Genomic DNA, 144,179 nt, shown 5'->3' with positions numbered 1-144,179 from the left:
TTCTTGCCATAAACTCTCTTCTTGCAAAGTTTTTCAAGAGTTTGTGTTAGGATAAATTTTATTGTATTCAACAAGTGAGTACGAGTTGAGTGATTTATGACTTCTCTCATATGTTCATTTGTTTGTTGTGGTTTTGTCACGGATTGCCAAAGGGAGAGATTGTTAGGACATATGTCAATCAATATTAGGAACATATGTCAATATTTTACGTAATTGGCTAATCTTTTGACAAAACGCACTTTACTTGTAATTGGGTAGATCTAGGATGTGTTTAATACTTTAAGGAACAAGATTTCAAGAATAAGTGTTAAAGCCATGCAAGTCTGTCCAAGAAACAAGTGAAGAAGTGCTGGATTTTAAATCTTGATAGCTAGCTCAATAGCTAGTATCTATCGAGGTTTAAAAAGCTGTTTCAGCTTGATACTCGATGGCTCTCGACAGATAACTTATCTATCAAGAATTATGACAATTTGATTTTCATTTCTGATTTTCATCCAATCCGTGGGTATATGTTTAGGCTTTCTTTTCTCACAACCCTAAACATATATAAGGATTGTTTTAAGAGCCATCAAAGGTTGCACAAGTATAGAGCAAAGTTTTGCTCATGCAAATTGTGACCGGAGACAGAATTTACCCTAGTTCATCTTTCTCTTGAAGAAGCAGCTGTGTTTGTACACCATAGGATTTTGTAACCAAGGAGTTTCATGATCTTCATCGTGTGATGAATTGAATAACTTTGCAGCCAACATCCTTCTCAAGTTGGTGATTAAGTCACATACTGGGATCCGCGCATCTATTGGTTAGTCATGTACTAGGAGCCGTGCATTGAAAGGAAAGATTGTCACTACAAAACAAGTCCAATTGGGTATTGAGGTAAGAGTTCAACTGTACGTTGGTATAAGATACTGGGATTCCTTTACTTGTAACTGCTTGTTGTGATAATAATGGATTCTCGGGAGTGGTGACCTTAAAATCACCCAATATAGTTTTTGCCGTGTATATTGTCTCCATTCATAAACAAATCACCGTGTCAATTTAATTTCTACTGCATTTAGTTAATTGGTGATTTGTTTGTGTTGCCATGCATATTGTATGTTAATCTGATTAATTAATCAACTTGTCCAATTAATTGGTTAATTTATCACGAGAGGTCAATACATTCTTAGCCTACCAATGTTCTAGCCTTTAAGACATTTAGTTATCAGATTAATAAAATTTAGAGTTTATTCTTAGTTTCTCTAGTGGATTTTAGATATTATCACATTGTGAATTCAAGGTTATTTTTCTTGAAGTAGACATGTCTGATTCTCATAGGTTTTTCGCTACATTAGTTCTCTAATTTACATTCCAAAATTTTCATTTTAACCCTTCATATTTGATTTGTTTTTATATTGGTTCTTTATGTTTCAAAATCTTTATTTTGACCCTTCATGTTTGATTTAGTTTTTTGTTTGGTCTCTTACATTTCACAATTTTAATATTCATGAAGGGCTAAAATGAAGGACCATAATAAAAATTTTGAAATGGAAAAGGCCAAACAAAAAATTGAATCAAACGTGAAATGAAAATTTTAAAATGTAGAGGGCTAAAATGATAATAACCTTGAACTTGAAAGGTCTAAAATATATTTCAGTCTTTCTATTTTATTGACAATTTATGAAAGTTAAGATAAATCATTTTAAAGTTTTGCATTAATTCTTCTAAAAAATAAAAAAAGTTTTGCACTAATTTTCTCCTCACTCCAAATAGGCCAAGACTACAAAATAACATGGACCAAATTAACTGTTACCAAAATGTATGGACTAAATTGACTGACTCCAAAATCTAAGGACCAAAATAGTGTTTTTGCCAAAATATTATGCTAAGGTTGCAGTCCCAAGGGTGGGTTCCAGTTAGCTCAACTAGTAAAGTCTCTGATGGTTGTATAAGAGATCTGGGGTTCAATTCCCGCATATACCAAGAACTGATTGGTGTCTTGGTCTGATGATAAAGAGCTATCATCAGAAGCGGACACCATAGGTTGAAACTCTTTCAAAAAAAAAAAAGGTTGCAGTCCCAAGGATGTAACTAAGCATGTGTCATAGCACCCAGTGATAATAGCTTAATTTTGCATATTTATATCATTATTAGAAAGTATTATCATACTTATTTTGAGTTAATTGATGCATTTTATAGTTGGTTTTGGAATAATGCTAAATAATCAATTTTGTGCTTAATTGAATTTTAATGCGTGAATTTGTCTTTTGTAGGATAATGAAATTAAATAAGTGGATTTGTGCAAAGAAGAAAGCTAATGGATTTACTTTTACAAGGGCCATGATGAAGTCAAAGAAAGCCAACCTAATTAAATTCAAGTCCAATTGGAGCAAGGAATTCAAGGAAATTTGCACCAAATCCAAATCCAATTTGGATTAGGATTCTAGCCTGCACACCAGTTAGTATTTGGAGCATAACTTTTGGTTCACATGTCCAATCGAGATGATTCAAGTTGGGTTGGAAATATAACTTAAAGGATTACAACTTTATAGTTCACCAAATGTCCGAATTTTGAAGTTAAGTGGGCCAAAAACGTCGGTTAAGTGAAGCTTAAAAACCTGGGATTTTCTCCAAACGGGAATTCAACTTGTAATAGGATTCCTTGACCTATTTAAAGGCTCTTTAGGGCAAAATTCAGAGGGGAGCTTCCATAGAACATAATTTAGGTTTTATTAAAGTTTCTTTATAGTTTTTAGAGTTTTATTTGTGTTATGACTTGCTAGAAGCCTTGCTAAGGCAAGGGGTGAAACCCAACCGTTTATTGATATGTTCTTAACAATTATTTATTGATTTTAATGCTTATGTTATTATGTTTTTGATTGTTTTACTCATCTAGAAAAGTGTTTAGATTTGTATAATTCTTTGATTTATTGTAGACTCTGGGAACGTTAAATGCTTAGTATTTCCTGCGAACTAATTTACTAGTTTTGTTTTGCCTAAAATCGATCAATTTCATGAAACTACCTTAGACAATTATTTCTTGAGTTTTTATTGTTAAATCATTCGAATAAGATTATCCTTCATATGAATTTTAGTTGAGTTATAAAATAAATATTGTTATGACTACCAATAGATGTGTTGTGTGTGCCTTAATATATTATTATTTTCTCTCAATTTAAATTACTTTCACTAAACCATCAAAAATTTCTTCAATCAAACTTTATTATTTTAGTTTTATTGTCTTGTGGTTTGCTAATCAATTCCCTTTTCCCCGTGGATTCGACCTCAGACTTATTGAGTTATTACTTCACGACAATCCTGCACTTGGGAGCATTATTTAAGTCGTAGCACCCACTTAATTACAAGGTTTTCAAAACTTGACCATTCAATGAACCGTTAAAGGGAGAGGTTCAAGATTTTGAAGGTCGGACCGAGGTCAAACCATGATGACGTCATAATTAATTTAATAATTATTTAAAATATAAATAATTATATTAAATTAATACAAATAGAAAAATAAAATAAAATAACAAAATAAAATGTATTTTTCATAAAAATTTCATAATTTATTTGACATGCCATTTTATTAACAAAAACAAAACAATAAATGCACTTAAATATTTTCAACAAAAATTGAAGTATAATAATAATAATAATAAGGGAAATGCTAATGAGTGCCCTTAGGACACTGGTTAAGAATCTAGTTAAAGAAAGTTTTTATGAGAAAATAAAAAAAAATAATTAATGTTTTAACAGCTTTTTTTATTTTCCATAAAAAAGCTCTTTGTTCCATTCCATGTTGACTAAGTCTTGGTTATAGTACAATATGCATATCTTTCAATAAATTTTTCAAAAGATAATAATAAGTAATTAATTCATTATCAAAGTAACCACAAATTAACAAATAATGAGGTAATTATTATTTTTTAAATATTATTTATATACTATTAATTGGGTGCCTTTTTTAGAACAATCTGTTTTTTTTTTTTCCTTCTTCTAAACAAGTACTAGTAGTGTAGTACTCTTTTTAATTGTCAGTACATGTCAATATGTGGCACTAATTGGTAAAAAAGAAAAAAAAAAAATGTGGCATCATTTGCTTGCTTACCCATTTAAGAGATTCCACCTACCCCACCTAACCCTAGCTCCTTTACCCAAGTCCTAGTGGTCAAACTCTTTACTTTGAGTTTGAGTTTTTCACTTTTAACTCGCAGCACTCTCTTTGTCGCAAGACTTTTTCTGCCACTCTCTTTGTGCTGTAAAATTGCAAATATGTGAAGGTTGAAGTTTCATGAGTAATCTACCTCAAGCTCAAAGAATGATTAAAGCTCACCTTCGGGTTCTTACCTCTCTCTCTCTCTCTCTCTCTCATCACTTCATTGTTGTGGATTTTTGGGTTGGACTTGATGCTGTGATGTAGAATAGAATATGTGGAACTCAAAACATTTTGGCATGTAATGGTGAAAAATATCCTTAGGTTGAAGAAGGGAACAGAATTCATAACATTGCTTTTTACAGTTTCCTTTGTTTTTCTTACCTGTAGAATTACTTTTTTCTGTCGAAATCTAAAATGTTTCCTAGCAGTTGTGTTTCTTTTTCTTTTGTTTTTTTTTTTTTTTTTTTTTTTTTTTTTTTTTTTAAGGTTCAAATTCAAAGGGAAGTAGGGAACCGTGAGAACCAGTCTGATCATGGTTCTCAAAACCGTGCGGTTGGATTGCGGTTCGAATGGTTCCTTGCTTTTTTGACATAGACCGGTTCTTAAGATTAAAAGAACCGTGTTTAGAGCGTTCACGGTTAATCCGGTCGGACCGTATGTTCCGGTCCGGGTTTAAAAACCTTGGTTAATTAAGGTTTAGTGACTTAAACACCAATGATTGGTTATTGACTTGTATTTTGCAAAGGTGCAAACATTTTGCGATAGGTGGTCACAAAAAGGGAAGGGGACTTCTCTTTTATAAGGGAATTTCTTTTTTTATTTTTATTTTTATGTTGCGTTTACTTTCATTATGTTGGAGCTATGTGTTTTGTTGGCTTAGGGAAACATGAAAGTGATTTTTGATACAATTTGAAGCATCTATTTGTATTAACGTTTCATGAATTTTAATTATGGTTCTCCTTTCATGTTAAATTGTGTTATGAATTTTGATTGATCTTGTTCTCATGGGTCAAACTTGTTTTGATGTGTGCGTGAGTTTGGACCTTTGCACCATCGCGCACCATTAGCATGATGGTTACTCCACAAATATAAGTGCTTGTTAGGTGAGGGGATAAGGGTTGGGGTTCAAGTCTCAAATAGGGAGCTTCACACAAATATATACACTTAGATTAGGCTAGAGTATAATTTCTATCTTGCATACCAAAAAAATAATAATAATAATAAATTAAAAATATAAAAAATTTTTTTTTTTTTGAGAAAGAACTAAATTATAAATAGTGAAGGAAACTTAGATGACTATATTTATGGTATCAAAAAAGAGACCTGAAATCTCATCATGTAAGAAAATAAAAAAGAATTTTAACTCAATTAATTTCATTAAATAAATCAGAAACAAATCTTTATTTCTGAAAGGGTTAATTTATTTATTTATTTTTGCTCTAAAATAGAGTTCTACTTTAGCTTAATTTAAGTATCTATGTCTGTGAAGCCCCCTCTTGGAAACTTGAATTCATGGCTCTTACCTCCACCCCCATAAGAACTTATACTTGCGGAGTAACTATCATACTAAAGGTGCCAGGCGGTATTTTTGAAAGAATTAATTTAGCCTTCAAGGGTTATATTTCGAAGCTAATACGTCATTTTTTTTTTTTTTTTGGGCAATATAAATTGAGAAAAATTAATTATTACTCTTAGTAAAAAGCTTAAAACTGTGAATAATAAAATTTATTTTTGAATGACCCACATCTTCCACGTTACATATCACAAAGAACTCAAAATTATTTTTCTAAACGAAGGGATTTTCACTTTTTCTACAACTTTGTTCTAGATTGACTAGGTTTCCATCATTTACACTTTGATCTGCAATGAAAGAATTAAAAAAAAGAAAAAGAAAAAAAGAAATAGAAAACCACTTAAGAACAAGAACTAATTTCTTCTTTACGAACAGTAAAAAATTTACTATTACAAATTGATTACCAAAAATAGATTGAGCTCAAGACCAAGGAGGGGAAGTACCATAAAACTACTAGCCACTAGGGTATTAGAAAGAAAAGCACAAAATAATGGTCATAATTTCTTCTTTTTATTTTCAAGTCTACATCTTAAATCCATTTAAAAAATAAAATGTTCAAAGCACTCATGCAATTGTAATTTTTAGTTGAACCCTGCCAAAATGCCCCAAACAAAGATAGTGCCAAAGCATCCCCAAGTCCACAACACAATCCACTTATGGGAGTTTGTAACACTGCAAAGCCCAAGCCCAAGACCAAGCCCAAGACCATTACAAACAAAAGAACAAAAGTCTATTTCCACCGAGCCCAATAATTTCTCAATTCCTATTTCTGATTCCTCTGTTACTAGCCCATCCAGCTTTTAGCTTCGGCTTTTGGGTTTCCGCAACTAAGCCCTGTTTTCTTTTTTTTTTTTAAGGGGCCAGAGGAGTGAGGGAAATAAGAATGGAAATACTGATGATTTGGTGAGAAATTTTGATGGACGATTGACACTTCAAAATGTGATTGGTATAAAATGATGGGCCAAAATCTGGGTAATTTGGAATGCAAGAAACAAGTTCTATTTTGAGAAAACTCAAGCACAGGCAAAGGGGATCTGGAAGGGGCTTTGGCAGTTTTGGAGACATATCAGCGTGTTTCAGCCACTCAAGAGGGCTCTTAGGCCTTGCTTTTTTTTTTTTTTTTTTTTTTTTTTTTTGCTTGGAATTATTATCTTTTATTGTCTTCCTGCTTTTACTGAGACATGCACAGTTTGATGCAAGTCTTTGTTTGTATACGTGTTTTCTTTACATCAATAAAGTTTCTATCTTCAATCTCAAAAAAAAAAAAAAAAAAAAAAAAAAAAACCTACTCAATAACCCGTGTTAGCTCAAAGAGGCATATAACGCAGGCCGATAGAATAATTCCTAAATCAACTTTGGTAATATGAGCATCAGAATCTCTTTCGTTAATTAAACCTTGGCTGAACTTTCCAAATAATAGAACTTGATTTTATTGCATCAAGACCATATATATTACAAAAGCTTCAAATACAAAAGCAAATTGCGAAGGCAAATTGCAAAAGTGAGACTATAAAATATGCAAAGCAGTGGTACGAATCACATCTTAGCCTTTGTAGCCTTAATGTCTTCCCCTGAGGACCTCTCTTCAGCAATGTTAATCACCTTATGCTGCCTCTTCTTCTCCTCAGAAAACTTTGGCACTGTGCTCTCCAAAACACCACCTTGAAGGTGTGCCTTTACAATATTGTCTTACAATTTTAGTTCATTTTCTGCATGTGCATACGAATGTGTGGATTAGTGTGTATAATAAACACTACTCTTAAATAATATCCTGTGATTCTCAAAAAAAATAAAATAAAATAAAATAATAATAATAATAATAATAATAATAATATCCTGTGGTTTAGCTTTTGTGAGATTGTTGCTTGCTTTATTTTATGGGTTGGGTTGGCTACTTGGCTTATGTCTGTTGACGAATGCAGAGGGGTTAGGTTGGCCTTTTATAGGTTTGTGTGTTTGATTTTTTGGATTGTTCTTGATATTGACATGAAAAGAGTGTGAAACAGTAGAGAGAGAAATTTGGTCGCATGACCTGGAGAAAGAGTGGTACGTCTTCAAAATGTGGTGGAAAACATATCTGAATTGGGGAAAGACACATGACACTTTCAAATAAAGGAATGACACTGCCTCTGTTTAAAGAAGATACTTTTTTCTCCTTTTATTTTCTAAATTTAGGAGTTTGCACAAAATCATAATTAGATTTTAACATGAATGTCAGGTTCTATTGGTGATTCGAACAATTAACCTCCTGCACATTATGACAAATTAAACCTTTTATACAAGTCTTTTCTGTTAAATACTAACGATTGAATCATATGATTTATAAATTATTTTTTCTCATCATCAATAATTTTGGAATGCTATAATTACTTTATAGTTTATACATATTACGTGATTAATCCTTTAGGCTTTAATAGAAAATATTAATAGAAGGTGATTTGTCAAAATCAAATGTCGTATAAGGTTAATTCTTTAAATCCATAGTCTAAGGACTAAATTAACACGTCAAAAGTGCAAGGATGATATTTGTAAAATACTCTTAAATTTAATCCAAATGGGAGTTATATTTAATTTTCATAACAATTAATTATAAGAGAAGTCTGATACAAAAAACTGAGACAATTAAAGTGAACTTGTTTCAGCAGGAGAAGGATTCCACCCATGGACAACGAACTTCTAATTTACAAAGCTTGTGAGATGTTAATTGCAAATATGGGGAAACATGATTTGTGCGTTGTACCACTTGAGTATATATGCAGAGTAAGCTATGCTGAATTCTCGCAAGTTTAAGAAAAGCTGGAAACAAAAAATGTTCCTTTATTGGTGATCCAATTTTCACCAATAGTCTTGTGGATTCGTAACCTCAACATGTATATGTGCATCAATTTGTGATGGGCATCATAGTCGCACTTGAAAAACATATGATATAATCAGTGGACACAGGAAAAGCATTAATTGGAAATATCACTTTTCAGTCGAATTTGGGATGTGTAAGATGTAGACAAGATATGATTACTGCAGTCTCAATGTCTCATCTCCAGCCCTCTAAGAAAACATGTACAGATGTACTGCATGGAGTCCTATTGATAGAAGCGTTGCAGAATTGCAGTTTAGCTGTTTGAAATGCTACTTCATCATCAATGGAACACTTCATTTTTAAATTTCAATTTTAGCTATGAATATGGCAGCTGGACGATATATAGGCACTGACACGCTTCATTATCTGCAACACACAGATACTACAGGGCCATATACAGAGAAAGCTTATAATATTTATGATAATTGATTTCTCATAAGTACAGCAGGGAAATTGAGAAGAGTGGTGTGGGGGCCGGTCGGTCACTAAAACTATTAAAGTCAAGTTAATTGGGCCTGTGGCCCATCCGAGGAGACAAACCTATCCGAGGAGGCCCATATCAGATTAAAGGGGTAACCAAATGAAGGGAAGAGGGAATATCGTGAAAGGGGAGTTCAGTATTCGTCCGAGGACAAAACCCTTCTCAGCAATACGAGTCTGAGGACAATCAAGATGCCATCAGGTGACAAACACATCTCGGAGCTGCATCGCCATTCAAGGTGGGATAAGGGACCAAAGGTGGGAGAGAGAGAGGGCAAACAAATATCTGCGGTAACAGCTGCCCCCGCATTAATTGCCTCTTAACCAACTCTCTGGCCGCATTAATGTGGAAGTGATGCCTGAACAGTGATGAAGCAGCCTTACAGCTACTAGAAGAAGGTTCCATAAGGTGTTAGATGGGACAGAAAGAGATCTCCTGAACCCAACCTACACGTGTGCGGTGAAGATGGAATAAAGAGGGCGATATATAACATGAAAAGGGGGCATGCAGGAAGGGGATCGAAAGATAGAGAAGAAAAAAGAGAAGACTTAAGAAGAAAAGGTGAAAAACAAAAGAACGGTATCGATTTCAAAGAAAAACCAATTGTTACACCAGCTCTGACCCATCAATAAACGTGAGGTTGAATCTTTTTATTTTACGGAGGTTAATATAGTTCTTAACACCCACGCTCTACAAATTATATTGTTTGGGCCTTTTTTTGTGCGATCCCAATATCTTTTTGGGTCGTTACAAATCGAGTCCTTACAAGTGGTATTATAAACCACCTCAGCCAATAAAATAAGAACAAGATTGATTGGTATAATTTTCATGTAGACAAGGAAAAATTTAGATGCTGAGAAAAGAAGTCAAATAGAAAGTGTATATAGCACTAGCCATGTGGCAGTATCCGTCCTTAAGGGTGAAAGTCAAGTATATCATTCTCCCACCTTGCAAAACAATTTTGGTGAATACTGAAGTTACATGAGGTGCATTCATAAGCCAATGCATCACAAGGTTTACTACATTCATCACATAGAAGTTGGTCCTTAGTCTCACGAACAAGAGTGAGGGGATGCTGATGGAACGAATATGTGCAGTGACCCCAAACTTGATATTTCGAAAGTCTTCTTCATCATTTTTGGCATATCCAAAAATACAATGGGGATGAGCAGGATAATCGCAATCTGCACAATAGTACAACCAATTCTTTGCATCTCGTTCTTCTTCACAAATATCACAATAATATTCACTTGAGTCATCTTCAACAGTATAACAAAGAGTAAAGAGGTGCTCGTGTTGTTCATACTACACGGTTAGGGGTAATGTAGCACATTTAAAATTTAGGGTAAATTCACATCTACTACAACGAAAGATTTTACCCTTAGAATTACAAGAACTGCACTTTCCTATAGATGTTGAGCTAGAGAGGATAATTAAGGGGATGCTCGTGATCATCATGTTTAAGCGTCTCATATATCAAACTACATGAGACATCAAGTGAAAAATTGCATGCATTGAACACATAGGTAAAGCTATTACTTAAACATAAACAAGCATCACACATACTGAGCTTTGGTCTCCTTAGCCATAAGATGAGTGGTTGCTAGTGAAGTGGGTGTTGCGTTTTAGTAGATAATTCTACACAAGATTTGTGAAGAAAGAAATTACATTGAGCACAGTTGTAAAATGGAGGGAAACTAGGCCATATACACCTGTCACATATTTCGTGGTTCTCAAGCTCTTTAATAAGTTTTTAGTCATGCTCATAACTGAAATGTTTGATTTTTATGGCCATTTCAATTTTGTCCTCTCCCTCAGTTCTTTTAACAATATAAGACAATTCTTTGGTAAATTCATCAAGACTTGAATCTTCGTATTCTAGCATAATTATAATTGACTCAATAGGATCCTTACCTTTCAATTTCCGCATAAATGTTTCATCCATGTCTTTCTTGTTCGTAGCACAATCAAGGTGGGCAACATAATCGCATCTCGAACAATAATAATAAACCCCGTTGTTTGTGTCCACCATTTGAACACAAAGATGACAAAATCTTTGCTTGGAATCATCAGTTTGAACACAAAGACGACAAAATCTTTGCTTGGAATCATCAGCCTTAATAGAGTTGATGAAGTTGAGAGGGTGCTTGTGCCGTATATGTTTGACTATGCGTGGCAAGGAAACACAATTGTGGTGGACCCAAAATCCACAGTTTCTGCCACATAGGTAGGGCGGGCTGTTGCCATCTTTACCACAACAATCGCAAATGAAGGAGATCGACTTCCCAAAGAGGGTTAATGGGTGGTCATGAATTTCACTTCCAATGGTGGGGGGTAGAGAAGCACACTTGATATCAAGGTCAAATTTGCAGAGGGAATAATGGTAAACAAACCATTTGCAAGTCATATTGCAGCAACTACATGTGCAAGTCTCCCCATCATATGGAGGTTTTTGGTGAAGTTTGAGACGGTGTTCGCTGTGTATAGCGGGTTGCAACTCGAGGGGTAATTCGAAACATGACTCATGAAGGTGGAAGTTACATTGATTGCAACTGTAGCGTGGTGAACGCCTTAAGCGTTCACCGCATCCCTTACACATACGAGCGAAAGTAGTGTCATTATAGAAGGTAAGAGGATGATGGACGCATGCTGAATAATTTAAACATAACTATAATATTCAAATATTAGGAGTCAAATCCATATTTTTATATGCATAAACATTAAATAATTGAAAATATATATATGATATTTAAAAAAAAAAAAATTTAAAATTTCGGGGGGCCATGCTTCATCGTGGCTCCACTGCAGACATACATAAACTAATTTGTCTACGTTTTAAAATAAAAGCTAAGATTTTGCCAAATTATTAATCTACAAATAAAAACATAAAATAATGCTTAAAAAAAAATCTCTCTAACAGTAACCAAACCCATCACCATTAAGGCATTAACCCAGATTTTTTTTTTTTTTTTCAATAAACCTTGACCTGATTAAACCCAGCTACCACCGAAAATGGATATTTTACAGATTATGGATGTTTCCATGTTGATTAGTGATTAGATCAAATACTTACGGTTCCAAGAGTTGGTTGAGTTTTCGAAAATATTGCTCCCTAGATTTGATACTAGATTGGACATTTTATATTTTATTTTGCAATTACTTTGGTCATTCCCTTGGTGGCGTTATCATTTGGACACAAATTCTTGTAGCCAGTGCATGCTAGATTGTGGATTGGTACTACATTTACTAATTACCCTGTTCAAGTGGAAATAGGAGATGGGTTTAGTACGGCAAATGTTTTCCATGACTTTGTTCTCTGGGTCTGATAGGTTTGGTAGCAATTTTGATTGAAGTTGGCCACCGGTGATGGGTTTTTTCCGATGTCTTGGGTTCGGCGGATTCTTGATTGTTGAGTGTGGTGGGATGACACTGGAGGCGGAGATGGATGGTGAGAAAAGGGGATGGTTTTTGATTTACAAGAATTGGAGGCGGTAAAATCTTAGCCTTTTATTTTAAAAAGAATGTGAGGATTTAAAGGACTCACCAGAGTAAAATATTTTAGTCTAGATACTTTAAAAGGATCTTCATCTAGTTTTGGCTTTAATTGAAGGAAACATATTTTTTCAAACTTCACATTCACCATTTCATACATATCTATAATTAATATATGAAAATGTTTACATTAGTTTTGTAAACTAATGTGTCATCAATAATAAAGAAACAATTTAAATATTCATTTATGAGATAACTATTAAAACTTACCATACTTTTAGCATTTTTCCTTTAAAAAGATGAGCGGTAGCGAGGCACATTTGATACCAAAGTCAAGTTTACGGAGGGGCAATGATTGTCGAAGGTCTGAAACGTTTTCTGCTGCAATTCAACTCTTGGAAGGCTGTGCATACTAGAAGAAACACTAACGAAGCAGCGCACTTGCTAGCTAGGAATGCAATGAATGTGAAAGATAGTGTAATATGGGTAGAGGATACTCCTCCCTTAATAGAACATCAGATTCTGTTTGATGTAAGTTCCTTGGACAGTTGTCCGTAGTAATGAAATTATGTTATATGTTTCCAATCAAAAAAAAAAAAGGAGGGGGCAATGATAAACAAATTGTTTGCAAGGTAAATTGTAGAAATTGCAGGTTCAAGTCCCATCATCATATGGTTGAAAGTGGTGGATGCTTTGCTTTTTTCTATTGTACTTGATAGTTGTGTGTGCTTTGCTTTTAATTGATTAGGTGGTGTTCTAAGTGCATGTGAATAAATATGTATTAATGGATTATCTTGGATACCCACTTGGAAAATGAACTCTTCCAACAAGTACAGCTTTTTGTACACTTCAACAAAATGCTATTTGCACTTAAAAAAGACAATCATCTTCAAATGAAAATGAGCTTCAATCTCTCAATTTAGTGAAAAAAAATTGGAGGATAAGCAAAGAAAAATGCCCACTAACTCATCATAAATTTTAATTTCGAAATAGCAATTAAACCTTATTGTATTTCACTTCTATAATATAGAACAAGCTATTATTTTATTTAAAATAATAACAACAAGCAATACTCACGGAGGAATTGAACAAGAACTTGGATTTGGCTTCGAAGCTTCGTTGGTCAAGCTACTACTTGTTGCCTCCCTTAAAATATATAACCATTGATTCGTTTGATTGCATGAATAATATATGTTGGGTAGATCTATATTTATAACACTATTGATTCCTTTCTTTTGATTTCAAAAAAGAATTTTGGATAGTATAAGGAAGTGAGAAGGAATAAAAAGCTTAACGCGTAAATTTGGTGATCTCTTTCTTTCTTTGGATGTTAGATGTAAAGGAGAGAGAGACAGAGAGAGAGAGAGGAATTTAATGTCATCTTTGTTCTTTATTTTTTATCTGTGCTTTAGTTGAAGAAAAATGCTATGTCCATAACATTTTCACAACAAATCCTATGTGACAGGTTGTTACGGGTTGTTATTGGTGGGGTAGAAAAGTAATTTCAGTGGTAGGTTCAAAGTAGAACCAATAATAACTAATCACATATGATTTAGGGATAATTACACATAACCCACCTGTGGTTTGGGCGAAAATCACTTTGCCTACCCGTGGTTTGAAAAGTATCACTTAACCCACCTGAGGTCTGTTTCCGTCACTCTCCGTAACCCACCTCGGTCTCTGCCGTTACAAAAACACCTTGTAACCCCAAAACAGAACATAACGCGAATCAAAACCCCCAAAACTCAAACACTTTTCGAGAGAGACACCCAAGGTGCAATCAGGCTTGTTCTTCGCGGTTTGGAGCGTGTGGAGAGGGAGAAAGCACTTGTTTTGCATCATCGAACCTGGGCAAGGTATGTGTGATGTTTTTTCATCTGCATTTGGGTTCTTGATGTCATTTTTTTATGGTGACCCACCCACGTAGTTAGGTTTTGCTGTTCATCTGCACAGTAAAATTTTTTTTGTATGTTAAATTAGCATTTTGCTATTTATGTGTAGAATCGCTTAGGATATGCATTTTGCTATTGTTGTTTCTATAATGCATTTTGTCAATGATTGCACTTGTTTGTGAAGTGTGGGTAGTGTGGTCCCTATGAATTTGTTGGGAGTCTGGTTTTGCATGTGCTTTATGTGGTCCTTTGTCCGTGTGTTGTTGTCAATTTGTTGCCTTGTTGTCTCTTTTGGCTTCTTCTCACTTTCTGCATGTCAGTGTGTGTAAACATTGAGACTTATTTTAATTGCAGATGGATGATGTCACATTTGACCTTGAAATTCATGTTGGGGGATGTTTTGTGGAGGAGCCAACCATACAATATGTGGGTGGGTCTGTACGTTTACTGACAGAGATTGACCCTGACAAGTTGAGTTACTTTGAAATTAGGGATTTATGCCATCTAGTTGGTGCTCCTAAGGAACACAGTAGATATAAGTATTTAATTCCTGATAGTGATCTACAGCATGATTTAAGAGACATAGAAACAGATACAGATGTCGTAAACATGACTAACCTTCATAAGGCATGGTATGCTGAAAAAATCATAATCTATACTGACATAGATGTGGAGCCATTGGCAGTTGAGTATCCTGATGCAGGGGGAGTGGCAGATGGTGGCGGAGGTGGTGATGCAGGGGGAGTGGCAGGGGGAGTGGCAGGTGGTGTAGGTGGTGATGCAGGGGGAGTGGCAGATGGTGTAGGTGGTCATGCAGGTGGTGATGTAAGTGGTGATACAGCAAGGGTTGAAATAGAATTGGATAGTGATGATGATGAAGATGATGAGAATGATGATGAGAGTGATGATGAAGAAGATGTTGAGGATGTTGACATTGATGCAAGAGATGAAGAACAGAATGTTGAAGGAGATGATGATGATGATGATGATGATTGGCTAAATGAAGGCCTAGAGGGGGATGGCTTTGGTGATGATGTATTTGCTGCTCAAAACTCAGCTCCACAAGGTTCTGCTCCCAATACAAACCCAGAATCAAGCAATGCACCCCACACAGCCCCAGAATCAAGCAATGCACCCCACACAGCCCCAGAATCAAGCAATGCACCCCACACAGACCCTGAGTGGGCTGAGCCAGCCCTTGAGGATGACCTGGTAAGCATGGATGGGTCTGATGATGAGCAGGAACCTGAGCAAGTGGAGTTTAATGCTAAGAGTGACATGAGAAATGTTGTACTGAAGAAGGAGATGAAGTTCCCTAATGCAAAGGTGTTCAGAGCTGCTTTGAGGGAGTATGCAATCAAAAAACCTATTGACATCAAATTCAAGCTTAATGAGAAGACCAAGATATCAGTTCACTGCAAGAATGGGTGTGGGTGGAGATGTTATGCATCTCAAATAAGTGGAGAGCTAACATTTCAAATTAAGACCTTGACTGATGACTGTACTTGTCCCAAGTCTTTCAAAAACAGCCAAGCAACATCAGCTTATGTTGCTAAGAGGTTCATTGAGGATTTTAGCAAAAATCCAAATTGGGAGGTGAGTGGTGTACACAACCATGTGATGCAAAATTTATCTGTTGACCTAAGTGTAAACCAAGTGTATAGGTCAAAGAGAAATGCAAAGGATTTGATAAATGGAGATGAGCAACTGCAATATGGTGTCCTTAGGGACTATGCACAAATGATAACCACTGTAGACAAGGGGAGTAGGGTTATATTGCAGACAGAAATGGCTGAGGAGACTTCCCAGCCAAAATTTAAGATGATGTATGTTAGGTTCAATGCTCAGAAGGTAGGATTTTTAGGTGGATGCAGGCCATTTATAGGTTTAGATGGTTGTCACATAAAGCACAGATTTGGTGGGCAAATCTTATCTGCCACTGCCAAGGATGCAAATGACAACATTTTTCCAGTAGCCATGGCTGTTGTGGAACAAGAAACCAGGGAGTCTTGGATATGGTTTTTGGAAATTTTTGCTGATGATATAGGGAGGCCAGAGGAGCTTCAGTTGGTCTTCATTTTTGATAGGCAAAAGGTATGCAAGTTTTGTTTTGTTCAGTTACACTTGAATAGTTGACTTTGTTTGCTGAACTAACTTGTTTTGTTTGTTTGTTTGCTTGCTTATTTACAGGGGCTTATACCTGCAATAGAGACACTATTCCCTACCGTGGAGCATAGATACTGTGTGAAACACATCTACAACAATTTCAAAGTTGATCACAAGGGATTGGAGCTGAAGGATGCATTGTGGAGGTGTGCTGCTGCCACAACAGTAAGGGAGTTTGAGAGATGCATGCAGTACATAAGGGATTTGGATGAAAAGGCATATGAGTATCTTGCAAACATTGCACCTGCACAGTGGACAAGGTCACACTTCACTCATAGGGCCTTAACAGATTGTTTGGTAAATAATTTGAGTGAGTCTTTTAATACAATGATATTGAAGTCTAGGGACAAGCCTATCTTGGCAATGTTGGAGTGGATTAGGGTTAGACTTATGATTAGGCTTTACACAAAAAGGGAAGGGATACAGAAGTATGCTGGAAAGTTGTGTCCAAGCATACAAGATAGGTTGGAGAAATTGAAGGTTGAAAGTAAGGCATTTAGTGCTACCCCAGCTGGTAGTTTCCTTTATGAGGTAGGCAGTCAGTATGAGAGGCATGTAGTTGATTTGGTGAAGAAGACATGTAGCTGTAGGTCTTGGGATTTAAATGGCATTCCCTGCAAACATGCCATAACTGCCATTTATACAAACATTGAGACACCAGAAGACTATACCCACCCATGCTACTTCAAAGAAACTTACATGGAGATATACAAGGAGGTACTTCCTCCCATGCCTGGCCAGTCAGAATGGGCTGAGACTGGACAGCCTGCTCCCCTGGCACCTCACATATACAAACCACCAGGCAGACCACCCAAGCAAAGAAGGAGGGCTTCTGATGAGCCTAGGAACCCTTACAAAGCAAGTAGACAGAATAGACCTGTAAGATGTGGGAAATGCAAAAAGGAAGGGCATAACTCAAGAGGGTGCAAGGCTGGCATCACTGGGGAGACACCATGGCAGAGGAGACAGAGACTTCAAAGAGAAAAAGCTGTAAGTAATTAGGATTTAAATGGCAAAAAAAAAAAAAACAAAAAAAAAAAAAACTTGTTTTTAAACTTACAATAGACACTGTATTGAAACTGGGTTTTGTTGCAGGCAAGGGAAGGGGTGCCTGCACCTAGATCTGCACCTCAGCCTGCACCTCAGCCTGCACCTCAGCCACCATCCCAGCAGCCTACACAGACCTACAACATGATGTCTGCCACTCAGCCTTCATCCTCACAGCAAGGAAATCAACCTAGGCCATCTCACAAGAGAGCAGGATGGTTCTCTTCCTCACAACCAGAGTTTCACACACCTAGGGAGACCTGGGATACCTTACCAAGTTCTTCACAGGTAACTTAGTCCTGGATGGTTGTGTAGCTTGGGATATTTTTTAACAAGTGGATCTATTTTTTATTTTGTAGCCTTCACATGCAAGTGGGAGCACTGGTAGTGTGAGGACTAGAGGACAGCTTGCTGCACAAAGGCCACCAAAAATGAATCCAGTGGGTGGAAAGAGGAAAGAGTAAAGGCAAGAAATGAATGAAGCTAGTGGGTACGCATGCCAGCATTGGAAGTAAACCTAGTGGGAACATGTGGGCCTTTTTGGTTTTTTTTTTTTTTGTGAAGACCACTGTTGGCCTTTTGTAATTATCAATTAGTGTAAAAAACAGTCACTGCTGGCCTTGGAATGTGCTTTTTTGTAATTACCAATTAGTGTAAAAAACAATCACTGCTGGCCTTGGAATGTGCTTTTTTGTAATTAAGGTACAATATGGAAGTTGTGATATTACAGTTTGTATGGAACAATATTTGTCCAAACTAGATTATATGGAAGTTTATTTATTGCTACTACAAATTATGTCCAAGTATATTATTTTTATTGTGGAATGGTATGCACAACCAAATTATATGAAAGTTTATTTATTGCTACTACAAATTGTGTCCAAGTATATTTTTCTAATAGAGTGTATGGGAAGTTTTTATTGTGGAATGGTTGTTATGGTATGCACAGCCAAATTATATGGAAGTTTATTTATTGCTACTACAAATTATGTCCAAGTATACTTTTCTAATACAGTGTATGAAAGTTTTTATTGTGGAATGGTTGTTATGGTATGCACAGCCAAATTGATAATTGACCATTACTTCTTCCATTGAATGGTTGTTAGGATATGCACAAAATACTCAAGAATTGACCAATTCTTCATTCATTGACACATCAAAACATTACATCAGTAGGCTAGTGCTATTACAATACAAATTCATTAACACCATTGCCATAACTATCTCTACTAACCAATTAACTACTTCAGGGGCAACAATCTAGGTCTCTTCACTCCAGAGAACTCAATTGAGCCAAAACACAACAACATAACAATAACAAAAAAGATCCATGACAAAATGCATGCAGACTTCCACATTCTTTGCTTCTCTTCAGCAAGAATGGCTTTTTCCTTAGCTTTTGCACAGACAGCTCGAGCCTTTCTCTCCCTCTCCTTGGCTTTGGCTTCCTCTTCAAGAGCCTTTTCTGCCATTTGCCTAGCTTCTTCTGCCGTTTCCAGAGCTGTCCTTTCCCTCTCATTTGCAAGTTGGAGAGCAGTCTAAAGCCTAGACATCTTCTCTAGAGCCAAAGGTGCAGCTTCATTCCCACGAGGACAGGTTGGGTTATCAATCCAAACAAAGAAAGGACACTTAGGACCAACCTTATAACGGCTACAACCCAAGAACCTCCTCCCAAAATTGTGCAAACTCAAACTTGTTCTCAAAACACAAGTCTGCTCATTGCACATATGTCCACATGAACCCGAGAAATTACCACTTGATGAAGACATCTCAACATACCACGATTCCTGGATTTAGACTTTCACACAGTAAGTTCACACTTGAACAAAATCTGAAACCCTAAATCAGGAACAGACCCAAATGCAGATGAAAAAACATCACACATACCTTGCCCAGGTTCGATGATGCAAAACAAGTGCTTTCTCCCTCTCCACACGCTCTAAACCGCGAAGAACAAGCCTGATTGCACCTTGGGTGTCTCTCTCGAAACGTGTTTGAGTTTTGGGGGTTTTGATTCGCGTTATGTTCTGTTTTGGGGTTAAAAGGTGTTTTTGTAACGGCAGAGACCGAGGTGGGTTATGGAGAGTGACGGAAACAGACCTCAGGTGGGTTAAGTGATACTTTTCAAACCACGGGTAGGCAAAGTGATTTTTGCCCAAACCACAGGTGGGTTATGTGTAATTATCCCTATGATTTATTGTGAAAAATATTATGGACATAGCACATCTCTTAGTTGAATGAGGGTAAACATCTAATTTTGACTTAATTAATAAGTATGTATTATTTTGCTTACACACAATACAAAATGAGTGATTAAAGGCGCAATGCAAATTTTACTACATAAAAGTCAAACACATATCCAAGAAAAAAAATTATTTTAATTTGAACACAGTTACATGATAAATTAATGTTTATAATATATATATATATATATATATATATATCTTAATTATGTTGTTAACGTTATTGTGGGGGGGGGGGGGGTAAAAGGCTAATAGGTCCATGTCGATGTCTACATTGGGCCAGGGGCCCAGCCCAAGGAAAACCCCTCCTCGGCCATGGGAGAATCCTCCTCGGCTGAGATATAGCCTAGGGTAAAAGAGGCAACATACCACCAGTAACGACACTCCATATTGTTCCAGAGGGCAGGAAAAGCACTAAAACAGAAAAAGACAACAGAGAAAACGGAAGCGTCTAAAAGAAAGGCTGCCACTATTGCATTTAGTGCCTTATGCCTGACAGAGCCATACTTCTTTGTCCTTACAACCACTCCCAACAACTGAAGGGAGAGGTTGATGGGACAAGTACCTACCCTAGGAACCTCATTCAGGAGGAAGAAAACGACTATAAAAAGGGAATAAAGAGAAACAGAAAAGGGGATCCTTCCCCCCCAACATACCAGGGATACCAGGAAAAGCTCCTCGGATCATGCCAAGGACTAGTTTTCTTTGGTAAACTTGGCCCACATGAGGAACACCGTGATGATCGTTGTCCATACACTAAAACCCAGCTCTTTGGCCCACTCTCTACAAAATCATTGTATCAGGCTCACTGGTCTAAGGTCCCATGCATCTTGGGCTTGGCCTGAAAAATGTGACCCTACAGTTATCTAGCTAGGATATCCATTGTTAAGCTAATATGTAAAACTTTTATAATGAAATTTGTTGTGCCTTTAGCATTTTCCATAAAAAATTATGGGTGGAAGTGGAGCAAATTTAACCATTCCATTCCTTTTGCTATTATAAGCTTATAATTTCAAAATAAAGAAACAACAAGTCATTTCTTTCTACATTCCTTTCATCCAAACACCATGCAAAGAGTTGATAGCTATGACTTTATAAGGATGAATAACGTCCTTTACAAATTCATTTAATTATGATTATACTATTATGTCAAAAAATTTAAAAAAACATGACTCAATAAATAGTAAAGTAAACATATTAAACTTTTCCTATATGATAATGAACACCAATATAAGTTGAGATAAATTTATGCTCGAGAGGGGTGAAAGCAAGGAATCCTTCTTTTGTTTGAAAAAAAAAATGGAATTGAACACCTCTTTCACTTGATCAGTTGAGACAAAGTTATTCTTTATATCTTATTTTTTATTCATGCTCATCAATATAAGATGAGATAAATTTTTGCTTGAGAGGAGTGAAAGCAAGGAATCCTTCTTTTGTTTGAAACAAAAACAACAAAGGAACAAATGGAATTGAACACCTCCTTCGCTTGATTAACGGAGACAAAATTATTCTTTTTTTCTTATCTTTTTATTCATTATTATTTTATTAAACTCTAAATATGGAGATTATCTTAAGCCTTTTAATTCCAATTTATTCCATTTTAATTTAATATTTTCTTTCCTCTCTAAACTTCCAAACAAATTTAAAAGAAGGAGAGAGAAAAAGAAAATTATGGTGGGGTCTTAGGTTTGTGAGCAAGTACTCTAGTTTATATTCTTTTCTTTCCTTCAATTTTTGGCATTTTACTTTTTCTATTTCTTTACCGTATACTATTATCTATCTAATTCTCAACCCTAGGAGGGGGGGGGGGGGGGGGGGGGGGGAGGCGTGGAGGTGTTTCTTTTCTATTTCTTTAGATACCCTGATTTTATGGTTTCGGGTATCAAAAAAGTACATACTTCTAGGAATTCTAAAGTAAGACCATTTGACCACAAAACACACACACAACGACAATGACTTAATAAAAAGTACTAGTAAAAATCATTGACAAAAAAGACAAAATCTCATAAAAATTGGGGACGTGTAGGGAAATGACACTGGGATAAAAAAAAAATCATTGCCTTAGGCCACAACTGAAGCCACTTTTTGGGCATAGTCCCTAAAATTTCCGTTTTTTCCATTTTTTGTAATATTTATTTCCTTTATAACTTTTAATATAAAATTCAAAATAAAGTCTCGTTTATTTTGGGACATCTCTTAGAGACAATAGTTTTTAATTCTGCAATAATCTCAATTTTGTTGTTCTTGGTAAAATTTACTATTCTGCCACCTCATCTTGTGATTAGCGCAAATTAGGATTTGGTGGGCGTTTTCCTAGTCGCCCTAGGTTTTTATTTTGCTATTTAAACATGTTCTAGCCTCTAAGACATTTAATTATCAGATTAATAAAAAAGTTTAGAGTTTATTCTCAGTTTCTCTTGTGGATTTTAGACATTATCACATTGTGAATTCAAGGTTATTTTTCTTGAAGAAGACATGTTCTAATTCTCATAGGTTTTCCGCTACATTAGTGTGGGGACTATGGCCCAAAGTAACAGGTTGGACCTTGGACTCGTCCAAGGACACCAGCCCATCCGAGGAGTTAATGTGGCTTAAGCAATCCATGTTAAACATCATTAGAAAAACATCACTGGAAACAAAGAAAATAGGTCCGAGGAGGAATTTCTCCTTGGACACTGAAAATCCGGAGCGAAAGGACATCCCAGCCACTGAAGCCCATCCCCTAAATACGTGAAAAGAAAGGAAACACAAAATATCTAAGCAAAAGCTGTCATCACCACATTGAATGCACTACAGCTACTTTCTTGGCCGCATTAATGTGGAGAAAACCCTTGAACAGTGCTACCTTGGCTACCGCAACTCACAGAGAACTGAAAGAGGTATCTGATGGGACAGGTGTTCAAGTGGAGGCTTGGATGATCAACAAGTGTAAAGCCTAGATGATAAGAAAAGGCCTATATAATGTGTAGAAGCCCCCATGAGAGGGGGACGGAAAAAATGAAGAGAGAGTACTGTAGCATGCAAATGAACCCCACTGCATTGATCCGTAGATACAAATTAAGTGTTTAGCCCTATCAGATCGTGTGATCTTTCAGTATAATGGTTTTTGCTCTTGTTCATGTGTTACCTTATTCCATGCAATACCCCGTTTAACTTGTTAAAACCTAGTTCTTTGATCCATACTCTACAAAAAATTCATTATGTTGGGCTCTTTGGGCCAAGACCTATAAAATAGGGGTTTGGGCTCCAAATTGTATCCTTACAATTAGTTCTTTAATTTACATTCCAAAATTTTCATTTTAGCCCTTCACATTTGATTTGTTTTTATATTGGTTATTTATGTTTCAAAATTTTTATTTTGACCCTTCATGTTTGATTTAGTTTTTTGTTTGGTCACTTACATTTCACAATTTTAATATTCATGAAGGACCATAATAAAAATTTTGAAATGGAAAAAGCCAAACAAAAAATTGAATCACGTGAAGTGAAAATTTTAAAATGTAGAGGGAAAAAATGATAATAACCTCGAACTTTAAGGGTCTTAAATGTATTTCAGTCTTTTTATTTTATTGACAATTTATGAAGGTTAAGATAAATCATTTTAAAGTTTTGCATTAATTCTCCTAAAAATTTTTTTAAAAAAAAATTGCATTAATTTTCTCCTCACTCCAAATAGGCCAAGACCACAAAATAACAGGGACCAAATTAACTGTTATTAAAATGTAGGGACTAAATTGACTATGACTCTAAAATCTAAGAACCAAAATAGTGTTTTTGCTAAAATATTATGTTGAGGTTGCAATCCCAAGGATGTAAATAAGCAAGTGTCACAACACCCAATTAATTAAGTTTTAGTGACTTAAACACTAATAATTGGTTATTGACCTATATTTTGCAAAGCTGCAAACATTTTGCAATAGGTGGTCACAAAAAGGGAAGGGGTCTTCTCTTTTATATGGAATTTTTTTTTTTTTAATTTTTATGTTGCCTTTACTTTCATTTGTGTTGGAGTTATTTGTTTTGTTGACTTAGGGAAATATGAAAGTGATTTTTGATACAATTTTTAGCATCCATTTGTATTAATGTTTCAAGAATTTTAATTATGATTCTCCTTTCATGTTAAATTGTGTTCCGAATTTTGATTGATCTTGTTCTCATGGGTCAAACTTGTTTTAATGTGAGCGTGAGTTTGGACCTTTGGACCATTGCGCACTCTTAGTGTGATGGTTACTCCATAAGTATAAGTACTTGTAGGGTGTGGGGGTAAAGGTCGGAATTCAAGTTTCTAGAAGGAAGTTTCACACATGTATATACATTTAGATGACTATATTTATAGTATCAAAAAAGAGACCTGAAATCTTATCATGTAAGAAAATAAAAAAGAATTTTAACTCAATCAATTTCATTAAATAAACCTGAAACAAATCTTTATTTCCGAAAGAGATTATTTATTTAGCCCCCCTCTTAGAGACTTGAATCCATGGCTCTGGTCTCCCCACTCCCCCCCCCCCCCTTTCCTCGATAAGAACTTATACTTGTAGAGTAACTATTATACTAAAGGTACTTAGTGGTATTTATGAAAGAGTTAATTTAGATTTGGAGGGTCATATTTTGAAGCCAATACATCATTTTAATGCTTTTTTTTTTTTTTTTTGCAATATAAATTGAGAAAATTTATTTATAACCCTTGGTAAAAAGCTCAAAATTGTGAATAATAAAATTTATTTTTAAATGGCCCACATCTTCCATGTTACTGATCACAAAGAACTCAAAATTATTTTTCTAAATGAAGGGATTTTCACTTTTTCTACAAGTTTTTTCTAGATTGACTAGGTTTCCATCATTTACACTTTGATCAGTAATTAAAGAATAAAAAAAAAAAAAATAGAAAACCCCTTGAGAACAAGAACTAATTTCTTTCTTTACGAACAATAAAAAAAAAAAAATACTACTATAATTTGATTGAAAAAAATAGATTGAGCTCAAAACCAAGGAGGGGAAGTACCATAAAACTACTAGCCACTAGGGCATTAGAATGAAAAGTAGAAAATAATGGACATAATTTTTATGTTCAGAGCTCTCATGCAATTGTAATTTTTAGTTGAAGCCTGCCAAAATGGCCCAAACAAAGATTGTGCCAAAGCATCCCCAAGTCAACAACACAACCCACTTATGGGAGTTTGTAACACTGAAAAGCCCAAGCCCAAGCCCATTACAAACAAAAAAACAAAAGTTTATTTCCACCGAGCCCAATAATTTCTCAAATCCTATTTCTGATTCCTCTGTTACTATCCCATCCAGCTGTTAGCTTCGGCTTTTGGGTTTCCGCAACTAAAAGCCCTTTTTTTTTTTGTGGGGGGGGGGTGGGGGGGCGGCAGAGGAGTGAGGGAAAAAAGAATGGAAAAACTTTTCCGTGTAATGATTTGGTGAGAAATTTTGATGGACAATTGGTTGACACTTCAAAATATGATTGTTATAAAATGATGAAATGGGCTAAAATCTATAATGCTCGAGTCTGGCTTGAAATACTGATTAGCTGAAAAAGTCTCTTTGAGATCGACTTGTTTGATATACAAATAAGCATGAAACTAACTGGAAATGAGTGGATAAGAATGCTTCTTTTTCCATCAAAATACCTGAGCTCTAATAAAAATGAGGAAAATAGCATCACGTTATTTTGCATCTATACCAGCTATGGCAAGCAAGACGTGTATACAAAATGGAATAGCCCACAATCCTACAGTCCTTGCAAAGCAGATAAACATGATTTATAATTGTAGGCTATAGCTTCCACTTAACTGCTTGGTCTTCTCTCCAGCAATTTCCTATTGTTAGGTTGTAGAATTAGGTTGGTAAACCGTGAGCAAATTAAGTCTTGTACTTAATTTAGAATTATATTTTGTATGAACAAGATTGCATCCTAGGTTCTGCATGTCACTGTGCAAATTACAGCTTTTCGACCGCTTTCGATATTTGTGAGATAGATAAAAAATGCAAATTTTTGATAGATCGAGCTTTATTTGAATTGATGGAGCTACGTTTAGCAAAGTTGGTAAGTTTTACTAGGAATAGAGTTATTTAGCATTGTAAAACTTGTATTTAGTTAGTAGATTTTGTTTTAAACTTGTAACTAGGGGTGTGCATGGGTCGGATTGGGTCGGGTTGAGAGGATTTTTTGACCCAACCCACCATGGTAGGTCAAAAATAATTCAACCCAACCCAACCTGTCACATAAGTCCAACCCAACCCACATGGGTCGGGTTGAACCCATGGGTTTGACAATTTTTTATTATTATTATTATTAAATTGAGTAGAAAAGAAAATATATATTAATATATTAAAAAAACCTAAAGATTAGTATCAATGTAACTCCTTAAAGGCAAACAACACTAATGACTAAACAATAGTAATTTATTAGGCTTTGTATGAATTAATTGGCTTTTATATAGGATAGGAAGAACTGGCTATTTAAAAAAATTTATTAATTATATAATATTATATATATATATATATATATAAATATATATATATATATATTAAATTAGTATTAGTAAGAGGAATTGAGGAAATGCTGCTCTACAGCTGTTTTTTTTTTAATTATTAAATATAATATATATATATATAAGTGCCCTACAATTGATTTAAAAAAATTATTAAATATAAAATATATTTTAAATATATATTAAATATGGGTGGGTCGGATTGGGTTTGGCGGGTTTGTAATTTTATGACCCAAACCCAACCCGACCCGCCATAAAAAATTTTTTGTAACCTAACCCAACCCACCAAGCCTTAAAAACCGACCCAACCCGGCAAGTCGGGTTGGGTTGGGTCAGGTTTGGCGGGTCGGTGGGTTTTCTGCACACCCCTACTTGTAACCCCCTAGTGGTTTTTATTTTGAAATTCCTATTTCATTTGTTTTCTTGAATTATCATATTGTTGTGTTCTGTATTTCCACTGCCTTTTACTTTTGTACAACATTTGAAATTTTTTCGTGATGTGTTTATTTTAGTTGATCACAATTTTTATTGTATAAAATTGATAGGTTAATAATATAACATAATAAATGTGACATATTCATCTCTACTAATTTAACCGATATAACAGAATAGAAAAGAAAATTATTTTTACATACTGTGAGGGTCCCTTTTTGGATAGTGTCCAGGCCCAAGCTAAAGCAAGGACCCTGGGCCTTATTGTTGTAGTTTGAAGGGATTGGGCTTGGTTCACCGCAGCTAAATGGGTTGTTTACAAACCAAGTGGTGCACAGAGTAAGGATCCTACAATACGTACATACTAGCAAGCAAGAACATATGTATTGAACGGCAAGAAATAGTAAAGAAAAACAATGTAATAAAGAAACACACGAAATAACTGTTAAGGATCCTCAAATCATTATGAAATATTTCATTATTTTTCTTAATTGTGAATTACAATGTGCTTACTAAGACGTGTTGCAAGGTCCAAATAAGCTCAAAAATTACAGATTTAGATGGCTATCTAAGCCTCTAAGACTTGCAAAGTTTGAATCCCTTTGAATCCAAGTATGTTCTGTGGTGGTTGTTTTTGGGATACCGGGTGATATTTCCCTACTTTCTTTGAGTTATTAACAGAGTTTTCTCAATAATTTTGTTGTGATTTACTATTGCTGAATGCCCTTCAATGTTGGTTGTCTTCCCCTTTTATAGTGTCATTCTAGGGTTCCGGGGTACCACTGATTCCTCTCTTTTGCTCCCCTGGGTACCAAAGCCCGTGTTATGCCAGTCACTCAAAGGGCTAGGTCCTTTCCTTGTTCCTTATAATTTTCTCTTTTTGGTACTGTCTCCCTGAAAGTCCCTTGCTGACTTTCCATTCTGAGGTGTCCTTAGGGAGTTAACTTCAGCCTTTTGGCTTTTTTACCTTTTTAGACTCAGCTTTTGGTTGTTCTTCTTCTTGTCATTTTTCCCAAGTGAGCGGAATCCATTCCTGTTGGGTTGAAGGTTTTCCCAACCATTTACCCTTATAGTTCTTTGTTTTGAATTCCTTGAGGTACTGCCCCCTTTGTTCATGAATGGTTACTCCAAGTCTTCTGGTTCCCTACTGCGTCACTGGGTGCTTGAGAAGGACACATCTGTCCTTTGTTCCTTGTGTTTTTTTGGTACTCCCTTTGAGTTGTCTCAATCCCACCTCAACTGTGTTGCACGTCCCGAGGATCTCGAGCCCTTGGCAGCCTCTAGGGATCCCGACCCAGTTCTTTCCATTGGACTCTCTTTGATCCTCTAATCTTGGCAGGCTAGGCCTTTTCTTTCTTCCCTTTGTTTCATGGGCCCTAAAGCTTGCCGTTTCATGGATTTTGGGCTTCAAATCTTTTGGGCTTACCATCCTTTTCCCTTGTGATACTCTTAACCCTTTTATCATTACTTCCCATGGAGTTGGCCCATTATGCTATTTCTTTAGATCTTGGTGTTATGATTTTTTAGACCTCAACACATACTAATAATAATAAAAATTCCTTCATATTTAATTAGGCAAGAACAATAAATTTGTGCAAATTACATTTTCAATCTTTTTATTTCACTTAATCTCCCTAATCCCTACTATACACATAAAAGAAATTGAAACATTTTCTATATTTCCATATTTCCATCATTCTTACATTTTCCATATTTTCATTTGTTTCACCATCTAAACCAAGATAATAACTAGAGTAGTTTTGGGTGGCTAATCGTACATATTAAACCATGATACGCAACTTACCTAAGCAAAAGCAAACCAAATTCTCTTCTATCAAGTAACAAGTAGTCGAGCTACCACAAGACTTTTCTCATGCGTAAAAATAAAGACAAAAGAAAACTACATTGGAAAAATGTTTTTATTTCTCTAACCCTATTGTCAACCCTTACCTTATCTTTTTCCTTTTCTTGGGGCTAGGGTTACGTGATCTGAACTATAGACAATTCTATACAAATACTACTATTGGTCATATGATTGTCAACCATTCTCCTTGACTAATAGATATCATCACAATTGTTATGGGTATGTCATTTACAATATCTTATATTTGTGGCCCATCACCGCTCCTTTCAATGAATAAACATTGATCCAAAACAATGACCCAAGTGAATTAGGCGCTGTTTGGTATAGGAGTTTAAACACATGTTTTCAGTTTTTAAACAACATTACACGCATTTTCACACATTTTTTCATTCACATGTATTTTCAAAAAATACAAACAATGTTACTAGAACAACATTACCAAATGGCCTATAAGTTTAAGATTTCATCTTCCTATGAGACATGCGGTGCAACAAAAAGTAGGATCAAAACTTTCATTAAAAAAAGAAAGAAAGAAAGTAGGATCAAATTTGATTTGTAATCAACCAAATGCAAGGTATTTAAGTATTGCTAATTGTCATTTGGTTTTTAAATTAGATTTTATGAAGAAACAATATCACAAAGGAAACTTTTTAAGTGTCAACCATGAGTTTGATCACTAATCCCTATATATAAAAAATCATTGAGTTTGAATTTAACCTCCTTTCCCTGAGCTTAGCCGTCTTGAGGGGTGGGATTTGAAATTCTTAATCAAACTGGTTTTTAGATGCAATTTACACGGTAATTTGGGGGTGTTTGGTACATGCAATTAAATAACAATTTTTAATGTTTAAATATTAAAATACGTATTTTTATAACACTTTTTAACTCACACGTATTTTCACAACACTTCTTAATCCACATGTATCTCCACAACATTTAAACAATGATCTAAAAATCTCTAATCAAACGGGCTCTTGATTTCTTAGTTTTGAATTTATAGTTTGAAAAGATGATGAAAGTTAGGCAAATTGGATCAAATTTTGAGAAACCTTCAAAATTAGGCTGGCCAAACTTTGATCATAAGTTGGCAAATCATGTCAAAGCTAGCAAAACTATTTGATTTTTGGAATGTGCAAAATTTTTAAGAGATCAAATTACCTTCAAGTAATGTTGAAGCAAATTTTATTTTATTTTATTTTTTGGTATATATTAAAGTTAATTAGAGCTATCTATCCTATATCATGGTATCATTTGTAATCTTCAGTATAAGCTATATTTTTTTACAATCAACACCATGGTGACCATACATGGCATCATTCAAATGAGTGTTAGTATGTTACAATAAGTAACAGTGAGGTTTTATGGGATGGGCATTGCAAATTATTGGTAACTAATTTATTAGTTATCCCATCACCCAATTGTCCACTAATTTATTAATTTTGAAAATAAGTCGGTGTTTTAATTTTGAAAATAAGGTGTTGAGCAAGCCCATACTCTAGGGTGATTAATTGCCTCATCAAAAAAAAAAGGGTGATTAATTGCAATGACTCCATATTTTAAGTACGACAACCTTTATGATTGGATACGAACCAAACAACAGAAAAATGCATGGTAAAACATTTGGTTATTGGATTTTCAGAATAAGAGGAAAATGGAGGATAGGATATGAGATATGGGTAGTCATGGGAATTGAGTTTTGAGAACTAAGTTGTGAGTGATGCTAAAACCAAACACAGTCTTACTGTTCCATTAATTTCCCAAGCATTTGCAATGATGGTTAGCAATTTGATCTTCCAATGAAGCAAATAGTGAGATTTCATTTTTTTTTTTTTTTATTAACTAGCTTGTAACATCATACATATGCATCAAATGTCATTTTTTGATTCTTGCTACTCTGCTTGGAAATTGTTTCTTTGTCATTGCAGGTAATATGAGCTTATAAGTTATGATTAAGAGGGGTATTAGAGTGGTAGGAGGTTTCTTGATCAAGTCAAGTTGAATATATTCTGATGGTGGAATATATATATATATATATATATCTTGGAATAAAACCATTGATCAGAGAAGGTTTGAACAACTCGATCCTTATGGCACTTAGAGACACCCGTCTTATCAGATTTGATGACAATCTCCTAGGCACCATAGAATCCAGTTTGAGTAATGGTCCAGTTCATTTCAACTGTTACCCAAATCTCACAGTTGCACTTGACGACCCTCACATTTTGAAGGTCCTCACCCTTTGTAATTAGTAGCTTACCCCCATTTCGTATCAGAGCCATTTGTGGCCGATCGTAAGTGTTTGTAAGTTACTGTATATTTTGATTTTCAATCAAGTTGGCTGGTGATACCGCCATAGTTATCCATTATTTTGTGGTTATACATTACTTTGAAGTATGTTATCTCTAACAAACATTATTTTGTTTTACATCTATTTTCTGATAGCACTTCCACTCCCATATGTTGCATTTTTCATCTACTACTTCATATCAGTCTGTAGTATCTGTTCTTTCTTTTGGTGGTAGGCTGAGCCTCCCGTACATTCAAACTGTTTATTATCTTGTGATTATCTGTTTAAGCTAATCCTTTGCCTCCCAGTTATCTTCTTCTTCTCGTCTTTGTTTCTTTCCCACAATTTGTTACAGATGTGTACTAAACCAGTTTCTATGAAGAAATGTTGCCCGATAAGTCTAGGTAGAAGTCCAGTTCTGTGTGATCTTGCTATTCGATAAGCCTGCAGTTGCCGTGAACAGAAACCGAGAAACAAGCCCCGTTAGCCGTGAGCCAGGAGTGCGTTAGGCGTTTGAGGGAACGTGTAAGGGAAAGTTCACATAAAAGGTAGCGATAAGTAGTAGCAAGAGTCACAGACGGCATCCGGAAACAGCCATAAGCGGTAGCATATCATAGGAAGGTAGCCATACACAACCTGTTTCAGATCTAAGGTTAGATCCAGAAATTGGAAGATAAAGGTTGTCTAGGTTGTAATTGAACTATCTTAGGCTTTTAATCCAGAATGATAAATAGGATGTTTAGAAGGAGTGACTCTTCCACTTCCATTAGATCTAGCAGTACAAACCCTCCTGATATTCCACAAGAAGATGGAACAATCAACTCAGAGTCGTACCAGCTTTCAGATCTAGATCAGAAGTTAGGAGATTGGAACATACCCAAAGTTCCCACAACCCAGGTCTATAAGTCATCATCATGGTCCTTGAAAAAGTCTTTCAGAACGGACTACCATGTTAGAACTATAGAACAAGTTTACAGCATTAACAAGGAATATGAAACCTGTTATTTGTTGTCCCCTGCAGCCGTGAAAGCTCACAGGGAAAAAGATCATAAATTCCTCCATATAGGACTTGTCCAAGTTGGAATAAAACCATTGATCAGAGAAGGTTTGAACAACTCGATCCTTATGGCACTTAGAGACACCCGTCTTATCAGATTTGATGACAGTCTCCTAGGCACCATAGAATCCAGTTTGAGTAATGGTCCAGTTCATTTCAACTGTTACCCAAATCTCACAGTTGCACTTGACGACCCTCACATTTTGAAGGTCCTCACCCTCAACATCAAAACCCATGGAAACCTAGTGTTACATGGTACCAGACAAATTGCTCTTATATACAGGGTGTATTATAAGTGCATGAGAACCAATATGTCTATTCAAGCGTTCGATAAGAGAAAGCCAGGAGAAACTACTCTTATCCAAACCTCGGATGTTAGATCCACTGTTCAGGTACCTAAAACCCTGAAATGGTCTGAAATAACATTCCCAGCATAATGGACTTTAGATAATGAAAATTATCCCCTACAGGTTCAGAACCCTGTTAGGAACCCAGATCTAGATATCATCCAGCAGCTAGCCGATGGAACGGTTAGACTAAACTTTGATCAGTCTAGGTTTAGGTCACCCTTAGACTATGAGGAACCCAGATCTCCCATAGATCTACATCATAGGTCTAGATCCATAGATCTACGCCAACCCTTTAGGCAGCCAACTATCCTCTTAAGAGATAGACCTGCATCCCAGTATAGTTCGTCCAGAACACGAACTCCTACGTCTAGAAGAGACTTAGGTCCACAATTCCAAGGTATCAAAGACCACTCCCAGGTCAGTACCCCTTGTTACACAGCCAAACAAGACTCAGTTGCTGATCAAGATGAAGACAGCACTAGTCAAGATAGTCTCAAACCCCCCTCACCATCAGGATCTGATTTCAAAAATCCTATTCAGCAGGAAACTGAATACGATCATCAGCTCTTAGTATTGACCAAAGAATTCATTCCTGATATGGACATGCTTGAAAAGGAATTTAATTCTGAAAATAACAGAGTTAAAAGAGAAGCCTATCGAGCCAACCATACCAGAGAACAAAAAGTTGAAGTTTTGGAGAAATGGAAGTTATTCATGAGAACGGTAAAAGCAGATTATCCTTTCTTTGAATACTTTGAGAAACATTTCCAATGGCATAAAAAGAACTGTGCTATTACCAAAACCAACTGGAAAATACCACCCAAGAAGGATGCACCAAGTTCTAGCAAACCAGAATTTGTTAGGTCCAGCCATCCTCCTCAGGAAACCATACTCTTTAAAACTGGCAAGTCAGAAGTTGTTGCTTCTCCTTTCAAATGTGCCGTAGCCCCAGAAGAAACGGTAGTCAGGAAGGTAATAGAGCAAAACAACTACACTAACCAGTGTCTAGGAGTTATAGGGAAACAGCTTGACAGGATAGAAGATTGTATTGATAACAAGATTTTCCCCCAGCCAGGAAACCTTAGTAAACCAATCCAGATTCTTGAAAAGCCTTTTGTCAAGCTCCCCACAACTAGACAAGCTAGCCTCAAACCTAAGGACCAAACAGCCTTACAAGTAGTGGCTCAAAAGCTTGAAGACCTTGTGAAGAAGGAACCTTCACCAGACCCCACATCAACCAGTAGGGATCCTAGACTTGAATCTCGATTAGTTACCCTACACACCCATACTGCTTCTAGTAGTTCTAGCAGAACCTCCTCAGACACCGAGAAGGAGATAGAACATGTAGAAGACCAATTCCGAGGATTACAGGTAAACAGGCTTTACCATCCCAAAGTAACGCCAACCAACCTCACCAAAAATTGGTATCCCAGACCCACACCCCCTGACCTCCAGTATGAGGAAAGAACCACCCAGTTCACAGTATCCAGTGCCAAGCTCTATGAGTGGAACATAGATGGCCTCTCAGAACAAGAAATCCAAAACAAGATCCAACACATAACCATGGTAGCAAATAACTATCTGAATGATGGTATTTCAAATACCGAGGTAGTAGATCTCATTGTTTTAGGATTCACTGGAAAACTGTTACTCTGGTGGAACAATTGCATGTCAGCTACTTCCAAGGAAGATATTAAGCATGCTGTTCAAAAAGATGCGGATGAAAACCCCATCTTTGACGAACGCATTGGAAGAGGGATTCCCGATGGAGTCAATACCCTGATCTATACGATCATGAAACACTTCCTAGGCAAACCCAGCAATATCACATCTAGGATTTACGACCAGTTAAGTAACCTTAGATGCAAAAACCTTGGAGAATATAGGTGGTATGAAGATGTGTTCACCACCCGTGTCATGCACAGAAGCGATTGTAACTCTCCATTTTGGAAGGAGAAATTTATCAATGGCCTACCTACACTGTTTGGACAGAAGGTCAAAGAAATCCTCGCAGGCTCCCTAGGCATCATAGATTATGATAACCTAACCTATGGAGACATTTCTAGCACAATCCGAAATGAAGGGATGAAAATGTGTAGAGATCTCAAAATCCAGAGTCAAGCCAGCAAGAGCAAAGCCAAGCATGAAATAGGAAATTTCTGCATTCAATATGGCTTACCTTCTATCATTTCCAAAAGAAAGTCCAAACACAGAGGCGATGAACCCTCTAAAAAACCCCATAAGAAGAAACCTGCCTCTAAACATTATAGGAAACATAGGTTTAGTACCAATGATTACTATAAGAAAGGCAGATCCCAAACTAGGTCCCAGTCCACAGGCAAATTCACACCTAAGGCATCGGAAACATGCCACCAGTGTGGAAAGAAAGGTCATTGGAAAAGAGATTGCCAAGCTAAGGCCAAAACCCTTATCAATACACTCATTAGTGACCAGACCAACAAGGATGAAATTTTCAAACTCTTAGAACTCGATCACCTAAGCAGTGAGTCTAGTAACCAAGAGAAACATCAGTTGTTTAGGACATCTTCTGGAACCTCTAGAGTATCTTCTAGTTCCTCCAGCGACACAGATGAAATCCTAGCCTGTCAGGATAGTTGTTGTAGAAACAAAACTGTCTATGTTCTTTCCAAGCAAGAAGAACTCCTCCTAGATCTCATAGAACAGATCAAGGACCCAGAAGAGAAAGCTCTAAGACTTAGTGAGTTCCACAAAACCCTAGTCAAGGAAGCAAGTATATCCAAACCTAGGTTTCAGGAACCCTTAGTGGACTTAGAGAAAATCTACAATAGGTTTACCAAATCCAAGAAAGATGTAACCATCCAAGATCTCCAGAAAGAGATTAAGGATCACAAAGTAGAAATGAGAAACCTAAAGCAGGAATTAACTATCCTAAGGGTTGATCATGGTCTCATGGATTTGAGAGTCAAAAACCTAGAGTTTACTTCTCAGCAAGGCAATGAGGATAGAATCTCACTACAGAGCCCTTCTGACAATGAAGTAGATGAAACAGTTAATCCTACTGCAGAAATGGAGCCCGAACCATCCAAAGGATCATTCTTGCAAACCATCAGTAGTATTAACTTTCAGAAATGGCATTCCAAAGTCAGAATTGTCATAGGAAAAGATTTTGAATTAGAGGTGGTCGCCCTAATGGATTCGGGCGCAGATCTCAATTGCATTCAAGAAGGAATCATCCCTCCAAAATACTTCCAGAAAACCCAAGAACGGTTAACCTCTGCAAGTGGTGGGAAAATGCAGATTGAATTCAAAATCCCTGAAGCACAGGTTTGCCAAGACAATGCGTGTTTCAAAACCACCTTTGTTCTTGTCAAAAATATAACAGATAAGGTCATCTTAGGTAACCCATTCATATGCCTGTTATATCCTTTCACCACGGATAGTGAAGGAATCACTACCCACCCTTTTGGCCAACCAATCAAGTTTAAGTTTCTTAGAAATCCTGAACCTAGAGAGATTGAGAGTCTCCAAAAAGTATCTGTTTCTAAAAATCTTAACTTCATCAATACCAAAACCTCTTCATATGATCCAAAACAAGCTCAAAACCTTGGTCAATCTATATCATCTCATAAAAGTATTTGTTCCATAACATTGCATGATTTTAACAAACATGTTTTCAGAAATAACCATTTTGTTAATACATGGCAGGAAGAAAAGCAAATTACTTTCCACTCTAGTAAAGGAAAAATGGCATCTTCAAGCTGGAACAAGGGCAAAGCCCCCTTGCATGAAGGCGCTTCTCCTGGCCCAGAACCCAGAGAAGTAACATCCCTTCTAGATCATGTTCCGCTTCAAGTAACCTTTTCAAATGGTAATAGAACTATCACTTTGCATGAAGTTTTATCCAGGAATTTTCAATTTTCAAATAGGATATATACAGGACTTCCACCTCCCATAAAGATTATCCTCGATAACCTTCAAAGAGCCTATACTTAAAGCAACAATCATCTTTTTCAAAGAACCCTCAAAGCATTAGAACTGCACCTAGTGAACCTTGAGACAGAAAATGAGATTGGAAGAAATACCATTAGTCAACTCTTTGGCAAAGAGGATATCCATTCAAAGGATAAAATGACTACCATGGGCACCGATTATGCTCGGTTAAGTCTTAAGACTCAAACCCAGCTAAGAAGTGCTGTTGCCAACTTGCCTTCTGATATACAGGAACGTATATTCCGAAGCAAGGCTATGTCTGAATCATGTGACCTATGGTTCAAACATTTACAAATATTGGTCATCACTCATTTCCCAGTATACGATGAATCAGAAGATGCTGCCTTCATCCTATCAACCTGGGAAAAGTACTTTGGAAGCAGCCAAAGGGTCTATGAAAAGCAACATCCCTTCCCCGGCCTAATAATCAATTACGAAGATTGGTCCGTTGAAGAAGATCCAAGCTGGCTTTCAAGGATGTTCGAATATGGGTTCGTCCGACTCATCAGGCTCACAAGCCATGATCAGATCAACCAGTTTCCACTAATCATCCGACAGGTTGTTTTAAAAATCAAAAGTCCATTCGTCTCTATCAGATGCTGGAGTACTCTCCCCCACTGGGACAGAAACAATTGGATGGAAATCCAACCTGCTCACCATCTTGTACTCATTAATGGGTACATCCACTGTAGTCCTTGGTATGAAGGAGACTCTTATCTCCATGACGAAGATCCTAAAGCTCTTGCAAGTTGCTGGAGTGGGTACTTCAACAATGAGATTATAGATGTCACCCATGAGTTATGGCAGAATTACCACTTTGTTGGAAATACTGGAAGAATTACAGTATTCACCACCAGGCCGTATTCTGAATCTCTCCATACAGAAAGGATTGATTACATAGAGCCCGGACAGATAGTAATGCGACAAGCGGATTATGAACCTATCCTGTTCTGTGGCATTTGCGACAAATTCGCCAGATATCACGAGCATAACTATGATTACGATCCTCCATGGGATCCTTATGATGGTTATCCTTCTGGCCATGATACTGATTGAAGCAAGACTTCCAGACGCTTCAAAACAGCTTCAGGAATACTGACAGTTCAAGAATCATCTCTGCAAAAAAACCGGTTACTATTCAGAACAGTACCCGCATGCAGACAAATTACTATTCACTGCACAGTCCAGAACACTATGCAGATTCACTATTCCAGAAAAGCAAGGGGACAAAACACTGTTCATAAACAGTGACCAGTTACTGTTCACTCTACAGTACCCCAGACAGAATCATGGAAATCACTGTTTGCTTTCGGTGGAAAAGAATCTACCCTCAGTAAAAGCAAATTACTCTCCGTGATTTCAGCAGTCTCCTGACCTTATCCAAGGCTCTCCTCAGCTATAAAAGGGACCTTTGGCTTCAGTCTTCAGCAGGCTTAAAATTAAGACCAACCTACAGGCTTAATCCTCCTAAGTCCTCTCCTCCAGAGCTTCTTACTTAGTACCAGAAATACTTTGTAATCAGAATGTCTCTCTTCCCTTCCCCCCTAGTTTACCAATGTACCAGAACTACATTTGTAACCTATCTACACTTCCGCACTGAGTCTGCCCAGACCGGCACGCTCCCCCTTTGTAATTAGTAGCTTACCCCCATATATAATTACAAATATGAAACTCCACAAAAAATATAATTACAGCTGAGCTTTTACTTCACTCTCGAAATTGAATTTACTTGGTTTATAACAGTTACCAACATCTCACATCAAAGTAAATTTTATCTATAGATTAGGTATATAAGGTTTACTTCTGTGTGAGATAGTGAGAGTGAGAGAAAGAGGTTATAATATGTACTAGTGGCGCGTAGGAGTTGCCCACCCCTCTTATGTTTTTCTTTTTTTTTTTCTTTTTATATATATTGTATAAAACTAGAGACCTGAAATCTTATCATGTGGAAGAAAGAGAGGAGAATTTTAACCCAATCAATTTCATTATATAAACCAGAAACAAATCTTTATTTTTGAAGGAGTTCTCTCTCTCTCTCTCTCTCTCTCTCTCTCTCTTTCTCTCTCTCTCTCTCTCTAACTTAATCTAAATGTATATGTGTGTCAAGCTTCATCCTAGAAACTTAAACCCCCGACTCTTGCCCCTTTCCCCTCCCTCCCTCAAGAATTTGTACTTGTGGAGTGATAATAATGCCAACAGTACTAGTGCGTGGTGGTATTTTCGAAAAAGTTAATTTAGCCCTCAAGGGTCACATTTCAAAGCCAATACATCCTTTTAAAATGCTTTATTTGCAATATAAATTGAGAAAATTTATTCATAACCCTTGTAAAAAGCTCAAAATTGTGAATAATAAAATTTATTTCCAAATGACCCACATCTTTCATTTTATTGATCATAAAGTGCTAGGTTCTAAACGTTTAGAACAATTGGCAAACCATGAGCAAAAACTTGTCTAGATATAGATTCCTAAGTCTATAGATACAATTAAACAATACTCAAGGTGCTGCATGTTAGAACACAAGAACAAGGAAGCTGTAGGTTTAGAAAATTCAAAACTTGCCAAATTCGATTGATTGAGACATGGATTTGCAAAATTTAATTAAGGCTAAACAATTCATTTCCAGTAAGTGATTAGAGTTTCAAATATAGTTCATACAGTATTTAAAGGAAACCTTAAGACACGTTTTAAAAGAGAGACAAGAGTGCATCTTGTGCCTCCTACTGTAGATCTAGGGTTTTTGTACCCAAAGTTCTCTCAAATCTTCTACTAGCACTATTCCTTGAAGAAACTCAAGATCCGATGTTATAAAAGATGCTGCCATCACTAGTCATCAAAGATGCTAAAGATCTAAATATTTGTGCTAAAGAGTCACAAACTGAAGTGTTTGTGTGAAACATAATCATAATAGAAGAATTTGTGGATTCGGAGCTACGTGTGGCCACGTAAGTAAGTATTGCCTGAGGTAGCAATAGATTTAGGGTTAAGTCTATTGTAAAAACTTTCATTCTATTAGTGAATTGTTGCCTTGTGAATTGTTTAAGTTAAATCTTTCCCAGGTTTTTTACCTTGAAACTCGATTGTTTCATTGGTTTCTCTAAGTCATCACATCCTGTGTCTTTTAATTTTTGCTATGTTGATTGCATGTGAAGTATGTTTAATCTAGATTTGCATAATTAATCTAAGTAACAACTTGAATATTAAACTAGGTTAAACAAACTATGTTTTCCAAGGGCTTAATAACTAACACAAAGAACTCAAAATTATTTTTCTAAATGAAGGGGTTTTCACTTTTTCTACGAGTTTGTTAGAATGGCTAAGGTTTCCACCATTTGCACTTTGATCTGCAGTGAAACAATAAAAATTAATAATAATAATAATTTTAGAAAAACCACTTAAGAACAAGAACCAAATTTTTTTTTTTTACGAGCAATAAAAAAAATTACTATTATAAATTGATTACCAAAAATAGATTGAGCTTAAGACCAAGGAGGGAAAGTACCATAAAAGCTATTAGAAAGAAAAGCAGAAAAATAATGGATATAATTTCTTATTTTTATTTTTAAAATAAATATACTTCTTAAATCCACTTTAAAGATAGTGTTCAGAGCTTTCATGCAATTGTAATTTAAAAGTTGAACACAGCCTAAATGCCCAAAACAAAGATTGTGCCAAAGCAGCCTCAAGACAACAACACGATCCACTTATGGGAGTCTGGAAGACTGTAAAGTGTAAAGCCCAAAACAAAGTTGTTCAAAGTTAATTACTAGTCCAAGCACGTTACAAATTACAATCCAAAAAAGTTTATTGCCACCGCCCAATAATTTCTCAAATCCTATTTCCGATTCCCCTGTTACTAGCCCATCCAGTTTTTAGATTCCACTTTCGGGTTTCCGAAAAAAAGCCCTTTCTTTTTTTCTTTGGGGCCAGAGGAATGAGGGAATGAAAAATGGAAAAACTTTTCTGTGTAATGATTTGGTGAGAAATTTTGATGGACAATTGATTGACACTTTAAAATGTGATTGTAATAAAATGATGAATTGGGCCAAAATCTATAATGCTCAAGCCTGGTTTAAAATACTGACAAGCTGAAAAAGTCTCTTTGAACTCGACTTGTTTGCATGAAACTAATAGGAAATGAGTGGATAAGAATGATTCTTTTTCCATCAAAATACTTGGGCACAAATAAAAATGAAGAAAATAGCATCACGTTATTTGCATCTGTACCAGCTATGGCAACTGGCAAGGAAGACATGTATACATAATGGAATAGTCCACAATCCTACAGTCCTTGCAAAGCAGATAAACACGATTTAACAAACCTGGTCTTCTCTCAAGCAATTTCCTATTGTTAGGTTGTAGATTTAGGTTCGTTAACCATGAGCAAATTAAATCTTGTGTCTAATTTAGAATTTTATTTTGTATGGACAAGATTGCATCCTAGGTTCTTCATGTCACAGTGCAAGTTTCAGCTTTTCGAAAGCTTTTGATACTTGTTTGATGGATAAAAAATTCCAGTTTCAATAGATCAAGCTTTATTTGAATTGATGGAGCTATGTTTAGTAACGGTAGTAGGTTTTACTAGTAATAGAGTTATTTAGCATTATAAAACTCATATTTAATTAGTGGATATTTAGTGTATGTTTGGATAGTGCTGAAAAGCACTTTTCAGCTGAGACCCACATTTTTTAGTGGGTTCAGTCACGAGATCCACAAGTACTTTTTCAGCAAAAACAATTTCAAAACTGGGTCTCATGGCACTATTCACACATTTAAAAATTATTTTGCTATAGTATTTTCAGTTTTCAGTTTTCAGTAATAAGCGGTATCCAAACACACTCTTATTTTAAACTTGTGACCTGCTAGCGGTTTTTATTTTGAAATTTCTATTTCATTTTTTTTTTCATGAATCATCATATTGTTGTGGTATGTATTTCTGTTGCCTATTTATTTTGTACAATATATATATATATATATATATATATATTTTTTTTTTTTTTTTTTTTTGTGATGTGTTTATTTCAACTTATCACAATTTTTATTGTATAAAATTGATAGGTAAATAACATAACATAAGAAATGGGACATATTCATCTCTACTAATTTAATAAATATAACAAAATAGAAAAGAAAATTATTTTTATATGCTAATTTAAAAAATAAAAAAAAACATTGCTTCAAATTTAATTAGGCGAGAAAAATAAATTTATGCAAATTACATTTTCAATCTTTTTATTTTCACTTAATCATCCTCCCTGGTCCCTACTATACATGTAAGAGAAACTGAAATATTTTCCTACTATACACGTAAGAGAAACTGAAATATTTTCCATACTTCCATATTTCCATCATTCTTACATTTTCTATATTTTCATTTATTTCACCATCTCAATCAAGATAATAACTAGAGTTGTTTTGGGTAGCTAATCGTACATATTAAACCATGTTACGCAACTTATATATACAAGCAAAACAAACCTAATTCTCTTCTAACAAGTATTCTAAGAGCTACCACAGGACTTTTCTCATGCGTAATTATAAAGACAGCAGAAAACTACATCTGGAAAATGATTTTGTTTCTCTAACCCTATTGTCAGCCTTACCTTATCTTTTTCCTTTCTTGGGGCTAGGGTCATGTGATCTGAGCTATAGACAATTCTATACAAATACTACTATTGGTAACATGATTGTCAACCATTCTCCTTGACTAGTAGATATCATCACAATTATTACGGGTATGTCATTTTCAATATCTTATATTTGTGGCCCACCACCGTTCCTTTCAATGAATAAACATTGATCCAAAACAATGACCAAATGAATTAGTTTAAGATTTCATCCTCCTATGAGACATGCTGCACCACAGAAAGTAGGATCAAAATTGTGTGCGGCAATTTAAACATCTGATTTTGTTCCTACCTAGTTGCTGATTTTTTTTTTTTTTTTTTTTTTTTTTTTTTGTTTGTGGGGGTATGAACAAAATTATTTTTGTCAAAGAATTTTTTAAGGGCAGGGTTATTTATTTTGGATAAAATTGGTTAATTGAGTTTAATTTGTTTTATTTTTACTATTGATAATTTTTGTTGTTGAGCTTTTTTTTTTTTTTTTTTTTTTTTAGGCTTGTATATTTTGTTTTAGAATTTAAATCTACAAATATTGTTATTATGGTCACTAAAATGAGAAAAATGCTAGAGTTATAAGTTTTTTTTTAATAAATTATTCATATGATAAGTGCAATTAGTAAGTAAAAAAATGATGTCAGTAGTGGCTATTGATCCAATAAGAATTTGCTACCAAAATAATTTGTAAAAATATTGTAAAAAAGTTTGTGAGTATAGTATTATGCTTAAAAGAATCAATGATATTGTTTAAAGAAAACAAAATGTAATTTTATAGAACAAAATTGCTAAAATTAGTACACACACATATAATAATAATAATAATAATATATTTTTAAAAAAATTGGGGCGCATTGCGTCGAATGATAGCTCCGTCCCTAAAGACGTGTATACATAATGGAATAGTCCACAATCCTACAGTCCTTATTGCAAAGCAGATAAACACGATTTAACAAACCTTGTCTTCTCTCCAGTAATTTCCTATTGTTAGGTTGTAGATTTAGGTTCGTAAACCATGAGCAAATTAAATATTGTATTTAGTTTAGAATTTTATTTTGTATGAACAAGATTGCATCCTAGGTTCTTCATGTCACCGTGCAAGTTTCAGCTTTTCTAAAGCTTTTGATACTTGTTTTATGGATAAAAAATTCCAGTTTCAACAAATCGAGCATTATTTGAATTGATGGAGCTATGTTCAGTAACGGCAGTAAGTTTTACTAGTAATAGAGTTATTTAGCATTGTAAAATTTGTATTTAATTAGTGGATATTTATTTTAAACTTGTGACCCCATAGTGGTTTTTATTTTGAAAATTTCTATTTTTTTTTTTTTGAGAAAGTTTATTTGTTTTTCTTGAAACATCATATTGTTGTGTTATGTATTTCGGCTGCCTTTTTATTTTGCACAATATTTTGAATTTTTTTGTGTGATATGTTTATTTCAACTGATCAAAATTTTTATTGTTTAATTTAAAATTGATAGGTAAATAATATAACAAAATAAATGGGATGTATTCATCTCTACTAATTTAATAGATATAACATAATAGAAAAGAAAATTATTTTTATATGCTAATAATAAAAAAATTGCGTTAAAATTAATTAGGATAGAACAATAAATTTATGCAAATTACATTTTCAATGTTTTTATTTCATTTAATCATCATCCCTAGTCCTTACTATACATGTAAGAGATGCTGAAACATTTTCTATATTTTAATTTATTTCACCATCTCTACCGAGATAATTACTACTTAATAGAGTAGTTTTGGGTGGCTAATCATATATATTAAACCATGATATGCAACTTTTTTTTTTTTTTTTTTTTTTTTGAGAAGCCAAACTCAGCGGCAATTTATTTATTAACTAGAAAATCTACAACTATAAAAATGAGAAACGTCTATTGGAATATCCTCCATCCAGACAACTAAAAAAAAACCTAACTCTCTGAACTAAAGCATGGGTCACAGCGTTGCTCTGCTTCCGTACATGAGAAAAGGAGTAGGTTTGTAACAAATTTAAAATAGACATAACATCTTTTATGATGTGTCCTATGCTAGCAAGAGAATAATTCCCCTCTACCAGAGCTTTGATAAAAACCTCGGAGATGCCTTCAAATACGGAGTGCACAAATCCGAGTTTCCATAGCAAATTGTACTACCCCACGTGCTACCAACATCCCCAAAATTTCCACTGAAGGGGGGTTTTGTAATCATGATACGCAACTTATATAAGCAAAATCAAACCTAATTCCCTTCTAGTAACAAGTTGTCTAAAAGCTACCACAAGACTTTTCTCATGCGTAACTATAAAGACATCAGAAAAATACATTTGGAAAAAGTTTTTATTGTTTTAACCTTATTGTCAACTCTTACCTTGTATTTTTCCTTTCTTTGGGCTAGGGTTACGTGATCTGAACTGAAGCCTAAAGGCAATGATCTATTCAGATACTACTATTGTATACATGATTGTCAACCATTATCCTTGACTTATAGATATCATCACAATTGTTATGGGTATGTCATTTTCAATATCTTATATTAGTGGCCCATCATCCTTCCTTTCAATGAATAAACATTGATCCAAAACAATGACCCAAATGAATTAATTTAAGATTTCATCTTCCTATGAGACGTGCTGCACAACAGAAAGTAGGATAAAATTTTCATTAAAAAAAAATAGAAAGAAAGTCGGGTCAACTTTGATTTTTAATCAACCAAATGCAAGGTATTTAAGTATTGCTGATTGTCATTTGGTTTTTAAATTAGATTTTATGTAGAAACAGTATCACAAAGGAAACTTTTTAACGCGTCAACCATGAGTTTGATCACTAATCCCAATATATATATATATATATATATATATATATATATAAATCATTGAGTTCGAATTTTGACCTCCTCTCCCTCAGCTCAGCAGTCTTGGGAGGTGGGATTTGAAATTCTTAATCAAACTGGTTTTTAGATGCAATCTTCTCAGTAATTTTGATTTCTTAGTTTTGAATTTATTGTTTGAAAAGATGATGAAAGTTAGGCAAATTGGAACAAATTATGAGAAACCTTCAAAATTAGGCTAGCCAAACTTAATTTGGTCATAAGTTGGCAAATCATTTCAAGCAAGCAAAACTATTTGATTTTTGGAACGTGCAAAATGTTTAAGAGATCAAATTACCTTCAAGTAATATTGAAGGAAATTTTAACTTATTTTATTTTTTGGTATATATTAAAGTTAATTATTGCTATCTATCCTATATCATGGGATTGTAATCTTTAGTATAAGCTATATTTTTTACAACTAGTTAGTCCCGGTAAACCCTCCTAACGTCCTTTTTTTTATTTTAAATGAGGCCCTTTGTAATGCGACATAAAGACTCCTTATTTTATTGAAATTTCATAAACTCAACACCATACATGGCATCATTCAAATGAGTGTTACAATAAGTAACAGTACTGAGGTTTTATGGGTTGGGCATTGCAAATTATTGGTAACAAATTTATTAGTTATCCCATCACCCAATATGTCCAGTAATTTATTAAATTTGAAAATAAGTAGGGGTTTTAATTTTGAAAATAGAGTTTTTTTTTTTTTTTTTATAGAATTGAGAATAGGGTATTGATTTGTCATATAAGACGAGAATTACAGATAAGCCTATACTCTAGGGTGAATACTTGCAATGACTCCATATTTTAAGTATGACAACCTTTAAGAGCTGAAACCTTGATAGCTTGACCCATATATGATACATCTATCCTAAAGAATTCGTTGACGGCTCTACCACATGCGAGAGGACCAATTGTTGTACCAGATAGCAATGGTTGCTGCAATATCACTTCTCATATTTGACATAGCTTTATACATAATTATCCAATAAGCAAGAATAGCTTGGCTGTCCTTTGAATAGAGTGTCTTAATGACCGAATTTCATTATACATATTTTTTAATAGATATAATAGAATTTCAACATATGAATATAATAATTTTTTTATCGTGATACCAACTAATTTTGGTGTAGTCGAAATTTAAACTTCAAATATCTTATTCAATTATAATATTACTACCCATTGGTTGCTGCAATATCACTTCTCATTTATCATAGCTTTAAATATAATGATCCAATAAGCATGAATAGCTTGGCTGTCCTTTGCATAGAGTGTCGTAGTGCCCGGATTTTGTCATACTTATTTTTTAATAGATACAATAGAATTTCAATGTATAAGTATATTGATTTTTCTTATTGTATATTAAAATACCAATTAATTTTGGTATAAGTGGAGTTTGAACTTTAAATCTCTTATTTAAATTAAGTCACCATTGTGTGAGAGATAAAGACGAACTTACAATATCATATTCTCACAATAACTACAATTCACATGTATAAAATTCACATATACTAGGAAAGAAGTTCACTTTTTTCTTTTTCTTTTTTTTTTTTTTGAGAAGGAAGGAAAGAAGTTCACTTGAAACCGAATTATAATATAATTTTTCCTTTTAAACTTCCTTTGAGATTATTTGAAATTTTTATGATAATTTTATTACGGATTTCTTCAATTTTTCTTTTTTGAAAGCCAAACTACGAACTTTCATTCATATTCCAAAAGCACCCGGAAACAACGCGTTCCAGAATCAAAAGGCACCAGCATTACAAAACAGAGCCATTTGGTATCTTCCTACCAAATTTTCTCCCACTCACTTCTTAAAATTTTGACAATTTATTAATAAATTAGTGGTTTAAATTTGGTCACGTCATTAATATTAAATAAGATTTTAAACTAGTAATAAATGATATTAAATGTTTGTTTAAATATTGAGGTTTTAGCAAAATCTAAACCTTTTAATTATCAATAAATTATTAAGATTTTAATAACTTTATGGTATTTTATCCCAAAAAAAAAACTTCATGGTATAGTTATCAATAAATCTAAACAATTTGTTCAGGATATTGATTCACTGATATCCATAAGAATTGTTGGGAATAAATATGAATTTTCAAATCTATAAGACATTGAGAACAGAGAGAAAAATAACACAAAGCAATCACATGAAACAAAAAATTTTGTAGTTCAACAATTTGCCTACGTCGATAGAGTTACAATAATAAATACAAGATGCATTCATACAGTTTTTTTTTCTTCTCAAAATTAACAACACAACCAACCTTAATCTAAAAATAACGGTATTTATATCTGGCATGAGCCTATCAGCCCAAGCCTCCGCTTCATGAACTAAGCCTAAAAAAAATCTCCTATTAAAAATGTAAAAGTTTTATATTGTATTGAGTCATAATTTGGATTAAACACAAACTAGACTCTACATAACCCAACAACATAGTCTTAGAAGGTGACGCAGAGATTGCAATAAAATCCCTTCAAAATGAGGAAGTTTCCTTCTCTGCTTTTGGCCACATCCTCCAAGACACACAATCCATTATTGGCTGCCTAAAATACTACTCTTTCTATCATGTACGTAAGTAGGGTAATGTTGTTGTAGACGCTAATGGCAAAGCTAGAAAATATTTTTAGGAGGAGCCAAGCTAAATATATAAAGTTTTTTTGAGAAAAAAATGTATAAAAAAAATTAAATCCGAAGAATATAATACACAGAGATATATATATACATATATTATTTTTTATTGCTTATACGTGGAATGTTTGTAATTTTAATTTAACATTATGTAAATAAAAATATTTATATCAAATAAGTCTTTTACAATTTTACAAAAAAAAAAAAAAAAAAAAAAAAAAAAAAAAAAAAAATAATAAAAAGAAAGAAATTATTTTTTTTTTTTTTTTTTATGGGAAAGAAAGTAAGTCTTAACAAGTCTAAAAATATACAAGTCAATTTAATAAAAAGAATATATAATTAGGCATACATCAAATACACCTTAATTGAATAAACTATGTATGATATAAGAATAATTAGAGGGAATAAAAAATGCATTAGTTAACTATATAAATGCATTAAATGATTTTAATAAAAATCTAGGGGGCATATTACTGAAATTTATGTCCATTTTTTTAATACCAAAAATACAAGAGGGAGGAAGAATTTTTGGAAGAGGTTCCTCTAGATATTTCCAATGATTTTGTATTTGATCTTCTAGATATGAAATTAAAGCTATGCAAACTTGATTCTAAAAATAAAAAAATAAAAAAATTTAGATGTATAGAATTCAGTTACAAATGTGATTGTAGCCTAAGGTTACAGCCAACAATAAGATGATAGAATGCCACTATCATGTGACTCACTTAAAATGATTGTATATAATCACTTAAATATGGTTTAGTAAGAGAACACATGTCATCATTTTATTGTTGGTTGTAATTTTAGACTACAACCAAATTAATTTGTAGTCAAACTTTGTCCATTCTAGATGGGTCGATTTTAATTTCCTTAGCACTTAAATGAGTTGGGCCAACAAAAAAAAACAAAAGTAATGTCCTTTAGCTCAAAATATGTAGCTAAACCAATACATAATTGTAAAGGCGTACACGTAAATGCTTAAAATAAATGCAATTAGGGCAAATGCCAAACTTTTTGTTTAAAAAAAAAAATAAAAAAGGACTAATGCCAAACGATGCTGAACCATACTTGAATTATAATAGTAACATATATGGAGAAGAGTATTAATTATACTAGAAAATTTGCTCACAAAAAAAAAAAAAAAAAATTTATATATTATTTCTAAATTTAGTTTCAAGATCAAGCAGTATATCTTTAATTTCTTTCATGAATCAATGAACCACGTGCCCATACATGCGTGCTCAGCTCACACACGTCAAAAGAGGTTTTTGATCTGTACAAAAACTGTCCAATATTGACCCATATCATAATAACAGATTGAAATTAACAACTCAAAGCACACCATGTTAGACTGCTTCTCAAATCTTATATTATGGTATGGGTAGCACATCAACTATATATTAATAAATTAAGAAAAAAAAAAAAAAAAACGTGTACGTCCAACACATGCAATACCCAAGAAAAAGATAGGAAGGTTTTTTTAATAGTAATTCGGAACCCGAAAAATTGTCATGGAAAGATTGAGAATAGTGTGGCTAATAACTATATTATATAATAAGAAGATAATGATATATCATGTAAAAGATATGTGTAATATGGTTTGCTAATTGGTTATATAATTAAATTTGATAATAAACCAAATCCAAAATCCTCATATCTTATAAACCAAACAAAAGTTACAAAACTACATACATGTAAATGCACATTTTAAAGAGAAAGCCAAAGTGATAGAGATTCCAATTTCCAATTGGATATATTAAACCAATTTTAAAAGCTGCAATAGACAAGAGTAAAGAGTTGCCACTTTGATAAAGAAAATGTTGAGGGATGACAGGTCCCAAAGAATAGTAATTTATAAGTAGCATAAAGTTATTGGATGAAGAATATTATAATTTGATTTTCTTTTTTTTTAAAGCACAGATTGCACCTTAGCCAGGGCAGAATTGCAGACATTTAATTTATTGTTTTCTTTTTTCTTTTCTTATTATAGCATAAAAGGAAAAAGACTTGGTTTCAACAGGGCCACATATTCCCCTTCGAAATGGCCATTAAAGGTCTAAATGTCCACTTGTATCAGTAGCCAATGACTTCTTCTTTTCTTTTTCTTTTTTTTAGTTTTTTATTTATTTAAGTTATGGGAAATTAATGATAGAAAAAAAATGGTTAATTTCTCTGATTGTTAATATTTTCAAGTTCATCAAATTTTTACAAATTAATAGATAACTTCTTCTTAAGTCCATCCAAATTTGACATACTTACGCTAGTAATTAATAGGCAAAATAAATGCAAATTTGACAGACTGACTCAAGGAAACTACCCACTAAAGTTGAAGCTTCATGAGCTTTAAATAATGGTCCAATACTATTACAATACACTATATATATCTTTCCCTATCTTTAAAATGCAGGGAATATTCATAAAAAATAAAATAAAATAAAAAAAAGCAGGGAATAAAATTGCATTATTGTATATATGGTACAATTTATAGTATGTAAAACAATCCCAAGGATTATGAACGTGTCTCATACGACCTTTGACATTCGTCCCCAGGAGTGAACAAGAATTTTCTTTATAGATGAATTAATAAATATTAAAAAAGAAAAAAAGAAAAAAAAGAAACAACTTTCACACCAAGAAAATAAGAGGAACGTCCCACATGCACAATTGAAGCTTCATTGTAAATGCCATTTTCTAATCACCTCTCTATAAGTACAAGGAACCCTTCTCTTCACATTCCTCACATCCAACAACAAACTTTTTTCTCTCTAAAAAACTAAACTTTCTTTATCATATTCTTTGCTTAGTGCTCGAAACAGTTAGAGATGCTTCAGAACATCATCAACAAGATAACTGGCGATGATGAAAGTGGGAACAAGAAGGTTGAAGGGACAGTGGTGTTGATGAAAAAGAATGTTTTGGACTTCAATGACTTCAATGCTTCGGTTCTTGATCGAGTCCATGAGTTGTTAGGCCAAAAGGTTTCTTTTCAGCTCATAAGTGCTGTTAATGGTGACCCTGGTTAGTTCTTCTTTTCTCCATATTGTTCATAACCAGTACTACTTTTGGGCCTTTCTTTCTTTTCTTCATGATATATTTTCTTCTTGTTTTTTTTTTTTTTTGAGTAATATTTTCTTCTTGTTTAAGCTACTAGTCTTCTAAATTCTAATGGTGACCATGTTATTAAAAGAAACAATGGAAACAGCCCAAAACCATGTTATTCTTGAATTTCTGGCCTTTACTCCTATATGGAGACATGAGAGTTATTTCCAGATTGGTTTGTGATTTTGATTTTCTTTTTCAGTTCTTGTTCTTGGTCTTGGTCTTGTTTTTTGCTTTTTATTTTTTCCTTTGCCACTGGACACTCTTTTTTGTTTAACGCGGTTAAGGAGAAAACTTAAGCCAATTACTAGAAAAGACCCAAGTTTTCCAGCGATGACTTTATCATTACTGGCTCTCAATAAATTGACACAGATCTTGATTGGGTGGTTATAAATCAAGGTTATATAGTAAATAATATCCTATTGACATAAAATTTGATATTTATATTAAGAGTATAAAGAACATTCAATTCAATGATTAGATTTTTAAAATATGTAGTAATATTTTTTTTATTGACTAAAGTTGTAGTCTAAAATTACAACCAATTTTATAGTTAAATTTTGTCCTATATATATATATATATATATATATTAATTGGATACACTAAGTTCATTGATTTAGGAAGTACATTTAAAAACTTTTTATGAAAAAAAAAAAAAAGTAATTATTTTGATTTTTTTTTTTTTTAATTGTCTGATGTCAAAACTTTTTAAAAATGATTATTAACATGACCCATATATATTTTCTTGAATGAGAACGAAAAATGTGCTGAAGACTTATTAACCACGTTTGTTATTCGGACCAAAAAAAAAAAAAAAAAAAAGGCCATCGTGATTGTCACAGGTACTATACCATACTCAACAATAAGTCTAAACGAACAATTCTTCCAGTCAGATCAGAGGGCTGCTTTTTGTATTGAGTTGATTTTTAGCTTGTTCTAAATTTCTAGACTAGAAATAGATTTAAGCCAATGTATCTAATTATTTTATTTGTTTTATTTGAATTGTTTATATTATATATATCTAACAATTAACATTCTTGAATACGAATTAAGATGCGGTGAAGAATTATTAGATAGGCCACATTTGTAATTGGCACAGGCACAATATATACTATTCTCAACAACAAGTCTAAAGGACCAATTCTTCCAGTCAGGGGGGCTGTTTTTTATTGTTTTTTTGTACGGAGAAGAAATCTAGAAGTAGTTTTGAGCTCATCTAATCCTCTGTCTTTATTATGATTGATGGAAGCCCATAGTTGAGATGATTGGCCCATATGTACAATGCATGTGGACCTATTCCTTACAAAACAAAAAATGCAAGTGGACTAAATCATAAAATTTGGTCCATTCATTTGGTGAATCCACCTCATAACCCATTTATGACATTATTACAATGCAGAATTATAAGACTTAAAAATATTGGCTTCCTAGTATCATTTAAAAAAAAAAAAAAAAAAAGAAAGAAAGAAAGAAGAAGAAGAAGAAAGAAGAGAATTATATATTAATATTACCATTAAATTAGTTTAAACATTTTTATAATTATTTATCTATTGATTTGATAGTTTAAAAGAAAAAAGCTTTAATTTTTTAGAGATGCTATGATCAAGAGGGTAAGACTTTTCTAACCTTTGAGTTAGAAAGAAAATAAAAACTTGAAGGTAGGGCTTTAAACAAAGATCAAGGCACCAACTATGATGTCACAATTTACAAGATATATGTGATGTCTTTGTCTGATTTTAATATTCAATGGTCATAACTTGTTCAGCACATGAAAATGATTTTTCATTCATGACTATCAAGTTTCAACTAACCCAATTCATTTGTGTTATATTCTATATTAGTGATTATGTTATTAAGTGATGATGACAGAAAAAATGTTGATCTTTTCTTTAAACCATCTATTACCTAAACTCAATATTAAATAAAATGCAAGTGGGGTTTCTTTAGTTCTTATGACTATACCTTTTTTTGAAGCAGCTAACATCCAAGGTTTTTTTTTTTTTTTCCTTCTTCCTAAAAATGTAAAAATATCAGTAATATTATGTTTAACGGAACCATAATCAGTATTTATAAACCATATTGAGATCAAACTAGGTAATTTCTTTAGTGACTTAATGAAAATTTTAAAAACATATTTATGGTTTTTCATCATCAACTGTTTGGTCATGGTAAATTGTTACATAGGATGGTTGTCAGGACTTAAGACAATAAGGATCACTCACAAATTCACAATTTCACAAAGTGGCCTTGCCTGGACTTTTAGAAAAGCTACACGAACTCATCAAGCTTGAGCTCAGTTAAATGTTTTGGTAAATATTAATGTTGATGACATATAGTTTGTTTCACTTTCTATAGTGTAATTAGTCATTACCATGTTTGGAAAAAATTGGAGCACACTAAAAATTGTAATTGATGTACTTTTGTGTTTGATGTATTTTTGTAGCAAATGGGTTGCAAGGGAAACTTGGAAGGCCAGCATATTTGGAAAACTGGATAACCACAATCACCCCCTTAATAGCAGGGGAGTCTGCATTCAAGGTTACCTTTGACTGGGACAATGAAATAGGAGTTCCAGGAGCATTTTTAATAAAAAACAACCATCACAGTGAGTTCTATCTTAAAAGTCTTACGCTTGAAGATGTTCCAGGTCAAGGCCGGGTCCATTTTGTTTGCAATTCATGGGTTTATCCTGCAGACAAATACAGAAAGGACCGTGTTTTCTTCTCCAACAAGGTAATAAATTATATGGGGATTTCTGTGGTGATCATGCAGTTCCAAAGTTTCGAAATGTTCTAATTAAAAGTTAAAACCACAGGAAAAGAAATAGTGTCAAAAACAAGTTTAGCACAAACTCTAGTAGTTTGAAGAGAAACCTCCTACAAATTGATTGAAACACACCCTTGTTTAGTTATTGTAGCTGATGCAAGCTAGATGAAATTTCTTCTATGGATTTCTATATATAAAATAGCTAAATCACTTGAAGCTGCCAGCTGAAATATGATATGAACTTGCATAAAAAGCTGATTTGCATAGAGTGTCATGGAGAAGTCCATCTAAAAGTTGTTCTTTCTAATACTTTAAACTTACCCCAAAACGTCTAAATTGGTATAAGCTAAGGTGTTTCGACTGTGATCTACATCCTAAAGTAACAATTTGATTCAATTATATTTTTGCAGACATATCTTCCAAGTGATACCCCAGTGCCACTGCTAAAGTACCGAGAAAACGAGCTAGTGAACCTGAGAGGAGATGGAAAAGGAGAGCTTCAGGAATGGGAAAGGGTGTATGACTATGCTTACTACAATGATTTGGGCGATCCAGATAAAAATGCTAAATATGCCCGTCCAGTTCTTGGAGGTTCTAGCGAGTACCCTTACCCACGTAGGGGAAGAACTGGACGACCACCAACGAAGACAGGTTAGACATTTCATTCAATTTTCCGTCACTTGTTCTATAGTTAGAATTTGTGTAGGTACTAGCAATGACAGTTAATATGACAAATAATGCTGTAATCAGTTGAAGTCTCTAGTATCATGAATAATTTGAGAATTAGTTACATTAATGAATTCTTCATGATAATCACAATCTGTACTTTTTTCACTGTAAAAGTTAGCATGATTTTGGTGTCTATTACTATTATCATCATTGTCATTAAGATTTCTCTGTTATAATTGTAACAGATCCTAAAACTGAGAGCAGGCTGAAGCTTCTTATGAGCTTAAACATTTATGTTCCAAGAGATGAACGATTTGGTCACTTGAAGCTGTCAGACTTCCTTGCTTATGCACTAAAATCCATAGGCCAATTCCTGAAACCTGAACTAGAATCTCTATTTGACAGCACTCCAAATGAGTTTGATAGTTTCAAAGATGTACTTAAACTCTATGAAGGAGGAATTAAGTTGCCTGACGGTCTGCTTAAAGATATTACAGACAACATCCCTGCGGAGTTGCTCAAGCAAGTTTTCCCAATCGATGGTGAAGGACTCCTCAAATACCCAATGCCCCAAGTGATTGAAGGTATAATAACTTTTTCCATGGCACAGCCATTTTTTGGTGATAGATTCAAAAGCTTGCAGATGTATGATTCTTCAAATTCTATTTACTTTAATTTGAATTGTTGTGTTTGAATGACTTGGAGCAGAAGATAGGTCTGCATGGAGGACTGATGAAGAATTTGCCAGAGAGATGCTTGCGGGAGTAAACCCTGTCAACATTAGCTGCCTCAAAGTATTTTTCAGCTTCCATATGTTTTAGATTCTTTAATCTGGATGCCATATTTATTTTTCTTTTCCTAAATCTTCTCAACTTCCAAATGGAGGATTATAGTTTTTCATCGTTAATCATGATTCATTCTAAATTATTGCAGGAATTCCCTCCCACAAGCAAGCTAGATCCTAAAGTGTATGGAGATCAAAACAGTACAATTACCAGAGAACACATAGAAAAAAACCTAGATGGGCTCACCATCGAGGAGGTAATGTTCCTTGGCTCATTTATTCCACATAAGAATTTTGGGTGAACTAGTTTGCAGTTATTTTGCAATTGTAATTTGCTGTTTTACTCTTATTAGCTTGAACTAATAATAATGAGCATGAATTTGGCCATAGGCACTCGAGAAGAACAAGTTATTCATATTGGATCACCACGATGCTATCTTGCCTTATTTGAGGAGGATAAACTCAACTTCCACAAAGACTTACGCCAGCAGGACACTCCTTTTCTTGAAAAATGATGGGGCATTGAAACCACTCGTGATTGAATTAAGCTTGCCTCATCCTGAAGGAGACCAATATGGTGCCATTAGCAAAGTGTACACACCAGCTGAGCAAGGCATTGAAGGTTCTGTTTGGCAACTGGCAAAAGCTTATGTTGCTGTTAATGACTCTGGCTACCATCAGCTAATTAGCCATTGGTATACCTCTGTCAACGAAAGCCTAGGAAATGATACTGGTCTATATTTTAAAATGAGTTTTTAAATGCCTTTTGTATTGGTCACAGGTTAAATACCCATGCGGTGATTGAGCCATTTGTGATAGCAACAAACAGGCAGCTGAGTGTGCTCCATCCAATTTACAAGCTTTTGCATCCTCATTTCCGTGACACCATGAATATAAATGCACTCGCTCGGCAGATCCTCATTAATGGTGGCGGAATTCTTGAGACAACAGTTTTTCCAGCAAAGTATTCTATGGAGATGTCATCAGTAGTTTATAAGGACTGGGTTTTTCCTGAGCAAGCACTTCCTGCAGACCTCCTCAAGAGGTAAATCTGTCACTCTAGAACATAATGACATATTCATGGCGTATGAGGTATCTGGCATTAGAAGTGACTTCAAATTGTGGCAAAATAACACATAAAAGGTTCTTGAAAATGGCTAAAAGACACTCCACAAATGCATAATGTTTAAAGAAGGTTGAGGCAAAATTTAGACTTCTTTTGGTTATCTTATTGTTGTAAAGGCCTAAACGACTACAAATAAAATGAAAACATTCGTTGTTATGATCTTTTTTCAAATGACATGCTACTTCTTTTGCTGAATTCAGAGGAATGGCAGTCAAGGATCCAAATTCGCCACATGGTCTCCGCTTAGTGCTTGAGGACTATCCATATGCTGTTGATGGCCTTGAAATCTGGTCAGCAATTAACTCATGGGTTAAAGACTATTGTTCCTACTACTACGAGACTGATAGCGTAGTTCAGAAAGATGCTGAACTCCAATCCTGGTGGAGGGAACTCAGAGAGCAGGGCCATGGTGACAAGAAAGATGAGTCCTGGTGGCCTAAAATGCAGACACGCGAAGAGCTTGTTGAAACATGCACTCTCATTATATGGATTGCTTCTGCACTTCATGCAGCGGTTAACTATGGACAGTACCCTTATGCAGGCTACCTCCCTAACCGTCCAACAATTAGCCGAAGATTCATGCCTGAAGAAGGCACTCCTGTATATGATGAACTCAAGTCAGACCCTGATAAAGTTTACTTGAAAACAATCACTGCCCAGCTGCAGACGCTGCTTGGTGTTTCACTTATAGAAATCTTGTCAAGGCATTCTACGGATGAGGTCTATCTTGGGCAGAGAGATACTCGTGAATGGACCTTCGACACAAAGCCATTAGAAGCCTTTGACAGATTTGGAAAGAAGCTGGCTGAAATTGAGGACAGAATTGTGACAATGAACAATGATAAGAAGTGGAAAAACCGAGTTGGACCAGTGAAAGTGCCATATACTTTGCTCTATCCCACTAGTGAAGGTGGACTCACTGGCAAGGGAATTCCCAATAGTGTCTCAATGTAAAGCTTCTCTACTTGGGTTGTACATAGCTCAAAATTCTACGTTTTTCTTTCTTCTTTTTTGACAACTTGTGCTATAAATAACTCATTTAATTTCTCCTTAATAAAGATGAGTAGCTATGAAATAATCTAATGCTACATGATTTAAACTTCTTTCTTGGGTGGTGTTTGAAACTAAGGAACCTTATCAAACAATTAGTATGAAATGTAAAAAAGCATCATTGATTGCAAAATGCTGACATGTTACGATCTTCTAAGGGCAACAAATAATCAATCACATCAGGGCCACCAGTTCAGCTTTCACCAGATTGCTATCACTGAAATTGTGGAAAATGCTGGAATCACAAAAAAATGGTACAACTTTGTGCCACACGTGGTGAGTTATGACCAGTGAAAATGTGTCCTCACATTGCTCATAGGCACTCCTTCAGTAGTTATAATTTGTCATGTGGCAAGTTGTGGCACAAAATTGTACAATATTTAGTGGTCCTAGCACAACTCTTGAAATTGTAGCAAAACTTAAAGCCATATAACTTTTTGAAAGGTATGGAGGAAAATCATATTCAAGCATATTTTTTTGCTTAAGCATTATTATTATTATTTTTTTCCATTTAATTATTAAACTGATCTGCTATGGTTGTAACAACAAACTTGCTTCTAGCTTAACTGGTACCTATTAGAAAAAATTAAGGAAAAAAAAAAAAAAAAAAAACTAAAAGTGCAAAAACTTGAGCCACACATTTTGACCAAGCTGCAGCAACTCTGAATTTTATTTACATGGAGCTATTAAAGAAAATGCAATGCAATTGGTGGTTAATGTGCTAATGGATAATTCCAAGCTTCTCCAATTTTATCAGCATTTTGCAATCAATGATGCTTTTTTACATTTCATACTAATTGTTTGATAATGTTCTTTAGTTTTAAACCCCTCCCAAGAAAGAAGTTTAAGCATGCATTTGGATTGGGCGTTTTGCCCAATTCGTGCGTCTGCATTTTTTTAGTGAGTCCTATGGGTACTGTTCATAGACCCACAAAAGTCAGCAAAATATAGATTTTTAGGTAAATTTGGATCCCACAATACTATTCACACCTTTAAAAATTATTTTGCTAATTTTCAGCAAATAAGCAATATCCAAATACACCCTAAAACATATATCATTAGATTATTTCATAGCTACTATCTTTATTAAGAAGAAATTAAATGAAATATTCATAGCATAAGTTGTCAAAAAAGAAGAAAGAAAAACGTAGAATTTTAGCTAAGTACGACCCAAGTAGAGAAGCTTTAGATTGAGACACTGTTGGGAATTCCCTTGCCAGTAAGTCCACCTTCACTAGTGGGATAGAGCAAAGTATATGGCACTTTCACTGGTCCAACTCGGTTTTTCCACTTCTTATCATTGTTCATTGTCACAATTCTGACCTCAATTTCAGCCAGCTTCTTTCCAAATCTGTCAAAGGCTTCTAGGAGTCTTTTGGGTTAATATTGTAAAATTTAAAGTTAATTTGCGTTATACGAACTGTTCAAAGATAATTGGGAAATTGAGGAGAGAGACTGAATTTCGGCAATGGCATTGCCGAAATTCAGCCAAAAAGCAGGAGAGAGAATAAGGAAAGGAGGAGAGAGAAAATCTTTGAATTTCGGCAATGGCATTGCCGAAATTCTACTGCCCAGTTTTGCTGCCCGACTCCTGTGTGTCCGAGTGTGCCCGAGTGTGGAGTGCTCTTAAAATTAAAAAAAAAAAGGCAATGGCGACAATGTCATTGCCGAAATAGGGGAATAATTTTTTTTTTTTTTAGCAATTGTGATAATGGCATTGCCGAAAATGGAAAAAAAAAAAGTGGTTTCGAAATCTCTAGAAGAGTAAAAAATAGGTTTCATGTCCACAATATTTTTACAATAAATCACATATAATTAGTTATTATTAGTTAAAAAAATTTGTGACAACTAATTGTGGCAATGGCATTGCCGAAATAGGAAAAAAAAATTGTGGTAATATCATTGCCGAAATAGTGAGAAAAATAAAAGTGACAAACTACTTGAGACAATTGCATTGCCGAAATAGGGAGAAAAAAAATTGGAAATGCCATTGCCGAAATAGGGAGAAAAAATATTTTCCCCTATTTCGGCAATAGCATTGCCACAAAAAAAAAAAAAAAAAAAAGGGCAATACCTGCAATGCAATTATATGTGATTACGGCAATACCTGCCGAAATATATTTATTATATTTATTACGGCAATACCTGCCGGGAAAAAAATTTCCCCCTATTTCGGCAATCCCGTTGCCGTTGTTTTTTTTTTTTTTTTTTTTCACATTTACGGCAACGGTATTGCCGAAATAGGGGGAAAAAAATTTTCCCCCCTATTTCGGCAATCCCATTGCTGTTTTTTTTTTTTTTTTTTTTTTTTTTTTCATTTACGGCAATGGTATTTCCAATTTTTTTTCTCTCTATTTCGGCAATGCAATTGTCTCAAGTAGTTTGTCACTTTTATTTTTCTCACTATTTCGGCAATGATATTACCACAATTTTTTTTTCCTATTTCGGCAATGCCATTGCCACAATTAGTTGTCACAAATTTTTTTAACTAATAATAACTAATTATATGTGATTTATTGTAAAAATATTGTGGACATGAAACCTATTTTTTACTCTTCTAGAGATTTCGAAACCACTTTTTTTTTTCCATTTTCGGCAATGCCATTATCACAATTGCTAAAAAAAAAAAAATTTATTCCCCTATTTCGGCAATGACATTACTGCCATTGCCTTTTTTTTTTAATTTTAAGAGCACTCCACACTCGGACACACAAGATTCGGGCAGCAAAACTGGGCAGTGGAATTTCGGCAATGCCATTGCCGAAATTCAAAGATTTTCTCTCTCCTCCTTTCCATATTCTCTCTCCTGCTTTTTGGCTGAATTTCGACAATGCCATTGCCGAAATTCAGTCTCTCTCCTCAATTTCCCAATTATCTTTGAACAGTTCGTATAACGTAAATTAACTTTAAATTTTACAATATTAACCCAAAAGACTCCTTCGGCAATGCCATTGCCGAAATTCAGTCTCTCTCCTTAATTTCCCAATTATCTTTGAACAGTTCGTATAACGCAAATTAACTTTAAATTTTACAATATTAACCCAAAAGACTCCTTCTAATGACCGTAAAACATTTTAGACTTATTTAGGCTTTTTTTTTTTTTTTTTTTTTTTTAACCTACGGAAAGGCCAAAAGTCTTTGACTTAAAGGTCACTATCGTGAAAACAATTTGCCACTTTTTTTTTTCCTTGAATAATACGAATTTACTAATAGAAAGACTTGGGCCTAACCCGGCCTGTCAAGCCGAAGTAGGAAGAGTGGAGATGGGGATGACACCAAGACTGTTAGAGCTATACAGTGGCAGAGTCAGGAATTATTTTTAGGAGGGCCAAGTTTTTTTTTTTTTTTTTTTTTTTTGAGAAACAGGAGGGCCAAGTTTCAAGTTAAAATATAATCTCAAGTTTCATATTCTGGCTCAAATCTCACTTCTTCCACATTTATTAAAAAGAAATTACATTTAACAATAACTTAATATAATTACTCAAAACCTTATTATCAAATAAACAAAACATATTATATAAAATAAAACCCTTGTGACGAAGATTCGAAACTAAATATAAAACAAAAGTGCAAGCTCTAAAAAATACAGAACACATACCTAGTTACAAAACATATACACGACTTTATCTACAAAACAGAGAGCAATGTTTAATGTTTATTTAATTAATTTTTCTGAACCAAATCATTAGAGCACTAATATCAAAACTAGAAACTATTAAATATAATATTAGCAATGCAAGCTGTAAATCACAGAACAGTCAAGAGTCGAAACATTTACTAGAAAACACGAATTTTGTGCTTAAACCTATGCCGTTTTAGTGTTCTATGCGGTTCACACGACATGTTAAACCCAAACGAGAGAGAGAGAGAGAGAGAGAGGGAGTTAGCAGTTTAGCACCAGTCGTCTAGTTGAGGCAGAAGGGATTTTTTTTTTTTTTTTTTTTCTAATTAGATCTGGGTTTTTCAGCAAACCATAGATATTAAAGAATTTTTTATTTCATTTTATAGGAGTCCTTATTTACGAAGGATTTTATTTTTTTAGTTGACAATGATGCTGATATGAAATTTGTTAAATTTGTTTATCTCTATTTGGAGGGGTTATCCGCAATGAATGTGCTATTTTCTTGAGTTATCTGTATCATTAAAAAAAAAAAAAAAAAAAACAGTTCGGCTGGAGGCCCAAATGAATTTTAAGAGGAATTACTAGACTAGAGGGGGCCAAAAGTGTACTTGCAGGTAATTCTAGATAATCTCTGGTTTTAGTAGCACTGGAAGTATGTGATTACATGATTAAATTTACTATATTTTAATAATTTAAATTTTTAGGACAATCGGTAATTTAATATAGTATCAAAGTCTGAGAGCTTAATTTTTGGGACAATTGGTAAATTAACGAGAATGATAAGAAAAGGAGGCCCAAGCTGCTAGGGAATGAGTGAAAATGTTTGAAGATCTAAAAACATGTATATGTAGTTACTATATGCAATATTTATGAGAAGAAGTTGATTCTAATGCATGTTTTCCACAAGTAATAAGAAACTCTAAATTCTAAAAGTCTCTAACCTTAAACCACACCACCCCCCCCCCCCCCCCCAAAAAAAAAAAAAAAAACCTTATTCTTTATACCATTAAAATCCTAGCTACTACAATCTAAGCTAATTCCCAAACGTTACAATAGAAGATTATCCATTAAATTTGTGACGCAAAGTGATTTTTGCCCCTGATTAGATGATGTTTTCTTCAGACTTCCCTGCCAACGAGCTGTGTACAGGAGCATAGTAAAAAAACAAGTGTCAAATTTTATAAATTTGAGGTTTTTGATAAAACAATTTGGTGAGGGTTTCCCACACAGTTCCAATAACATCTCTAACTCAATATAAATGCATTGCAATTACAAAAATTAAGTCTAAAACAAAAGTATAATCTCAAAATCTTGAAATTGACTATAGATTCTCAAAAAACTAAACAAAATCGGCTACATCCTACATGCATATGTTTACATATTAGTAAAGCAAAGGGTTACTGTAAGTCTATAACACATAGCAAAGTGGGTTGATTAGCAAAGGGTATGTTATCACTGAGAGCAACTTAAAATAATATGCCCATAATACGAAGTGCATTCCCAGTGGCCAGTGCTATACTAATACCAACTTATTACATTATATGAGTTCTGGATTGGGATAGGCTTACACAATTACTTACACCTATAAGATATTTATCTGCTCCACTTGGTTAATGGGCCATTTAAGAAAGTTTTGATACTTCTTTTTAAGAAATATAAAAAATCATAAAAAAAAAAATTCAATTAATTTTTCTTTTTCTATAAAAAGTTTCTAAAAATAATTTTTAAACTAATGCTTTTAGGACATTTGCTAACTTTTCCGTTCATTAAATACTTTACCGAAAAATAAAAATTATTAATCCCTGTAATATAAATAACTACAATTGCACTTCATAGATTGCAACTCATTTAAAGAACTTTTCAGCAGCAGCAGTGGTTTAAATTCTTCAATCCTTTTTCTCAACAAAAAAAAAAAAAATCTTCAATCCTTTAAGCCTGTTGATGAGAGATAATCAGCAACAAACACACTGGGACAGCTGAACATTTTAACAAGGCAAAATTTGTTTGATTGGGAAATAAATATCCTTATTTATGACTGCGTCAAGGTGATGGCAGTGCAATGGCTAGATATTATTGACTTTTGAGGTATCAGGAAAAGCTTTCCCTCACAATTGGGTTCAAGAAATTATCAAGTTCAAAGTAATTGACCTAAAATGCAAAAAGATTTGAGAAACAGAACAAGATTTCAAGAAAGATTCATCATTAATTAGTTGTCCATGTCCAGGTTCCACCGGTTTGTAATTTCTTATAATTCAATTACTTTCATAACGTTTCTTTCACAGTCCATTAACAATGCAACTTTTCTATCTACATAACTTTTGCCACGACATCTTTCTTTTTCTTTTTTTTTTAACAATCGAGTGGTGGTTTTAGTTGATAATCACTTTTATATGAACCTACTTCTAACAATCAGTCATTTTAACAAGTCATGAGAAAAGATGTCTTCAGAGTTATTCCTAACAATAACTTATTTTATCCCCAAAAAAAAATGCTTATCTTCAACAGTGATATTAATAATAACTATTATGGGCATTTGGATTAGCTTTTTACTTATTTTACTAATTTGTTGAAAGTTGACAAAAACACATTTTTACTTAAAAAATTTGAGGTTTAAAAAAAAGAAAAAAAAAACTACCATAAACATGGGTTACAATTCAACAGATTTGGAAATTTTAGTCCAATGAGAAATGACTATTATTAATAGCAATTATCTTTAAAAGTAATCTACTCATAAAGTTTCTTGTTATTGAATTAGGGATTTTTGTATTCAAGCATACACAAAAATGAAGCCCATCAATTTGTATCCCCTTTTTGAAGGAAGCTCATCAATGTTTTAGAATATGATGATAAAAGTAATCATTATAAAACAAACCATATAAGTTTCAAATCCAATGCTATTGAAATCAGCATTGGTCTTTTCAAGTGGTAAATAATTGTAACAAATTAACAATTATGTTTTTTTTTTTTTTTTTTTTTGGTAAACATAAAATAACACAAAGGAAGATAAGTACCGATGCACTCACGGACTCAAACCCGAGATCTAAGTTTTATTGACCAAAGGCTTGGCCACTAGACCACCTGCCACATTGGTATTTAACAAATAACAATTATGTTCATATCATATAACAAACCACGTTTTGTAATACCAACACACATACACAAAAGATGCTTGGAACTACGGTCCAAGTATAACTCGCTAGTAAGATATTAATTTTTTTTTTATTAATTTTTATTAAATGGTCAATGAATGTTTGCCTTCAAGTTTTTTTTTTGGTAGAGATTTTTAGTTTATGGCGTTCGCTCTTAATGATAATTATCTATTATCAGACCAAGACACCAATCAGTTTTGTTTTAGGTGGAGATTGAACTCCAGATTTCTTATTCAACCATCAAAGACTTTACCAGTTGAGTTAACTAGAACTCACGTCTTCAGGTTATATGTGTATTAATGAAGTTATCTATATGTTGTCTATTTGAAATTTTGACTAAGGTTACAGACTTAAAAGTCATCGGCAGAAAAATTTATAATCATTGCACAATTTTCTTTTGTATTAGGCCCCTTTGTGTCCTTTTGCATATGTAATTAGGTAAGTAATAAGCAAATTAGCTTGGAAGAGGAGTCCAGGGAAGACCATCTGATCATATTCACATTAACGCATGCATTTAGCCAGCCAATTTTTGGAAAAATCTAGCTTAATTTTAGAGTTGATGATTGTTATTTTTTGAATTAATCAAGTATCAGGGACGTCCAATGCGAATATTCCAAAAATAATGGTTTAAATTATTTAAAAAATCAACAGTTAAGCTATAAAAATAGAAACAGGCGCAAGATAGCAACGTCAAGACAATTTTTATAGAATTCCATGGTGGGAATTTTTTAAACCTTTAAGAATTGATTACTATTTTTTTTTTAATTTTTAATTCTAATTGAACGGAAATGTACAAATGTAATTATATCAGTCCTTTTCAATTCAATATTGATAGCCCTTGATATCCAATTAGATTCAGGATAGCAAGAGTTTTTTATTTTTTATTTTATTTTTAAATCCAATTAGATAAGTATGACAATGAAGCAAGACACAATTAGAGGCATTTTTTTTTTCTTTTGCAAAATAGCATTATTCTAGGAATAATTTAGAAAAAAAAAAAAAAAAAAAGCACTAGGCTAAGGTTATTTAGTTATGTGCCATTTTTTTTTGGAACTTGAGTTTGTCAAACTCATATTTCAAGTGAAACTTGAGTTTGGTTATAGCAATTTGATCAAATATAATGCTTAAAACTTGAGTTTGGTAAACTTAAGTTTGAAAAATTGGAGTTCCAAAAAAGTACTACATAACTAATAAATTTGATCAAGTACTATTTAGTAAATTTTTCCTAAAATTATGCTATTTAGCAAATTTTTTCTAGGATTAGAGCATGGGTATCATCGCATCTTCTCTTTGGGAGAGTGAAAATGGCACATGATAACTTGGGTTTCGGGGAGGTGGTGGCATTTTCTCATACCTAGTAACATGGCTTTATTGGCACTACTGAGATAGAATGAGAGAAAAAGAAAGGAGGAGCAACAGGAAATTGCTATGTGAGAGAGAGAGAGAGAGAGAGAGATGATAATTGAACATGGATAAAAAATAAATAAATTATAAATAGATTTTATATAAAAATAAATTATATATAATCAATTTAAATCATGTCCATATCCCATCCCCTCTTCTGGATGTAAAAAAACCCAAAAAGATGGACCCAAATAGAACGAGACAAATAAGACAAGGCATTTTTGTCCTCCTTCTATTATATTATTACCTTCATTAAAAAAAAAAAAAATTGCTAAATTATATTTATTCCTTTAACTTTACCCCCATCAGGTTCCTCAAAAAAAAAAAAAAAAAAAAAAAATCACCACCATCATTTACTGTTATATAGTGTGAACCTTCTCTCCTAAATCAAATCATCTTATGCTCGTTCGTCTTGACACTCAATCTCCATATTCTGTTAAGATGATGAGAATGAGGAACAAGAATCAACATCTCATGTTATACATTGTCTCACGTTTATTATTCTACGTTTCATATACATTGTCTCACGTTTATTATTCTACGTTTCATATGCTCACAATACTGCTAGTACTTTCTCTGGAAAACACTGCCTCCCTGACCAAAGCACCTCTTTACTGCAACTAAGGCAAGAGTTTGAAAAGGGAATGTCATCTGATCATTTTGTTGAACATCATGGTTCTTATCCAAAGACGAAGTCTTGGAAGAACGATATCGATTGTTGTTCTTGGGATGGGGTGACATGCAATACCAAGACAGGTCAAGTGGTTGGCCTAAACTTGAGTTATAGTTGGCTCTATGGACCTTTGAGTCCTAAGAACAATCTTTTCAACCTGCATCACCTCCAAAAACTTGATCTTTCCTACAATGACTTCAATTCCTCCACAATCCCATCTACTTTCAATACTAGCCCATCTCAACCTCTCTTATTCTAAGCTCTCAGGCCAAATCCCCACAGAAATTTCATGGTTGACCAATTTAATTTCACTTGATCTCTCTTCTAATTTTTTTCAAAATCCATCTGATGAACTAGAGATTTTGCATCTAAGTAAAATGGACCTAGAAGCACTGCTCCGGAATATGACAAATATGAGAGATCTTCATCTAGCCTTGGGGAACATTTCATCATCTATGCCTCAATTCCTGGTAAAATTTTCTTCTTTGACATCTTTGTGTCTCTCTCTTTTTGTAATTTGAATGGTGAATTTCCCAACAGTATTTTCCAGCTGCCCAAAATACAAGCTGTTGATTTGTCAGGAAACAAATTTCTCACTTATGGAAGTCCCCTAAAGGGGTTGCATCTTTCCAAGACAAGATTTTCTGGAAAATTACCCAGTTCAATTGACAACCTTAAGGCCTTGAATGTCTTGAGTCTTTATGATGCAAATTTTTATGGGGAATTGCCTAATTCAATTGGCAACCTTAATTCATTGAATATTTTGGATCTCTTTATTAATAATTTCCTAGGGGAAATTCCTTCTTCTATAGGAAACCTATCTCAGCTTATTCGTCTATCCTTCTCATCCAACAATTTCAATGGTCAACTTCCATCTACATTGGGAAACCTTGTAAAGCTCCCTTTCTTGGGCCTTAGCGACAACCTGTTTCATGGGAAAATTCCCTCTTCCTTAGGAAATCTTACACAATTGCTAAGTTTAGATCTTTCTCATAATTATTTTGATGGTGGGTTCCCAATTTTTCTAATAAATCTTACCAAACTCAGTCTATTTCCAGAAATCACTTGACAAGTCCAATCCCATTTGAAATAAGTAGATTTTCCAATTTATATACTCTTGACTTGTCACGTAACTCACTCACAGGGTCCATCCCATTGTCATTGTTTACAATGTTTTCATTATCAGATCTATATATAGACCAAAACCAACTCAATGGCCCCCTCAACTTCCAATATGTCTCTTCAAATTTAAAGTCTCTTGAATTAGGTGGAAACAAGTTGATTGAACTATTTCAAAGTGTGAAATGATGTAAAAACTGTGATTTAAAAATTATTGTGAAAACATGTGTTTACCGTATTCATAAAGCAAAAAAAGTGCGTGGTACCATGTTTCAAAGTGTGAAAAAACATAATTGTGTATTTGGTATATGTGTGTGTGTGTGTGTTTTTTTTTTAATCTGACAAGTGGGCCCCTTGGTTGGAATTGAAGAATGAAGCTTTGTATGTTGTCTAATCAAATAGACCCCATGTTTTTCAAAATATTTACAAAAGTACCATTGAACAATGTTGATTGAAATCTGAAAACTAGCAAGTATTATTCCAAATTCAGTGTTTAAACATTCTAAAATGAGCAATGTAACTCAAACACTCCTAAAATAATACCTTTACCAAATGTGTTGTTTTTTTAAGAACCATAGTTTTTAGTGTTTAAACACTGAAAACTATTGTTTGGAATCACATTTGCAATGATAGTCAGCAATTCGATCTTCCAATGAAGCAAATAGTGAGATTTCACATTTTCTATTAACTAGTTTGTAACATATGCATTTTTTTTTTATGAACGTTTGTAACATATGCATTAAATGTCATTTTTTGGTTCTCTCGATACTCTACTTGGAGCTTGTTTCTTTGTCTTTGCAAGTAACATGAGCTTATAAGTTATGACTAAGAGGGGCATTAGAGTGGTAGGAGGTTTCTTGATCAAGTCAAGTTTTTTATTTTTATTTTTTATTTTTTAACTATAGATATGAAACTCCACAAAAAGTATAATTACAGCTGAGATTTTACTTCAATCTCAAAATTAAATTTACTTAGTTTATGACAGTTACCAACATCTCACGTCAAAAGAAATCTTATTAATAGATTAGGTATATAAGGTTTACTTTTGTGTGAGGCAATGAGAATGAGAGAAAGATATTATAATATGTATTTGTGGCGTGTAGGATTTGCCTACCCCTCTTAAGTTTTTTTATTTTTCTACCAGAAATAAAAGTAAAAATAATTTCATAAAATTAAATATGAATTTTTTTAAATTCACGGTTTATTTGTATCCAATTCCAATCATACTATTGAGGAACATGTGATTTATTTTTTTGGCAATATACTAACTTGTAAGAGCTGAAACCTTGATGGCTTGACCCATATATGATACATCTATCCTAAAGAATTCCTTGATGGCTCTACCACATGCGAGAGGACCAATTGTTTGTACCAGATATCATTGGTTGCTGCAATATCACTTCTCATTTGTCATAGCTTTAAATATAATTATCCAATAAGCAAGAATAGCTTGGCTGTCCTTTGAATAGAGTGTCTTAATGCCCGAATTTCATTATACATATTTTTTAATAGATATAATAGAATTTCTACGTATAAATATAATGATTTTTTTTATCGCCATGTTAAGATACCAACAAATTTGGTGTAGTCGAAATTTGAACTTCAAATATCTTATTCAATTACAATATCACTACTCGCTGGTTGCTGCAATATTACTTCTCATTTATCATAGCTTTAAATATAATGATCCAATTAGCATGAATAGCCTGGCTGTCATTCGAATAGAGTGTTGTAGTGCCCGGATTTTGTCATACTTATTTTTTAATGGATACAATAGAGTTTCAACATATGAATATATTGATTTTTCTTATCGTATATTAAAATACCAATTAATTTTGGTGTAGGTGGAGTTTGAATTTTAAATCTCTTATTCGATTATAAGAGACTTTATCAGTTGAGTTAATTTGTACTAAATTAAGTCACCATTGTATGAGAGATAAAGACGAATTTACAATATCATATTCTCACAATAACTACAATTCACATGTATAAAATTCACATATATATACTAGGAGAGAAGTTCACTTGAAACCGTATTATAATATAATTTTACCTTTTAAACTTCCTTTGAGATTATTTGGAATTTTTTATGATAATTTTATTACGGATTTCTTCAATTTTTCTTTTTTGAAAGCCAAACTATGAACTTTCATTCATATTCCAAAAGCACCCGGAAACAATACGTTCCAGAATAAAGAGGCACCAGCATTACAAAACAGAGCCATTTGGTATAATAGAAGTAATTTGCTGCTCATGAATGCACGCAGGCATATCTTCCTACCAAATTTTCTCCCACTCACTTCTTAAAATTTTGACAATTTATTAATAAATTAGTGGTTTATATTTGGTCACGTCATTAATATTAAATAAGATTTCAAACTAGTAATAAATTATATTAAATGTTTTTTTAAATATTGAGGTTTTAGCAAAATCTTAACCTTTTTATTTATCAATAAATTATTAAGATTTTAATAAATTTACGGTATTTTATCCCAAAAAAAAAAAAAAAAAAAACTTCATGGTAGAGTTATCAATAAATCTAAACAATTTGCTCAGGATATTGATTCATTGATATCCATAAGACTTGTTGGGAATAAATGCGAATTTCCAAATCTATGAGATGCCGAGAACAGAGAGAAAAATAACACAAAGCTATCACACAACACCAAAAATTATTTGGTTCGACAATTTGCCTACTTCGACAAAGTTACAATGATAAATACAAGACTCATTTATACAGTTTTTTTTTTCTTCTCAAAATTAACAACACAACCAACCTTAATATAAAATAACGGTATTTATATCTCATGCAAAGAGTGCACAACAATATTTATATCTAGCATGGGCCTATCGGCCCAAACTTCCGCTCCATAGACTAAGCCTAAAAAATCTCCTATTAAAAATGTAAAAGTTTTATATTGTGTCGAGTCATAATTTGGATTAAACACAAACTAGCTAGGCTTTACATAACCCAACAACATAGTCTTAGAAGGTTGACGAGATTGTAATAAAATCCCTTCAAAATGAGGAAGTATCCTTCTCTGCATTTGGCCACATCCTCCAAGACACAAAATCCATTATTGGTTGTCTAAAATACTACTCTTTCTATCATGTACATAAGTAGGGTAACGTTGTTGTAGATGCTAATGGCAAAGCTAGAAAATATTTTTAGGAGGAGCTAAGCTAAATATATAATTTTTTTTTTTTGAGAAAAAAATATATATAAAAAAATTAAATCCAAAGAATATAATACACATATAAATATATATATATATATATATATATTTTATTGCTTATACATGGAATGTTTGTAATTTTTATTTAACATATGATATTTTCTTATGTAAATAAAAATATTTATATCAAATAAGTCTTTTACAATTTTACAAAAAAGAAGAATAAGAAAGTAAGTCTTTTTTTTTTTTTATGGGAAAGAAAGTAAGTCTTAACAAGTCTAAAAATACACAAGTCAATTTAATAAAAATAAAATATATTTAGGTATACATCAAATACACTTTAATTGAATAAACTATGTATGATATAAGAGTAATTAGAGGGAATAAAAAATGCATTACATGATTTTAATAAAAATCTAGGGGGCATAATACTGAAATTTATGTCCATTTTTTTTTATACCAAAAACACGAGGGAGGAAGAATTTTTGGAAGAGTTTCCCCTAGATATTCACAATGATTTTCACTACAAGAAAAAGGGCTATTGCGGCGGGCCAGAAGCGCCGCTAAAGGTACATTTGACCTATAACAGCAGGAGCTATTGCGGCGGGCTATAAACCGCCGCCATATGAGGTTGTGATTCAGGTCATGTGGCCTTTTAGCGGCGGGTAGGTTATTTATTTTTATTTTTTTATCCTCCTGGGTCCTAAAACCACATTCCTATTACAAATAACCTATAATAATTTTAGCTCCACTAAGACATTAGGAGCACAACAATGAACAAAAATGCAACATAATACATCTCTTGAAAATAGCACTAGGCTAATCTATGTAATTGCATTCAAAACTGAATAATTTGTACAGCTTAGGGATATTTATACATGCCATGCTTAAGTACGAACTTCTAAGGAATTTAACATACTCAGCATAGGGCCTAATGCCAGCTGTACAAACTGCTAACAGAATTACTAACTTCGAGCTAATAGCCTTGGCTGCTAACTAATTGAGTTACAAAAGCTCTAGCTAACTCTAGCTGTTACTTGAAGTTGCTTATTACAATTTTACACTAAAACTACTAGATTATTCTTCTAACTGCTGCTGCTGCTGAAAGCTAATGAGTAATGTTAATACATCAGGCTACTGCATCATTACTATACATAATATGGAGTCAAGTCAAATGAAATGTGTGCAAACTATCTAGATGGATTGCATCACAAATTTAACAAGATTAAAGTACAAACAATATAAAAATGTTCTATAACAATTTCCAGGATACAAAACACATAAAATTTCCAAAATGAGGGTACATTCTCTGCACAAGTACAAAGCCATGTACCCCAAAAACAGTTCAATTTGGGATTACATATGTGTGCCTATATTTAGAGAGAGAGAAGGAGAGATTGATGAGTCAACCAATATAATTAAACGCAAAACATTTTTAAAAAAAGTACAACAAAAAGCTACCTGAGAGAATTTGCGGACAGTTTTATTGTTCTAATGTCTAGACAAACCTGACAAGCAAATACCAAAGTTGTGTTGGTCTCTATAAAGTATGATCAATGATGTTAAAACACTATTAAAGTGAAACAACATAAAAAATTAAAAATTAAAAATTAAAAAAAAAAAAAAAAGGGAGATACCTGCCCTGGCGTGCTATCCAATGTATGCCATACTGCACCAGTTTGACCTTCACTTTCAACTTGAACGGTCACCGAACCGAGAACAGCGCTTTTCCCAATTATATCCCAATCATATATTGTCACATTAATCTGCCACCCAGTAGAGAACAAAATCAGCTTCATATTCCAAGCCTACTTAAAGAACCAGTAAAGCCAATAGAGAGATCTATGTTAACAAAAAAACAGGCCAAATTATATGTCATCTTTCTTACTTCACATCGTACATTTTAACACATATGTCCAATGAAAGGATTTGATTTATTAAGGCTATTTTAATATGCTGGAATTATTCAAAACTGCAATGGCTCCTGCTAAAGTTACATTTCTTCTTCCTACCAAATTCTTTTTTTTATTTTTTTTGTTAGTTCCAATGCTAACCTATGTCTTTATGTATGCGTTGTTGGGTTTTCAATGTAAATTAGATTCAAGTTATGGGTTTCTGTGAGGGAATTACAATATTAGGTAACAGATTGTGTTCATAACCATGTGCCTGTATAAATTTTTAATTAATGTATGGCAAATAGTTTTCTTCTATGTAAATATGACATTTGGGCTGGTACCAAACGACCCTGTTTAAAGCAGTACAAAAAATAAAAACTGTGACTTGGCACTTGAGCTGGCCCTATTTAGCCCTCAAAAAAAATTTAAAATAAAACACCACAATTCAGCCAAGCCCAAAACAGAACATCCACACCCAACCAACCCCATCAAATTGCACCAGGTCGAGGCCAGTCATTAAGGAGAATTTAGGCCCACAAGTGAGGGAGGTGTTAAAATAATAATTAAATAATTAAATTCTCTATTTCCTAATAGCTTAGACTTTCAGGACAAGTGGTAGTTTAACAAGCAACATTAAACTTAACCTTCATCTAGATTTTGAATAAATATGTGGAAAAAAATATTAGTAGAAAGATATATAAGGATCTTTGTGTCATATTTATGCAAGGAGTACAAGCAATATCATTTCATGATTTCTTCCACAATTTTTTATTTTTGAACCCAATTTATTTTTTAATTTTGATGTTGCCTTTAATTTTTTTTAGGATAATGGGATTTTTTTTCTTTTGTTTTCGAAATTTTTTCCTGATTGATGTAATCCTTGCAAGCCTATTTCAAAGAGCCCTAGTAAACACAGAAAACACTTTTTTTTGGGAAATTTTCCAATTGTTGGGTGTTGATTCCTAAGTTTTTCCTAAATTCCCATCCTATCTCCCCATCCTATTCCTTCTATATCTCACCCAGATTAGAGAATTTATGGATAGGGAAGGGCTATACATAGGGTTTCCCCTTAAGAGTTTGAATTTCCCAGGCGACATTGAGACATTTTTTTGGACAAAGACTTTGTTGTAGTTGTTGTTGTATGGATAGCAAAGGGCTACCCCTATTAACCATCCCATCCTTTCAACCAGGGGAAAAAAGGGTCTAAAATTCCTGCATACTCTTGTTTTGATAGGTTATAAGGAAATATTATTAAAAAAAAGGAATAGAACAAAAGATACACAGAGTTAAGGAACACCAACTGCATTTCAAATGACATTGCACCATATAATCATTTAGATTCTTAAAAAAAACCTAAATCTTCACCACGAAATGGTCTCACTTTGTTTCAAAAATAAATGGAGCGGATCCTAATACACAAAAAGTCCCATGACTTGGATGACATTAAACACCAAGAATATAAATCAATTTGAAAAACCAAAAAACACTAAGTCTTTTTTTGAACATTCAATAATTTCAATAAGGAAGACGGATTTGAACTCTGGAAATCTCAATATAAAACACCAATGAGGTGCCATACCAGTTGAGCTCTTGGGCCAATAAAAATTCAATTCGAATTCAAATAAACAAAATATGGAGTACTTTCTATAACTACTTTCCCAACCACAAGAATCAACTAGAAGCAATGAGATTTAAGTATCTAGTTGGAAAGTTTTAGCAAGAGAGAATTTTTGGCATAAAAACACAGCTCAAGTCTCACAAATGAAATAAATAAATTGAAAAACACGAAAATCTCATATTGAATAACAATTTTTTTTGGCATAAAAACAAAGCGCATATCTCTCTCTCTCTCTCTCTCTCTCTCTCTCTCTCTCTAAGAAATAACAAAATGTGGATTATAATTTCTTTAATAGTTGAATTTGGAAGGGTACCTGGAGGGCATGTTGAAACCTGCCGTACTTGCGGAGCTCCTTAATGCACTTTTCAAGAGTTGCTTTATGGACGGAATTGCCGTTGTGGACGTAACCATTTAATGTCTCTGCCACGCTCCCTCCGCTGGCTCCCAGAGCCGATAGCCTCCGATACAGTCGCTTCCGATACAGTCGCTGCCCATGCTAACTGGGCAGTGGATCTTTAGAAGAAATTAGCACTCTTAGTAACAAAATACATTAGCGAAGTCCGTAAAAGTTTATTTAGAATTATTTTACAGCTTTATCTGATGTAAATATTTCAATTTCCTACATTGATCCATCAACTTCTTCATAATAGCTTTTGTGAAGGTCATCACATGTATTTTGTAAGTAGTTTTATTGTTACAATTTCATTATGCATTTTTAATATATATACTATTTATAAGATTTATTCAATGGATCTTTTTTTTCCTCCCCTAAAGGTTAATACTAAATTATAGCATCATCTTCTAAGAAATAAAAACTTGCAAACGATACAACCTGAAAAACTATTAGAGGCTTTGACAAAGTTTGTTTAAATTGTTTAGAAACCAAATCTAAAAGTAGAAGAAGAAGAAGAAAGAAGAGGATTTAGAACTAAACTGAATATCTTTAATCTAAAGAAGAATGAGAGAAACTAGCAAAGTGTACATGAGTTTGTGGGTCTTAAAATATAAGAGTTTTAATTTACATATTTATCTCCGTTAGTTGAAAACTTGTAAGTGGGTATGATGAGAAGTTGGAATAAAATAAAAATAAAAAGCTGGAATTCATTTGAACAAAAAATACCACGCTTCAATTATTTTTTAGTAAAATTTCAATAGCAAAATTGAATTTAGGAGAAGTTTGTTGTAGTTAGTGACCACCGTTATTGGGCTGTTAATAATATTTACTAGGAAGTTATTGCAAGGAACACGTGGAGAGTTTTCCTGATGGAGCTTTTTTTTGGATAAGGAAAAAAAAAGTAAGAGTTTTTTCTTTATAATAAAAATAAAAATAAAAATAAAAATTTATAAAAAATTTATAAAAAAAAAATAAATAAATAAATAAATAAATAAAAAACCAAATTAACATGAAGGAGAGGAAAAAAAATGGCACTCTTAAGTGTGGTACACATACTAGATACAGATCCACATAGTCAAGTTGCAACTCCTGCAAGGTTTTATCTAATGCCTTTGGTACATCTTCTGGCATGTGATCAGTACACCTGCAGATAGTTATAGTTCCAATTAGATACCAAGAACAACCAATAAAAAATGCAGCTTATTCTCATTATTGATAATTAGATAATCAGGGGAGGGGAGTTTTGATTCTTTTGAACCCTTGATGGCTGGATGTCTCTGTTGGAAACATCAAGAGATGCTAGTTGAGCCATTAGGCTCTTGCACCTTATTTAAAGTTCCATTAAAGAAAGCTTAGTACAGTTTGCAGTCAAATAATTTTTAGAACAAACCAGAGTTTGGAGGTGAATCAACAAGCTCCCTATACAATCTAAATCAAAAAAATTATTTATATTTAACATGATTTATTAAATTGCTCACAACTAAATCCTAACATTGCCCCACACTTGGTTGACTTAGAAAATATCAGGAGTGAGCTATGCCATGAAGATGAAAGAGACGACTATTGACCATTTCTAAATTATTCTAAGGAATATGGTTACTTCTGCTAGCTTTTAGTAATTTCTTAGCAAATCAAGCAGTAAGCTTCATAGACCACACAGTGACATGAAAGGTGAAATGCACTATATAGTACCCCTGCAACTTGGGGACAGCTGGTTTTTCTTTCATAAATATGTATAAATTTCAATTCTAATAATACTTTTTAACCATTGTCAAACTTTGGTCACAGCCGGTTTTTCTTTCATAAATATGCATAAATTTCAATTCTAATAATACTTTTTAACCATTGTCAAACTTTGGTCAGAAACATTTTTTGGGGGGGGGGGGGGGGGGGGGGGGAACACTTGAGAGTAGATCTGACCAAAGTTGAATGACTTAACAAAATGTCATGATATGAAATGGCAACTAAATTAATATACAATATCTGGTGTTATGCAAAATTACCTCCTTCTCATTGTTGTAACTTAAGCACAATCAATGTGCCTATATCCAACCTGCATTGAAATATTAAAATCTGTAAGCTAACTGCCCATTAACTATATATAATCCAACTAAAAAACAATTCCCCCCTCCCCCGATTTGTTAATAACTTATTTGTTATTATTATTTTTTGAGGAACAAGAATTTTAGTTATTATTAGATTGAAATATTAAATATTTTGCTATTTTCACCTCTGAAATTTTATTATAAATTTGATCCTGTAAACTCTTTATTTATCATATAAGTCTAGAAGATTAATAAATTTCTACAACTAAAGGTACTGTTTCTACTATAAATTTCTAAAGGTACTGTTTCTATTATAAAGATTAATAAATTTTAATGACCCCAAAACATTGATATTTGGGAATATAGCCAAGATGAAGCTTAAAAAAGAAAAAAAAATTATTCTTGTTTTGTAATTATCTTCACGTCTCCTTTGATTTGCATAAAAAGTTTTGTTGGAACAACGAGTGACTATTGACACATATTAGATTTGGGGTCAATTTTTTTTTTTAGTTTTCTTGGCAACCAGGCAATGATTAAGGTCTCAAATCATTCACAAAACCCATATTCATTAGGGCCAACATTTTCATACAGCATACTTATATAGGCCCATCTTTTTATGCAATTCCACTCTCTAGGCTTAATAAAAACAATTTTACTCAACTGATTTCACCCATCTTCAATTGACAACCCAAAATAACATGGAAAAAGTAAGTTTGCTAGCAAACACAAGATCATCTAATATATCAACTCATTAGGGTTTATATCAACAATTACAGCCATCAGTTTCCAGTCGACAGCACACAACACAATTATAAAACATCAATAGAGTTTAAGAGTGTGTTTGGATTGGCTGATTTTCATTAGCCTATTTTGATTAAAGAAATTAGATTTTTAAAAATATAATTGTAACTGGCATTGAAAATAATGCTGCCACTTTGAGCTAAAACAAACAAACCCTTTTTAATTGCAAATAATAAAATAATTAGAGATTCCTACTTTAACCTTTTCTCTTTTTTTGAGCATATATACAGCACTACTTTCTCATATCCTAATTGCAAATTATCCCAACTTGAATTTCTCATTGAAAAGGTTACACAATCAAGCTTCACTATAACTCTAATGAAATCCTATGCCTCTGTGAGCTACACAGAGGCGTATAGTTATGTTCTTATTTGGGTTTTCCAAAATCCCAAAACTAGAAAAAATTCAAAAGTATTTCACAATTTTCTTCCCCCCCAAAAATCAAAAGATTTCTTTTCTTTCCTCCTCCCAAAAAAATTCTCCTCATCCAAACAGCACAAAAACCCACCAAATCATCATTAAAAACTATATAACTTAAACAAAAAGTTTTGTATTATTTAAAAATAAAATAAAAAATTATAAAAAAAACACCACCATACACATTGGCTCTACCCAACACTGAAACGAAGGATTACTAAAAAAACCTATATGCTCTAAATGGCATCCTTTGCCATAATATGCACTCTCACTCAGCTCAGTTCGGTTCAATCTTCAATCACACAAAAATATTATCAGCTTGGTTTAAGCATCAAAACCAATCCATCACCAATCACAAAGTTCCACTCAATCAATTCACACCAAACTAGCATAATATGAAAATTCAAAACCATAAATAAATATAAATACTCATCAAACTCACACACAGTTATGAAACAATAACCAAAATTCCACTCAATTAATCACATGATCTAAAGAAATGACCGTTCAAGTAATTGATTAACCTTTCTCATGGACACCTTCAATGGGGACAGTCTTGATCACAGCCTCATCATCCTCCTCCCCTTCCTTGACGGTGAGGACAGCTTCAGCGACGGCATCCTTATCTTTGGGATAGCAGACGATGACGACGGGACAGATGCAGTGGTGGACGCAGTAATCGCTGACACTGCTGAGCCAACCGTCATCGTTGCCGCGATGAACGGCGCCGAATCCCCTGCTTCCCACGATGACAGCACTGAGTCCGAGCCTCTCGACCTCGAGGCACAGCCTCTCCTTCATGTCGTGATCCTTCACGATGTGGATCTTGTAGGGGTTCTGCGCCTCCCTCAGCGGCCTCGCCAGATCGGCGGCTTTCAAAGCGGTGAACTCGTAGAAATCGTCCTCCAACTTCTTCCGATTGTTGGAGGAAGAAGACAACGTCGGGGTGGCGGTGGCGGCGGTTAATTCATCGGGGTGGCACTCGATTGATAGAGAGAGCCAAAGAGCTTTGGCGGTGGTGGTGGCAGTGGCTGGTGAGGATGGCCGATGAGGATGGAGAGAGAGAGAGAGAAGAACAGTGACGGCTTAGAGAGAGGAAAAAAAAATTTGGGGGGAAAAAAACCTAAGTTAGGGGGGGGGGGTTTGGGTGGTAAAAAAAAAAGAAGACAGATTTATTTTCATGAAAAAATAAAAATAAAAGAAGACAATTTAAATTGATTACCATTTTTGACTTGCAATTACCATTTTGTCATGCATTTTGTAATTGTACATGAATCAAACATATCTATATATCTAAGTGAGTTAATTAGTAAAAAATATTAAAAATCTAATATTAATGAGCTATGAAATAAAATTTAAAAACAAAAAACAATCACATACTTAATAAAAATCACAACGCAACTTTCTCAAAAAAAAATACCACACAACAAAAATTATCACACATTCTATCTTATTAAAAATTTTAAAAAAAAAATGACCATAGCTATTGTATAATAAATTTATTGGGTTTTCAATGTAAATTAGATTCAAGTTGTGGGTTTCTGTGAGGGAATTACAATATTAGGTAACAGATTGTGTTCATAACCATGTGCCTGTATAAATTTTTAATTAATGTGTGGCAAATAGTTTTCTTCTATGTAAATATGACATTTGGGCTGGCACCAAACGACCCTGTTTAAAGCAGTACAAAAAATAAAAACTGTGACTTGGCACTTGAGCTGGCCCTATTTAGCCCTCAAAAAAAATTTAAAATAAAACACCACAATTCAGCCAAGCCCAAAACGGAACATCCACACCCAACCAACCCCATCAAATTGCACCAGGTCGAGGCCAATCATTAAGGAGAATTTAGGCCCACAAGTGAGGGAGGTGTTAAAATAATAATTAAATAATTAAATTCTCTATTTCCTAATAGCTTAGACTTTCAGGACAAGTGGTAGTTTAACAAGCAACATTAAACTTAACCTTCATCTAAATTTTGAATAAATATGTGGAAAAAAATATTAGTAGAAAGATATATAAGGATCTTCATGCCATATTTATGCAAGGAGTACAAGAAATATCATTTCATGATTTCTTCCACAATTTTTTATTTTTGAACCCAATTTATTTTTTAATTTTGATGTTGACTTTAATTTTTTTCAGGATAATGGGATTTTTTTTCTTTTGTTTTCGAAAATTTTTCCTGATTGATGTAATCCTTGCAAGCCTATTTCAAAGAGCCCTAGTAAACATAGAAAACACTTTTTTTTTTGGAAATTTTCCAATTGTTGGGTGTTGATTCCTAAGTTTTTCCTAAATTCCCATCCTATCTCCCCATCCTATTCCTTCTATATCTCACCCAGATTAGAGAATTTATGGATAGGGAAGGGCTATACATAGGGTTTCCCCTTAAGAGTTTGAATTTCCCAGGCGACATTGAGACATTTTTTTGGACAAAGACTTTATTGTAGTTGTTGTTGTATGGATAGGAAAGGGCTACCCCTATTAATCATCCCATCCTTTCAACCAGGGGAAAAAAGGGTCTAAGTTTCCTGCATACTCTTGTTTTGATAGGTTATAAGAAAATATTATTAAAAAAAAGGAATAGAACAAAAGATACACAGAGTTAAGGAACACCAACTGCATTTCAAATGACATTGCACCATATAATCATTTAGATTCTAAAAAAAAAACCTAAATCTTCACCACGAAATGGTCTCACTTTGTTTCAAAAATAAACGGAGCGGATCCTAATACACAAAAAGTCCCATGACTTGGATGACATTAAACACCAAGAATATAAATCAATTTGAAAAACCAATAAAAACTAAGTCTTTTTTTGAACATTCAATAATTTCAATAAGGAAGACGGATTTGAACTCTGGAAGTCTCAATTTAAAACACCAATGAGGTGCCATACCCTCTTGGGCCAATAAAAATTCAATTCGAATTCAAATAAACAAAATATGGAGTACTTTCTATAACTACTTTCCTAACCACAAGAATCAACTAGAAGCAATGAGATTTAAGTATCTAGTAGGAAAGTTATAACTACTTTCCTAACCACAAGAATCAACTAGAAGCAATGAGATTTAAGTATCTAGTAGGAAAGTTTTAGCAAGAGAGAATTTTTGGCATAAAAACACAGCTCAAGTCTCACAAATGAAATAAATAAATTGAAAAACACGAAAATCTCATATTGAATAACAATTTTTTTTGGCATAAAAACAAAGCGCATATCTCTCTCTCTCTCTGTGTGAGAAATAACAAAATGTGGATTATAATTTCTTTAATAGTTGAATTTGGAAGGGTACCTGGAGGGCATGTTGAAACCTGCCGTACTTGCGGAGCTCCTTAATGCACTTTTCGAGAGTTGCTTTATGGACGGAATTGCCGTTGTGGACATAACCATTTAATGTCTCTGCCACGCTCCCTCCGCTGGCTCCCAGAGCCGATAGCCTCCGACAGTCGCTTCCGATACAGTCGCTGCCCATGCTAACTGGCCAGTGGATCTTTAGAAGAAATTAGCACTCTTAGTAACAAAATACATTAGCGAAGTCCGTAAAAGTTTATTTAGAATTATTTTACAGCTTTATCTGATGTAAATATTTCAATTTCCTACATTGATCCATCAACTTCTTCATAATAGCTTTTGTGAAGGTCATCACATGTATTTTGTAAGTAGTTTTATTGTTACAATTTCATTATGCATTCTTAATATATATACTATTTATAAGATTTATTCAATGGATCTTTTTTTTCCTCCCCTAAAGGTTAATACTAAATTATAGCATCATCTTCTAAGAAATAAAAACTTGCAAAAGATACAACATGAAAAACTATTAGAGGCTTTGATAAAGTCTGTTTAAATTGTTTAGAAACCAAATCTAAAAGTAGAAGAAGAAGAAGAAAGAAGAGGATTTAGAACTAAACTGAATATCTTTAATCTAAAGAAGAATGAGAGAAACTAGCAAAGTGTACATGAGTTTGTGGATCTTAAAGTATAGGAGTTTTAATTTACATATTTATCTCCGTTAATTGAAAACTTGTAAGTGGGTATGATGAGAAGCTGGAATAAAATAAAAATAAAAAGCTGGAATTCATTTGAACAAAAAATACCACACTTCAATTATTTTTTAGTAAAATTTCAATAGCAAAATTGAATTTAGGAGAAGTTTGTTGTAGTTAGTGACCACCGTTATTGGGCTGTTAATAATATTTACTAGGAAGTTATTGCAAGGAACACGTGGAGTGTTTTCCTGATGGAGTTTTTTTTTGGATAAGGAAAGAAAAAAGTAAGAGTTTTTTCTTTATAATAAAAAAAAAAAAAAAAACCAAATTAACGTGAAGGAGAGGAAAAAAAAAATGGCCCTCTTAAGTGTGGTACACATACTAGATACAAATCCACATAGTCAAGTTGCAACTCCTGCAAGGTTTTATCTAATGCCTTTGGTACATCTTCTGGCATGTGATCAGTACACCTGCAGATAGTTATAGTTCCAATTAGATACCAAGAACAGCCAATAAAAATGCAGCTTATTCTTATTATTGATAATTAGATAATCAGGGGAGGGGAGTTTTGATTCTTTTGAACCCTTGATGGCTGGATGTCTCTGTTGGAAACATCAAGAGATGCTAGTTGAGCCATTAGGCTCTTGCACCTTATTTAAAGTTTCATTAAAGAAAGCTTAGTACAGTTTGCAGTCAAATAATTTTTAGAACAAACCAGAGTTTGGAGGTGAATCAACAAGCTCCCTATACAATCTAAATCAAAAAAATTATTTATATTTAACATGATTTATTAAATTGCTCACAACTAAATCCTAACATTGCCCCACACTTGGTTGACTTAGAAAATATCAGGAGTGAGCTATGCCATGAAGATGAAAGAGACGACTATTGACCATTTCTAAATTATTCTAAGGAATATGGTTACTTCTGCTAGCTTTTAGTAATTTCTTAGCAAATCAAGCAGTAAGCTTCATAGACCACACAGTGACATGAAAGGTGAAATGCACTATATAGTACCCCTGCAACTTGGGGACAGCTGGTTTTTCTTTCATAAATATGTATAAATTTCAATTCTAATAATACTTTTTAACTATTGTCAAACTTTGGTCACAGCTGGTTTTTCTTTCATAAATATGCATAAATTTCAATTCTAATAATACTTTTTAACCATTGTCAAACTTTGGTCAAAAACATTTTTAGGGAAAAAAAAAAAAAACACTTGAGAGTAGATCTGACCAAAGTTGAATGACTTAACAAAATGTCATGGTATGAAATGGCAACTAAAATGATATACAATATCTGGTGTTATGCAAAATTACCTCCTTCTCATTGTCGTAACTTAAGCACAATCAATGTGCCTATATCCAACCTGCATTGAAATATTAAAATCTGTAAGCTAACTGCCCATTAACTATATATAATCCAACTAAAAAACAATTCCCCCCTCCCCCGATTTGTTAATAACTTATTTGTTATTATTATTTTTTGAGGAACAAGAATGTTAGTTATTATTAGATTGAAATATTAAATATTTTGTTATTTTGACCTCTGAAATTTTATTATAAATTTGATCCTGTAAACTCTTTATTTATCATATAAGTCTAGAAGATTAATAAATTTCTACAACTAAAGGTACTGTTTCTACTATAAATTTCTAAAGGTACTGTTTCTATTATAAAGATTAATAAATTTTAATGACCCCAAAACATTGATATTTGGGAATATAGCCAAGATGAAGCTTAAAAAAGAAAAAAAAATTCTTGTTTTGTAATTATCTTCACGTCTCCTTTGATTTGCATAAAAAGTTTTGTTGAAACAACGAGTGACTATTGACACATATTAGATTTGGGGTCAATTTTTTTTTTTTTTTTAGTTTTCTTGGCAACCAGGCAATGATTAAGGTCTCAAATCATTCACAAAACCCATATTCATTAGGACCACATTTTCATACAGCATACTTATATAGGCCCATCTTTTTATGCAATTCCACTCTCTAGGCTTAATAAAAACAATTTTACTCAACTGATTTCACCCATCTTCAATTGACAACCCAAAATAACATGGAAAAAATAAGTTTGCTGGCAAACACAAGATCATCTAATATATCAACTCATTAGGGTTTACATCAACAATTACAGCCATCAGTTTCCAGTCAACAGCACACAACACAATTATAAAACATCAATAGAGTTTAAGAGTGTGTTTGGATTGGCTGATTTTCATTAGCCTATTTTGATTAAAGAAATTAGATTTTTAAAAATATAATTGTAACTGGCATTGAAAATAATGCTGCCACTTTGAGCTAAAACAAACAAACCCTTTTTAATTGCAAATAATAAAATAATTAGAGATTCCTACTTTAACCTTTTCTCTTTTTTTGAGCATATATAAAGCACTACTTTCTCATATCCTAATTGCAAATTATCCCAACTTGAATTTCTCATTGAAAAGGTTACACAATCAAGCTTCACTATAACTCTCATGAAATCCTATGCCTCTGTGAGCTACACAGAGGCGTATAGTTATGTTCTTATTTGGGTTTTCCAAAATCCCAAAACTAGAAAAAACTCAAAAGTATTTCACAATTTTCTTCCCCCCCAAAAATCAAAAGATTTCTTTTCTTTCCTCCTCCCAAAAAATTCTCCTCATCCAAACAGCACAAAAACCCACCAAATCATCATTAAAAACTATATAACTTAAATAAAAAGTTTTGTATTATTTAAAAATAAAAAAATTATAAAAAAACACCACCATACACATTGGATCTACCCAACACTGAAACGAAGGATTACTAAAAAAAACCTATATGCTCTAAATGGCATCCTTTGCCATAATATGCACTCTCACTCAGTTCGGTTCAATCTTCAATCACACAAAAATATTATCAGTTTGGTTTAAGCATCAAAACCAATCCATCACCAATCACGAAGTTCCACTCAATCAATTCACACCAAACTAGCATAATATGAAAATTCAAAACCATAAATAAATATAAATACTCATCAAACTCACACACGGTTATGAAACAATAGCCAAAATTCCACTCAATTAATCACATGATCTAAAGAAATGACCGTTCAAGTAATTGATTAACCTTTCTCATGGACACCTTCAATGGGGACAGTCTTGATCACAGCCTCATCGTCCTCCTCCCCTTCCTTGACGGTGAGGACAGCTTCAGCGACGGCATCCTTATCTTTTGGGATAGCAGACGATGACGACGGGACAGATGCAGTGGTGGACGCAGTAATCGCTGACGCTGCCGAGCCGACCTTCATCGTTGCCGCGATGAACGGCGCCGAATCCCCTGCTTCCCATGATGACAGCACTGAGTCCGAGCCTCTCGACCTCGAGGCACAGCCTCTCCTTCATGTCGTGATCCTTCACGATGTGGATCTTGTAGGGGATCTGCGCCTCCCTCAGCGGCCTCGCCAGATCGGCGGCTTTCAAAGCGGTGAACGCGTCGAAATCGTCCTCCAACTTCTTCTGATTGTTGGAGGAAGAAGACGACGTCGGGGTGGCGGTGGCGGCGGTTACTTCATCGGGGTGGCGCTCGATTGATAGAGAGAGCCAAAGAGCTTTGGCGGTGGCGGTGGCAGTGGCTGGTGAGGATGGCCGATGAGGATGGAGAGAAAGAGAGAAGACCGGTTAAAAGTCAGATTTTGGCTTTTCAGTGAAACCGGTTAGTAGGGAAACAAATTTTTGGAAAATTTTGGGTGGTAAAAATAAAAGAAGACAGATTTATTTTGATGAAAAAATAAAAATAAAAATAAAAGAAGACAATTTAAATTGATTACCATTTTTTGACTTGCAATTACCATTTTGTCATGCATTTTGTAATTGTACATGAATCAAACATATCTATATATCTAAGTGAGTTAATAAATACAAAATATTAAAAATCTAATATTAATATGCTATGAAATAAAATTTAAAAAAAAAAAAAAAACAATCACATACTTAATAAAAATCATCACGCAACTTTCTCAACAAAAAAGAAAATACCACACAACAAAAATTGTCACAAATTCTATCTTATTAAAAATTTAAAAAAAAAAAAAAATGACCATAGCTATTGTATAATAAATTTATATAAGAATTTTAATATGTGACTAACTACGTTTACTTTTTCCATCAAAAAGAAAAAAAAAATTACGTTTACTTTAAAAAAAAAATTTAGTATGACTAAATGGATAGTTAGATTGAGAGAATATATATAGCCATATAAATACACAACACATGTCTATCACATGCCATTCTTAGATTTGAAATCTAACCGTTGGATTTGAAGAGTGTAATAAAAAATTCATTCTTGTAAGCATGAAAAATATATGAAGACACTTGATGTAACTCTAAAAATTTAACGGTAGATTTGTCAAAATTCACATCGAATTAAGAAATATAGGGTTGGATTTAAATTACACTTGACGTAACTCAAAAAAAGTGTTACGCCAACCAATAACTTATTGTTGAATTCATATTTTGAAAATTCAACCGTTGGGTCACATTTTCTATATATTCCTAACATGCATGCCAATTTTCATGCCAAATGAATGTAATTTACCATTTGATCTTTAAACTCATCTTTTATGCGTTATTTTAAATTACAAAAACTTGAATTTAAACAATTGATTGATAACATGACTATTAATCTTTGATCACCTTGAAATTTTAAAAGTATAACAAATATATGAAGATAATGTAATCTATCGATAGATTTGTCAAAAATCACATCGAATTAAGAAATATAGAGTTGGGTTCAGGTTACACTTGATGTAACTCTAAAAAAATGTTACACCAACTAATAACTTATTGTTGAATTCATATTTTGAAAATCCAACCGTTGGATCACATTTTCTATATGTTCTTAACATGCATGCCAATTTTCATTCCGATCAGATGTTATTTACCATTTGATCTTTAGACTCATCTTTTATGCATTATTTTAAACTACAAAACTTGAATTCAAACAATTGATTGATAACATGACTATTAATCTTTTATCACCTTGAAAATTTTAAAGCATGAAAAATATATGAAGATAATGTAATCTAACGGTAGATTTGTCAAAATTCACATCGAATTAAGAAATATAGGGTTGAGTTCAAGTTACATTTGATGTAAGTCTAAAAAATGTTACACTAACCAATAACTTATTGTTTAATTCATATTTTGAAAATCCAACCGTTGGATCACATGTTGAATTCATATTTTGAAAATCCAACATGCATGCCAAGTTTCATGCCAATCGGGTGTAATTTACCATTTCATCTTTAAACTCATATTTTATGTATTATTTTAAACTACAAAAATTTGAATTTAAACAATTGATTGATGACATGGCTATTAATCTTCGATCACCTTAAAATTTTGTAAGCATAAAAAATATATGAAGATAATTTAATCTAACGGTAAATTTATCAAAATTCACATCGAATTAAGAAATATAGGGCTGAGTTCATGTTACACCTAATATAACTTTAAAAAATATTACGCCAACCAATAACTTATTGTTGAATTCATATTTTGAAAATCCAACCGTTAGATCACATTTTCTATATGTTCTTAACATACATGCGAATTTTCATTCCAATCAGATGTAATTTACCATTTAATCTTTAAACTCATCTTTTATGCGTTATTTTAAACTACAAAATTTGAATTCAAACAATTGATTGATGACATGACTATTAATCTTTGATCACCTTGAAATTTTTAAAGCATGAAAAATATATGAAGATAATGTAATCTAACGGTAAATTTGTCAAAATTCACATCAAATTAAGAAATATAGGGTTGGGTTCAAATTACACTTGATGTAACTCTAAATAATGTTACACCAACCAATAACTTATTGTTGAATTCATATTTTGAAAATCCAACCGTTCGATCACATGTTCTATATGTTCTTAACATGCATGCCAATTTTCATGCCAATCAGATATAATTTTCCATTTGATCTTTAAAATCATCTTTTAGGCGTTATTTTAAATTACAAAAACTTGAATTTAAACAATTGATTGATGACATGGCTATTAATCTTTGATCACTTTGAAATTTTGTAAGCATGAAAAATATATGAAGATAATGTAATCTAACGGTATATTTGTCAAAATTCATGTCAAATTAAGAAATATAGAGTTGAGTTCAAGTTACACTTGATGTAACTCTAAAAAATATTACACCAACCTATAACTTATTGTTGAATTTATATTTTGAAAATCCAACCGTTGAATCACATTTTCTATATGTTCTTAATATGCATGCCAATTTTCATGCCGATCGGATGTAATTTACTATTTGATCTTTAAACTCATCTTTTATGCATTATTTTAAACTACAAAACTTGAATTCAAACAATTGATTGATGACATGACTATTAATTTTTGATCATCTTGAAAATTTTAAAACATGAAAAAAATATGAAGATAATGTAATCTAATGGTAAATTTGTCAAAATTCACATCGAATTAAGAAATATAGGGTTGGGTTCAATATGTACTAGAACTATTGCGGCAGGCATATAGAACATTGCAATAAATCTCATGTACAGTGGTGGGCCAAAAACGTGCCGCAATAGGCGACATATAGTGGCAATTTTCGCACCCGCCGCAATAACTCGTTTTTCTTGTAGTGTTTGTATTTGATTTTCTAGATATGAAATTAAACCTATGCAAACTTGATTCTAAAAATAATAATAATAATTTTAGATGTATAGAATTTGGCTACAAATGTGGTTGTAGCCTTAGGTTACAACCAACAATAAGATGATAGAATATACCACTATGATGTGACTCACTTAAAATGATTGTATAAAATTACTTAAACATGGTTTAATAAGGGAACACATATCATCATTTTATTATTGGTTGTAATTTTAGGCTACAACCAAATTAATTTGTAGCAAACTCTGTCTATTCTAGATGGGTCGGTTTTAATTTCCTTAACACTTAAATGACTTGGGCTAACGAAAAAGACAAAAGTACTGTCCATTTGCTCGAAATACGTAGCTAACCAATACATAATTGTAAAGGCGTATACGTAAATGCTTAAAATAAATGCAATTAGGGCAAATGCCAAACTTTTTCTCAAAAAAAAGAAAAAAAGGACTAATGCCAAACGATGCTAAACCATACTTGAATTATAATAGTAACATATATAGAGAAGAGTATTAATTATACTATCCACCTCAACCAAATCATTCCACTAGATTTCAAGTCTGTGCTCACATTACCCGACTCTCACACTTGGACCCTTTCCACGGATCCCCACCAACCCATACCCACGGACCCATTTGAGTCCGCGCCCATCATAGACCTTACCGACCCAAATGCAGTATTGCTGATACGACATGCATGTGAGCAATGGGGTTTGTTTCAAGTCACCAACCATGCATGGCATTCCCATTGACCTCCTTAAACAGCTAGAACTTCAAACCAAGCGTTTATTCGCTCTCCCATTGGACCAAAAGCTACGTACCGTTCGATCCCCAGAGGGCATCACCGGTTACGGCCTCGCTCGCACTTCTGCGTTTTTTCCAAAGCCCATGTGGTCGGAGGGTTTCTCAATTATGGTGTCTCCCTTGGAACATGCTTGCCAACTTTGGCCACATCACCACAAAAAATTCTGGTACGTGTATAATGCATGCCTTGCCGTGGCAATGGGCTTTGATTGTCTTCTACGTCTTGTGTACACATCATGGGTTAAATAATTAAATGTGAACATTTAAAAAAAAAAAAAAATAGATATCTGGAGTAAAAATGTTGACATTCTGCCATGAACTTAATTTGTTATTTGTGTTAGATGTAGCCTAAGTATTAAAGAACAATGTTTATTACACAAACTGTTTTACACACACCTCTGAAAGTAACTGAAATTGTGACTTGACTTCAAGTTATGAATTATGATTTTAGTTACTTTTTGGAGTGTGTTATTGAAGAGTAGTGTTTATTACACTGTTTTATATAGCCATGATTTTCAACCTTTAAATCACAATTTCAATTATTTTTAGAAGTGTGTAAAATAATTTATATGTAACAAGTTTAACCCTATACTTAACTTAATCCACCTACAATAAGCAGGTTTGACCGTTTAAGGTAGGGTTTTGGGCCAGTTAATTAGCATGGGACCGGATCATTTTAAAAAAAAAAGGGTCTTGGTTGGATCTAAATCATCCTAATTAGAATGTTCGATTCTTACATAGAATGTAATTATATGAGGTTGCAAAATAAAATTGGTGTACCCTTATACTTTATTCTATTTTTTAGAGGAATATTTTGTTTTAACAATAATGCTGTGTTGTGACCAACGAGAGAGTAATTTTCCCATCAAAAAAAAAAAAAAAACTCTCCCCATGAAGGGGTGCACTTTCATCGATAAATAAATAGATGTGCATGCACATCGATGAACGTGCACCCCTTCATGTATGCCTTTCACGAGACAATCGGTGTGTTTTTTTTCATATCCTAGGACTAAGAGGACCATGGGGACTAATTATTTTGCTCGAATCAGTTTCACCAATTTAAGATTTCTTCCGTGCAACCGCAACTTTCTAGTTTCTCCATGCGTAATCTTCTTTTTATTGAAATGGTAGTGTAGAACTATTTGTTGTCTTTTTGCCAAAATTACATAGGTTCTTAGTGATCCGCATTTCTATATTTAGTTAGCGATTAATTATTCATCCAAAAAAAAAAAAAAAAGTTAGCGATTAATTTGAACCGATTCACTAGTTTGCCAATCCTCATATCTTAAAAACCAAACAAAACTACATACATGTAAAGTGATAGAGATTCCAATTGGATATATTAAACCAACTTTAAAAGCTGCAATAGACAAGAGTAAAGAGTTGCCACTTTGATAAAGAACATGTTGAGGGATGACAGGTCCCAAAGAATAGTAATTTATAAGTAGCATAAAGTTATTGGATGAAGAATATTATAATTTGAATTTTTTTTTTTTTGAAAAAAAAAAAGCACAGATTGCACCTTAGCCAGGGCAGAATTGCAGACATTTAATTTATTGCTTTCTTTTTCCTTTTCTTCTTATAGCATAAAAGGAAAAAGACTTGGTTTCAATAGGGCCACATATTCCCTTTCGAAATGGCCATTAAAGGTCTATATATTCACTTGTATAGTTGTATCAGTAGCCAATGACTTTTTTTTTTTTTCTTATTTAAGGTATGGGAAATTAATGATAGAAAAAAATGGATTGAAGGACAGGTAGAGAATGGGTTGAAGGAGAGACAGAGAGCGGCAGCTGCGTAGGAGAGAGAGAGAGAGAGAGAGAGAGAGAGAGAGACAAAAAAAATTTGAGTTTATGAAAAGTTAGGGCCGAAACTAAAACAGTGGGCGGGTGAAATTTTTTGAGGGTAAAATTGTCTTTTTGTTATTTGGTGTTGTTATTTGGTGAGGTTTAAGCCATTAGATTAAATGAATCCATCATCATTACCACTTTCTCATCTTCTTTTTTTTAACTCATTAATTATTTAGCACGGAAATGGGAATCATGTAATATATATCCATATGCCGCCATGGTCAAAGGCCATCAAGAATAGGGCTGAAAATTCAAAATTATCCATTTCGATATTTGTTTTGTTTAAATTATATATATATATACAAAGTTTAGATACAAAATTAGTTGTAGTTTTAAACTATAACTTTATTCAATATCTTTTTATTAGAGATAAATTTTGAGAAATTCACCATTGAATGACATCTTCTTTTTATATTCTACATACTTGCAAAATTTCAAAAAAATTAAATATCAATAGTTATGTCATTAATAAATTGTTTAAATTGTAAGTTTTTGTAGTATAAGATTATTCATTAAATATAAATTATAGATTATATAGTAAATAATATTTTATTGACACAAAATTTGACATGTATATTAAAAGTGTAAAGAACATGCAATTTAACGATTAGATTTTCAAAATATGCAATAATATTTGTTTTATTAAGTAAGTTTGCAGTCTAAAACTACAACCAATTTTATAGTTAAACTTTGTCATGCACTAAGTTCATTAGTTTAAAAAGTATATTTAAAATTTTTTATGAAAAAGGAAAAAAGTAATTGTTTTGATTTTTTTTTTTAATTTTTTATATTTTTCTAATGTCAAAACTTTTTAAAAATGATTTATTAACATAACCCATACATATTTTCTTGAATGAGAACGAAAAATGTGCTGAAGACTTATTAACCACGTTTGTTATTCAAACAAAAAAGGGCCATCGAAATTCACAAGTACTTTTTCAGCAAAAACAACTTCAAAACTGGGTCTCATAGCACTATTCACACATTTAAAAATTATTTTGCTACAGTATTTTCAATTTTCAGCAATAAGCGATATCCAAACACACCCTTATTTTAAACTTGTGACCCCCTAGCGGTTTTTATTTTGAAATTTCTATTTTATTTGTTTTTCATGAATCATCATATTGTTGTGGTATGTACATCTGTTGCCTATTTATTTTGCACAATATTTTGATTTTTTTTTTGGTGATGTGTTTATTTCAACTTATCACAATTTTTATTGTATAAAATTGATAGGTAAATAACATAACATAAGAAATGGGACATATTCATCTCTACTAATTTAATAGATATAACAAAATAGAAAAGAAAATTATTTTTATATGCTAATTTAAAAAAAAAAAAATTGCTTCAAATTTAATTAGGCAAGAAAAATAAATTTATGCAAATTACATTTTCAATCTTTTTATTTTCACTTAATCATCCTCCCAGTCCCTACTATACAAGTAAGAGAAACTGAAACATTTTCCATACTTCCATATTTCCATCATTCTTATATTTTATATATTTTCATTTGTTTCACCATCTCAACCAAGATAATAACTAGAGTCGTTTTGGGTGGCTAATCATACATATTAAACCATGATACGCAATATATAAGCAAAACAAACCTAATTCTCTTCTAACAAGTAGTCTAAGAGCTACCACGGGACTTTTCTCATGCGTAATTATAAAGATAAGAGAAAACTACATCTGGAAAATGTTTTTGTTTCTCTAACCCTATTGTCGGCCCTTACCTTATCTTTTTCCTTTCTTGGGGCTAGGGTCACGTGATCTGAACTATAGACAATTCTATACAAATACTACTATTGGTCACATGATTGTCAACCATTCTCCTTGACTAGTAGATATCATCACAATTGTTATGGGTATGTCATTTTCATTATCTTATATTTGTGGCCCATCACCATTCCTTTCAATGAATAAACATTGATCCAAAACAATGACCCAAATGAATTAGTTTAAGATTTCATCTTCCTACGAGACATGCTGCACAACAGAAAGTAGGATCAAAATTTTCATTAAAAAAAAATAGAAAGAAAGAAAGTAGGGTCAAATTTGATTTTTAATCAACCAAATGCAAGGTATTTAAGAATTGCTAGTTGTCATTTGGTTTTTAAATTAGATTTTATGAAGATACAGTATCACAAAGGAAACTTTTTAAGTGTCAACCATGAGTTTAATTGATCACTAATCTCAAAAAAAAAAAATATATATATATATATATATATAATCCTTGAGTTTGAAGGTGGGATTTGAAATTCTTAATCAAGCTGGTTTTTAGATGCAATTTTCTCAGCATTTCCACGACATTTTTTCATATACACGTATTTTCATAACACTTAAACAACATTACCAAATGGGCCCTATAAAGCCCAAACAAAGTTGTTCAAAGTTTATTGCTAGCCAAAGCCCATTACAATTTACAAACGAAAAAAGTTTATTGCCACCGCCCAATAATTTCTCAAATCCTATTTCCGATTCTTCTGTTACTAGCCCATCCAGCTTTTAGATTCGGCTTTCCGGTTTCCGCAACAAAGCCCTTGTTCTTTTCTTTGGGGCCAGAGGAGTGAAGGAATGAAAAATGGAAAAACTTTTCAGTGTAATGGATTTGGTGAGAAATTTCAATGGACAATTGATTGACACTTCAAAATGTGATTGTAATAAAATGATGAATTGGGCTAAAATTTATAATGCTCAAGCCTGGTTTGAAATACTGACCAACTGAAAAAGTCTCTTTGAGCTCGACTTGTTTGCATGAAACTAATTGGAAATGAGTGGATAAGAATGATTCTTTTTCTATCAAAATTCTTGGGCACAAATAAAAATGAAGAAAATAGAATCACGTTTTTTGCATATACATCAACTATGGCAACTAGCAAGTAAGACATGCAGGACAGAGTTAGAACTTTGAGTTTGGAGCAATTTTATCGTTGATTGTGTATAGCGGTTTAAACATCTGACTTTGTTACTACTTAGTTGCTATTTTTTTTTTTTTGTGGGTAAGAACAAAATTATTTTTTTCTAGAATTTTTTAAAGGGCAGAGTTGTTTATTTTGGATAAAATTGGTTAATTGAGTTTAAATTGTTTTAGTTTTACTATTGATAATTTTGTTGTTGAGCTTTTTCTTTTTTTGGGCTTGTATATTTTGTTTTAGAATTTAAATCTATAAATATTTTTTTTATGGTCACTAAAATGAGAAAAATGCTAGAGTTATAATTTTTTTTTTAATAAATTACTGAAATGATAAGTGCTACTAGTAAGTAAAAAAATGATGTCAGTGGTGGCTATTATGTCATCCAATAAGAATTTGCTACCAAAATAATTGTAAAAATATTGTAAAAAAGTTTGTGAGTATTGTATTATGCTTAAAAGAATCAATGATATTGTTTAAGGGAAACAAAATGTAATTTTATAAAACAAAATTGCTAAAATTAGTACACACATATAATAATATAATAATATATTTTTAAAAAAATTGGGGGGCATTGCGTCGAATGATAGCTCCGTCCAAAGACACGTATACATAATGGAATAGTCCACAATCCTACAGTCCTTATTGCAAAGCAGATAAACACGATTTAAAAAACATTGACCCAAAACAATGACCCAAATGAATTAATTTAAGATTTCATCTTCCTATGAGACATGCTGCACAACAGAAAGTAGGATAAAATTTTCATTAAAAAAAGAAAGAAAGAAAGTAGGGTCAACTTTGATTTTTAATCAACCAAATGCAAGGTATTTAAGTATTGCTAATTGTCATTTGGTTTTTAAATTAGATTTTATGAAGAAACAGTATCACAAAGGAAACTTTTTAAAGTGTCAACCATGAGTTTGATCACTAATCCCAATATATATATATATATATATTGTTTGAAAGTTATTGTTTGAAAAGACGATGAAAGTTAGGCAAGTTGGAACAAATTATGAGAAACCTTCAAAATTAGGGTGGCCAAACTTAATTTGGTCATAAGTTGGCAAATCATGTCAAAGCCAGCAAAACTATTTGATTTTTGGAACGTGCAAAATGTTTAAGAGATCAAGGCCCTGTTTGATACACCCACTCAAATACATGTTTTCAGTTTTTTAACAACATTACACGTATTTTCATACATTTTTTTACCCACATATATTTCCATACATATTTTTAAACACATGTTTTCAGTTTTTAAGTACATGTACCAAACACCTCCCGAATTACCTTCAAATAATGTTGAAGGAAATTTTATTTTATTTTATTTTTTAGTATATATTAAAGTTAATTATTGCTATCTATCCTATATAGGAATGGCAATGGTCGGGTTCAGGCCAGGTTTTTCCATACCCGGACCCGACCCGCGGGTTTGTCCTAAAAACTCGAACCCGGCCCGTTTATTAAACGGGTTTTTTTCTTAACCCCAAACCCACCTCGTTGGGCCTCCGTGGGCCCCGCGGGCCTCGTCCCCTCATGCCCAGCCAAGCCCAAAATCGGAAACACAAACTTCGATTTATGATTTTCCGGCCCAAAATCACAAACACAAACACAAATCCAAACACGATCACAAACATAAACACAGAAATCCTAAACATAAATGTTAGATCTATGATTTTCCCTTTCATAATCACAAACCAAACACAAATTTTAGATCTATAATTTTCCCTTTCAAAATCACAAACACAAACTCACATTGAGACGAACTGAACCCAGAAAATAAAAAAGAAAAAGAAAAAAGAAAAAAAATGGAGATCGAGGTGGAGCGAGGCCGTGAGGCCATGGACGAGGAAGATGAGAGGGGCAGAGGGCTGTGCAACAGTGAGATCGGCGACGGTGAGGATGAACAGAGTTGAAAGAGTAGAGAGCTGTAGGCTTGTGACCGTGCGGCGACAGAGTGAGATCGGCAACGGCGACTGCGACTGCCTGTGCTTGACTGCTTGTGGGCTTGTGGCCGTGTGAGACAGTGAGTGAGTGACATTGTGAGTTGGAAATGTGAGGCTAAGGCGTGAGGCTGAGGGCGTGAGGGGCCGAGGGCGTGAAATTGAAATAAGATCAGATTATGAGAGGCGGCTGGGTTAGGGAAATAGGGTTTACATTACAACTATATATATATATATATAAGGGGTCTTTTTGTAATTACAGAAACCGGGTCATATTCGGGTCGGGTTTCGAGTTTTTTATAAAAACCCGAACCCGACCCAGACCCGCTTCGGGTTTTTTTTTTAAAAACCCATACCCGACCCTATTCTTTATCAGGCCGGGTAAAATCCGGCCCATTAGGGTCGGGCCAGGCCGGGTATCCACGGGTTGGATTTAAATTGCCATCCCTAATCCTATATCATGGGATTGTAATCTTCAATATAGGCTATATTTTTTACAACTAGTTAGTCCCGGTAAAGCCCCCAAACGTCGTATTTTTTTGAAATGAGGCCCTTTGTAACGCGACATAAAGACTTCTTATTTTATTGAAATTTCATAAACTCAACACCATACATGGCATCATTCAAATGAGTGTTAGAATAAGTAACAGTACTGAGGTTTTATAGGTTGGGCATTGCAAATTATTGGTAACAAATTTGTTAGTTATCCCATCACCCAATTTGTCCAATAATTTATTAAATTTGAAAATAAGTAGGGGTTTTAATTTTGAAAATAGAGTTTATATATATATATATAGAATTGAGAATAGGGTATTGATTTGTCATATAAGACGAGAATTACAGATAAGCCTATACTCTAGGGTGAATACTTGCAATGACTCCATATTTTAAGTATGACAACCTTTATGATTTGATATGTTTGGTAAAATGTTTGGTAATTGGATTTTCATAATAACAGGCAAATGGAGCATAAGATAAGAGATATGGGATAGCATTTTGACTTTTGAGTCATGGGATATAGGCCCGTTTGGTACATATGTTTAAACACATGTTTTCAATTTTTAAACAACATTACACGTATTTTCATACACTTTTTCACCTACACGTATTTTCAAAAAATATAAACAATGTTACTAGAACAATCTTACCAATCGGCCCCAGTTTTGAGAATTGAGTTGTGAGTGATGCTAAAATTAAAGGTCTGTTTGGTTGAAGATTTCTAGTATCGTTATTTCAAATGATGTGAAAACTGTTGTTTAAAAAGTATTATGAAAATACGTGTTTACAGTATTCATAAAGAAAAAAATTTGCTTCATACCATGTTCTAAATAACATGTTTCGTTGTGTGAAAAACATAATTGTGTACTTGGTATGTGTGTGTGTGTGTGTGTTTTTTTTTTAAATGACAAGTGGGCCCCTTGGTTGGAATTGAAAAAGGAAGTTTTATGTGTTGTCTAACCAAGTGGGCCTTATGTTTTTCAAAATATTTACAAAATTAAGTACTATTGAGCAAAGTTGTTTGAAATCTAAAAACTGGTAAAAGAGTTTTCTAAATTCAATATTTAAACATCCTAAAATGAGCAACGTTACTTAAATACTTAAAAAAAAAACACCCTTACCAAATGCATTTTATTTATTTATTTTAAGAACCACAATTTTCAGCGTTTAAACGCTGAAAAATGTTGTTTGGAATCTCATTTGCAATGATAGTCAGCAATTTGATCTTCCAATGAAGCAAATAATGAGATTTTACCTTTTCTATTGATTAGGTGGGGTTTGGATTGCACGTCTGCGTTGCGCGTACACGTTTTTAGCCTTTTTTTTTTTTTTAAAGACCAGCGCCTGGTGCACTGTTCATGGGACATGAACAGTGCACCAAGGCATATGAATAGTAAAAAAGAGTGAACAGTAATTTTTTACACATTTAAAAATTATTTTGCTACAGTGTTTTCAGTTTTCAATTTTCAATTTTCAGTAAAATAAGTTGTATCCAAACAGATCCTTAGTTTGTAACATTGTACATATGCATTAAATTTCATTTTTTGGTTCTCTCGATACTCTGCTTGGAGCTTGTTTCTTTGTCTTTGCAGGTAACATGAGCTTATGATTAAGAGGGGCATTAGAGTGGTAGGAGGTTTCCTAATCAAGTCAAGGTTTTTTATTTATTTTTTATTTTTTTAAAAAACTATCTCGAAATTGAATTTACTTGGTATATGACAGTTACCAACATCTCACGTCAAAGTAAATTTGACGGTGTCAGTTTCAACATGTCAGAAGGAATGGGAGCCGATTAGCTCACAATCTTGCTAGGCAATCAGCTTTAGTTGCAGATATTGATGTATGGGTAGAGGATTTACCTAATGATTTGAATGTTGTATTCCAATTGGATCTGTCTTAGTTTTTGTTAGTTCTTGTTTTTCTTAATAAAATATCGCTTACCTTTTGCTAAAAAAAAGGTAAATTTTATTAATATATTAGGTATATAAGGTTTACTTTTGTGTGAGACAGTGAGAATGAGAGAAAGAGGTTATAATATGTATTTGAGGCATGTAGGAGTTGCCTACTCCTCTTTAAGTTTTTTCTTTTTCTACTAGAAATAAAAGTAAAAATAATTTCATAAAATTAAATATGAATTTAAAAAAAAAATTCACGGTTTAATTGTATCCAATTCCAATCATACTACTGAGGAACATGTGATTTGTTTTTTGGCAATATACTAACTTGTAAGAGCTGAAACCTTGATGTCTTGACCCATATATGATACATCTATCCTAAAGAATTCGTTGACGGCTCTACCACATGCGAGAGGACTAATTGTTGTACCAGATAGCAATGGTTGCTGCAATATCACTTCTCATATTTGACATAGCTTTATATATAATTATCCAATAAGCAAGAATAGCCTGGCTGTCCTTTGAATAGAGTGTCTTAATGCCCGAATTTCATTATACATATTTTTTAATAGATATAATAGAATTTCAACGTATGAATATAATAATTTTTTTATCATCATGTTAAGATACCAACTAATTTTGGTGTAGTAGAAATTTAAACTTCAAATATCTTATTCGATTATAAAATTACTACTCATTGGTTGCTGCAATATCACTTCTCATTTATCATAGCTTAAAATATAATGATCCAATAAGCATGAATAGCCTAGCTGTCCTTTGCATAGAGTGTCGTAGTGCCCGGAATTTGTCATACTTATTTTTTAATAGATACAATAGAATTTCAGTGTATGAGTATATTGATTTTTCTTATCGTATGTTAAAATACCAATTAATTTTGGTATAAGTGGAGTTTGAACTTTAAATATCTTATTCAATTATAAGAGACTTTATCAATTGAGTTAATTCATATTAAATTAAGTCACCATTGTGTGAAAGATAAAGGCGAACTTACAATATCATATTCTCACGATAAAGGCGAGCTTACAATATCATATTCTCACAATAACTACAATTCACATGTATAAAATTCAGATATACTAAGAAAGAAGTTCACTTTTTTTTTTTTTTTTTTGGAGAAGGAAGGAAAGAAGTTCACTTGAAACCGTATTATAATATAATTTTTCCTTTTAAACTTCCGTTGAGATTATTTGGAATTTTTATGATAATTTTATTACAGATTTCTTCAATTTTTCTTTTTTGAAAGCTTTCATTCATATTCCAAAAGCACCCGGAAACAATGCGTTCCAGAATCAAAAGGCACCAGCATTACAAAACAGAGCCATTTGGTATATTAGAAGTAATTTGCTACTCATGAATGCACGTAGGTATATCTTCCTACCAAATTTTCTCCCACTCACTTCTTAAAATTTTGACAATTTATTAATAAATTAGTGGTTTAAATTTGGTCACGTCATTAATATTAAATAAGATTTTAAACTAGTAATAAATGATATTAAATGTTTGTTTAAATATTGAGGTTTTAGCAAAATCTAAACCTTTTAATTATCAATAAATTATTAAGATTTTAATAACTTTATGGTATTTTATCCAAAAAAAAGAAGAAGAAGAAAACTTCATGGTATAGTTATCAATAAATCTAAACAATTTGTTCAGGATATTGATTCACTGATATCCATAAGAATTGTTGGGAATAAATACGAATTTTCAAATCTATAAGACAATGAGAACTGAGAGAAAAATAACACAAAGCAATCACATGAAACAAAAAATTTTGTAGTTCAACAATTTGCCTACGTTGACAGAGTTACAATAATAAAGACAAGATGCATTTATACAGTTTTTTTTTTTCTTCTCAAAATTAACAACACAACTAACCTTAATCTAAAATAACGGTATTTATATCTCTTGCAAAGGATGCACAACGGTATTTATATTTGGCATGAGCCTATCGGCCCAAGCCTCCGCTTCGTGAACTAAGCCTAAAAAAATCTCCTATTAAAAATATAGAAGTTTTATATTGTGTTGAGTCATAATTTGGATTAAACACAAACTAGACTCTATATAACCCAACAACATGGTCTTAGAAGGTGACACAGAGATTGTAATAAAATCCCTTCAAAATGAGGAAGTATCCTTCTTTGCTTTTGGCCACATCCTCAAAGACACAAAATCCATCATTGGCTGTCTAAAATACTACTCTTTCTATCATGTACGTAAGTACGGTAATGTTGTTGTAAACGCTAATGGCAAAGCTAGAAAATATTTTTAGGAGGAGCCAAGCTAAATATATAAATTTTTTTTTGAGAAAAAATGTATAAAAAAATTAAATCCGAAGAATATAATACACACATATATATATATATATATATTATTTTTTATTGCTTATACATGGAATGTTTGTAATTTTAATTTAACATATGATATTTTCTTATGTAAATAAAAATATTTATATCAAATAAGTCTTTTACAATTTTGCAAAAAAAAGAAGAAGAAGAAGAAAGTAAGTCTTTTTTTTTTTATGGGAAAGAAAGTAAGTCTTAACAAGTCTAAAAATATACAAGTCAATTTAATAAAAATAATATATAATTAGGCATACATCAAATACACCTTAATTGAATAAACTATGTATGATATAAGAATAATTAGAGGGAATAAAAAATGCATTAGTTAACTATATAAATGCATTACATGATTTTAATAAAAATCTAGGGGGCATATTGCTGAAATTTATGTCCATTTTTTTAATACCAAAAATACAAGAGGGAGGAAGAATTTTTGGAAGAGGTTCCTCTAGATATTTCCAATGATTTTGTATTTGATTTTCTAGATATGAAATTAAAGCTATGCAAACTTGATTCTAAAAAAAAATAATAATAATTTTAGATGTATAGAATTCAGTTACAAATGTGATTGTAGCCTAAGGTTATAACCAACAATAAGATGATAGAATGCCACTATCATGTGACTCACTTAAAATGATTGTATAGAATCACTTAAACTGGTTTAGTAAGAGAATACATGTCATCATTTTATTGTTGGTTGTAGTTTTAGACTACAACCATAATTTGTAGTCAAACTTTGTTCATTCTAGATGGGTCAATTTTAATTTCCTTAGCACTTAAATGAGTTGGGCCAACAAAAAAAACAAAAGTACTGTCCTTTGGCTCAAAATACGTCGCTAAACCAATACATAATTGTAAAGGCATATATGTAAATGCTTAAAATAAATGCAATTAGGGCAAATGCCAAACTTTTTGTTAAAAAAAAAAAGGACTAATGCCAAACGATGCTGAACCATACTTGAATTATAATAGTAACATATATAGAGAAGAGTATTAATTATACTAGAAAATTTGCTCACAAAAAAAATTATACCATGTGCCGTAAAGTAAAAAGTAATTTTATTTCTAAATTTAGTTTCAAGATCAAGCAGTATATCTTTAATTTCTTTCATGAATGAATTAACCACGTGCCCATACATGTGTGCTCAGCTCACACACGTCAAAAGAGGTTTTTCTGTACAAAAAGTGTCCAATATTGACCCATATCATAATAACAGGTTGAAATTAACAACTCAATGCACACCATGTTAGACTGCTTCTCAAATCTTATATTATGGTATGGGTAGCACATCAACTATATATTAATAAATTAAGGAAAAAAAAAAAAAACGTGTACGTCCAACACTTGCAATACCCAAGAAAAAGATAGGAAGGTTTTTTTAATAGTAATTCGGAACCCGAAAAATTGTCATGGAAAGATTGTGAATAGTGTGGCTAATAACTTTATTATATAATAAGAAGATAATGATATATCATGTAAAAGATATGTGTAATATGGTTTGCTAATTGGTTATATAATTAAATTTGATAATAAATCAAATCCTCAATCCTCATATCTTATAAACCAAACAAAACTACATACATGTAAATGCACATTTTAAAGAAAAAGCCAATTAGCCTTCAGGTCGGGTTGTCTCAAAAAAAGAAAAAAAAAAGAAAAAGAAAGAGCCAAAGTGATAGAGATTCCAATTGGATATATTAAACCAATTTTAAAAGCTGCAATAGACAAGAGTAAAGAGTTGCCACATTGATAAAGAACATGTTGAGGGATGACCGGTCCCAAAGAATAGTAATTTATAAGTAGTATAAAGTTATTGGATGAAGAATATTATAATTTGATTTTTTTTTTTTAAAGCACAGATTGCAATTTAGCTAAATTTTAAAGCACAGATAAGCATCCACAGCAGTGGAGCTAAATTTTTAGCAATTTAGTTCCATCAAAAGTTACTTTATCTATTTTACCTACACACATGCTGCAGCAGTGAATCTATTTTAGCTTTCAACACAATAAAATAATATATTCATCACAATAAAATAATATTTCTACTACAATAAAATAATAATATTTCTACTACAATAAAATAATATATCACCACCACCACACAGCACAAACATCCACCACCACCACCAGTCTACAACAGAAAAAAAAAAAAAAAAAAAAAAAACCCAAATCCTCAATCTAGACCAAACAAAATCACCAACTGGAGACAAACCCAGCACAAATCGGAGATCGGCTCCCCAGATCCATCGTCATCCTCGTCAAGGCCAGCTCCCCGGTCGATCAAACCATTGCCGCCGTCTCCTCTTTCATGGAGCCAGGCGACTCCATCATTGACGGTGGCAATGAATGGTACCTAAACATCGAGCGTCGTATCGAACAGGTCTCGTCGCAAGGCTTGCTGTATCTCGGCATGGGCATATCGGGCGGCGAAGAAGGTGCCCGATACAGTCCTTCGTTGATGCCCGATACGGTCCTTCGTTGGTACACAACGGAATTAAATACGGCGAGTGGAATCGCGGCGAGTTGGAATATGGTGAGTGGAATCGCCGATATTTTCGCCGAGTGGAATCGCGGCGAGTTGGAGAGACCGGATTGAGAGAGAGAGTGATGTTCAGAGAGAGAGAGAGAGAGAGAGAGAGAGAGAGAGTGCCATTATTTTAATGCCCGGATGATTAAAAAATATATATATATATATATTTTTTTTTTGCTCCTCATGAACAGTGGAGCTAAAATTTTTAGATTTAGCTCCACTGCTGGAGCATCATTTTAGCAACAGTGTAGCTAAAATATAGCAATATTGCAATATAGCTACACTACTGCAAATGCTCTTAGCCATGGCAGAATTGCAGACATTTAATTTATTGTTTTCTTTTTCCTTTTCTTCTTATAGCATAAAAGGAAAAAGACTTGGTTTCTATAGGGCCACATATTCCCCTTCGAAATGGCCATTAAACGTCTATATATTCACTTGTATCAGTAGCCAATGACTTTTTTTTTTTTTTTTCTTATTTAAGTTATGGGAAATTAATGACAGAAAAAAATGGTTAATTTCTCTGATTGTTAATATTTTCATGTTCATCACATTTTAACAAATTAATAGATAACTTCTTCTTAAGTCCATCCAAATTTGACCTACTTACGCTACTAATTAATAGGCAAAATAAATGCAAATTTGACAGACTGACTCAAGGAAACTACCCACTAAAGTTGAAGCTTCATGAGCTTTAAATAATGGTCCAATACTATTACAATATACTATATATATATATATATATATATCTCTCTTTCCCTATCTTTAAAATGCAGGAAATAAAATTGCATTATTGTATATGTGGTACAATTTAAAGTATGTAAAACAATCCCAAGGATTATGAACGTGTCTCATACGACCTTTGACAGGTTCGTCCCCAGAATTGAACAAGAATTTTCTTTATAGAGATGAATTTATATATATTAAAAAAAAGGAACAGCAACTTTCACACCAAGAAAATAAGAGGAACGTATACCCCACAAACATGCACAAAATGAAGCTTCATTGTAAATGTCATTTTCTAATCTTCTCTCTATAAGTACAAGGAACCCTTCTCTTCACATTCCTCACATCCAACAACAAACTTTTTTCTCTCTAAAAAACTAAACTTTCTTTATCATATTCTTTGCTTAGTGCTCGAAACAGTTAGAGATGCTTCAGAACATCATCAACAAGATCACTGGCGATGATGAAAGTGGGAACAAGAAGGTTGAAGGGAAAGTGGTGTTGATGAAAAAGAATGTTTTGGACTTCAATGATTTCAATGCCTCTGTTCTTGATGGCTTCCTTGAGTTGTTAGGCCAAAAGGTTTCTTTTCAGCTCATAAGTGCTGTTAATGGTGACCCTGGTTAGTTCTTCTTTTCTCCATATCGTTCATAACCAGTACTACTTTTGGGTCTTTCTTTCTTTTCTTCAAGATATATTTTCTTGTTGTTTAAGCTACTAGTCTTCTAATGGTGACCATGTTATTAAAAGAAACAATGGAAACAACCCAAAACCATGCTTGAATTTCTGGCCTTTACTCCTATATGGAGACATGCGAGTTATTTCCAGATTGGTTTGTGATTTTGGTTTTTTTTTTTTCAGTTCTTGTTCTTGGACTTGGTCTTGGTCTTGCTTTTTGCTTTTTCTTTTTCGTTTTCCACTAGATACTCTTTTTTGTTTAACACGGTTAAGGAGAAGACTTAAGCCAACTAGAAAAGACCCAAGTTTTCCGGCCATGACTTTATCATTACTGGCTCTCAATAAATTGACAATGATCTTGATTGGGTGGTTATTGATCAAGGTTCTATCACTGTTTCGCTTTTCCATGAGCATCATCATTACCTGTTGAAAAAAATCTATCTGTGTGATTATCATCATTAGGATTTATATCCCGTAGATTTAATCTAATGGGTGAAATCTTTGACACCTCACCAAATAACAAAAAAACTATTTTGCCCTTAAAAAATTTCACCCGCCCACCGTTTCAGTTTCAGCCCTTACTTTTCATAAACTCAAAATTTTTTTCTCAAATGATCAAAATCTGTCATTCATAATTTATTATATACATTATACACTGGCTTTGAAAGCAAACTCAAAAAAAAAAAAAAAAGGAAGCTTTTTCAGTATTCACCCAGACCCAACAGCCTTTGCCACTTTCCTTTCTTCTTATCTCTAATACCACAAGTATATCCTCTTTTTTCTCTCTCTTGCTCTCTCATATATATATATATATATATATATATATATATATATTATATTATTGTTTCATCATCATCCTTCTGCTTTTAATAAATAATTCATGATCTTGTTTCTATATAAGTATGTGTCTGATTTGGTTCTTTGAATTGTTTTAAGCTTCTTGGACCCCAAATTGTTTTTTTGTTTGTGGGTTTATTCCGAGTTTTCTGATCTCTTATCTAGTGCCCTTTACAACTCTTCACAAGCTCAACAACCTCCCTTTTTGCTTTCAATTTTGTTTGACTGTTTTTCTTACAGTTTGAGGGTTCTGCCATATTTTCAAGACTAGTTGGTGGTGTGCTCTGCTGGGTTTTTTCTTGTTTTTATGTTGGGTCTCTTTTGCTTCTTTTTCTTAGTTCGGATTTGTACTGAATTACCTGTTGTTGTTGTACGGAAGAAGGTGATTAGGTGATTAGTTTCTCTCATTGACTTGTCCTTTTCGTGTCTGAGTAGTATTCTGACGTTCTAAGAAATCAAACATTATTGGTTTGCTCTTGCTCTTGTTACTCTTAAAAACTGAGGAAAAAAAAAGGAAAAAAGGTTTGTTTTTTGTGATCTAGGTTCTTTTGGGCAAAAAAGATTGAGGTTCCTATAGGAGATAATAAATCTTGCTTCTTTTTTTGTTGGGTTTTTGTTTTGGATGTCTTGATCTATAGGAGATAATGTCAGTGACATGCAAAAATTATAATAATAACTCTATAATCACTATTAAAAAAAGTGATGATTTTGATTCATAGAACTCACTGGTACCGGGCTGCTGTGACAATGGATTGAAGGAGAGGTAGAGAATGGGTTGAAGGAGAGGCAGAGAGAAAGAGAGTGAAAAAAAAAAAAAAAAATTTTGAGTTTATGAAAAGTTAGGGCCGAAACTGAAACAGTGGACGGGTGAAATTTTTTAAGGGCAAAATAGTCTTTTTGTTATTTGGTGAGGTGTCAAAGATTTAAGCCATTAGATTAAATGAATCCATCATCATTACCACTTTCTCATCTTCTTTTCTTTAACTCATTATTTAGCACGGAAATGGGAATCATGTAATATATATCCATATACCACAGTGGTCAAAGGCCATCAAGAATAGGGCTGAAAATTCAAAATTATCCATTTCGATATTTGTTTGGTTTAAATTATATATATATATATATATATATAGATAAAGTTTAGCTATAAAATTAGTTGTAGTCTTAAACTACAACTTTATTTAATATCTTTTTATTAGAGGTAAATTTTGACAAATTCACGATTGGATGACATCTTCTTTTTATATTCTCCATACTTGCAAAATTTCAAGAAAATTAAGCATCAATAGCTATGTCATCAATAAATTGTAAGTTTTTGTAGTATAAAATTATGTATTAAATATAAACTTATAAATCATATAGTAAATAATATCTTATTGACACAAAATTTGACATATGTATTAAAAGTGTAAAGAACATGTAATTTAATGATTATATTTTTAAAATATGCAGTAATGTTTATTTTATTGAGTAAGATTGTAGTCTAAAGCTACAATTAATTTTATAGTTAAAACTTTATCTTATCTATATATATATATATATATATATAAATGGATGCACTAACTTCATTGGTTTAGGGAGGATATTTAAAATTTTTTTATGAAAAAAGAAAAAGTAATTGTTTTGATTTTTTTTTTTTTTTTTTTTTTTTTTTATATTTGTCTGATGCAAAACTTTTTAAAAATGATTTATTAACATAACCCATACATATTTTCTTGAATGAGAACGAAAAATGTGCTGAAGACTTATTAACCACGTTTGTTATTCAGACAAAAAAAAAAAAAAGGCCATCGTGATTGTCACAGGCACTATACCATTCTCAACAATAAGTCCAAACCAACAATTCTTCTAGTCAGATCAGAGGGCGGCTTTTTGTATTGAGTTGATTTGTAGTAGTTCTAAATATCTAGACTAGAAAAAGTTTTAAGCCAATGTATCTCAATTATTTTATTTGTTTTATTTGAATTGTTTATATTATACATATATTTAACATTCTTGAATACAAATTAAGATGTGGTGAAGAATTATTAGATAGGCCACATTTGTAATTGGCACAGGCACCATATATACTATACTCAACAACAAGTCTAAAGGACCAACTCTTCCAGTCAGGGGGCTGTTTTTTATTGTTTTTTTGTACGGCAAAGAAATCTAGAAGTAGTTTTGAGCCCACCTAATCCTCTATCTTTACTATGATTGATGGAAGCCCATAATTGAGATGATTGACCCATATGTACAATGCATGTGGACCTATTCATTACAAAACAAAAAGAAAAACAAAAATTGCAAGTGGACTAGATCATAAAATTTGGTCCATTTATTTGGTGAATCCACCTCATAACCCATTTATGACATTATTATTACAATGCAGAATTATATGACTTAAAACTATTGGTTTTCTAGTATCATAAAAGAAAAGAAAAGAAGAAAGAAGAAAATTATATATTAATATTACCATTAAATTAGTTGAAACATTTTATAATTATTTATCTATTGATTTGATAGTTTAAAAGAAAAAAAGCTTTAATTTTTTAGAAATGCTATGATCAAGATGGTAAGACTTTTCTAACCTTTGAGTTAGAAAGAAAATAAAAACTTGAAGGTAGTACTTTAAACAAAGATCAAGACACCAACTGTGATGTCACAATTCACAAGATATATGTGATCTATGTCTTTGTCTGGTTTTAATAGTCAATGTCCAATGAATAGGATTTGTAAGACATACAAACCTTGTATCATTTCTTAAACTCATGGATGTCGGCTATAACATAATCAAACTGCTATTCTAGTCCAATAGGTCATAACTTGTTCAGCACATGAAAATGATTTTTCATTCATGACTATCAAGTTTCAACTAACCCAATTCATTTGTGTTATATTCTATATTAGTGATTATGTTATTAAGTGATGATGACAGAAAAAATGTTGACCTTTTCTTTAAACCATCTATTACCTAAACTCAATATTAAATAAAATGCAAGTGGGGTTTCTTTATTTCTTATGACTGTACCTTTTTCTGAAGCAGCTAATATCCAAGTTTTTTTTTTTTCTTTTTCCTCTTCCTAAGAATGTAAAAATATCAGTAATATTATGTTTAGTGGAACCATAATCAGTATTTAGAAACCTTATTGAGATCAAACTAGGTAATTTCTTTAGTGACTTAATGAAAATTTTAAAAACATGTTTATGGTTTTTCATCATCAACTGTTTGGTCATGGCAAATTGTTACATAGGATGGTTGTCAGGACTTAAGACAATAAGGCTCACTCACAAATTCACAATTTCACAAAGTGGCCTTGCCTGGACTTTTAGAAAAGCTACACTAACTCATCAAGCTTGAGCTCAGTTAAATGGTTGGGTAAATATTAATGTTGATGACATATAGTTTGTTTCACTTTCCATAATGTAATTAGTCATTACCATGTTTGGAAAAAAATTGGAGCGCACTGAAAATTGTAATTGATGTACTTTTGTGTTTGATGTATTTTTGTAGCAAATGGGTTGCAAGGAAAACTTGGAAGGCCAGCATATTTGGAAAACTGGATAACCACAATCACCCCCTTAGTAGCAGGGGAGTCTGCATTCAAGGTTACCTTTGACTGGGACAATGAAATAGGAGTTCCAGGAGCATTTTTAATACAAAACAACCATCACAGTGAGTTCTATCTTAAAAGTCTTACGCTTGAAGATGTTCCAGGTCAAGGCCAAGTCCATTTTGTTTGCAATTCATGGGTTTATCCTGCAGACAAATATGGAAAGGACCGTGTTTTCTTCTCCAACAAGGTAATAAATTATATGAGGATTTCTGTGGTGATCATGCGGTTCCGAAGTTTCAAAATGTTCTAATTAAAACCACAGGAAAAGAAATAGTGTCAAATACAAATTGATTGAAACACACCCTTGTTTAGTTATTGTAGCTGATGCAAGCTAGATGAAATTTCTTCTATGGATTTCTATATATCTAAAATAGCCCTTGCAGATGAAGGCATAAAATAGCTAAATTACTTGAAGCTGCCAGGTGAAATATGATATGAACTTGCATAAAAAGTTGATTTGCATAGAGTGTCATGGAGAAGTCCATCTAAAAGTTGTTCTTCCTAATACTTTAAACTTACCCCAAAATGTCTAAATTGGTATAAGCTAAGGTGTTTCGACTGTGAACTACATCCTAAAGTAACAATTTGATTCAATTATATTTTTGCAGACATATCTTCCAAGTGATACCCCAGTGCCACTGCTAAAGTACCGAGAAAACGAGCTAGTGAACCTGAGAGGAGATGGAAAAGGAGAGCTTCAGGAATGGGAAAGGGTGTATGACTATGCTTACTACAATGATTTGGGCGATCCAGATAAAAATGCGAAATATGCCCGTCCAGTTCTTGGAGGTTCTAGCGAGTACCCTTACCCACGAAGGGGAAGAACTGGACGACCACCAACGAAGACAGGTTAGACATTTCAATTCAATTTTCAGTCACTTGTTCTATAGTTAGAATTTGTGTAGGTACTAGCAATGACAGTTAATATGACGAATAGCGCTGTAATCAGTTGAAGTTTCTATTACCATGAATACTTTGAGAGTTAGATTCATTAATGAATTCTTGATGATAATCAGAATCTGTACATTTTTCACTGTAAAAGCTAGCATGATTTTGGTGTCTATTGCTATTATCATCATTGTCATTAAGATTTCTCTGTTATAATTGTAACAGATCCTAACACTGAGAGCAGGCTGGAGCTTCTTATGAGCTTAAACATTTATGTTCCAAGAGATGAACGATTTGGTCACTTGAAGCTGTCAGACTTCCTTGCTTATGCACTGAAAGCCGTAGGCCAATTCCTGAAACCTGAGCTAGAATCTCTATTTGACAGCACTCCAAGTGAGTTTGATAGTTTCAAAGATGTACTTAAACTCTATGAAGGAGGAATTAAGTTGCCCGACGGTCTGCTTAAAGATATTAGAGACAACATCCCTGCGGAGATGCTCAAGGAAGTTTTCCCAACCGATGGTGAAGGACTCCTCAAATACCCAATGCCCCAAGTGATTAAAGGTATAATAACTTTTTCCATGGCACAGCCATTTTTTGGTGACAGATTCAAAAGCTTGCTGATGTATTATTCTTCAAATTCTATTTACTTTAATTTGAATTGTTGTGTTTCATTGACTTGGAGCAGAAGATAGGTCTGCATGGAGGACTGATGAAGAATTTGCCAGAGAGATGCTTGCGGGAGTAAACCCTGTCAACATTAGCCGCCTCAAAGTATTTTTCAGCTTCCATATGTTTTAGATTCTTTAATCTGGATGCCATATTTATTTTTCTTTTCCTCCATCTTCTCAACTTCCAAATGGAGGATTATAGTTTTTCATCGTTAATCATGATTCATTTTAAATCATTGCAGGAATTCCCTCCCACAAGCAAGCTAGATCCTAAAGTGTATGGAGATCAAAACAGTACAATTACCAGAGAACACATAGAAAATAGCCTAGATGGGCTCACCATCGAGGAGGTAATGTTCCTTGGTTCACTTATTCCACATAAGAATTTTGGGTGAACTAGTTTGCAGTTATTTTGCAATTGTAGTTAGCTGCTTTACTCTTATTTGCTTGAACTAATAATAATGAACATGAATTTGGCAATAGGCACTCGAGAAGAACAAGTTATTCATATTGGATCACCACGATGCTATCTTGCCTTATTTGAGGAGGATAAACTCAACTTCCACAAAGACTTACGCCAGTAGGACACTCCTTTTCTTGAAAAATGATGGGGCATTGAAACCACTCGTGATTGAATTAAGCCTGCCTCATCCTGAAGGAGACCAATATGGTGCCATTAGCAAAGTGTACACACCAGCTGAACAAGGCATTGAAGGTTCTATTTGGCAACTGGCAAAAGCTTATGTTGCTGTTAATGACTCTGGCTACCATCAGCTAATTAGCCATTGGTATACCTCTGTCAACGAAAGCCTAGGAAATGATACTTGTCTATATTTTAAAATGAGTTTTTAAATGCCTTTTGTATTGGTCACAGGTTAAATACCCATGCGGTGATTGAGCCATTTGTGATAGCAACAAACAGGCAGCTGAGTGTTCTCCATCCAATTTACAAGCTTTTGCAACCTCATTTCCGTGACACCATGAATATAAATGCATTCGCTCGGCAGATCCTCATTAATGGTGGTGGAATTCTGGAGTCAACAGTTTTTCCAGCAAAGTATTCTATGGAGATGTCATCAGTAGTTTATAAGGACTGGGTTTTTCCTGAGCAAGCACTTCCTGCAGACCTCCTCAAGAGGTAAATCTGTCACTCTAGAACATAATGACATATTCCTGGCGTATGAGGTATCTGGCATTAGAAGTGACTTAAAATTGAGGCAAAATAACACATAAAAGGTTCTTGAAAATGGCTAAATGACACTCCACAAATGCATAATGTTTAAAGAAGGTTGAGGCAAAATTTAGACTTCAAATTTTGGTTATCTTATTGTTGTAAAGGCCTAAACTACTACAAATAAAATGAAAACATTCGTTGTTATGATCTTTTTTCAAATGACATGCTACTTCTTTTGCTGAATTCAGAGGAATGGCAGTTGAGGATCCAAATTCGCCACATGGTCTCCGCTTAGTGCTTGAGGACTACCCATATGCTGTTGATGGGCTTGAAATCTGGTCAGCAATTAACTCATGGGTTAAAGACTATTGTTCCTTCTACTACGAGACTGATAGCGTAGTTCAGAAAGATGCTGAACTCCAAACCTGGTGGAAGGAACTCAGAGAGCAGGGCCATGGTGACAAGAAAGATGAGCCCTGGTGGCCTAAAATGCAGACACGCGAAGAGCTTGTTGAAACATGCACTCTCATTATATGGATTGCTTCTGCACTCCATGCAGCGGTTAACTTTGGACAGTACCCTTATGCAGGCTACCTCCCTAACCGTCCAACAATTAGCCGAAGATTCATGCCTGAAGAAGGCACTCCTGAATATGATGAACTCAAGTCAGACCCTGATAATGTTTACTTGAAAACAATCACTGCCCAGCTGCAGACACTGCTTGGTGTTTCCCTTATAGAAATCTTGTCAAGGCATTCTACGGACGAGGTCTATCTTGGGCAGAGAGATACTCGTGAATGGACCTTTGACACAGAGCCATTAGAAGCCTTTGACAGATTTGGAAAGAAGCTGGCTGAAATTGAGGACAGAATTGTGACAATGAACAATGATGAGAAGTGGAAAAACCGAGTTGGACCAGTGAAAGTGCCATATACTTTGCTCTATCCTACTAGTGAAGGTGGACTTACTGGCAAGGGAATTCCCAATAGTGTCTCAATCTAAAGCTTTCTCTACTTGGGTTGTACTTAGCTAAAATTCTACGTTTTTCTTTCTTCTTTTTTGACAACTTATGCTATGAATATTTCATTTAATTTCTCCTTAATAAAGATGAGTAGCTATGAAATAATCTAATCCTACATGCTTTAAACTTCTTTCTTGGGGGGTGTTTAAAACTAAAGAACCTTATCAAACAATTAGTATGAAATGTAAAAAAGCATCATTGATTGCAAAATGCTGACGTGTTACGGTCTTCTGAGGGCAACAAATAATCAGTCACATCAGGGCTACCAGTTTAGCTTTTACCGGATTGCAAATTGTGGAAAATGCTGGAATCATAAAAAAGGCACAATTTTCTGATTCAACTCGTCATGTGGTGAGTTGTGATTGGTGAAATTGTGTCTCCATATGACCCACAAACACTCCTTCACTAGTCACAACTGGCCACATGGCAAGTTGTGACACAAAATTATGAAATATTTGGTGATTCACAAGTTATGGCACAAAATTGTGCAATATTTGGTGATTCTAGCACAACTCCTGAAATTGTAGCAAAGCTTAGAGCCATATAACTCTTTAAAAGGTATGGAGGAAAATCATATTCATGCATAGTTTTTTGCTTAAGCATTATTATATTTTTTTCCATTTAATTATTAAACTGATCTGCTATTATTGTAGCAACAACTTGGGCTTCTAGCTTAATTGGTACCTTTTAGAAAAAATTAAAAATTGAAAGTGCAAAAACTTGAGCCACACATTTTGATCAAGCTGCAGCAACTCTGAATTTATTTACATGGAGCTATTAAAGAAAATGCAATGCAATTGGTGGTTAATGTGCTGATGGATAATTCCAAGCTTCTCCATTTTTATCAGCATTTTGCAATCAATGATGCTTTTTTACATTTCATACTAATTGTTTGATAAGGTTCTTTAGTTTTAAACACCCCCAAGAAAGAAGTTTAAGCTTTCTCACAAAAAAAAAAAAAGTTTTAAGCATGCGTTTGGATTGGGCGTTTTGCCCAATCCATGCGTTTGCATTTTTTTAGTGGGTCTCATGGGTATGGTTCACAGACTCACAAAAGTCATCAAAACACAAATTTTTAGGTAAATTTGGATCCCACAGCACTATTCATACTTTTGAAAATTATTTTGTTACAGTATTTTCAATAATAAATTTTCAGTTTTCAGCAAATAAGCGATATTCAAACCCACCCTAAAGCATGTAACATTAGATTATTTCATAGCTACTTATCTTTATTAAGTAGAAATTAAATGAATTATTCATAGCATAAGTTGTCCAAAAAGAAGAAAGAAAAACGTAGAATTTTAGCCAATTACAACCCAAATAGAGAAGCTTTAGATTGAGACACTATTGGGAATTCCCTTGCCATTAAGTCCACCTTCACTAGTGGGATAGAGCAAAGTATATGGCACTTTCACTGGTCCAACTCGGTTTTTCCACTTCTTATCATTGTACATTGTCACAATTCTGTCCTCAATTTCAGCCAGCTTCTTTCCAAATCTGTCAAAGGCTTCTAATGACCGTAAAACATTTTAGACTTATTGAGGCCTTTTTTTTTCTTTTTTTTTTTTTTAACCTCCGGAAAGGCCAAAAGTCTTTGACTTAAAGGTCACTATCGTGAAACAATTTGCCACTTCTTTTCCTTGAATAATACGAATTTACTGAGAGAAAGACTTGGGCCTAACCCGGCCTGTGAAACCAAAGTAGGAAAAGTGGAGATGGGTATGACACCAAGACCGTTAGAGCTATACAATGGCGGAGGCAGGAATTACTTTTAGGAGGGCCAAGTTTCAAGTTAAAATATAATCTCAAGTTTCATATTCTGGTTCAAATCTCACTTCTTCCACATTTATTAAAAAGAAATTACATTTAACAATAACTTAATATAAATTATATAATTACTCAAAACCTTATTATCAAATAAACAAAACATATTATATAAAATAAAACCCTTGTGACGAAGATTCAAAACTAAATATAAAAAAAAGTGCAAGCTCTAAAAAATACAAAACACATACCTAGTTACAAAACATGTTCACGACTTTAGTCTACAAAACAGAGAGCAATGTTTAATGTTTATTTAATTAATTTTTCAAAACCAAATCAGTAGAGCACTAGTATCTTTTTTTTTTTTTTTTTTTTTCCACAATGTTTCCTCAAAACTTTCAAACAGAAATTAATCACTGTTCGTGATTAGTGGACCCATAGTAGGATAAATCGCTGGTTCAAGAAGTTTTTCCAAAATGCTAGTGCTTGGATTTGAACTAGGGAGCTCCTAGTTAAATCCAAAACAGCCATTTTGAGACCGAGTATCCAACCACTCGGCCAACCCCTATAGCACTAATATCAAAACAAGAAACAATAAAATATAATATTAGCAATGCAAGCTATAAACCACAGAACAGTCAAGAGTCAAAACATTTACTAGAAAACACTAATTTTGTGCTTAAACTTATCCCGTTTTAGTGTTTTATGCGGTTCACACATGTTAAACTCAAACATGAGAGAGAGAGAGAGAGAGAGAGAGAGAGAGAGAGAGAGAGAGAGAGAGAGAGAGAGAGAGAGAGAGAGAGAGAGAGAGAGAGAGAGAGAGAGAGAGAGAGAGAGAGAGAGAGAGAGAGGACTGCAAACTGATATGGAGGGAGTTAGCACCAGTCGTCTAGTTGAGGCACAAGGGATTTTTTTTTTTTTTTAATTAGATCTGGGTTTTTCAGCAAACCATGGATATTAAAGATTTTTTTATTTTATTTTATAGGAGTCCTTATTTACGAAGGATTTTATTTTTTAGTTGATATTGATGCTCATATGAAATTTGTTAAATTTGTTTATCTCTATTTGGAGGGGTTATCGGCAATGAATATGCTATTTTCTTGAGTTATCTGTATTATTTAAAAAAAAAAAAAAAAAAAAACCAGTTCTGCTGGAGGCCCAAATGAATTTTAAAAGGAGTTACTAGACTAGAGGGGACCCAGAAGTGTATTTGCAGGTAATTCAAGATAATTTCTGGTTTTAGTAGCACTGTTAAATGGAAGAATATAGTTAAATGATTAAATTTTCTATTTTTAGTAGCTTAAATTTATAGGAAAATTTGTAATTTAACATAGTATCAAAGCTTGAGAGTTTAACTTTTGAGACAATTGGTAATTTAACAAGAACGATAAGAAAAGGAGGCCCAAGCTGCTAGGGAATGAGCGAAAATGTTAGAAGATCTAAAAACATGTATATGTAGGAACTATATACAATATTTATGAGAAGAAGTTGATTCTAATGCATGTTTTCCACAAGTAATAAGAGACTCTAAATTCTAAAAAGTCTCTAACCTTAAAAACCCAAAAAAAAAAAAACCTTATTCTCTATACCATTAAAATCCTAGCTACTACAATCTAAGCTAATTCCCAAACGTTACAATAGAAGATTATCCATTAAATTTGTGACGCAAAGTGATTTTTGCCCCTGATTAGATGATGTTTTCTTCAGACTTTCCTGCCAACGAGCTGTGTACAGGAGCATAGTAAAAAAACAAGTGTCAAATTTTATAAATTTGAGGTTTTCAGTCCCAATAACCTCTCTAACTCAATATAAATGCTTTGCAATGACAAAAATTAAGTCTAAAACAAAAGTATAATCTCAAAATCTTGAAATTGACTATAGATCCTCAACAAACTAAACAAAATCAGCTACATCCTACATGCATATGTTTACATATTAGTAAAGCAAAGGGTTACTGTAACTCTGTAAGTCTATAACACATAGCAAAGTGGGTTGATTAGCAAAGGGTATGTTATTACTGAGAGCAACTTAAAATAATATGCCCATAATACGAAGTGCATTCCAAGCGGCCAGTGCTATACTAACACCAACTTATTACATCGATCATATGAGTTTTGGGTTGGGATAGGCTTACACAATTACTTACACCTATAAGATATTTATCTGCTTCAATTTGGTTAATGGGCCATTTAAGAAAGTTTTGATACTTCTTTTTAAGAAATATAAAAAGTTGTAAAAAAAAAAAAAATCAATTAATTTTTCTTTTTCTATGAAAAGTTTCTAAAAATAATTTTTAAACTAATACTTTCAGGACATTTGCTAACTTTTCCGTTCATTAATTACTTTACCAAAAAATAAAAATTATTAATCCCTGTAATATAAATAACTACATTGCACTTCATATATTGAAACTCATTTAAAGAACTTTTCAGCAACAGCAGTGGTTTAAATTCTTCAATCCTTTTTCTCAACCAAAAAAAAAAAAAAATTCTTCAATCCTTTAAGCCTGTTGATGAGAGATAATCAGCAACAAGCACACGAGACAGCTGAACAGTTTAACAAGGCAAAGTTTGTTTGATTGGGAAATAAATATCCTTATTTATGACTGCGTCAAGGTGATGGCAGTGCAATGGCTAGATATTATTGACTTTTGAGGTATCAGGAAATGCTTTCCCTCACAATTGGGTTCAAGAAATTATCAAGTTCAAAGTAATTGACCTAAAATGCAAAAAGATTTGAGAAACAGAACAAGATTTCAAGAAAGATTCATCATTAATTAGTTGTCCATGTCTAGGGTTCCGCCGGTTTGTAATTTCTTATAATTCAATTACTTTCATAAGGTTTCTTTCACGATCCATTAACAATGCAACTTTTCTATCTACATAACTTTTGCCACGACATTTTTTTTTTTCTTTTCTACAACCGAATGGTGGTTTTAGTTGATAATCACTTTTATATGAACCCACGACTCACAATTAGTCATTTTAGCAAGTCATGAGAAAAGTTGTCTTCAGAGTTATACCAAACAATAGCTTATTTTATCCCCCAAAAAAAGCTTATCTTCAACAGTGATATTAATAATAACTATTATGGGCATTTGGATTAGTTTTTTACTTATTTTCTAATTTGTTGAAAGTTGACAAAAACACATTTATACTTAAAAAATTTGAGGTTTTAAAAAAAAAAACTACCATAAACATGGGTTACAATTCAACAGATTTGGAAATTTTAGTCCAATGTGAAATGACTATTATTACTAGCAATTATCTCTAAAAGTAATCGACTCATAAAGTTTCTTATTATTGAATTAGAGATTTTTGTATTCAAGCATACACAAAAATGAAGCCCATCAATTTGTATCCCCTTTTTGAAGGAAGCTCATCAATGTTTTAAAATATGATGATAAAAAGTAATCATTATAAAACAAACAATATAAGTTTCAAATCCAATGCTATTGAAATGCTATTGAAATCAACATTGGTCTTTTCAAATGGTAAATAATTGTAACAAATTAACAATTATGTTTTTTTTTTTGTTGTTGTTGTTGTTGTAAACATAAAACAACACAAAGGAAGATAAGCACCAATGCACTCACTTGTAGGGATCAGACGGACTCAAACCCAAGATCTAAGTTTTATTGGCCAAAGGATTGGCCACTAGACCACCTTCCACATTGGTATTTAACAAATAACAATTATGTTCATATAATATAAAAAACCACGTTTTGTAATAATAACACACATACACAAATGATGCTTGGAACTACGGTCCAAGTATAACTCGCCAGTAAGATATTAATTTTTTTAATTAATTTTTATTAAATGGTCAATGAATGTTTGCCTTAAAGTTTTTTTTTTAAGAGAAATTTTTAACTTATGGCGTTCGCTCCTAATGATAATTCTCTATTATCAAGCCAAGACACTAATCAGTTTTTGTTTTAGGTGGGGATTGAACTCCAGATTTCTTATTCAACTATCAGAGACTTTATAAGTTGAGTTAATTAGTATCCACGTCTTCAGGTTATTTGTGTATTAATGGAGTCATCTATATGTTGTCTATTCGAAATTTTGACTAAGGCTAAAGACTTAAAAGTTACCAGACAGAAAAATTTAAAATCATTGCACAATTTTCTTTGTATTGGGACCCTTTGTGTCCTTTTGCATATGTAATTAGGTCAGTAATAAGCAAATTAGCTTGGAAGAGGAGTCCAGGGAAGACTATCTGATCATATTCACATTAACGCATGCATTTAGCCAGCCAATTTTTGGAAAAATCTAGCTTAATTTTATAGTTGATGATTGTTATTTTTTGAATTAATCAAGTATCAGGGACGTCCAATACGAATATTCCAAAAATAATGGTTTAAATTATTTAAAAAAAAACCAATTAAGCTATAAAAATAGAAACAGGCCCAAGATAGCAACGTCAAGACAATTTTTATAGAATTCCATGGTGGGAATTTTTTTAAAAACCTTTAAGAATTGGTTACTTTTTTTTTTTTTTTTTTTTTTTTAATTTTTAATTCTAATTGGACGGAAATGTACAAATGTAATTATATCAGTCCTTTTCAAGTCAATATTGATAGCCCTTGATATCCAATTAGATTAGGATAGCAAGAGTTTTTTATTTTATTATTTTATTTTTAAATCCAATTAGATAAGTATGACAATGAAGCAAGACACATTTAGAGAGAGAAACATTTTGAGAGATGATAATAGAACATGGATAAAAAAATAAATAAATTATAAATAGATTTTATATAAAAATAAATTATATATAATCAATTTAAATCATGTCCATATCCCATCCCCTCTTCTGGATGTTAAAAAAAAAAAAAAAAACCCAAAAAGATGGACCCAAATAGAACGAGACAAGCAAGACAAAGCATTTTTGTCCTCCTCCTATTATATTATTACCTTCATTTTTTTAAAAAAAATTTGCTAAATTATTCCCTTAACTTCACCCCATCATTTGCTCTTATATACTGTGATCCTTCTCTCCTAAATCAAATCATCTTATGCTCGTTTTTCTTGACACTCAATCTCCATATTCTGTTAAGAAGATGAGAATGAGGAACAAGAATCAACATCTCATGTTATACATTGTCTCATGTTTATTATTCCACGTTTCATATGCTCACAATACTTCTAGTACTTTCTCTGGAAAACACTGCCTCCCAAACCAGAGCACCTCTTTACTACAAGTCTACAACTAAGGCAAGAATTTGAAAGGGGAATGTCATCTGATCATTTTTTTGAATATCATGGTTCTTATCCAAAGATGAAGTCTTGGAAGAACGATACCGATTGTTGTTCTTGGGATGGGGTGACATGCAATACCAAGACGGGTCAAGTGGTTGGCCTAAACTTGAGTTATAGTTGGCTCTATGGACCTTTGAGTCCTAAGAGCAATCTTTTCAACCTGCATCACTTCCAAAAACTTGATCTTTCCTACAATGACTTCAATTCCTCCACAATTCCATCTACTTTCAGTCAACTTTCAATACTAACCCATCTCAACCTCTCTTATTCTAAGCTCTCAGGCCAAATCCCCTCAGAAATTTCACGGCTGACCAATTTAATTTCACTTTGATCTCTATTCAAATTTTTTTCGAAATCCATCTGATGAACTAGAGATTTTGCATCTAAGTAAAATGGGCCTAGAAGTACTGCTCCAGAATATGACAAATATGAGAGATCTTCATCTAGCCTTGGTGAACATTTCATCATCTATGCATCAATCCAATTTTTCTTCTTTGACATCTTTGTCTCTCTCTCTTTTTGTAACTTGAATGGTGAATTTCCCAACAGTATTTTCCAGTTACCCAAAATACAAGCCATTGATTTGTCAGGAAACAAATTTCTCACTAGTTTTCTTCCAGAATTTCCTTATGGAAGTCCCCTAAAGGAGTTGCATCTTTCCAGGACAAGATTTTTTGGAAAATTACCCAGTTCAATTGGCAACCTTAAGGCCTTGAATGTCTTGAGTCTTTATGATGCAAATTTTTATGGGGGATTCCCTAATTTAATTGGCAACCTCAATTCATTGAATATTTTGGATCTCTTTATTAATAATATCCTAGGGGAAATTCCTTCTTCTATAGGAAACCTATCTCAGCTTATTCGTCTATCCTTCATTCCTTCTCATCCAACAATTTCAATGCTCAACTTCCATCTACATTGGGAAACCTTGTAAAGCTCCCTTCCTTGGGCATTAGCGACAACCTGTTTCATGGGAAAATTCCCTCTTCCTTAGGAAATCTTACACAATTGCTAAGTTTAGATCATTCTCATAATTATTTTGATGGTGGGGTCCCAATTTTTCTAACAAATCTTACCAAACTCAGTATTATATATATTTCCAGAAATCAGTTGATAGGTCCAATCTCATCTGAAATAAGTAGATTTTCCAATTTATATACTCTGACTTGTCACGTAACTCACTCACAGGGTCCATCCCATTGTCATTGTTTACAATGTTTTCATTATCAGATCTATATCTAGACCAAAATCAACCCAATGGCCACCTCAACTTCCAAAATGTCTCTTCAAATTTAAAGTCTCTTGAATTAGGTGGAAACAAGTTGATTGAACTATTTCCAAGTTCAATAGCAAATTTATCTGGACTATATGGTCTAGTGTAAAGGGCATGTTGGAGCTAAACATTTTCTCTGAGCTTAAAAAACTTAGAAGTCTGGATCTTTCAGGTAATAGCTTATTAATTTCGAAAGGAAGTATCAATTCTACCTTCTCGAAATTAAATGATTTGAGTTTGTCATCTTGCAATTTACATGAGTTTCCTGATTTCCTAAAAGACCAAAATGAATTGGCGGTTTTAGACCTTTCCAACAACAAAATTGAAGGCAAAGTACACAAATGGTTTTGGAACGTTGGAAAAGAGACGTTGATATATCTAGATCTTTCTCATAACAGTTTAAGCATTTTTGAACAACCACCCATTCTTCCTTGGAAAATGATGAATTTTTGGACCTCCGTTCCAACAAGCTGAGAGGATCGCTTATGACCCTCCCACTGTCTGTGGCATAATTTTTTGTCTCAAAAAATAGTCTGACTGGAGCAGTACCTCCAATGATTTGTCAAATGAAGTCTCTCCAAGTGCTTGATATGTCTAATAACCAATTGATTGGTCAGATTCCACAATGTTTAGGTGACTTCAGCAATTCTCTTTTAGTTTTGAATTTGAGAAACAACCGGTTTCACGGAAACTTGTCTGAGACATTTATTGAAGGAAGCAATTTGAAGACATTGGACTTCAGTTACAACCAAATACAAGGGAAGATTCCACGATCATTAGTGAAGTGTAAAATGCTAGAGGTTTTGAATCTTGGAAATAACAATAAGAATGACACATTCCCTTTCTGGCTGGAGTCTTCGCCTGAATTGCAGATTCTTATCTTGCCAGGAAATGGATTTCATGGTGCCATATGGGATGCTCACAACAATTTCTCTGGCAAGTTGCCATCACAATACTTCAAAACCTGGACCGGAATGGTAATAGTGCCTGACAAAGATAAGTTACAACCAAAATACATGGGAGATGACTTTTATTATAAAGACTCAATTACAGTGATGAATAAGTGCTTGGAAATGGAACTTGTAAGGATATCGATCATTTTCACATCCATTGATCTCTCAAACAATAGATTCCATGGTGATATTCTGGATACCTTGGGAATTCTTAAGGCATTAATTGTTCTCAACTTATCGAGCAATAGTTTCACAAGCCCTATCTCATCATCTTATGGGAGCCTAATTGAACTCGAATCATTAGATCTCTCTCAAAACGAGCTCTCAAGAGAAATACCTCAAGAATTAACAAGTATCATGTTTCTTGAATATTTAAACCTTTCTCGAAACAACCTTAAGGGCCCAATTCCTCAAAATGGGCAGTTTGGGACATTTGAAAATTCATCTTTTGAGGGGAACTTGAGATTGTGTGGCTTTCCATTGACAAAGAAATGTGAAAGTCATGATACACCAACTCCTAAATCAAGCCAAGAAGCATCATTAGGAGAAGCATTCGATTGGATTGTAGTAGTTATAGGATATGCTTGTGGACTAGTAATTGGATTGGTTACTGGACATGTCATCACCTCCACAAGGCCAACTTGGTTTGTGAAAACTTTTGGAGTGAACCTACGTAGGCGAAGATGAATGTAAATAGACTGGCAGAAGCAGGGGCGGAGCCAGAAATTTTGGTTTGGGGGGGCCAAGTTGTGATACTAATATATTAATTAAGATAAACTTCTACACACACATGTATATAAATTAATTTACTAAGAGAATTTATCATTTTCTAAATTTTAATGAGTATATAAAAAAGTCATGTATTTCTTTTATTAGACATGTACAAAACTTTATCATTTTCTACGTAGTTTAATTTGTTAAACCTCTTAAATTATATGATTTTAATATAATTTCTCTTTCTTTTAAGAGCACCATTGAAATAACTCAAAATTTGGGGGGCCAACTTCAATTTTTACATGCTACATTTTTTTTAATGTAAATAATATACATACTATAAATTAATTTTTTAAAATGGGGGGGTCTTGGCCCCCCACCTTTGTGTGTGGCTCAGCCACTGGGCAGAAGCACTTGCTCCAGATTTATAATATGATAGTGATAATTGTATTTGTGCGAAATAAGATAAGTTTGGCCCTACCACAGTTTGTTTGTTTCATCTAGTCTACTCTTCTTCCTTTTCTTGCAGTGGTGAAATTAAAACGTAGAGCACGTTTTTATTTTTTGGTAAATTAAAAGTTAGTATTATTCAGCTACTGTACACATTTACAAAACCTGTACCACATAACACATTTACCACTTTTTGTGTGTTTATAATATAAGTTTACATTGCAAGTACAATGTAAACATATAAAGATTGTTTTTTTATTTAACTAATAAAAATTGAGCTTAGTGGCCACTAACAACTTAGCTCAACCTAGTCCGTAGCTCACCATCGATGAAGTGATAGTTTCACGCCATCCACACTAAAGTCTCTATTTGAATGAGAGGATAGAAAAGTGGGAACATGGAAAATGTTGATAGTATAGAATTTTTTTTTTTTTTTTTTAATTTTCATTATATGTGTTGGGTACAAAAGATGGAAAAATGGAATGATAAAAAAATATAATTTTCATTTGTAAATTCATATAAATTATGTTTTCCACCCTTATGTTATGAGAAATGATATATTTACAACATTTTTACAACAAATCCTAAGTGGTAGGTTGTTACTGGTTGTTATTGTTGGGGCAAAAAAGTAGTCTTAGTGTTAGGTTCAAATTTGAACCAATAATAACTAACCATCTATGATTTATTGTGAAAATATTATAAAAATGTTGTGGATGTAGTACCTCTCTTATGTTATTCTTGTCAACTAAACAAATGAAAATTATATTTTTTTTATCATTCCATTTTCCACAATATCATCTAATAGGCTCTTAAATCTTGATGGCTTCAAGATCAGCATCCTTAATCTTAATGGCGTAAAGGCCTAAACTTCAAATTTTGGTTGTCTTATTCGTCTGAAGGCCTAAATTAGTACCCCAAAAAAATGGAAAAAAATTTATGTTTATGATCTTTTTTTCAAATCACATTCTACATCGTTTTTTGTATTAGGTATATAATAATGTGAAAATAATTACTAAATTGAATTTTTTTTTTAAAATTTAATGTGAAAAGATTAAAGAATCGGTTCAACCCCAATCCAACCAAAGAACCTAGAAGTTTAGAACCTCTCATTTTTTAGATAGTTACAAGTTACAACAAGAATGAGTGGAGATTTGAACTTTTGTTGGACACACTAGGAAGTTTTAGTTGAGCTACAAAGCTATTGATTTTAATTTGTTTTTCATCCCTATTTTTATCTCTAAAGTCTAAACTATTGAAAAAAAAAAAATTCTTTACAAAGTTTAGAAATGAAAAAAGAACTTTTTAAAGTTTAGGGATGAAAACAAACTTTTGATAAAGTTTAGGAACCAAAATAATATTTTACTCTTGTAACATTGTCAACCTCTAGTGTTGACATACCAATTTTCGAAAATTTTCAAACAAAGAATTTTGGCCCTCGGCCCTACATTTAAATCCTAGTTCTGTCAATGGTTTGAGTTGAGAGTACTATCAATTATTTGAGAAATATTAATTGTGATTATATGATTAGTTTTTATTATCATGATAATCTTATCAAGAGAATGATAGAAATTTGTTTTAGAAATTGTTTAAATTTAGGAAGAACACTACAATAAAATTTAGATAATAAATTATACATTATACCATATTTCAAAATAATTATATATTCTCCTGTATCACGTGGATTTGGGACTATTACCAATAAAAATGGAGAAGCTTGGAATTATCCATTAGCACATTAACCACCAACTGCACTACATTTGCTGCAATAGCTCCATGAAAAGAAATTTAGAGTTGCTGTAGCGTAAAAATGTGTGGCTCAAGTTTTTGCACTTTTTTTTTCCTCAAAAAAAAGAAAGTTTTTGCACTTTTTTAGTATTTTTTTTTTTATAAAAATCCTGTAAAAGGTAGCAGTAAAGCTAAAAAGCTCTTGACACTTTAGTATTTAATACGTGGTTGTTACAACAATAGAAGATCAGTCTAATAATTAAATGGAAAAAAAAATTTTGATAACATGGAAAAAAAAAATGCTTAAACAAAAAATTATGCATGAATATGATTTTCCTCCATACCTTTCAAAAAGTTATATGGCTCTAAGTTTTGTTACAGTTTCAGTGATAGCAATCTGGTAAAAGCTGAACTAGTGACCCTGATGTAGCTGATTATTTGTTGTCCCAAAAACGTAACACCTCCGAAAAGATAGAGGTGACAAGTAGAGTGAGTGAAACATTTGAGATTTATTGAGGCGACTCTTTTCGACTTTAGAGATTCATATTTTTCGCGTTATCTGACTTGTTTTGTGACAGATTTGCGATAACCGTTTCTGTACACCTCTTTCACGCTATCGTTGACTTAAATGGTCACTAATGTTAAAAGAATTTGCCCCCTTTTTTTTTTTGGTTAGTGAGTCTCTTTAGTTTCTGGGCTATTCTAAAAAAATTTTAATACCACTTTCTTGAGAAGTATAAAAAGTTGTCAAAAATATCCATTATGTTTTTTTTTTTTTTTTTTTTCGTAAAAAGTTTTTAAAAATATTTCCTAAATTAATGTTTTTAAGGCAACCTTTAATTTTTTTTTTTGTTTTTTTTTTTGGGAAATATATACATGTTTAAGTTGTTCCTTAAAAGTAAGAGAATCCAAAAAGTCTTCAACCTTAAAACCCTTAAAAACCGTATTCTCTATACCAATAAAATCATATATATAGCTACTGCAATCTAAGCTAATTCCCAAACGTTAGAAGATTATCTTAGTCACTCAAAGAAATTATGCACAAGAACAAGTGTCAAAGTTCAAGAACAGAGTGTCAAAGTACTCCCTAGAATAGAATTAAAAATAGATTTAAGATAAGTTCATAAAAATAAAAATAAAAAATGGCTCCAAAGTCTTTGCATAGGAAATTAAGAGGAACGTACCCCCACATGCACAAATGAAGCTTTTTTGTGAAATGCCACTTTTTTTTTTTCCAATCTTCTCTCTCTATAACTGCCACAAAATCTTCTCATTACATTTCTCACATCCAACAAAATTATTATTTTTTCCTAAAAACAAAACTTTCTTTTTCATATTCTTTGCTTAGTGCTTGAACCAGTTATTAGAGATGCTTCGAAACATCATCAACAGATTCCAAGCATTAATCGATAAAGATGAAAATGAAGAAGATTGAAGGGACAGTGGTGTTGATGAAAAAAAATGTTTTGGACCTCGATGATTTCAATGCCTCTGTTCTTGATGGTTTCCATGAGATGTTAGGCCAAAAGGTTTCTTTTCAGCTCATAAGTGCTGTTAATGGTGACCCTGGTTAGTTCTTTCTTTTTTCCTCCATTGTTCTTAACAAGTTCTACTTTTGGTTCTTTCTTTCTTTCCTTTATGATATTTTTTTTCTTGTTGAATTGTCTTAAGCTATTGGTTTTCTAATGGTGATCGTGTTATTAAAAGAAACAATGTAAACAAACCAAAACTATCTTCTTCTTTTTTCTGGAATTCATTTTTTAGAACGATAATGGAAATCATATATATATATATATATATATATATTAACATTCTTGAATGGAACGAAAAATGTGCTGAAGACTTGTTAAATAGGCCACGTTTGTGATTGTCACTTGCACTATACTCTTACTGTACTCAATATCTAGTCCAAAACGACCAATTCTTCTAGTCAGGGCTGTTTTTAGGCAAAATATTATCTTACATTCATTTAGGTCCATTATTTTAAATAAATATCCACAATTTATGTACCAGTGTACACATTTTAAAAAGGGAAAAAGATAATGTCCATATATTTTTATTTTTTGATAATTTGATAGTGACAACAGAAATAAAGATTTGATTTGAACTATCAGAAAAACACCTTGGAAATGTTAACCAATTAAGTTACAAGACTCCAAACAATAATGTCAACATCTTTTGGTGCCAACCAATTATGTTATAAATTTCTTGAGAATAATGTTCACTTTTTTTTTTTTTTGAAAAATAATGTCCACATTTAGAATATAAAAGTTGATGTGAAAGAATAAAAAGTCTCTTTTTTTTTTTTTTTTTTGCCTTTTGTGCTTACTAAAAGTCTAGAATTAGTTTTAAGCCAATGTATCTTAATTATTGTATTTGTTAGAAAGTGTTTATATTGTATATTACTAAACCTACACTCAGTATCTTCTTCAACAACAACAACAACAAAAAGGAAGCTGCACCCAACAACACTTGAAAAATGTCAAAATGAATAATATTCTTTTTAATGGATCCCTATTCAGTATTTAGAAAAACTTAATAAGTAGTTGAGTCAAGACCTTCTAACTCAATTGGTTGGCATCTTCCGGCGTTCCAACTATCCCAACTAACGAATTATTAAAAAAAAAAACCGTTATTTGGATCAAATTAAGTAAAATATTTAGTGACTTAATGCAAATTTCAAAACCATATTTATGATTTTTAATCATCAACTGCTTGGTCATGGAAAATTGTTGCATAAGATGGTTGTTAAGACTTTAAGACAGTAAGGCTCACTCACAAAGTGGCTTGAAACATATAGAAACGCTACATTATCTTCTAAAAAAAAGCGCTACACTAATTCTATAGTGTAATTAGACATTGCAGGTTTGGGCCAAATTGGAACACACTAAATATACAAAGGGCTCATAAACAAGATTTTGGATGTTCATGACCAATACTTATGTAGCTCTGCATTATTTCTTTGATGGGTCCATAGCAGCTTTTGCTAGTGACAAATTTAATGAAATTTCTCTAATTGATGATTTAGTTATTGGCTTCTGGATCATTATAGAACCAATTATTGTGTTTGATATGTTTTTATAGCAAATGGGTTGCAAGGGAAACTTGGAAGACCAGCATATTTGGAAAATTGGATAACCCAATCACCTCCTTAACATCAAGAGAGTCTTCATTCAAGGTCACCTTTGACTGGGACAATGAAATAGGAATTCCAGGAGCATTTTTAATAAAAAAAACAACCATCACAGTGAGTTCTATCTTAAAAGTCTTACGCTTGAAGATGTACCAGGTCAAGGCAGAGTCCATTTTGTTTGCAATTCATGGGTTTATCCTGCAGACAAATATGGAAAGGACCGTGTTTTCTTCTCCAACAAGGTAATAAATTATATGAGGATTTATGCATTGATCATGCTGTTCCAAATTTTCCAAATATTGTACTTAAAACCACAAGAAAAGAAATAGTGACAAATACAAGTTTAGCACAAACTATAGTTGTTTGAAGTGAAACCTCCTACAAGTTTATTGAAACACACCCTTGTTTAGTTGTTGTAACTTATGCAAGCACATTTTCAGCTAAATCACATGAAGCTGCCAACTGAAATATGATATGAACTTGCATCCAAAGTTGATGTACATAGAGGGTCATCGAGAAGACCAGCTACAAGTTGTTCTTCCTAATAGTTTAAATTTGCCCCAGAAAACTTAATGCTGTAACTGATGGTAAATTTATGACAGCTCTAACTTGGCATAAGCCAGGTGTTTTGACTGTGAACTACATCATATAGTAACAAGTTGAAGCAATTACATTTTTGCAGACATATCTTCCAAGTGAAACACCAGTGCCACTGCTAAAGCTCCGAGAAAAAGAACTAGTGGACTTGAGAGGAGATGGAACAGAAGAGCTTCAGGAATGGGACAGGGTGTATGACTTGGGGGATCCAGATAAAAATGCCAAATATGCCCGTCCAGTTCTCGGAGGTTCTAGTAAGTACCCTTACCCTCGTAGGGGAAGAACTGGGCGACCACCAACGAAGACAGGTTAGACATTTCAATTTAATTTTCAGTCACTTGTTTAGAATTTTTGTAGTTACTTGTCATAGTATCATGAATAATTTTGACAGTTAGATTCATTAATGTAATTAATGTATTTTTAGTAATGAAATCAGAATGTGTTTTTCACTGAAAAGTTGGAGTGATTTCGTTGTCTGTTGCTATAATCATCATTAAGATTTCTTTGTTATAATTGTAACAGGTCCTAACAGTGAGAGCAGGATGAAGCTTCTTATGAGCTTAAACATTTATGTTCCAAGAGACGAACGATTTGGTCACTTGAAGCTGTCAGACTTCCTTGCTTATGCACTGAAATCGATAAGCCAGTTCCTGAAACCTGAGCTAGAATCTCTATTTGACAGCACTCCAAATGAGTTTGACAGTTTGCAAGATGTACCTAAACTCTATGAAGGAGGAATTAAGTTGCTTGAAGGTGCGCTTAAAAATATTAGAGACAACATCCCCGCGGAGATGCTCAAGGAAGTTTTCCCCACAGATGGTGAAGGACTCCTCAAATACCCAATGCCCCAAGTGATTAAAGGTATCATATCTTTTTCCATGGCACAGCCATTTTTGGTGACAGATTCAAAATCTTGCAGATTTATGATTTTTCAAGTGCTTTTTCTTTGAATTGAATTGCTTTGTTTCCTTGACTTGGAGCAGAAGACAGGTCTACATGGAGGACTGATGAAGAATTTGCAAGAGAGATGCTGGCTGGAGTAAACCCTGTCAACATTGGTCGCCTCAAAGTATTCTTAAGCATCCATTTGTTTTAGATTCTTTATTCTGGATGCCAAATTTATTTTTCTTTTCCTCCATCCTCTCAACTTTCAAATGGAGGATCAATGTGTTTCAGTGTTAATAATGATGCATCTAAATTATTGCAGGAATTCCCACCCACAAGCAAGCTAGATCCTGAAGTGTATGGAGATCAAAACAGTACAATTGCCAAAGAACACATGGAAAATAACATAGATGGACTCACCATTGAGGAGGTAATGTTCCTTGGTTCATTTATTCCACATAATACTTTTGGGTATAGTAGTTTGCAGTTGTTTTGCAATTATAGTTAACTAATTTACTCTTATAAACATTAATTAATAACGATTAACATGAATTTGGTTATAGGCAATCAAGAAGAACAAGTTATTCATATTGGATCACCACGATGCTTTCATGCCTTACTTGAGGCGGATTAATTCAACTTCCACAAAGACATGCCAGCAGGACACTCCTTTTCTTGAAAATGATGGTGTTTGAAGCCATTAGCAATTGAATTAAGCTTGCCCCATCCTAAAGGAGACCAATTTGGTGCCATTAGCAAAGTATACACGCCAGCTGAACAAGGAATTGAAGGTTCTATCTGGCAACTGGCAAAAGCTTATGTTGCTGTTGATGACTCAGGCTATCATATTTGGTATACCATCAGCTTATGTTGTTGTTGTTAAGAATTTGTTGTTGATGACAGTTTTTCCAGCAAAGTATTCCTTGGAGATGTCATCAGTAGTTTATAAGGACTGGGTTTTCCTCGAGCAAGCACTTCCTGCAGACCTCATCAAGAGGTAAATCTTACACTGCAGAACATAATGACATATTCACGGTGTATGAGATATCTGGCATTATAAGTAACTTAAATTATAAATGCAGTGTGAATATTTCCTTCAAAATGGCTAAATAATATAATCCACAAATGCATAATGCTTGAAGAAAGGTTGAGGCAAAATTTAAGACTTCAAATTTTGGTAATCTTATAGGTGTAAAGGGCGAACCTTCAAATTTTAGATGTCTTATTGGTCTAAAGGCCTAAACTACTACGAATAAAATAAAAACATTCGTTGTTATGATCTTTTTTCAAATGACATGCTACTTCTTTTGCTGAATTCAGAGGAATGGCAGTTAAGGATCCAAATTCGCCACATGGTCTCCACTTAGTGATTGAGGATTATCCATATGCTGTTGATGGCCTTGAAATCTGGTCAGCAATTAAATCATGGGTTGAAGAATATTGTTCCTTCTACTATGAGACTGATAGCGTAGTTCAGAAAGATGCTGAACTCCAATCCTGGTGGAAGGAAATCAGAGAGAAGGGTCATGGTGACAAGAAAGATGAGCCCTGGTGGCCTAAAATGCAGACGCATGAAGAGCTTGTTGAAACATGCACAATCATTATATGGATTGCTTCTGCTCTCCATGCAGCAGTTAACTTTGGACAGTACCCTTATGCAGGATACCTCCCAAACCGGCCAACAATAAGCCGGAGATTCATGCCTGAAGTAGGCACTCCTGAATATGAAGAACTCAAATTAGACCTTGATAAGGTTTACTTGAAAACAATCACTGCCCAGCTCCCTACACTTATTGGTGTTTCCCTTATAGAAATCTTGTCAAGGCATTCTACGGACGAGGTCTATCTTGGGCAGAAAGATACTCCTGAATGGACCTTTGACACAAAGCCATTAGAAGCCTTTGAGAGATTTGGAAAGAAGCTAGCTAAAATTGAGGATAGAATTATGACAATGAACAATGATAAGAAGTGGAAAAACCGAGTTGGACCTGTGAAGGTGCCATTTACTTTGCTCTATCCCACTAGTGAAGGTGGACTAACTGGCATGGGAATTCCTAATAGTGTCTCAATCTAGAGCTTCTCTACGACTGCTTGGGTTGTTATTAGAGTTCCACAACAGTCTTTTTCTGTCATCTTTCTTGACTACTTATGCTATGCATAACTCATTTCCTCTTCAATAAAGATGTGTAGCTATAAATTCTTATGCTTTTTCAAGCACCCTTGTCAAACAATTGGTACGAGATTTAAAAGGCATCATTTGTTGGAAAATGCTAATAGTACAATGGGAAACAATAACTGGTAATTGCACTTCACTGTTTACAATAACTGCATGCTTAATCCATTTTCACAAATGCTTTTGCTATGTACGCTAATTTTTCATGTTTAACAATCAAATTTAAATGGATGAAGCAAAAATTTCAGTTGTATTTCCTTAGAGACACATACATGATTGTGCATGCAAATTCATGTGTGTGAAAAATTAGTCCTATTTCTTATGGGGTTAACTTCTTGTGTTCAACGATCAAACTTATATGGATGAAGCAAAAATTAAAAATTTGTATTCGCTACAAACACAATTCAAGATTGTGAATATGTGTGGGTGTGTGTTTCACATTTAACAACCTTTATTGTGGAGTGTGCAGCCTTGCCCTATGGTCAATAAGGCAGAAGTTAAAAACCAGTTGTGGAAAGATAGGTTTTAGGAATTTCTTTTGTCAGTTTGGATTTTTTTTTTTTTTTTTTTTTGAGAAGAAGTTTGGATGACATTTAAAGATTAAAAATCACAAAAATTACATTCAATAAGGCCATTGCATATTCCCAAATCAGATAATTGCCAAATCCACATAAGTCTCAGAATTAAAGTTCCAAATAAATTCTTATTGTGGGTTTATAACAATTCCCAATTTCCCATGTGGTAGGCCCATACCTTAAGCTAAAAAAGCCCAATCCATTTCATCTAATAACCATGAGACCTATGGAGTTATGTGGGAAAATCACATTCAATAAATGCCAATCCCAAGCCCAGCCTCACTCATGGGAAAAGAAATTTCATTGACTGTATGGTTCTCTTTCTCTTACTCAAGTAAAGTAGGCCTGGGATGAGAACCATACTTGGGCCCATCGGGATAAATTGATCAAGCCCAAAGTTGATGAATCGCCCATTGACAACAACCCATTCGAACCCTTAAGAAAAAACATTCCCAGCCTAGTAGATCGGTTATTAGACAAATTGAGCCCTTTCGGTAGATAAAGAGTTTCTCCAAAACACTTGAGCCCAAAGGTGATCTTTATCAAAGACAAGTCTCCAAATTTTAGCTAAGAGTAAGACAGCAAACCAAATTTTTTTTTTTTTTTTTTTAAATAATAATATAATTTGATAGTTCATTGTAGGTGAAGAAATTGACGTCTCTATTAAAAACACCAAAACAAAACTTGTCAGTTAAACTATAAAACCCTTCACAAAGTTTGGCAATACTTTGGAAATTCTTTAGGCATTGATTGTATTGCATTTCTCTCTCTTATTTATTTCTTTTGAATTCTACTGAATTTCTAGCAGTTTCAAAGTCCATACCTATTGTCCTTGGGAAAACTTAGCTTGAGTTATTAGAGCTCTACCAAAACATGCTCTTACAGAAAATCTTTTAAAGACTAACCAGACTTACATTTCTTGCATATTTAGACCTCCCCAAAGAAGACAATTTGGAATGTTTTAGAATTCTTATTTTCAATGAAAATGGGGATTGCATAGCTTTCCGTTAAAAGAAATGTGAAAATAATGACACACCAACTTTTAAACATTATTTAGACAATAATTTTTTTCCAATTTTTTTATTTTTTTATTTTATAATTAGATAGTTGCCAAAACATGAATTTAAATCATAGACCTCTATGTTAAAAACTCTAAAAAGTGTCAATTGAGCTAAAAGACCTTTGACATTTATTTATTTTTTTACAAGATAAAAATTATATTTTAACCTAATCTAAGTATATATATGTGTGTGAAGCTCATTACTAAAGACTTGAACCTTGACCCTTACCTTCCAAGTATTTATACTTGTGGAGTGACCATCACTCTAAGGATGCGCGCTGGTTTGACATTTAAAGAATGATTTGATTGCCAAAAAAAAAAAAAAAAAACCTTGAATTAATTTTCAATTATTAGTCTAATTCAAGATTTATTTGCAATGTGTACTCTAGTGACTAGTCTCAACAGTCCTAATTAATATCAAATTAACAAATTGATATGTTGTTTGGGATGGGGTAGACATTGCAATTTATTGTGCCCCGATAAACTCTTTATTTTGATTACACCCACCACCTAACATATCCATTTAATTTGTTAATTTTGACACTCATTTGGAATGAGTGGTCATTGGAAACTAATTCAATTTAGGGTATTGACTGCAAAAAATTATTGTTTATGGTCAACATCGCAAATGATCCTATCAATACATTGGATTGGCTGCAATAAATTTATGCCTTTTTTTCCTTGCTGGATACAACCATGCATGTTGAACCCACAGTCCATTATAATTATCTTTACTCATCTTTTTAGTAGTACTAAAGTTTTAATGAATCTTGGATGGCGACTTATTAATTATTATAGTATCAGTTTTGCTCAGCACTCTTTTCCATGATAAGTCTTGCCCAGATTACTATTGCCCTGGAAAATAATTCAAGCACGAGACCTTGACCAAAGTTTAAACACAAATTAAGAATTACAATTGGCAATAGTTCTTAATTCTGTGTTCATACCTGTTTACATAGCCATCTACCATTCTCATAGACTATTAAAATTATTGTCCTTTTCAAGAACTTGTGGTTAGACTTGCGACATTCTATTTAAATGACTAAACAAAGACCCATACGAAACTAAATTAATGTTTCCATTTTTTTTATTTATGATGATGCTTGTGATGATGCTTAAGTAGCTAGTTTACTTTATAGTTTATCCCCCTAGTTAAATTGTGAATTCAATTTGAAAAGGACACTAGAGTTTGGAAATATCTAGGTTTTCCTGTTCTTTTTATTAATTTATTAGTCTTTAAATTATAATATATGTGGTAGGTGTGATTGTGAAGTATGAATATGATTACAAAGAAAAGGGCTAAGTCATGGGGTTGACTTCCTAGTGTTCTCATCTCAAGTCTTTGTTTGCTATTAGTTTATTTCTCATTTGATTTATCTTATTAAAAAAAAGTTAGATAAAAAATACAAATTCCTCAAAAAAAGTGAGATTTTAAATGATTATATGATTTTTTTATGGATCCGGTCCCTTACAATAGTTGTTAATAAACCATTTTATAAAAAAATTGATATCAATTTTATAGGAAATACAAAAATTATATAAAAAAATCAGTTATACATTTTCCTTTAACTTATAAAAAATCAGTTATTCATTTTTATAAGAAATACAAAAAATTATCAAAAGGAAATACTCATTGCTTTAAGACTTCCTTTAACTTTTCCTTTTTCTTGGGAAAGAAAAAATTAAACCAAATACACACTAAAAAGGACAGAAATTTCATGGACACATTTAATTTTTGCATTAAAGCAAGAAGTTCTAAATTTTTATTTTACGTTTGCTTAATTGGATTGAAAAGGTTGCCACAATTATCAATATGAAAATGAAAATCAGGTTTACTATATGAAAATTCAAGAATTTAGTCATCTAATTCATTTGAAAATTTTGGAAGCAAATTAGCAATCTTGAAAAGAAAAAAAAAAAACACGAAGCAGATAAAAAAATTGGACAATTTTGGGGCCAACATTACGCATATCCATTTCATCAACATAATGTGAATTTTGGGGCCACGAACATAAATTGTCTTTTCTACCATGAACAAGAGAGGATCAAAATCAAACCAAAAATCCATTTTTCTTATCATGAAAAAACAATGGCATGGCCAGTTGGCCACGAATCTCAACCTCAAACTTTCCCTTTTTCTTATCATAGAAAATCAAAAGAATTACTTTTTATACCAAAATTTGAGAGCAGAATCCACTTTCAATGACACCCGGTACAAATGCCCAGTTGACGGACCTTTATGCATATGAACCAGTCACCCACAAAACTCCAAAACCCAAATCTGTGGGCTATGTGAAACCGCTATTGTTATTAATTGATAATTTCTTCTAAAACATTTTCAAGAAAGTTGTAGGAAAGTGTATCATACACGTTTTCAAAGGATTGGATTTCTAAGTCCACACTATTATTATGTCTGGACATGAAATTTAAAATTGATTTTTTTACCCCTTCATGGGTGATTTTTTTTGTCCTAAACCCATCTTAAATCGTTCTTAATGATTGATTATGATTTCAATTTATGACTTCTAATTTTAATGATCATTTTTTATCATTAAATCAAAACATCAATTAGTCTTATTACGATAAGAGACTTTACCTATTGAATTAATTGAAACCCCAATAAAATTTTGATGAGCAGCCAAAACATATATAATATTATTAGCTAAAAGATTGAGAAAAAAAAAATTGCATCATTGCACCAAATTTAAAATACTTGAACAAGAAAAGGCATGGAAAAGGGCAATCTGAAAAAGTGAAGCTTCTTAATCAATACCAAATAAATGCCACTAACTTTCCTCTCTCGTTCCCTCGCAGCACATACAAATTTCCTAAAAGATTCTTTTTCTTTTGTTTTGTTTAAGCAAATAAAATAGAGAAATATTATATTCATAACATTTTTATAATATTTTTATAATAAATTTTATATGACTGATTGTTACGAGTTGTTATTAATAGAATAAAAAAATAATTTTAGTGTTAGATTTAAATTAGAAACAAAATAACAACTAACCACTTATAATTTGTTATAAAAATATTAGAAAAATATCACCTCCTAATATAAAATAAGGACTCGTCGTTTGATAAGCGAATAAAGGAACTGGGTGGATAAGATATGTAACCTTGTTGGGTAAATGATAAAAGATGTTCGCATCAACTTTAGAATAATTTTATAAGAAAAGTTAAGGAAAAAGGCCAATATGAACAAGTGAAGCTTCTTTAATCTTTATATTTACTTCCAGCCAATAGTGCAATTTCATCTTAAAATACTTTTTAGTCAATACTCAATACCACTATATTTCACCTATAAAAGGCTATAAATACCATTAACAATTACTCATCCCTTCCATTCCTGATACCAAATTCCTCAAACCTATATTCTTTAGCAAACCACTTGAAGCAAGAGATGTTTCACTCCAAAGATCTGAGTCTGATTCCCATGAAGTCCTTTGCAGGAACTTCATGTGGGGTTAACAGGCCAATCTACACGGTCAAATCATCAATCAAGGGTCGAGATCAAACTACTACATCAGTAACTAGTAGACCCTTATTTTTTACCATGAAGTGGCATGGTTTTTCATGCAGCAAGAGCACTGGGTTGACGAGATCTCGATCACTGAGTGTCACTTCAACAGCTGAGAAGAAGGGCCAAACTCCATCACGAGGAGTCCCAGTGTCCAAAGGAGCCAAATCCTCACACAACATCTTGGAGGTTTTCAATGAGAGCAAGAACTCGAAGGTCAAAGGGACTGTGGTGTTGATGAAGAAGAACGTTTTGGACTTCAACGACTTTCATGCTTCGTTCCTTGATCGTCTGCATGAATTTTTAGGCCAAAAGGTCTCTCTGCAGCTCATGAGTGCTGTCAATGGTGACCCAGGTGAGTTTATCTTCTTTTCTTTTTTCTTTTTTGGTAATAAATTTCTTCTTATTTTACTAATTTCAACGATTTCACCTTGGAAATGATAGTGAAAGCAATGTGTCACAACTTACAAGTAATAATATTACTTTATTAGTAAAGAAAGAAAAGCATATAATTATGGGAATATCTAAAATATGCTATTAAATTCGATCACAGGCCTTATAGAATAAAGATTAATGGAACCCAACTTTATTCATGAAAGGGAATGAAGTGTGGTAGCAGTAATCCTTTTTGTTTTTAGTAAATGGGAAAGTGAATAAAGACAGTGTGATATGGATTAATGAGACTCAACAACCCAGGGGCTTGACACTCAACAAAGAGTCAACGATCAAAACTCCCAGTCAATATGCATTTTCTTATGATCTTTGTACTTTGTTCTTTTGTTTTTTGTTTTTTTTTTTTTTTTTAGTATTGACCATGTTAATTTCTATGCTTACCTACTCAAAGTTTTCTCGTACTAAAGTGTTCTCTAAACCAGAGACACATGGAGACCAAGTCAAGGACTTTGGACTATTCAATGGGAAAGCGTAGAAACTAATTTCCATGGCTTTAGTCCAACATTGCTAGTGAGTAAAATTGTGTACTTGTAAATGTCTAAATTATCTTGAGGGTTGGTACGGACTAATTTGAGATAGGTTGGGTTTAAGTTTTACACCTCCAAGCTTCATTCACTGATCTCCAAAGCTAGAGTAAATGTTATAGAACTAATTCAGATAAGCATTCATATCCTACATTTCCTAAATTAGAAAATGAAAAGTGGAACTCACCAAAATTATAAAGGTCCAACAGGTTAGACCATGAGTTTGGTTTGTGACTTTGTGTCTAGTGCTCACTCCTATGTCCAATCCAGTGGAATATAGCATTAGATGAAGTCTTCGTTCTTAGTTAGACTATAAAAAAGTGTAGCATTAGACTAAGTCTTTGGTTGTTAGTTAGACTAAAACAAAGTGCACTGGAGCATTAGAAGAAAGTTGTTATATAATATACCCTTGTTTGAGTTAGCAATGTGTAATGTTATGAAATTCTGCAACACTGGTGCAGATCACTTCACTAAAACCTGTTGACATGAGCCAAACTGAAAACTCAAATGTAAGGATAGTGAACTTTGCCTAATCATTTCAAGAAGCAACAACTTAACTACCTTGATCTGTATCAATCTGTTGCATTTAAGATATCTTTAGATGTACAATAACATCAGATCACAGAAAATATTATCATTTTGATAGTTGATGATTACTATCTTCTGATTTACTATATAACTAGTTTCAAATTTGATGTTTTTTATTTATTTATTTTATAGAAAACGGGTTGCAAGGAAAACTTGGAGAGCCAGCATATTTGGAAGATTGGATTACTACAATCACCCCCTTAACCGCAGGCGAGTCTGCTTTCAAGGTTACCTTTGATTGGGACAATGAGATGGAAGTTCCGGGGGCAATTTTGATAAGAAATAATCATCATAGTGAGTTCTACCTCAATAGTATCACACTTGAAGATGTTCCAGGACAAGGTCGGATCCATTTTCCTTGCAATTCATGGGTTTACCCTGCAGACAAATACAAGAAAGACCGCATTTTCTTCTCTAACAAGGTAATTATTTATAGGAGGAAGTATACATGCTAATAAACATGAATTTTGTATGCAACTCTAGCTTTCAATACAAAAGCTAAATTGCTAGAAGCTTTCAAAAATGTAAAAATCAGATGAAAAATTGTCCATAGTTGAGACACATTGCCCAGAAGCCAATAAAAAGTTTAGTGGATATTAGTTTTATGCATCCAAGTGTAGTCCATATTGTTTTGCTTAGTTAGCATAGGTGGAACTGTGAGTTCAGTTTTTGAAGACTAATGTTCAAGTTCATGATATATAATTATGCAGACATATCTTCCAAGTGAAACTCCAACACCACTGCGCAAGTACAGAGATGAAGAACTTGTAAATTTGAGAGGAGATGGAAAGGGAGAGCTAAAAGAATGGGACAGAGTCTATGACTATGCTTACTACAATGATTTGGGGAATCCTGATAAGGGTCCAGAACATGTACGTCCAGTTCTTGGAGGATCTAGTGAGTACCCCTATCCACGCAGGGGAAGAACTGGGCGACCACTGACCGAGACTGGTTAGACACTTTAATTTATCCAGTCACTGCTTCAACATAGTGTTTGTTTAGCATTTAACATTTAGCAGTAACAAATCACAGATTCAAGATCTAGGAAAGACTCTGCCTTTGAAATTCTTTCTATCTTTTATGTGAGTGTGCACGCATGCGTGTTGAGAGGGGGGTTTTCTAGTTGAGAATATGCATGTTAAAAAATGCTATAGAATGTATTTATATTATCTACAATCATGAATATTTTGAGAAATAACCAGCTAAAATTTATTAGTGATGAATGAAGTTGTGAATTTGTGTGATTTCAACTCATCAATAGAGTAAATAATAATTTAAAATTTTGTAAACATTATTGCAGTTATTTATATGATTTTCTTTTATGATCTCAACAGATCGTAACACTGAGAGTAGGCTGAACCCTCTTCTTAGCATAAACATCTATGTCCCCAGAGATGAAAGATTTGGACACTTGAAGATGTCAGACTTCGTTGCTTATGCACTGAAAGGCATTGCTCAGTTCCTTAAACCTGAGCTAGAAGATGCATTTAGTAACAATGAGTTTGAAAGCTTAGAAGATATACTCAAGCTCTATGAAGGAGGAATCAAGGTGCCCAGTGGTTTACTTGAGAATATTAGGAAGAACATCCCTGCAGAGATGCTGAAGGAAATCTTCCGAACCGATGGTGAAGAACTCCTTAAATATCCAGTGCCTCAAGTGATTAAAGGTACTTTATATAACTGGACTTTGTAAGGCACAAAAGATTTTGTTTGAAATGACACTAGTGACTTATTCTTTCTTTTTTTTTTGGGGGGGGGGGGGGGGGGGGGGACGGACGTGTGCCTTACTGTGCAAATAATATATCAGATCTTGTTACATTTGTTCCTTTTTCTACTATTCCCCTTCACTTAAACTTGGTTCTTTGTTGATTTGGACCAGAGGATAGCTCTGCTTGGAAGACTGATGAAGAATTTGCAAGAGAAATGCTGGCTGGAGTAAACCCTGTCACCATCTGTCGTCTCCAAGTAAACTTTAAACCTTTCGTTGTTTATTTTCTACTTTTCCTTTTTTGAAAAAGAAATAAAAATGAAAAATAATGAATTTGAAAAAAATTTGAAATCCTTGTTTGGGTTGTCAAAGTTGAGTTTCTCTTCATCCATCTTCTCAACAGCTTAACCAAGATCATGGTTTTCAATATTTAAACATAACCACATCTAATTCAACTACAGGAATTCCCCCCAACAAGCAAGTTGGATAGTAAAGTATATGGTTATCAAACCAGTGCCATAACCAAAGAGCACATCGAGAAATACTTAAATGGGCTCTCCATAGATGAGGTAATGTTTCTGATTGATTGTTTGACATTAGTCAACAGTTATTCCACAGATAATAAACCATGATAACAAAATTCAATTTGTTTAATAGGCAATCAAGAGCAACAAGCTATTCATACTAGATCATCATGATACACTAATGCCATACCTGAGTAGGATAAACAAGACTTCCACAAAGATCTACGCCAGCAGGACAATCCTTTTTTTGAATGAGGATGGGACTTTGAAGCCATTAGCAATTGAATTGAGCTTGCCCCATCCTGATGGAGACCAGTTTGGAGCCATTAGCAAAGTATATACCCCAGCTGAAGAAGGTGTCCAAAATTTCATTTGGCAACTGGCTAAATCTTATGTCGTTGTGAATGACTCCGGTTATCACCAGCTCATGAGTCACTGGTATGATTTTGATGAAGTTTCAGCAAATTTATTTCAGTTCATATTTTGAAATGGGTTTTAAATAACTTTAATTGCGATCACAGGCTAAATACCCATGCAGCAATTGAGCCATTTGTGATAGCAACCAATAGGCAGTTGAGCGTGCTTCACCCAATTTATAAACTGTTACATCCTCACTTCCGTGACACCATGAATGTAAATGCATTGGCCCGACAGGTCCTCATTAATGCTAATGGTGCCCTGGAGTCAACAGTATTTCCAAGAAAGTATTCCATGGAGATGTCATCAAAAGTTTATAAAAACTGGGTTTTTCCTGAACAAGCACTCCCTGCCGATCTCATCAAGAGGTATATCTTATAGTCCAGAAAGGGGTGAAAAATCCATGGTTCATATGGCATTGAAAATAGTAACTAAAGAACAGAAATGCATTATGAACAAATCCCTCAGTAAAAATGCTATTAAAAAAACTAGTTACTGGCTAAATTACACTTCACACTACTACATGATGTTTAGAAAGGTTGAGAAACTAAGGGCTTAGGATCTTGGTATATAAAATGCTAACATGGTCTAACCTAAACTATATATATGTTCATGTCATATCTCAATACAAGCTTCTCCTTTTCTTTATTCACAGAGGAATGGCAGTTAAGGATGTGAATTCCCCACATGGTCTGCGCCTACTGATAGAGGATTACCCTTATGCTGTTGATGGGCTGGAAATCTGGTCAGCAATCAAAACATGGGTTGAAGACTACTGCTCCTTCTATTACAAGACTGATGACATGGTCCAAGATGACTCTGAACTCCAGTCCTGGTGGAAGGAACTGAGAGAGGAGGGTCATGGTGACAAAAAAGAAGAGCCCTGGTGGCCTAAAATGCAGACTCGAGAAGAGCTAATTGAAACATGCACTACTATCATATGGATTGCTTCAGCCCTCCATGCAGCTATCAACTTTGGACAGTACCCTTATGGAGGTTACCCCCCAAACCGCCCAGCAATGAGCCGTCACTTCATGCCGGAAGAAGGCACTTCTGACTATGAGGAGCTTAAGTCTCACCCTGAAAAAGCTCTCCTGAAAATATTTACTTCCCAGTTTGAGTCTGTTCTCGGCATTTCCCTTGTAGAAATCTTGTCAAGGCACTCATCTGATGAGATTTTTCTTGGACAAAGAGACAGTCTTGACTGGACCTCAGACACAGAACCAATGGAAGCCTTTAAAAGATTTGGAAAGAACCTGAAAGAAGTTGAGGATAGAATAACAAAGAGGAACAAGGATGAGAAATTAAAGAACCGTGTTGGTCCAGTGAAGATGCCATACACTTTGCTCTGTCCTACCAGTGAAGAAGGACTTACTTTCAAGGGAATTCCCAACAGCGTCTCAATCTAAAGCTTTTAGCTTTCCTATGTAGAGTGTTATGTTGTAGTAGCAATAATTTCCAATATAGTAGTATTATCATTATTCTTTACTTGTATTAGTTTACCAGAAAACATATATAAGTATAAATCCACATTTTCTTCAACTAGCTATATGTAGAAATTTACAAATAAAGCCTGGTACTAGAAACCATGTTTTAAAGCACCATTTTGCATCAAAATGTAGATAAAGCTGGAGAAGCAGAACCTGATTGCATAAACTATACGTTAATTCATTAGAGTCATTAGATATGTCTTACAACAAGCTCTACCAAAAAATCCGTCGGCAGCTTAAAAGTTTCATACTTGAAAATTTTAAATCTCTCCTAAACAAATTTATGGGGGTTCCAAGCACAAGGTGGACACTTTGGGAAATCTCTAATTTTGTCTTTAAAAGGCAACTGGTGATCTTGAGGATCTCAGTTGTCAAACAAATGTGAAATAGTGGTGAGCTACAAACTTTGTTTACCCTTAGTACGTTCACCACTGAGGTCTGTATCAGCAGTCACAACCACAAGACCCATCTATAGTACAGATAAAAAAGGGAGGACATAACACTTACCCACAAACTTGAGCCTTATGGTTATGGCAAACTGAAATGCTATACATGAAATCTACCACAAATTTGCAAGCCAGGGAGTATATAATAAAAGAATGGGAAAAGTTCCCAAATTATCACATCTAGAGAAGACTTTATCTGTGGGACTCTCTCTCTCTCTCTCAAACCAAGTTCCTCTCAAGCATTTCATCAAACAGATTCGATACAAGCTAAACTGAAACACAACAACCATGATCAAGCCAAAAATAAGTGTCAAGAACAAAACCAATTTTCCTACAAATGTTGCAGCCTGTGAGAGAGAGCAAAAGATTCAGCGGGTTTAGATTGGTCTATTTCACTGGGTGAGCAGAAATGCAGTATACCTATCATTGTATTTTGCCTTTATTAAAAATTTCTATGGTTAAAAAAAAAGAAAAGAAAAAATGACACAAATGGTTGATGCACATAGATACAAACAGTTGATGTCATAATAATGAGAACTTAATAAATTTATAATTAGTGATTGTCGCTAGGTGGGATGAAAACTCGAAATCGTTATTTTTTAAACTTAATAGTATATAAAACATCAATTCTTTTGTCTGTGTGTTGTTACTTTGCATTTGGTCCAATTCAGTCTGTTTCAGTCCATTTCAGTCTATTTTGTCCATTTTGGTGTACCTCAGTCCTTTTCGGTCAATCCCGTCCATTTCGGCCAATTTCGGTCCGCTTCTGTCCATTCTGTCTAATTTGGTCTATTCAGTTGACTTCGATCTACTTTGGTCCATTCAGTCCTTTTTTGGTCCGATTCAGTTTATTTGGATCATTTTGATCTTTCAGTTGAGAGTACCTATTCTAAATTCGAATTTATTAAAAAAATATAGATCTCAAATTCGATTCAAATTCTATTAAAATTATTCCACATATATTTTATTAATTGAAACTCATTTCAAATCCATCTTTTTATTTTTTTTATTTTCCTTAAAAATAGACAACTTAACATTACTTAAGGTTAAATTCTAAAACATTATTAGATCACGTTCAAACCTTAGAACCACTATATTTAGTTTTGAGACCTAACATATATTGAGTAATATAAATATTTCTTGAACTTTCTGTGATTATTTTTACCAATTACTATGACAATTAGTAATATTTAAACTATCCAATAATATTGATAATCCAAAAGAACATTCAGATTATATCGCAATTTGCAAGGCTGAGAGAGAGATAAAGAAATGGTGGATAAAGTTTATCATAATGAAATTATGATAAGGAGAAATGCCTAATCATATTTTATAGTTAAATTGCAATACTTGCATGTATTTGCTAAGTATTAGTTAAAATTAAGATCATTTTGCAACTTTGATGCATATGGTATTTGAATATTTCGCCAAATTAATTGTTCGTCCTAGATTCTTGATGTAAAATCAATGAACATGCAATTTTTTAAAAGTCAAATGTAATTATTTTCTTGGCATAATACACTTGAACTTAGGAATGAAAATATGAGCAATTTCAACTTGCTAGATTGTGGAAAACAATTGAATTTTTTTAAAACTTCCAATACTAACAGATCAA

General features: G+C 33.2%; 6 protein-coding genes, 2 long non-coding RNA genes and 2 pseudogenes across 12 annotated transcripts; 6 read left to right on the top strand and 4 right to left on the bottom strand.

Annotated features, from left to right (window-relative positions):
• Nucleotides 1-9,889: 9,889 nt before the first annotated feature.
• LOC126719234 (uncharacterized) lies at nt 9,890-11,579 on the bottom strand (annotated as a pseudogene).
• A 4,066-nt stretch (nt 11,580-15,645) lies between these two features.
• On the top strand, nt 15,646-16,987 carry LOC126719233 (uncharacterized). Its single transcript, XM_050421811.1, has 3 exons — nt 15,646-16,521; nt 16,618-16,931; nt 16,966-16,987. The coding sequence occupies exons 1-3, from the start codon at nt 15,646-15,648 to the stop codon at nt 16,985-16,987; spliced, it is 1,212 nt and encodes a 403-aa protein (XP_050277768.1).
• A 243-nt stretch (nt 16,988-17,230) lies between these two features.
• LOC126717035 (uncharacterized) lies at nt 17,231-17,937 on the top strand. Its single transcript, XM_050418188.1, has 2 exons — nt 17,231-17,583; nt 17,689-17,937. Exons 1-2 carry the CDS (start codon nt 17,293-17,295, stop codon nt 17,935-17,937), a joined length of 540 nt encoding a protein of 179 aa, XP_050274145.1. The 5' UTR covers nt 17,231-17,292.
• An 825-nt stretch (nt 17,938-18,762) lies between these two features.
• Nucleotides 18,763-19,692, bottom strand: LOC126720036 (uncharacterized). Its single transcript, XR_007653213.1, has 2 exons — nt 19,528-19,692; nt 18,763-19,427 (listed from the first exon to the last, which is right to left on the bottom strand). It is a non-coding gene; the product is annotated as an uncharacterized LOC126720036 (long non-coding RNA).
• A 30,489-nt stretch (nt 19,693-50,181) lies between these two features.
• LOC126717030 (probable linoleate 9S-lipoxygenase 5) lies at nt 50,182-112,456 on the top strand. 3 transcript variants are annotated; one of them, XM_050418185.1, is made up of 10 exons: nt 50,182-50,497; nt 53,023-53,312; nt 53,756-53,996; nt 54,260-54,598; nt 54,723-54,808; nt 54,948-55,055; nt 55,189-55,493; nt 55,580-55,843; nt 56,125-56,834; nt 112,266-112,456. In XM_050418185.1, exons 1-10 carry the CDS (start codon nt 50,302-50,304, stop codon nt 112,307-112,309), a joined length of 2,583 nt encoding a protein of 860 aa, XP_050274142.1. In that variant the 5' UTR covers nt 50,182-50,301; the 3' UTR covers nt 112,310-112,456. The 3 variants fall into 3 exon arrangements, with proteins under 3 accessions (XP_050274142.1, XP_050274139.1, XP_050274140.1); XM_050418182.1 differs by lacking the exons at nt 53,023-53,312; nt 53,756-53,996; nt 54,260-54,598; ... (3 more) ...; nt 55,580-55,843; nt 56,125-56,834 and adding exons at nt 103,947-104,085; nt 108,472-108,761; nt 109,183-109,423; ... (3 more) ...; nt 110,617-110,921; nt 111,008-111,271 and having other exon boundaries at nt 50,197-50,358; nt 111,556-112,456; XM_050418183.1 differs by lacking the exons at nt 50,182-50,497; nt 53,023-53,312; nt 53,756-53,996; ... (4 more) ...; nt 55,580-55,843; nt 56,125-56,834 and adding exons at nt 103,795-104,085; nt 108,472-108,761; nt 109,183-109,423; ... (3 more) ...; nt 110,617-110,921; nt 111,008-111,271 and having other exon boundaries at nt 111,556-112,456.
• LOC126717032 (uncharacterized) lies at nt 71,343-84,636 on the bottom strand. Of its 3 annotated transcripts, none has more exons than XR_007652395.1 (6): nt 84,375-84,636; nt 82,600-82,649; nt 75,081-75,168; nt 73,944-74,143; nt 71,755-71,883; nt 71,343-71,625 (listed from the first exon to the last, which is right to left on the bottom strand). XR_007652395.1 is itself a non-coding variant. In XM_050418186.1 (6 exons), exons 2-6 carry the CDS (start codon nt 82,608-82,610, stop codon nt 71,575-71,577), a joined length of 477 nt encoding a protein of 158 aa, XP_050274143.1. In that variant the 5' UTR covers nt 82,611-82,649; nt 84,375-84,636; the 3' UTR covers nt 71,343-71,574. The 3 variants fall into 3 exon arrangements, 2 of the variants coding, with proteins under 2 accessions (XP_050274143.1, XP_050274144.1); XM_050418186.1 differs by lacking the exons at nt 73,944-74,143; nt 75,081-75,168 and adding exons at nt 80,584-80,781; nt 81,663-81,750; XM_050418187.1 differs by lacking the exons at nt 73,944-74,143; nt 75,081-75,168; nt 82,600-82,649 and adding an exon at nt 80,584-80,781.
• On the bottom strand, nt 72,093-80,308 carry LOC126717034 (uncharacterized). The gene is made up of 2 exons (XR_007652396.1): nt 79,964-80,308; nt 72,093-73,365 (listed from the first exon to the last, which is right to left on the bottom strand). It is a non-coding gene; the product is annotated as an uncharacterized LOC126717034 (long non-coding RNA).
• Nucleotides 112,457-121,195: 8,739 nt separating the features above from the next.
• LOC126719232 (receptor-like protein 33) lies at nt 121,196-122,269 on the top strand. The gene has a single exon (XM_050421810.1). The coding sequence runs from the start codon at nt 121,196-121,198 to the stop codon at nt 122,267-122,269; it is 1,074 nt and encodes a 357-aa protein (XP_050277767.1).
• Nucleotides 122,270-125,840: 3,571 nt separating this feature from the next.
• LOC126717033 (probable linoleate 9S-lipoxygenase 5) lies at nt 125,841-131,262 on the top strand (annotated as a pseudogene).
• A 4,876-nt stretch (nt 131,263-136,138) lies between these two features.
• Nucleotides 136,139-142,170, top strand: LOC126717029 (probable linoleate 9S-lipoxygenase 5). The gene is made up of 9 exons (XM_050418181.1): nt 136,139-136,769; nt 138,112-138,401; nt 138,690-138,930; nt 139,314-139,646; nt 139,859-139,944; nt 140,149-140,256; nt 140,345-140,649; nt 140,733-140,996; nt 141,284-142,170. Exons 1-9 carry the CDS (start codon nt 136,298-136,300, stop codon nt 142,035-142,037), a joined length of 2,853 nt encoding a protein of 950 aa, XP_050274138.1. The 5' UTR covers nt 136,139-136,297; the 3' UTR covers nt 142,038-142,170.
• The last annotated feature ends 2,009 nt before the right edge of the window (nt 142,171-144,179 follow it).

The sequence above is a fragment of the Quercus robur genome, chromosome 3 (assembly GCF_932294415.1).
Source record: "Quercus robur chromosome 3, dhQueRobu3.1, whole genome shotgun sequence".
Taxonomy (NCBI): domain Eukaryota; kingdom Viridiplantae; phylum Streptophyta; class Magnoliopsida; order Fagales; family Fagaceae; genus Quercus; species Quercus robur.
The sequence above is the reverse complement of the archived record's forward strand: the minus strand, read 5'-3'. Positions and strand labels throughout refer to the sequence as shown.

Excerpts from the sequence above, each read along its gene's own strand:
- LOC126717035 (XM_050418188.1), top strand. The coding sequence starts at position 17,293 with ATGGAGATATACAAGGAGGTACTTCCTCCCATGCCTGGCCAGTCAGAA. Across the intron at positions 17,584-17,688 it reads GACTTCAAAGAGAAAAAGCT|GCAAGGGAAGGGGTGCCTGC; the intron begins GTAAGTAATTAG and ends GTTTTGTTGCAG.
- LOC126717030 (XM_050418185.1), top strand. The coding sequence starts at position 50,302 with ATGCTTCAGAACATCATCAACAAGATAACTGGCGATGATGAAAGTGGG. Across the intron at positions 54,599-54,722 it reads AATGCCCCAAGTGATTGAAG|AAGATAGGTCTGCATGGAGG; the intron begins GTATAATAACTT and ends GACTTGGAGCAG. Across the intron at positions 55,056-55,188 it reads ATGGGCTCACCATCGAGGAG|GCACTCGAGAAGAACAAGTT; the intron begins GTAATGTTCCTT and ends ATTTGGCCATAG.
- LOC126719232 (XM_050421810.1), top strand. The coding sequence starts at position 121,196 with ATGAAGTCTCTCCAAGTGCTTGATATGTCTAATAACCAATTGATTGGT.
- LOC126719233 (XM_050421811.1), top strand. The coding sequence starts at position 15,646 with ATGGATGGGTCTGATGATGAGCAGGAACCTGAGCAAGTGGAGTTTAAT. Across the intron at positions 16,522-16,617 it reads TCATTTTTGATAGGCAAAAG|GGGCTTATACCTGCAATAGA; the intron begins GTATGCAAGTTT and ends GCTTATTTACAG. Across the intron at positions 16,932-16,965 it reads TTTAATACAATGATATTGAA|TGGATTAGGGTTAGACTTAT; the intron begins GTCTAGGGACAA and ends GCAATGTTGGAG.
- LOC126717032 (XM_050418186.1), bottom strand. Across the intron at positions 71,884-80,583 it reads GGTTTCAACATGCCCTCCAG|ATTAATGTGACAATATATGA; the intron begins GTACCCTTCCAA and ends ACTGGGTGGCAG. Across the intron at positions 71,626-71,754 it reads TGGATAGCACGCCAGGGCAG|GTTTGTCTAGACATTAGAAC; the intron begins GTATCTCCCTTT and ends TTTGCTTGTCAG.
- LOC126717029 (XM_050418181.1), top strand. The coding sequence starts at position 136,298 with ATGTTTCACTCCAAAGATCTGAGTCTGATTCCCATGAAGTCCTTTGCA. Across the intron at positions 136,770-138,111 it reads TGCTGTCAATGGTGACCCAG|AAAACGGGTTGCAAGGAAAA; the intron begins GTGAGTTTATCT and ends TTTATTTTATAG. Across the intron at positions 140,257-140,344 it reads ATGGGCTCTCCATAGATGAG|GCAATCAAGAGCAACAAGCT; the intron begins GTAATGTTTCTG and ends TTTGTTTAATAG.